The 136,311-nt window shown below is 39.3% G+C and overlaps 12 protein-coding genes across 29 annotated transcripts; 8 read left to right on the plus strand and 4 right to left on the minus strand.

The window, feature by feature from the left end:
- Window positions 1–6,958: 6,958 nt before the first annotated feature.
- LOC133838321 (box A-binding factor) lies at window positions 6,959–15,527 on the plus strand. Its single transcript, XM_062269390.1, is given in 7 exon segments — window positions 6,959–7,445; window positions 11,751–12,130; window positions 12,205–12,556; window positions 12,558–13,130; window positions 13,193–13,694; window positions 14,425–14,785; window positions 14,853–15,527. Coding segments are annotated over 7 exon segments (2,313 nt in total). The 5' UTR covers window positions 6,959–7,397; the 3' UTR covers window positions 14,950–15,527.
- Window positions 15,528–24,945: 9,418 nt separating this feature from the next.
- Window positions 24,946–40,746, plus strand: LOC133837892 (GATA-binding factor A). Of its 3 annotated transcripts, none has more exons than XM_062268806.1 (4): window positions 24,946–25,887; window positions 38,113–38,709; window positions 38,775–39,045; window positions 39,598–40,745. In XM_062268806.1, exons 2-4 carry the CDS (start codon window positions 38,212–38,214, stop codon window positions 40,290–40,292), a joined length of 1,464 nt encoding a protein of 487 aa, XP_062124790.1. In that variant the 5' UTR covers window positions 24,946–25,887; window positions 38,113–38,211; the 3' UTR covers window positions 40,293–40,745. The 3 variants fall into 3 exon arrangements, with proteins under 3 accessions (XP_062124790.1, XP_062124789.1, XP_062124788.1); XM_062268805.1 differs by lacking the exon at window positions 24,946–25,887 and adding an exon at window positions 34,390–34,606 and having other exon boundaries at window positions 38,113–38,700; window positions 39,598–40,746; XM_062268804.1 differs by lacking the exon at window positions 24,946–25,887 and adding an exon at window positions 34,392–34,606 and having other exon boundaries at window positions 39,598–40,746.
- A 2,077-nt stretch (window positions 40,747–42,823) lies between these two features.
- LOC133836433 (protein takeout) lies at window positions 42,824–45,098 on the plus strand. Its single transcript, XM_062266930.1, is given in 4 exon segments — window positions 42,824–43,110; window positions 43,596–43,836; window positions 43,895–44,255; window positions 44,257–45,098. Coding segments are annotated over 4 exon segments (807 nt in total). The 5' UTR covers window positions 42,824–42,983; the 3' UTR covers window positions 44,335–45,098.
- LOC133836435 (protein takeout) lies at window positions 44,367–45,371 on the minus strand. Its single transcript, XM_062266932.1, has 3 exons — window positions 45,270–45,371; window positions 44,842–45,216; window positions 44,367–44,784 (listed from the first exon to the last, which is right to left on the minus strand). The coding sequence occupies exons 1-3, from the start codon at window positions 45,358–45,360 to the stop codon at window positions 44,474–44,476; spliced, it is 777 nt and encodes a 258-aa protein (XP_062122916.1). The 5' UTR covers window positions 45,361–45,371; the 3' UTR covers window positions 44,367–44,473.
- Window positions 45,372–45,720: 349 nt separating this feature from the next.
- Window positions 45,721–49,301, minus strand: LOC133836430 (inhibitor of nuclear factor kappa-B kinase subunit beta). Its single transcript, XM_062266927.1, has 6 exons — window positions 49,083–49,301; window positions 48,412–48,675; window positions 47,147–48,342; window positions 46,897–47,078; window positions 46,420–46,830; window positions 45,721–46,354 (listed from the first exon to the last, which is right to left on the minus strand). Exons 1-6 carry the CDS (start codon window positions 49,192–49,194, stop codon window positions 46,324–46,326), a joined length of 2,196 nt encoding a protein of 731 aa, XP_062122911.1. The 5' UTR covers window positions 49,195–49,301; the 3' UTR covers window positions 45,721–46,323.
- Window positions 49,302–49,550: 249 nt separating this feature from the next.
- LOC133836434 (histone-arginine methyltransferase METTL23) lies at window positions 49,551–51,102 on the plus strand. The gene is made up of 2 exons (XM_062266931.1): window positions 49,551–49,846; window positions 49,905–51,102. Exons 1-2 carry the CDS (start codon window positions 49,673–49,675, stop codon window positions 50,520–50,522), a joined length of 792 nt encoding a protein of 263 aa, XP_062122915.1. The 5' UTR covers window positions 49,551–49,672; the 3' UTR covers window positions 50,523–51,102.
- A 166-nt stretch (window positions 51,103–51,268) lies between these two features.
- On the plus strand, window positions 51,269–62,510 carry LOC133836428 (protein mini spindles). Of its 9 annotated transcripts, none has more exons than XM_062266918.1 (17): window positions 51,269–51,418; window positions 52,356–53,138; window positions 53,199–53,269; window positions 53,341–53,448; window positions 53,741–54,060; window positions 54,124–56,636; window positions 57,628–57,865; window positions 57,924–58,447; window positions 58,736–58,840; window positions 59,161–59,589; window positions 59,643–59,832; window positions 59,891–60,144; window positions 60,214–60,544; window positions 60,599–60,784; window positions 60,844–60,985; window positions 61,110–61,384; window positions 61,446–62,510. In XM_062266918.1, the coding sequence occupies exons 2-16, from the start codon at window positions 52,450–52,452 to the stop codon at window positions 61,334–61,336; spliced, it is 6,327 nt and encodes a 2,108-aa protein (XP_062122902.1). In that variant the 5' UTR covers window positions 51,269–51,418; window positions 52,356–52,449; the 3' UTR covers window positions 61,337–61,384; window positions 61,446–62,510. The 9 variants fall into 9 exon arrangements, with proteins under 9 accessions (XP_062122902.1, XP_062122900.1, XP_062122901.1 ...); XM_062266916.1 differs by having other exon boundaries at window positions 61,110–61,312; XM_062266917.1 differs by having other exon boundaries at window positions 61,134–61,312.
- LOC133836429 (NACHT and WD repeat domain-containing protein 2) lies at window positions 62,148–69,957 on the minus strand. The gene is made up of 14 exons (XM_062266926.1): window positions 69,489–69,957; window positions 68,994–69,403; window positions 68,793–68,937; window positions 68,508–68,733; window positions 68,011–68,452; window positions 67,676–67,876; window positions 66,322–66,908; window positions 65,666–65,927; window positions 65,219–65,611; window positions 64,848–65,161; window positions 64,696–64,799; window positions 63,509–64,633; window positions 63,250–63,449; window positions 62,148–63,195 (listed from the first exon to the last, which is right to left on the minus strand). Exons 1-14 carry the CDS (start codon window positions 69,589–69,591, stop codon window positions 62,512–62,514), a joined length of 5,196 nt encoding a protein of 1,731 aa, XP_062122910.1. The 5' UTR covers window positions 69,592–69,957; the 3' UTR covers window positions 62,148–62,511.
- A 1,097-nt stretch (window positions 69,958–71,054) lies between these two features.
- Window positions 71,055–108,644, minus strand: LOC133836426 (unconventional myosin-XVIIIa). Of its 7 annotated transcripts, XM_062266909.1 has the most exons (18): window positions 108,500–108,644; window positions 106,768–107,272; window positions 105,892–106,713; window positions 105,683–105,826; window positions 98,693–99,097; window positions 98,392–98,578; window positions 97,117–97,283; window positions 96,149–97,059; window positions 95,484–96,087; window positions 95,224–95,418; window positions 81,141–81,275; window positions 80,851–81,078; window positions 75,484–75,849; window positions 75,148–75,426; window positions 72,961–73,919; window positions 72,519–72,902; window positions 72,301–72,459; window positions 71,055–71,706 (listed from the first exon to the last, which is right to left on the minus strand). In XM_062266909.1, the coding sequence occupies exons 2-18, from the start codon at window positions 107,221–107,223 to the stop codon at window positions 71,481–71,483; spliced, it is 6,627 nt and encodes a 2,208-aa protein (XP_062122893.1). In that variant the 5' UTR covers window positions 107,224–107,272; window positions 108,500–108,644; the 3' UTR covers window positions 71,055–71,480. The 7 variants fall into 7 exon arrangements, with proteins under 7 accessions (XP_062122893.1, XP_062122894.1, XP_062122896.1 ...); XM_062266910.1 differs by lacking the exons at window positions 105,683–105,826; window positions 105,892–106,713; window positions 106,768–107,272; window positions 108,500–108,644 and adding an exon at window positions 102,176–102,909; XM_062266911.1 differs by lacking the exons at window positions 71,055–71,706; window positions 105,683–105,826; window positions 105,892–106,713; window positions 106,768–107,272; window positions 108,500–108,644 and adding an exon at window positions 102,176–102,915 and having other exon boundaries at window positions 71,777–72,459.
- LOC133836436 (uncharacterized) lies at window positions 76,926–77,475 on the plus strand. The gene is made up of 2 exons (XM_062266933.1): window positions 76,926–77,337; window positions 77,401–77,475. Exons 1-2 carry the CDS (start codon window positions 77,029–77,031, stop codon window positions 77,443–77,445), a joined length of 354 nt encoding a protein of 117 aa, XP_062122917.1. The 5' UTR covers window positions 76,926–77,028; the 3' UTR covers window positions 77,446–77,475.
- On the plus strand, window positions 92,966–95,039 carry LOC133836431 (phospholipase A1 VesT1.02). 2 transcript variants are annotated; one of them, XM_062266929.1, is made up of 3 exons: window positions 92,966–93,314; window positions 93,365–93,631; window positions 93,695–95,039. In XM_062266929.1, coding segments are annotated over exons 1-3 (1,107 nt in total). In that variant the 5' UTR covers window positions 92,966–93,312; the 3' UTR covers window positions 94,533–95,039. The 2 variants fall into 2 exon arrangements, with proteins under 2 accessions (XP_062122913.1, XP_062122912.1); XM_062266928.1 differs by having other exon boundaries at window positions 93,397–93,631.
- A 4,074-nt stretch (window positions 108,645–112,718) lies between the features above and the next one.
- Window positions 112,719–116,799, plus strand: LOC133836055 (RAC serine/threonine-protein kinase). Its single transcript, XM_062266341.1, is given in 7 exon segments — window positions 112,719–113,549; window positions 113,615–113,812; window positions 114,312–114,701; window positions 114,770–114,787; window positions 114,789–115,004; window positions 115,072–115,218; window positions 115,283–116,799. Coding segments are annotated over 7 exon segments (1,581 nt in total). The 5' UTR covers window positions 112,719–113,021; the 3' UTR covers window positions 115,367–116,799.
- The last annotated feature ends 19,512 nt before the right edge of the window (window positions 116,800–136,311 follow it).

The raw sequence follows: 136,311 nt of genomic DNA on the forward strand, positions 1-136,311 counted from the left end.
AGTCATTTATTAAACGCAATTCCAACAGCTATTTAATAATATTCAATAAAGTACTTTAAGTCTGTTTGACATATAATTAAATAAACTTTATAGGGTATATTTGAGTAGACTATCGAAGTAGACTACTTCAATTATAGATAGCTCCACGTGTATTGAAATATTGGTAAGAAAGTGACGTTAAATTAATTGGATATAAAATTGAAAGATGTAGCTTTAAATGATATATTCATATCCGAATATCACACACAGTAATTTGAACTTTATACTTTGCACTTTCCTTAGCTCTGAAAATCGTTTTAATTAAAACGTCTTACTATCTAATCTGAATACAAAAAAAAGAGAGATTGTTCAGGTCTAAAACACTGTTATTTGCAATTTCAAGTGCCACTTGAAGAGTGAGAAATTGTTGTAATTTTTTCTCTCTTTTCTTTTTGGTAATTTGAACTTTTTAAAAAACCATTTCATTTGCAATTTCAAATAAAATAAATAACTTTAAGTGGGCATAATTATTTAACACATTGGCATCGGCATTAAATTGAAGAGAAAACCATTTAGATATGAATCATTTAAAAGGTTCACTTATTATGCAAATAATACTTTAAGCGGTTGCATATTTACGATATTATCTGCATTATCAACACATTTCAATATTATGTACTTGTTTTACTTTTTCGATAATAACTTAAGAATTTTTTTGGGGAATTCACAGATTGTATTAATTTGCAACTGGTTTCATTGCAATAATGAATCACTGTATATCTTATTTACTGGCACTTGGTGTTGATTTGAATTTATATCCTGCATGCTTGAAGGTTTTCCTCGTTTGTTATTGCTATATTATTATTTCAATTGGTTTTTGAGAATATGCTGCGAGCGCGTTTCGAAAATAACAATGTTTCCATGTTGAAAATCCCAGTTACACTCACCAACTGTGATTAGATTCCATGCCGTTGTGCGTCCAAACTTAAGGAATTACTGAAAAATTCAAATTATTATCGCTTATTATCTTGGGACATTATCAGTTCAAACACTGATATACTGATACAGAGCAACAGGCGACGGCACTGGTGGAAACTGAAACTGAACCCAGAAAGAAACAGAAGCACATTAAGAATCAGACCCATGCACATGGCCATGCCCATTGCCCATGAGCAGACCGAGAACGAGAACGGCAACGAGACGGAGTCCAATACCAGACCGCAAGCAGACGGAGACCAGACCCCAGGTGCTTGGGGAAGCCCAACAGATACCCCAAAACTGATACCGATATCCTATCCGGCAGCAGCAACAACAACAATAACAACAACAGAAACAAAATTGATAGCAAATCTTCATTATCTTATAAATACAGAGGCATATCTGGGCATGGGTATTTGTTGTATTGCTGAAAAGCCAAGATTAGATACTTTTATCTAGCTAGGTCACCAAAGAAATTGGCAACGTCACACCGGCCGCTCGGTGGGTCGGTCCCCAACTTGTTCCGGGCATTATCGGTTAAGCAAATGAAGTATGGCCCATTTGTGCCCTAGATGTTTACACAGCCTGCCGCAGATATGGACGAGTTATCGCTGGAATATTGAGGTGCCTATAGACTCCGATTGGAGTAGGTTAAGGAGCAGCTGTCTCCTCTCTAACTCTGACTCCGATTCACTCTCGCTCGCTCTCTCTCCAAGGTATTCTTACACATTTGGGGGGCTTGTTGCCTATAGTTGTGTATCCGTGTGTGCGAGTGTGTGTTTGATAGTGTTTGTGCTCGAAATCTCTGTTAAGATACGTTAACTTATCTAAGGCCACTATCTATTCTCAGATATTCGATATGTTTGTTATATATACATATATATATATATATGTGTATTATATGCGACGACGATAGGAAAAATCACTTTGTTGATAGGAACAATCAGTTGTGCACAATATACCATTTGGGGGGTAACCAACAAAGTTACCATACACGTCTCTGGCACTTCCTCTGGTTACGCGGAAAAGTGTATGTCACATCTTCAACTCAATCCTCTAGTTTATTGCCAAAAAACAGAAAAAAAAACCAAAAACGAAATCTATTTGGAAATCAAAATTCATGTGCGTCAATTATCAGCAAGTGAAGTGGAATATTACGAGTGTTGTTCTATAAATTTGATCGTGTCACAAAATAAAAAAATAACAAAGAAAAAATAATAATAAAACACAATTTTTTTTTCGTCGCTTTTCTGTTTGAATTTCTCAATGATAATTAATAATGTTCGGCATATTTTCGAGTGTCTGTTGCTGTTTCAGCCAATCCACAACAGAAGCCCCTTTCAACCCCATCGCCAGTAGCCATGATTGTTAATGGCTTCGCTGTTGTTGCCATTGCCGTTTGCTCTTGCCGTTGCCGTTGCCGTTGCCATCGTGGTTGTCGGTGCTGTTACTGTTGCCGTTGCCGTTGTCATGTTGAACCTTCGGCTTGGTCATGCGAATACAAAGGCCAACAACAAGAACCATGGATTATTATGGATTGTCAGTTATTATAATGAGTCATGTCTGGCCATATTGGTTAGTAAACAAAGGTGAGTATACGTATAAAGAAGGCTAGCAGCCAGCAAATGAATTTATCAAGCAGGAGGCAGCCTTTTCTTCGATGCTGTCATTGTATACACAATGTTATTAGTTACGTTTTCTTATATGTATGTATATTTTTAAACGACTTACAGAGTGAACCTCAACTGTTATTGCAGTTTCTTAGACTGCTCACTATCCTCAATAAGACAGTGCGTATGAGTAATCTATGTGCTTTGCAGACTATTATGCTTATTATTCATAGTTCTCTCGAACCATAAAATTGTTAGTTGTTTACTTGCTGTAAACTTTTTTTTGAGATTGTTCCACTATTTCATGCCTATTTTAACTATTGTAATAAGCTGCTAATTAGTCGATTAGGTAATGACTATGATAATTTTAATTTTAATTTTAATAATCTTAGACTGCATAATGTAACATTAAACACTGAAACGGTTTAAGTATAAAAAAAATTTACATTTAAAAGATTTTGTAAGAATATTTATTCTATTTGTAAGATTGATATAAAAAACATGTAACTGTTTAGGTAAAAATGATTTTAAATTAATAAAATATTTATTTTTAAAAATGAAATATTGTTTTTTTATACAAGTCAATTCATAAACTTATACTTAAATCTAATAAAATGCATTTACTATTTAAATAAAAAATATTTGAATAAAATATTAATATCTTTTGAATAAACTTTATACTTTGTATTGCATTAATATTGCTTTAGATAGAAATAGTTCAATTTGTCTGGAATTCTGCCTACATTATTCTAGATGGAAACATATCGCTTTCCTTCATAATATTGATTATTTATGTGCAAGCTAGCAAGTCATATATAATATGTGTGTTTTATTGCATTTAGTCTGGCTGCCCAAAGATAACTCTTTCACTTCCAAGTACTTGTTCCATAGATACATTTTCATAACTCATACAACATGTCCAAGTTGCATGCCACTCAATGACGTCCAATGGGGACTCAAAGTGAACGGTAGCCGGAGTTGTTTTCATTGCGTGCCATGGATGATTTATGGGCTGGGAGCACAGCAGGTTAATAGAAATAAGTTGAACTCAATTTGCTTTCGCCCAAAACAGAGGAGGAAGAAAACAAAAAACAACCACAACAAAAACAATGAAGCCATTAGAAAATTTTCATTTTAATTTGATTGAACCACGCCATAATGCCGTGGCTATTATTGGTGGTTGTTTGTTGGTGGTTGCTGGTGGATAGGATGGGATTTAATGAAAAAAAAGAAGAAGTATATAAATGCGGTATTTGTTGTTTCCATTTATAAGTAAGTAATTAAAACTATGGCGCGCCTTTTGGCGTTTAATTTTCTTAAAGTTCTTTATCAGACGTCAAGGCGACCGTCAAAAAGAGGGAAAAGAAAACAAAACAAAATGAAACGAAACGAAACAAAAAATAGAAGTCAAGCAATTGTTATTGCCATACAATATAGAATTTATAAATTAAATTTCGTAAAGTCATTGCTTTAACTTTAACTGATCGGCGATACTGTCAACCAGGCCAGAAGTGCTGATAACTCAGTTCAGTTCAGTTAAGTTGCGTTATTTTCAGTTGAATTCGTTTCATTTCGTTTCGATTCGGTTGTGTTTGTTGTTTTGAATTGAGTTTGATTTCGTTTTCATTTTGCGTTGTGTGGCGCAGCACTTGAAATTGCATGGACAAGTTGAAGGGTATAAGAGTGTGATTCCAGGAATGATATGAACGCCTCTATATAATTATATATATGTACTTATACGAGTGTTGGCCAGAAACCCCCCGGTGGAAGCATCGAACGCCATAAATTCCTTAGTTTGTGCCGACAGCTAAGACTTGTGCCTTATGGCCATAAATTTTTGTTTTGTTTCACCTTAAAGTATCTTAAGCTAGGCGGCTTCTGCCATCAACTGTGGGTATTAATTGCACGACTTACCCATGGACAAGCCAGTCTGGGACTCTGATTGAGAGCACCACAGACTAGAGCGCCACTCGATGTTAATTCTTCACCTCTCCCAACTTAATCGTAATGTTGAATTCATGTTGCGCCATTTGTAACAATGTCAGAGCTGTCACTGGTCACTGAATGGGCGAGGGAGGAGGGAGGTGGAAGCAACTGAGTTGGGCTGTCAGCTTTTTGAGTTTCAGTTTGCATTTGTTATTAATCACTTCGATGATATTTTGTGACACCTTCCCAGCCACCTATCTCAAATGCGCTCTCGACTGTGGCTACTTTAAACAGGCAAACAGCTATTAGATACTTTTGTTTTTTTGCCAGTGCTTTTAAGATTTGCCAGCATGATTTATGCATCCAACAAGTCCAAACAATTAAATTTATCTGCCTTTATACATGCTAATAGAATCCATACTCACTGTGTGTATAGTAAGTACTTCACGTACTCAGAGTCGGACTCGTGTGGGCCAAAAGAAAGTTGCAAGTAATTGCAGCAGCGATATCTGAAACAACTTGGCCAGGTTATTTTTCATTTTCATTGAATTTGATTTATGCCCAACCGAGCAAGCGGCGTCCAAGCGCCTGCAATAATGCTGTGTATGTTAATGACCGTCATATATCTGCTTACTTTATGGCTGTAACTATAAAGAATTTATGATTTCAGTCTCGTCAAATATACTTGTGAGCTTACACACAAACAAGACGAACATCTTAAAAGGAAAAAGTGATGGTAACTTTTTCTCTCTTTAGCTTTTTTATTAGATTCAATTGCATTGCTACCTAATGCACTTGACTTACTAAAATAATGAATTTAATTCTAATATTATTGCAGTTGAGTTTCTCTTCCATTTGGTTACAATATATATTTAATACATTTTATTCTGTGAATTGAATAATTTCGAATTGCGGTACAACTATTATATATTACTTAAAGGTTTCCAAATTAACTATTTTTATTTCTATAAATTATATGTAATTAAATGACAATTAAAATCATTTGTAGTATAAGTTAAATATGTTTCATTTCTACTTAAAAGATTTCCCATCTCTCACGCTTAAGCAAAATTAAATTTAAATTAACTAAAATAAAAATAAAATACCGCGCAGTAAAAATCTAAAAATAATAAGCTAAATAAAAATAATTATAATAATATTGTATCCATAAATGCTATAAGTTAATTCAATTTAATTCTATACTATGAACTCTACTATAACTGAAACCTACAACGTAAAAAGAACTGTATTAAACTTCCAAAAATAAATTCAACTAAAATTCAGTTTACGTTCTTTTAAATTAAATGTACTATGGACGCTCTCATAAATTAAACAGTGTTTTGTTGAATTTTCATCTTTCTTGCGTATATCTTTAGCAAAAGTCTAAAAATAAAGCAATATTCAGCTCAAGTGGAATTCCCATTTTGGGTACAGGTAACTCAAATGCTTGAGTTTTGCAATGATGTATGTACATATGTGTGGAACACCTGCCTGATCCTCGACCACGTGGATTGTTTGTTTGTTGTCTGTACTCGAATTGCGCTCAAATATGCCAGACATACAGCGTTGTTATTGTTGTTAATAATTTTCATTAGTTACAACACTTGAGACATTTATGAAGTGGAACAAAGTTGCCCACACGTATCGAGGCCTCCATATATAGTATCAAAAGAGCTGGGGGACTGTGGGCCAGATGGACAGGTGAAGTGGTGTAATGTGTTGTAGCTTTGATGCCAGACCCATTGTGAAGTGAGCCAAGCGTTGACTAGCGCTGTGTTGTTGGCGCTGTTTATTAGTTTGCCAGAAAAAAAAGTGTTTTATGGGCGCAATTAGAAAATGCGCCAAGCTAAATTGCACAATCGACAAATAGCTGAGCTCGGGGCCTGTGCAATAGAATCGAATAGAGTGTGTGCCAGTCATGGGGGAGGAGGCAATGGAGATGGAGGTGTACGTGGAGTTGGACTTGGTTTGGTGGTTGGGAGGCTTTTGATTTTGGTTTGAGGCCACCAGAATGTAGCTGAGCACGCATGCGCAATTTGTATCTAAGAGATACTTATCGCTTGAAACGGCAACAGCAACAGCAACACAGAAACGTTGTCGACGTTGCCTGCCTGTTGTTGTTTGCTATTCACACACACACACACATACACCTACACACCGTTACACGCACTGAAGAGAGTGTGCACACAAATACAAATGCAAGCTTATCTTTGGCGATAAGATAACCAATACCTGGATAGTTAGACGGGCGCGGGCGCTGGAAGAGCAAAGAAATAAATCATAACGCACACAGATACACAGGCAAATTGGCCCAACCGCAAAGGTGCTATATACTATATATATATACCGAATACTTTTCGGAGAGAGGAGAAACTGCGTCTGTATGGGTTTTATAATTGGGCGCTGAGGCAAAAGGTGATAAACGCGGCAGGGACCGCAATGCGTTCCATGTACACATCGGTATTGGTAACTCTGCTGTCGGTGTTGGTGTTGGTGTTGGTGCCATCGTCGTTGTCGGTGTTGTCGACGACATCAGCCCGGGCTCGAGTTGGTCTCGAAAAAAAATAGCACTTATTATTATTATTAAATGCCGCGCGGGAAACAACGAAAACGCTCGACGGATGCCAAAAGAACACACTACCAAATTGGCCCAAGCTCAACAATTGCTAAGTGAATTTTCCAAATGTTCTTCTATTTCCAAAAACTTTCAATCGTCGTTTCCTTTGCGCGCGCTTTTCAATTCGTCCGATAAAACAAGTGTCTTCCGCACATACATACAACAAAACAAGGCAAATAGCAACATATTCCCAGTGTTTGTGATAATTTTTGAAAAAACAAAAGAATCAAGTGATAAAAACAAAACTTAGATAAAACCGAACAACAACACTACCCGAACATTTTTTGATGGTTTGCAAAAGTGTTGCACTAGACACTATCAAGATGCAGCTGAAGGTGCGTATTATTATTGTAAACATTATCAAGAAATAATAAAAAAATATTGGCGGTTAAAAAACTACAATAAACTATTCGATTCAAAGTTCAAAATGAAAAAGAAAATAAAGTTATTATCATTTTAAAGCACGCAATCATTAAATCAACTAAAGAATAAATTGAAAACATTAACTCAAATTAAATAAAATAACTAAAAATATAATAGCAAAAAAAAATTATTAATGAAACAATTCACTTAAAAAATATAATTAAATAAAATCATGCTTTTCAAAATGGAAACAAAACTTGTGCATACTATTTTTATTCTTTTTAATAAATATCATTTCTTGCTTTCACTTTCAACTCTTTTCTTTAAACGACTGCGTATAAAAATCAGACTTCCATAAAATGTTATAAAATTTTAAATGTCATTTCAAAGTTCGGTTATCGGAATCTTGGAGATATTTTAACAAGACGGCGTGAGCTATTAGAATTTGAATTCGGAATGATCTGAGGACAGGCGCCATAAAAAGTTTCCAATGGTTTGTCACACCGGTTCATTAAATAGACAAGCTACAGATGAGCCACCACATAAAGTTTAGGCTCTATAAAGTTTTTTACGATATTGCCATAAATATGTATTTTCAATTGTATTAGTGTGCGTATGTCGCTTCAGTCAGTGTTAGCAGCATATTATTAATGAGCCGAGAATACTTTGTACGTTTTTAAGATATGCTTTTCAGGTAGCTGCCATTATTGTTCGTCTTTATAGTGTGTATTAAGTAATTATTTACCTGTATGCATTTAAAAGCCAACTTTAATGATTAATTATGCTTGTTTTTTTTTTCTTTCAAATTGAATGCCATTTTGCTTGGCTTAAACAAGGTCAAAAACAGCAGCACCAGTTAACAGATTTCAGATTTTCGTTCCTTTTTACATTTTGGTTATAGGGACTGTATGAGACAATTGTCACGTTGCGATAAGACACATTTGATTTATAATGAGTGACTCACCGGATCAACAAATGCGACATTTTTTTCTTCCCTAAAAAAATGCTCTTAAAAAAGTTGAAAATGTGGAAAGATGTTTTATCTTTATGAAGCCAAAGCGATATTGCGGCGGTGGCGTTAAAATACCTAAAAGTAAAACAAGCAGTCGTTGTAGAGAGTGATCGGCTAGCAGATGACCTGTAGTGAGATCTATCGGGGGAATTTAAATAGTTTAATTAAGTGTAATAAAGTAATTTCAGTGAAAAGTTGCATAAAGTAAGAAAATAAACAAAAATACCTAGATTTTCTTGACGACAACTTAGTTTTTCAAACACCACTTGCTGTAAGGTGTATACCCAATCAATAAATAACTACTGAGTATAGCGAGAAGGTTCAGGAGCCAGGACTCGAAAATATAGTCTTGCACAGCACGCGCATTTGTTATTTCATTCATAGCGAAGAGGTCAATTTTTTTTTTACCTAATGTAACGCTTGGTAATGTGAAATTTATGTCAATCTTATCGCCTTACTTTTGGTCCCTTGCAACCACGCAAGGGATGAGCACATAAAATGTGGAAGTGAAATGCTCTTTATGAATGAAATAATTGCCAACCCTTAGGTATGGATGGGGGGTTGCACTCTGAGTGGCGACGTTCCGTAATCTGCAGCGGAAGTTGCAACGTTAACCAATCGCAATCGAGAAGCCAGTTAACAGTTGGTCAATGGCGGCGGCATTGGCATCGCCAACGCCATCGTCACTGGCGGCTGCAATTGATTGTGATAGTGCCTAGCCATGGGTTAGATACTCCGAGTCTCTGAGATAGTTTTATTAGACACGCGTCGCCAGTTGACAGTTGGCAACGTTGACGGCTGATAAGCTGCAAAGGGTCAAAGGGCTTAGGGCCATTCAATTGATGATGGCACTTTAATGGAGTTGTAAATGCAGCTGCCAGCTGTTTTGCCATCTTATCAACTCAACAAAATTTTTTTTTCCTGTCTATTTATTTATTTACTGCTATCACAGGGCGTCTCTTAATTAAATTGATAGCTAGCAAATCTAATCGCAGCGCCTTAGACTTGACTTGCTGTCTGCGGCGACGTTCTAGACGAAACGAAAGCGAAAAGTATTGCGATTATGCATACGAGTATAACCAATATCGTTTGTTTATATAGATAAAAACAATTGTATATTGACTGTAGTAGGTGTGTCGTATGTCGTCTGTCGTCTGTCGCAGATTTCATTCATAAATACGCATCCACACCCAATGACAAGTCTCTTGACTAAAACCAAGTAAATACTCGTGTGCTCGTAACTCATCGCATACCTCTTACATGACGCCAAAACCCGGCCAACTTTAGCTACTCATTGTAATATTTTCTTGTTATTCTTTCTTTTATCTGTCCAAGTCCATTGATGACGTAGCCAATTGCTCTTGCGGGGTGCTAAGAGGGGGGGGAGTGATAGCATGACCTTTCTCAGTTACCCAGCAGCAAAAGCAAAAGCAGCAGCAGCTGATTGTGCAGGCTGATAGTAAACGGATAAGATATTGTCGTTTGGCAGCAGTATCTTAACTAAACTTTTCATACACCAAATACAAACATTGGCACGTGTATAACCACAGCATATACAGTATCATATCATACATACATCCTAGATTATAAGTAATCACGTTTACATTTTATTATCTCCACAGAACATTCATTGAACTTTGCCTCAGTGTAGTATCTCAACAATTTTCTACTCAATAGTTGCGTCGGCAAAACCAAAATTTATTTTGTTTATTAGCAATTGAGTTGTAGTGCTTAGTACTGTTTATTAATCATTTCTCTTAAAGCTTGTTTGCCTAAAGCTGCAATTTGTATACACATTTCTCAAAAGCTGACAACTGTCTTTTATGATTGGGCACTTCCTATGAATCATTTGCAAGCAGGGAGTTTTTTTTATACCCCTACAGGTATATCGATCAATTTGGGCAAGTCAAATAAAATGTGGCGCCCTCGTTTATAATAAATGATGAGAAAACTTTATAAAAATAAAATTCGTTTGAATTATATTCTTTGTGTTTAATAAGGTTCTAAGTTCACAAAACTTTCAGTTGAGTAAGATTTGTTTGCAAAAATTATGAATATTAATATTATACAGAATTTTATACTGAATATCAAAATCAAATTGCGGGTGGCTATGTGTTTAGAATTTAATAAAAATAAAATTGAAAGTTATTTAATATTAATTTGTTAAATGATTTTAACATTGATAACAAATTATGCAAACAATCGTTGTCTATTCACTTTTGATCAAATAAAGTGAAAACTTGAGCATGGCTAAATAAATTAAATTAGTAGTGTCTTTCTTCAATGTTAGCAACGTAATTAAACTGTAATAAAGTTTATTGTATTTACGGTTGCAACTCCTAAGTCGCAGACATTACAACTTGCGACACACAATTATTTTATTTGCATTAATGTTTTATGTGCAGTCAGCCTTGAAAATGTACTCATACTCCTAAGTAATATAGTATTAGTACTGGTATTCATGGTACTTGGGGCTTTCCCTGTAGTGACATAAAAACCCACCTAAAAGCTTTGAAGTTTTATGGAACTCGTAAAGAGCGGACTCGAAGTTAAGCACAGTTAGACCCTCGAGCACCGTCATGAATCAGGTGACGATGACGATCGCATATTGACACAACTTTGCCTCTGCCACCCCCAACAAATGAGGTCATAAAGTAAGAAAGACAAGACTTTACAAAATACAAAGTTCTTTTTTTTAATAGTTTGTTTTGTTTCGAAATTTGTAATTTTTTTTCGAAACTGTCGTGAAATGATTAACTTTAATTTCCGGCCAAAAGAAACAGAGTTCTGTGAGCAAATAGTACGGAAAAAGTGAGACACAGTTGTGTTGCATTTGTTGTAATTGGGAAAAAGTGAAAAATGTGTGCGGCAATGTTGGCACAACAAAACATTGAGGAGGAGGCAGACAGTACAAACAGAGCGGAAGAGGCACAGGGCACAGAACTCAAACTCAAACTGAAACTGAAACTCGAAGTCGAACTGCAAGTTGTATTTTATGATTTTGTAGGCGACAAAATGAGTTGCGAGTTGTGTCGAGCCGAGTTGAACTGAGCTGCGCTGAGGCGGCACTTTTGAAGATTCAGTTTGGGTTTGAGTTTGGGTTTCGTTTTTTTTTGCGACTGTTGACATTTTGTGTGTGGCGGAAATAGAGGCAGCCGGTGCGGGCCAAGTTCGCATTGTGTGGCCGGAACTGGAGCCACACTTTTGACAACAAGCTGTCAACATTCTGGTCACTCATTCATCATTCGTGTCTTGTCCATTGCAGATGGAAGCGCAAGCGACGCCGCAGCAACAGGCACAACAGCAGCAGCAACAGCAGCAACAATTGCAACAGCAAGTGATGAGCAAACAGCAGCTGCAATTGCTGGATAAAATAAAAATTGAGACAAGCAACGGCAACGATCCACAAGCGACTCAAGTACTCGAGGAGCAACAGGAGCAGCAGCAGCAACAACAGCAACAACAGCAGCAGCAGCAGCAACAATCGCAGCAGCAACAGCAGCCAACAACAACTGTTGGCGTTGGCGTTCTGGTGCAGTCGAACAGTCAGCCCAGTCTCAGCGAGAGCGACGAGCAGCAGCAGACGCAGTACGTCGTTGTGCCACGCACCCAACAGCGACGCATTCTGACCACAGCTGGCACGCTGTAAGTAGCCCAGGATGAGGATTAGAGCCAGCTCCAGCATAACTAAACTCTGTGCTATTTCCCTTTACTTGCAGTGAACTGAACGAGGCACGCGAGGGCGAACACAGCACCAACAACAGCAGTGCCAGCTCCAACTCCGCGCCCGAGACGCACATCGAGTATCAGCGCAGCTCGCATCAATCGCCGCACTACATTCAGATGGCGCCACGCAACGCCGCCGAGGTCGCCGAGCAGGTGGCAGCGAGTGCGCCTCCTGGCACATACTACGCGTATACTTCGGGAGCAATACTGTGCGCCGACGATGTGTCGGCCATTAAGCTGGAGACCATCGACAAGAGCGATGTGCCTGGAGAGGCACAAGCGCAGCAGCTGCAGCAACAACACCAGCATCAACAGCAGCAACAGCAACAGCAGCAATGTCCCACCCCCCAATGGCGGTCCCTATGCCGATGCTATTGTGGTTAGTGAGGCTGCTCTGCAGCATCATCATCAGCAGCAGCAGCAACAGCAACAACAGCATCAGAAGCAGCAGCATCATCAGCAACATCCCGCAGTTGCAGCAGCTGCTGCCGCCGCCGCAGCAGCAGCCGCCAGTCAAAATCCCAGCGTGCGCTATGTGACCGAAGATGGACGCTTCACCACCGCCAGCGGTGAGCCAGAGGCAGCTGGTGGCAACCTATACTACGATTCACCTGTGGTGGATGCCAGTGTCCATGCGAATGAAGCCAAGACCTATGCAGATCTGGGCAGTGCCTACGCGCCCTTTCCCCCCAACTCGACGTTCAGCACCAATAACTATGCGGCAACGTTGCAGCAAGGCAACACTGTCTACAGTGTGCCCGGCACCGGTCAATTCCTGACCAAAACGGACCCCAATTTGAATCCATTAAGAGCCACTGCAGCGGGCAACTACCAAACCATCTCCTTCTTGGACAGCACTAGTGTGAACGATCCGGCACTGTGGACAACGGCCGGTACGGAGTATCAGAGTGTGTCATATGTAAGTAGAGCAGTCCGCAACATGCCCCCGACCTCTTGCTTAATACCCTGACCAATCGGCAGACGAACTATCATACGCAGGTCATCGATGATTATCCGGCCAGCAATATGACGACAGCTCATTGGCCACCGGCCACCAGCATTAGCAGCTTTGATCCCAGCTTGGGTGCCCCCAACACCGCATCGCCGCCGACTCACAGCCTGCAGGAGCTCAAGTGCGACAACTGCCAGACGCCATACATGCGCAAGGGCTCAGACTTGTACTGTCCCGCCTGTCCCAGCTATGGGCGTGTCCTGCCATCTCGCATGCCACAACGACAGAAGCCAAAGGCTGCGGCAGCTCCAAACAATCGGCGCAGCGGCGTCACCTGCGCCAACTGCCAGACGAACTCGACAACGCTGTGGCGGCGCAACAACGAGGGTAATCCCGTCTGCAATGCCTGTGGTCTGTACTTTAAGTTGCATAACATGAATCGTCCTTTGTCCATGAAGAAGGAGGGCATTCAGAAGCGCAAACGCAAGCCAAAGAATAATGGAGGACCCATTCCCCATCGGGCACTGCCAAGTAAGTACATTAAAATAGTGAAGAATTAGGGAATATTATCAGTAATAATGATATAAATATGTTATATTATTATAATTCCTGTATCGATGTTAAAGTTTATTAAGCTAGATAAATAGATTGAAAGGGAAACGGAATGAAAGGGAATACTCTGTATTATAGAATCTAATTTTATAAGAAATATTATAAATATATGATATATATTTATTTAAATGCAGGGTCTACAAATAGAAATAATACATAAACAGTTAAAAAAATATTTTACTTATGGTAGGCGATCAAATAATGATCTGTTGAGTAGAGTATAAGACAATCGTTATAACCTGACATATAAATATTAATTGTAATTGCTTCGCTATAAAAAATATTCCCATTATTTATAATTGATTGAACACCAAAAATAATTTAATTTATTTCATACATTTTATTCTATATCAATTTTTTTTTTTATTCAGAAACTTAGTAAAATACATATTATTTTTTTAGATCTTATTTCGTGAATTTAGTTTATCTACATACATACATTATAAGCTCTATTAGATAGGTAATAAAATATATAAATTACAATTTTATTACCTATCTAGTGGTTTTCCACACATTATGATTATTTCTAAGTACTTATATATAGTTCTTTATTATATAACAAGTTTCCCGACAGATAATACTTACACACTTCTTAATTTTACTCAAATATTCGCTCAATTACAAACTGATAAATTTCCACTTGTTGTAGGTATGTCACAAGGTGTCAACTTAATGGTGGGCAGCGGTGCGGTGTATCCCTCTCAGGTGCCACTTCCAGGATTGATGAATAGCCAACAGAATGCTAGTCCCGAGCTGCATGATATGACCACAACTGGACCAGCTGGAGGGACGCGTGTGGTATCGATTGCATTGAATGCGACAGTGCCCACGTCATCGGATGGCACACTGAATATGTCTCGTCATCATGTGACGAGCGAGAGTCACTCGCCCTACAGCCAACAACAACAACAACAACAACAACAACAGCAGCAACAACAACAGCCCCCGGCACAAAGTCAATCACCGCATCTGCCTAACTCGAGCACGCTAAATCGCCAGATAGCACAGTCGTGAGTAGTCATATATACATTAAGCCAACAACAAGTGTTTATAAAGAAGTCTAATTTATTTTCACAGTGTTCCGCCAATTGAGAGTGGTCGCAGTTCCAATAGTGAACTGACTCCAAGCGTCATCACAAGAACAGGACTTCCAGAGCGCACATCGAATAACTAAACTTAACTAAAACTAAGCTTAACTAAACTAAAGTAAGGTAAACAACGTATTCTATAGAGAACTTTGCCAAAATATTACAATTGTAAAATAATTCATGTAATTTTAGATAGAGACATTCCTTATCCCAGTCAGAATAAATATAATATGCAAGTGGTGAGTTTGATGCCAAAAGAGAAATAAAGTGAACTAATTCCAAATACTTTCTACTTGTTCTCAACGAGTTACAGTAGGTTATTAAATTGTATATCTTATTATTTATTAATTCAGTTTTATTTATTGCTATCTTCAAATCGAACTTTCACTCACCATTTGCTATTCGAGTTTTGTCTTCCTTTTCTTATTTAGTAACCAATGTGCCACAAATGATTTGAAATGATTTGTGCCAAAAGGTATATATAATATTAAACTTATGCATACCATATAACGTATATTGTATTGTTTTTAGTTAATGTATTATTCCGCTTTAGAGTTAGTTTAGCGAAAAAATCACAAAACCATAAATAAGCCTACGATTTTGTATTTGTAAGTCCTTTTTATAAAATTAAAAATAAAAGTAAAAATAAATAAGTTGTAAACGCAAGACACTTAAGACTTTGATGACTCTACCAAGTGTTGACTGGCTCTGGCTCTGGCTGGCTGGCGGGCCAAGCCTGTTATATTTCATTGTCAACAATTTGGCAGCAAACCAAATTGATCCAAATTAATTTTAATGACCTCCACACACATACACGCAAAGACCACAGCGTAAGGCAGACCATAAAATCTTAACAAGTAAGTAAAAAGCCAACGACAACGACAACGAAGTCGAATGCGAAGCTGAAGCCTAAAGAAAGCCCAACGAGGCTCGAGCCCATCCCCATCCCCATGCCCATTGCCCAGCTAAAGTTGAGGACCCCAAAACCCGGACCCAGTGTCTAAATAGCGATTTGGTGTCATCGCTTAAAAGCCTGTCCGACGCACAACGCCGCCGCCGAGTAACGCCACCGCCTCGAGTCGCTGCCTTTGATCTGTCGTCGATGGTATGGCAAAAATGCTTGGTCGATTCCAATGCTGGCGTAGCTATAGCTATAGCTGAAGCTGTTGCTCTTGCTGTAGAAGCAGCAGGCGCAAGCTTGCTATAATATTAACGCCTGTATTGGCCTCAGTTGCACTTCCAGTACCAGTTCCAGTTCCAGCCGCTGCCTTTGTCTGATTTTCTTTCGCCCGTAGCTTCTTTGTCGTCGTCGTTTGATACCCTGTACAGGCAGTAGAAATAAGTAAGATCACTTAGGATGCGGGAAAAAAATGAACAAATATTTAAGATGAACCTAATATGATTTAGATCATAGATCATAGTCTTTCCAAAAGTATAGAAATATTTACATTTTTTATTTGATACTCGAAAATAATTCAATAATATATTTATTAAGAATGTGCAATATGTTTTGCAGGGTATTCCTCTGTCCATGCGATTCCAACTGTTGCACACTTATTTGTTTCTTTATTTTTTGGCGTACGCTCGATCAATTAGGCAAACTTGTTTTACGACCACTTTTATTAGCATTCGCTCGCCGGCGCTCCAAGCCTCTCAACACAGGCCTGGAGACCTGAGCCTGTGTCGGCGAGTAGAGGAAAGCCTGGGGATGGGATGAGTACGAATTGTGAGTGCCTGAATGAGTAATGAGACAACCTGGGACCGCAACCAGTAGTAGCGGCTGCTTTGGAATGTGTTTGCACAAATTATGCGCTCCATAAGCTGAGGCAACTAAAAATGGAGTGGGGATAGACGAAGAGCTAACCTATTTGTTGCTACCGAGTGGGAGTTGCGAACCATTTTGCTAATCAGTTGAGTTTGAGTTGTTAGTATCTTTACTAGTTTCAGGTACTTAAATTTCTGATGTAACCACGATAAATATAATATATACTGACTTGGCAAAAAATAATTACTATGACAGAAAATTGACTTATATCGTAATCTGTGCTTGCATTAACTAATTTGTATTTAATTTAATATTTTTCAAAAGATTTTCTAAAGTGAACAATTAAACAGGTCTTTTCGTTACTTCCTAACATATTGGGTAACAAAACGGCAAATGAATAGTGGCATAAGAAATAATTATTGGCGATAGTTTCTCGAGCTATAATTACTTATTGAAATTTATAAGACTTCCTATTTTTATAACATATTTAAAAAAAAACAAGCAGCTCTTTGAACATGCCCTTCTTATAAAAACATTTTTTTAATATCATTCTCTTTAATTACATATATTGAATTCAGAAAAATCTCTCCTTTCTTCAATAATATACTTAGAACTTTACCATTATCCTTTCGTTTCAAGCACTTGCGATATTATATGTCCGTTTTATGTTGACGCGCTTGGTAGAAGCAAATTAAACCATTAGCGAATTGTGGCATTGCGGCTACTTGGCTACGAGCAGCTAGTCAAGTTGGCAGCGAGCGAACCTGTTCGGTTTCTTGGCCAATTGCGGTACTAGAACGGCAAAAAACGACCAAGCCGACCATAAAATAATAATTCAATGTGACAAGCAACAAGATACGACTGCGGGGCGCCATTTTTCACACACTTCCTTGCCCGTCGTACACCTTTTAAAAGCCCAGGGATGTCAGTTAGCGAGCACATTGCGCACTTGTGCCTCTGACACTATCGCAGAAATTATGACAGAAGTACAACTGTTAGACAGAGACCAGCAGACATGACCAATAGCTAAGAAGTCGTTGCTAGCGCATAGAGTAGGGCGCATATCATGTTTTCTATCGCAACACGAACAGCAAAATATTATTCTCAATATTCCCAACTACATATAGCGAAACTTATATCGACTCACGCTCCCATCTCTAAGAGGTAATCTTCGTAGCTGTGGCATGCATTTGAATTTCTATTAAGCTAATTGCAATGCATTCGAGCATTTGCTTATGTACACACACACAGTTTAAAATTAATAATGAATAGTTAAGAGCAAACACAGATGTAGATACATTTGTTTATTGTTTAGATATACATTGGCGATAGCAGATATCGGAGCGGGTCAGAGCAGGGCACGGCATTGCATGGTATAAAAGCCAACATAAAGTTCCAAACTGCATTTAATTAGACAGTGAAACATGTCAACCATCTGATGATGACCACCAACCACGGCGGCCTTTTGAACCCGGCCACGATCCAAGCGGGTTCGAGGCGCCACTTAGCCAACTTCAAAGTATCAAAAGCCGCTCAGATCAAGCTTCATATTGGTCGTTGCTATTGCTGGTTCTGATGGTGGTGGTAGCTGATCTGTGCTCCGAGTGTGCATCTTCTTCTCTCGATCTCTCTCCATTCGAGAGTTACCATCATCGTTGGCTGGCATTACAAATCGACAAACGACACGAAAATGCGCTTTAACAACGGGCAGTTAAAATAGATAAAAGAAGATAGGCAGACGCCGCCGCCAGCCAGATGAAGTCCCCTCAAAACCAAAAAAAAAATAAGTAGAACGAGAGAACGAGAGAGATCAAAAGTAAATGCAGAAAACTGCAGCTGAAAAGCTTAAGTTCTTAAAGAGAGTATATGCTCATCTATTAAGGAATGCAGAAAAGATAGATATAGATATAGATATAGATATAGATATAGATATAGATATAGATATAGATATAGATATAGATATAGATATAGATATAGATATAGATATAGATATAGATATAGATATAGATATAGATATAGATATAGATATAGATATAGATATAGATATAGATATAGATATAGATATAGATATAGATATAGATATAGATATAGATATAGATATAGATATAGATATAGATATAGATATAGATATAGATATAGATATAGATATAGATATAGATATAGATATAGATATAGATATAGATATAGATATAGATATAGATATAGATATAGATATAGATATAGATATAGATATAGATATAGATATAGATATAGATATAGATATAGATATAGATATAGATATAGATATAGATATAGATATAGATATAGATATAGATATAGATATAGATATAGATATAGATATAGATATAGATATAGATATAGATATAGATATAGATATAGATATAGATATAGATATAGATATAGATATAGATATAGATATAGATATAGATATAGATATAGATATAGATATAGATATAGATATAGATATAGATATAGATATAGATATAGATATAGATATAGATATAGATATAGATATAGATATAGATATAGATATAGATATAGATATAGATATAGATATAGATATAGATATAGATATAGATATAGATATAGATATAGATATAGATATAGATATAGATATAGATATAGATATAGATATAGATATAGATATAGATATAGATATAGATATAGATATAGATATAGATATAGATATAGATATAGATATAGATATAGATATAGATATAGATATAGATATAGATATAGATATAGATATAGATATAGATATAGATATAGATATAGATATAGATATAGATATAGATATATTATATAAACACAATTTTCTATAACTATTTGTCGCACTTAGGTGCTTTAACTTTATTGAAATTCAACGCCTTAGTCGAGGTGACGTCACAAAATAAAAGAGACAAAACTCAAGTTGCAGCCTCGCACGCAATCGTTCTCGTTTGGAGTTCTAGGAAAAAATATCAAAATTCCAAGAATTCACACGAAAGACAAAATGAGATTGGATCGTCGACGAGTCAAGGTATTCCCTTGTCTCTGCTGGCTTTGGCTTATCACGACTCACGCGCGTCTCGTTCCATTTCATCGTTGGGTCGAACCCGAAATCACATTATCTCTGCGTTGCCCAATACGCAACGTCGTCGACGTGGCAGACGATGGCGACTCAACTAATGGACACTCTGCGGAGCGGCGTAAAGCATATCACCGATGATGATGATGGGCTCTTTGGGCTGAACGGCCACGCAGACGCCGCCGTGGAAGATTGAAGATGCGGCGCTTATCGAAACAGAAACACAAGACTGAGACAAAACAAAAAGAATGAGAGAAGAAAACGAAAAAGAAAAAGAAAAAAGCGACGAACCCGAAAACAGTTCAGCTGGCAGGCAGGATAGCACTTGGCCTTTCAGAGTCTTGGATCTGGGATCTTCAGCATTCGAACGCATATTTTTGTGTCTTTGCTTATCGTCGGAGCTGCGGACTTTTTGTCTTGCTTGGCGTTTGCATCTCGAAATGCACATGGGCAAAATGATCGTGTGGCGCTGCGCTGCTCTGAGAAACTGAGAAAGGGTTTCACTTCCATCTCAGAAATGTGGCGCCAAAGGAAGCGATGAAAATGGTACTTGATCTTGATCTCGCGATCCCAACCTCTATATGTATGAATGTGCATGCGCACATATCTATCTATCAGTGTCTGGGTGTGTGCGTATGTGTGTGCGTATGTAATTTAGACGGCGCCTCGATCCTTGTTTCACACTAATGCACTTGCAGCTTTTAAATGTCACCACAACTCTGGCGGGGATGCGGTTAAGTGCAGCCGTTGCCAACGGTTCAATGTCTCTCACAACTGACTGGTCGTCTGGCTGGTTGTTCGTTCTTGCCAAGTTCGTTGTCTGGCCAGATATGCAGCTAGGCCTCAAGTCTTAGTTTGTTGCCTCTGATGGCAGAACATGCAATGCGATTGTGTATTCAATTGGAATAATTAGCAGTATCTGTCCAGATTTGTTTGTGTTCGCTGCCAATACAAATATCGAAACTTCATCCATTTAACAAATCTGGCATTAACTTAGTTTCTTAACAAAGTATTAAGATATTAATATTAAAATATTAAGCGCAGTTGCAAAAAGTCTATATAATTGGGTATAGTTAGTAATGAAGTTCGTTAAATATGACAAATACTGTTCATATAGCTTAACTCAATAATATTTAAATGGGAAAAGTAAATATTAATAAATATTATAGCATATACTTTTTGTAAATAATTAATAAATTGCATTTCAAAATATTTGATTTGATATTACAGCTGTTTATGTTTTTCAGATGTCTGCTTAGGAAGTTTTCTTTTGACTTTAAGGTTGTCGTTAAATTATTAAGTAACCTCCCATTTTGACGATAAAAACGGTCAATTAGTTTCATGTGTAGAAATAATATTGACCACAAAAGTGGATTCGGTGCGGTGCTAATCCATTGACTTTGTTACAATGTACTATATAGCACCCACTTGCCGTCTGATAATCTTTCATTCCTTTCAATATCTCAACTTGCGCATATAGCACTTTAATGTCCAGCAACCCACAAAAAGTATAAATTACCCAGAGATTTTCGAAATCTATGACTGCGATGCTCTTCAATTAAGTGCTAGAGTACCGAGTATCTCATTGGGCTTTTCATTAGTTTATCGACAGCATAAATTTTTCAAATGCTGGCAGTTGTCTGGCGCTCGCACTGGCGATGGCGCTGACACTGGCAACAAAGTTGTTAGACAAGTTGCTGCCAGACAACAGGACCTGTAATTAAAAGATCTTTTCTGGGCTGAGAACTGGCGCCGTCGAGTTGTTAACTTTCAAAATGCAAACAAAAAAAAGAACCCTTAACGTGAGAAAATTCCGCTGCAAATTATATATGCAAAATGTCTTATCGAGCGTCAGCATACCTGAACAAAAAAGTATTTGCGTATGCCCGAGATAGCCGCAAAACAAAAAGCGTAAATGTCAAAATGCCAAAATTAATTGCAATGGCAGTGCTATGGATAAAGCCTAAAAAACTGCCATGCTGCTGCCCTAACCTATGGGTCAAGAAACGAAAACATCGTCAAGTGGGGCGAGGAGAGTCCCAATTGCAACCGCAACCGTAGAAAACCAGTCAGTGACCAGCCCAGCACTGCCCCTTTTCTTGGACTTGCTTGGCTTGTATGCCATCAGAAGGGGCATGTCCCTGCTTACATAGATAGTTGTAGTTCAACAATTTTACAAAAGGGGTTTACATGAGGGAAGAACTATATTTAGTAATTGTTGGAAAAATAATTTTGAGACAATGTAATTTGATAATATGCTTTTATCCCTATATATTTTGTAAGAATAAAATACAATTTTTGATTATATAATAGTAATTAGTTTATGAAAAATGTATTATATAAAGTCAACATTGTACAATCAATATATACATATATTTATTTGCAATTATATTAAAATTCTTTTTATGTAATTTGATAATATGCTTTTATCCCTATAATGTATTTTATTTTTTGTTCCATATTTTGTAAGAATAAAAATTACAATAATTTGAGATTATATAATAGTAATTAGTTTATGAAAAATGTATTATATAAAGTCAACATTGTACAATCAATATATACATATATTTATTTATTTGCAATTATATAAATATTCCTTTTTGTCGCCGCCACTGTCTGCGACTGAGTTCAGTGTGTGTGCTTGTCACATTGGCCACCATTACAAATTCTACCACTTTTGGCTTTGCAACTTCTGCCACCACCACTGCCATGCCGTGCAACACACACATACTCGTATTCCAGTGCCAAAGTTGCAGAGTCAGGACAGAGCTGACCACAAGTTTGGTAACACGCGCTCGCGGCATTTATCGCGCCTGGCAATCAAGCAGGACGCCGTCCCTGTCTGGCCCTGCAACTAAGGCTGTAGTTGGAGCTGGGGCTGGAGTTGAAGTTGGACTTGCAACACGGAGCTCAAACCTTGCCACATACCAAAAACTCGTTTCGTGCCTCGCGTCCCGTTGCGCTTGCGGGGAAACATTGAGGTCCCCATTTTTAAGGTGGAGTCATGCAACGCGAAGCGTTCATTGGCCAGAGCAAAGTGGCTAAGAATAAGTTTGTGAGTGTGTGTGTGTGCGTGTGTGGATGTGTGCGCTTGTGTGTTACTGTCCATCTGCGTTTCATTAAAGTTTCGCATAAATTTTGTTGCATGTTTGCGGCGTTTTATGGCCATTCGCGTATCGCACACGCACTTTGAGTCCATTTCATTTGGAACTTGTTAGGCTTTCCTATATATAGTTTTCCCATAAAAAATTGAACCTCTATATACACTGTGTTTGGACTGAAGCTTGTTGAGAGACGATTGGACTTGCTTCTCAAACAGGTAGCCGCTTTTGGGTGTCGTGTGGCGTTTGTCTTTTTTATGAAACAATTTTGTTGTAGTTTTTATTTTCATTTCAGTTTTGTTTGGTTTTTTTCGGTTGTTATTTGTTTATTTTTCGACTTCTCGCATTTGTCGCGTTTCGCATTTCGTTGCTGCGCCTATAAATAATTGTGTTTATCACCATTGGGTCGCTTTACATTTAATGAATTTAATTTGTGGTAATTGAACTACTTGCAGACACTGCCAGTGATTTTTAGTAGCTACACAGCGTATTTATCAGCCTGATATTCTACATAACTGCACATTTTTCAAGACGTAAACACTCATTAATAAAGCAGGAAGACTCTCTGTTATTATTTAATGAAAACGTGATATGTTGTGGAAAACAATTTAGGGTGTAGTCCACTGTCTTCCACAAAAGAATTGTTTTTATTATAATTGCTAAAAAGGGCTTTAACAAGTAAGAAAGCTACAGTCGAGTATGCTCGACTGTGAGATTACCCATTTTGAATAAAAGCAATATATTTTGCGGTATTATTCTCAAAACATACCAATTATACTACAAAAATACTAAAAATATATTTTGGGGTATTATTATTAAAATATACCAAATATACTAAAAACACTAAAAATACCAAATGGTATATTAGACTTATGGGTAGCGGTATAAATTACTTTCGACATTATCATGTATAAAATATTATCAATATATAATTTTTTATACATGATAATGTCGAAAGTAATTTTTTCAAAGCACTTTTTAGCAATTATAATAATTATTATATGATGTTCAAGCACAATTAAAGTCTACACTGTTTGAATTTAGCTCTAAAATATACATTCACAACTGAGATCTAAATTTTTATTACAAAAATTTAAATAAAGATTTAAAATATAATCACTTAAAAAATGTTAGCATAATAACATAGTTTGTTTAACATATTTGTAAAAGTTAAAAAACAAATTATGAATTTTAATAAAATGTCTATTAAGATAAAATGTCTATTAAAATACTATATTTAGATGACAACAAAATACGTATATATCTTATCCAGATAAGTAACTATTTATTATGTTCAACATATTTGATCTTAATTCATTGACGTGTGATAATTTATCTTAGTTACGACAAGTTGCTGAGATTAGAAGTTGTTCTAGCACGAATTAGTTTTTCTTAAGTGTAATTGATGACAACAGCTTGAGCAAAAAGCAAAATTTTTTCTAATGACAAATCAAATTTATGGCATAAAAAAGGCGTGAAAGATATTAATTATAAAAATAATTGTAAGTGTGTTTTTTATAACCTGCATTACTTGGCAATTAAAAACGGCGATAAATGTCAAATGGCAAAAAGCAAGAAGGATGTGGCCTTTGGCAGTTAGCAGCAGTTGGGTAAATGAAATGCCAATTAAAGTGCACATAAAATACAAACACATTTGCCTTTTAATATGCAAGCTTTATGCTTAATACTCAGATTGTTTATAATATTATTAATGATTGTGTGCGTTGGCTGATAAATGATTGTTATTATAGCGAGCGCGCATAACTCAAAACGTTGCGCATACGCCACGAGAGCCAGAGCACGAAAGTGGGCAGTCCCAAGAGCGCAATGCCAGCACTCACACATACATGCATACGCTCGCACACTCGTACTCGAGTGCACACAAATATCTAAACAGCAAATCAAGCAAACTTTAATATGGCTACAATTTGATTACGAGCCGCAATGAGTGCGAAAGAGCGAGCGCAAAAGATTGAGAGCGTTAGAGCGAGAGAGTAAGCGCAAACGAACGCCACAAAGGCAACACCCACTTCCACCGTGCGATAGCATGCGCTTGAGTGTGAGTGCCTATCTGTGTGAGTGTGTGTTCGTGACTCGAAACTCGTTTGTTTGCCCATTGCGACAGCCAGTGGCTGCCTGAAGTCTCTCGACAGTCTCGCTCACAGCGTGCGTCCAACCGGAAGCTCAACACGAAAACCCGCAGACGTTCGTTTGTTCGTTCGCTCGCTCACTCGCTCGCTCGCTGGCCCGCTCCATCTTGTTGTTTTTGTTCAGCTGCTTCCCCATTCCAATCAGAAAAACGAACAGCAACAACAACAACAACTACACAGAGAGAATCGCAGCGGTGCCAAAAGTTTGGCGTCCTGTGTCGAGTATTCAGTTGACTTTTGTCCGTTTCTACGCGAAATTGCAGTCACGTCGCGTGCGGTGTAAAATGGTGTAAATGCTGAAAAGCCGTCGCCAAATGTGAGAATTGTAATTAATGCAATAAATTCATAATACTTTGTACATAAATAAACATATGAGTGTGATCGACAGCAGACCAATCAAGTTACTTGTCATTTAATTTGTCGTCCTTCCGCAGTGGCGATTAGTTGACTTTTAATATTCATCGGAATCGGATTTTGCGTGTCGCCTTTTATCAGTGTTTCTATTGTTAATTATGTGTTTAATGCTGTTCGTGAGCGTATTATGCAAATTTTGTTTCGTTATTTTCGCCAACATTATGCAAATGTATCTAAGAGTTGTGCCGCGTATCTAAATACACACTCGTATCTCTATCGCTTCATCAGTGTATATCTGTAAGTGTCGTGTCATTTATGGCATAGTGCAACAGCAGCGACAACTAATTAAATTTATGTGCACTCGAATTTCACATCCATTCGAATCGGTTTGAATATCTGAGCGGAGAAACAAAACGATTTGCTGTCGAACAATAAATGTGCTTTAAAAGCAATTAAAATTCGTAAATCCACAAAAAAAGGCTATTAAGTATAATAAACCCCACTTCATTTGCATACAACTTCAACATCATCACAACCAAGCAACAACAAACAATTGGATCGAACGATATTCAGCATTATAAATAAAAGTAAGTGGTCTACTTATTTATAGAACTGGTATCGCAATAATATTACTCATGTAACCAGAGATATTCGTTTTGTGGTGTAACCAAAATGTTTAAACCGACAAATTTCACTTGATACTTCTTCGTGCCTTCTTTCATTACATAATGAGTTTTCTACCTTTTAATTTTCCTCGTTTTGTTAATGTATATTATATCCGTTGGTTTTTTTAATGTGAAGTATACTTCACTTTATTTTTAATTTCATTTATTTTCGATTTCATTTATTTTAAATATTATTATGATTTTGGTGAATTTTGTATTTAACAAACATATTCTTGCATATCCATTTATTTTCTTGTTTAAATATATCTGTAATTTGTGATTTATTAATATGTTATAAAAATCAGTTATCCATTTAATATATTTATGGATATGCTACAGCTTATGATTATCCACCGCCAATACCAATTATGAAGATACGAGTATAAAATATCTGCATCAAATTGTATATCATTTTATAATTGGCAACAAAGTTGCAATGTTGTTCAAGTGGTTATGGGAATTAAGCATTAAATAATTCAAATAATCATCTGAATACTTACTTACTCAATTGCAACAGCCGCAAATGCATACTGATGAGGTGACAGTAATTAGATCTTTCAAGCAATTTGGAAAGTGGCTTTAATTGAACGCACATTGTCCACATAAAGTAGACCATTTAAATTAAGTTCAATGAGGCAAATAATACATAAATTTAAGATATAATGTTAATAGTTCTACTCAATGAGCAGCGTTCAATAGCAGCTGTCACCGAATAAGGCCGTATAGATTGTCTCTAACGTATCGTTAACCGATTTGTAAATAGTTAACTAAATTGCCGACGTGTAATTCATAATAGACTAGAGATCATTTAGTCATTCGGAAGCCGAACAAAATATGTACAGAGGCAGTGAGAGAGACAAGGCGAAAAAAGCGTAAGAGACGAGCAAAACAAAATGAGGCAATTCGATTGAATATAAATATAAAAAGCAAATGTAAAACCACCATAAATCAACGGAGACAAAAGCAACAAAATCTTTTTAGCTAAATCAATTTCAATTATGACTTTTGCAGTCGATCGTACAACGAATTAATTTCGCTTTTAATATAAATATATATATTATTCGTATCGCAAATTTATGCAGCTGGCATTGTGATTGCCATTGTATATTGTTATAAGTATGCATAAAACAATGCATAAATTCCCATTTCAATATTGTAAGCAATTCCATAAATATGTCCGCTTTGTTTTTGCGAATATCAAGCCAAAAGTAAATACAAGTACACAAGCGCTGAGCAGATTGCCTGCTGAAATGATAACTAAGTTCCACCCTTGGCACGAAACAGAAGCAGACAAGAAAACTTGTCTTGTATATTTTCAGCACGTTGCACACAGGAACGGAGAGATGTATTAACACACACATGTATTTATTCGCACAATTTCATTATGGCAAGATAATGACCAGAGGCCGAGAGCATACAAAAGACTTAGGCACCAAACTTGCGATGCATAGACAAGGCGACAACACCATGACTATTCATTAAGCGTTTCGGAACAGTAACACATTCATTCGTATGCACATAAATTACACATGAATGTGTAAGCTGTTGATAAGCCCGTATTACGAGTACCAATGCTTAAACATGCCTCATAAATAGTGAAGCAATTGTTAAGGTTAATTAGCGTCGAGAAATTGCAATTGAATGTTGCTTAGAAACCAATTAGATAAAAATCTAAATTATATTTAGCTTTCCCTTGAACGAAGACCAACCTTCAACTTGGCCATATCACATACGAGTATCTTAATTACACGCCTACTCTTTAACCCTTGCTACACTTTCACTCATCTTAGCCCAACAAGTGCCATTTCATAAGGCAATTAACTGCTGGCGCCAACAAAGACAACAGCAGACACAAGTCGACAATGGTCCAGACGGAAAGAACATTGCGATGCCAACAATGACACAACATGACAGCAGTTTCCACTTCAAGTGCATTGCAGAAAAGGCCAATAAAGTCATTAGCTAGAAGTATCACAGTGTGTGTTACGGCCATAAAAACGGGCCAAAAGGCAACTCGGGCCAACCTCACAACAGTGCAACAGTCGAGGTCGAAAGACAGCTAACGCTGCGTGTGACCAGTGGCACAGGTTACATGATGTATCCATATCCGCAACCATATTCCAATCTGTATCTAGCTCAGTGTGTGTGCGTCTTAAGCGCCTTTTAATTTATGACACTTTTATGAGACCAAAAGGCAATAAAACTAAAATTGGTTTTCGACAAAAAGGCAAAACAAACTCAGCAATCGGACCAATAGTTGCCTTTTTGGACAATTGCATCATAAATCTTGACCAAAATCGTTTAACAAGGCAACTGGAAAGGTCATTGAGAGAAGCACAGGGTTGCCTTTATTACTACAAAAAAAAATTAATAAGAAGGCATAAGCAATTTAGTAAGCTGCACTTTAAGTAGCAGCATTTGTCTTTGTCACACAAGGTAAACTGGGCCCTTTATCAAGTACAACTTGTTTGGTGTGCAGGCTGGCAACTCTGGCTGGCACAACCCTCAGCTAAGTGCAACAATCGTAATTATGCAACTTTTAACACTAGCTCTCGCAACTGTTGCAAAAACCTACACACAACAAATGCAGGTAGCAAAATATGAAACACGCAATACGAAAATGTCAAAAAAATTTACAAGTAACAAGCAGAACGAACAGGCAATGATATGTGTATAAATATATGTGTGTGTGCGAGTGTGAGTGTGCAAATTGCACACTAAACAGGTCAACGGGACAAGAACATGGCAACCCAATAGGAAGCCCAGCCAGACGTAACCAGTGGCCAACAAGCCAAAGACCCATTGACCCGCTGAAGGCATTAGGGGCTCAAACAAGGGACAGGGATAGAGACTGGTCTTGACAGGGGCAGAAGTCATGCCGTGCGTTGCCTAATTGCACGTAAGGTTCATGGGTTTGACAGACAGGAACTCGACCTCGTTGTGGCCCTCAGCTGGCCGAGCTAATCGAAAAATAGTTGGCGTCAAGCGTCTGGGTTGCTTGCTGTGTGCCAGATTTTTAGAAAGTCCCTGACCAAATTCCAATGAAAACCATTATGTAATGCTCGCATATAAACTTTTGCAAGTGCATTGCATCAGAACAGAACCCTCATATTATTTCGTTGCACTTATTTATAATACTTATTTATAATACTTTAATAAACATTTTTTGAATTTTCTGCTGCATTCCGTTGGTTACTCCCTTATGTGTATTCCCAGCTATCAAGCTATTGTTAATGTATTTAACAATATGCTGATAAGCATGCGTTATTCATAATGATTTCATTATAACAACTTATCGGGCGAAATAATTCCATGAAACAATCAGGGCATTTATCGCACAAAGGAAGCTGCTGGCCTACAAGTTCGGCGATAACTGTGTGAGTAAATCTTAAACTTAAGTTTCATAACGCTCGGATAAGTTAAAGAGAACAGCAATAACTATGATGTGTATTTCATTCTTTTCATTTGTTATATTTTTATTTAAGCTTATCTCAGTATTTCCCATGCCCATTATCTGGAGTACTGGCGCCAAGGTCTAATACCATACTATAGCAATAAAATCGTACAGTTATGGTCGATGGTAGCGACAGCTTTCAAAAGATTTCTACACCTCGTTTTATGTTAGAATATTACGCGCTGTAATTAATTAATTAATTAAAGACAAGGGAAAAATTAGGCGACATCTTTTCACAGCCAAACGAAACGACTGTCGAGTTTTCCACAGCTATTAATTGCCGCTGCGTCTGGCAAATGCTCTCACAAATGTAAATGTCACCAGTCCAGAGGCGAGGAGATGGGGGAAATGTGAGCGGCGACTGTGGCAGATAGAGAGACGACATAAGCCGCGACGACGCCAAGACACTTAAAAGCTTTGTGCAGTGAGACAGTCAGACAAACAGACCGACGGAGTGTCCACATTTGAATTCCTGGGCAGCCGAGGCAGCAAAGTATTGGAATTTGTCTGCCCGCGTGCCGAAAACTTGTCACAGCTGCCAGTGTGGTCGGGCAGAGAAAGAGATGCAAGAGAGAAGTAAAGCGAGTGGGAAAGAAAGGGAGATGTGCATGGTTGAAGATCAGTCGTGTTGACGGCAAAGATCAAGCGGAAGGGCAGCTTAATATAGACGCCAGCAAAAGGGCCCAAAAATCAAGTTTCTAACCAAAGGACTTTTATTAGGCACTGCGACAGAAACAAGTTCGTCGCTTAAGTCTTTCGTTTTGAACTACCTTTCACGGGCTGCGGGCGATCAACCAGCATAAAATTAGGCATTATTATGTGACTTTGTAATTAATTAGTGAACAAAATGCACACGAATAAAAACATTATCAGTAATTTTTCAAATTGGAGAAATAACAACAGCAACAACAATAACGCACCATTTCCGCCATCATTTGAGCAATTGATAAGCGAAGCACTCACTCGAACTCAAATACGAATACGAGTACGAGTATGAGTATAAGTACTCAACATTTGTTATGGTCTAACACTGTTCTTCTCACAAAATCACCGATTGGAACAATCAGTTAAATGCTCAAGCATTCTTATATCGCTCGTTAGTTTTTGTTGCTGTCGTTAGGGGGAAGCTCTACCTCTATCTCTCTTTCTGTCCCACCCGCACAATCTCCGTCTTTGTCTGCTTATCACTTGAAATATTCAAATTGAATTTCGTTGAATGTGTAAGTAGCAACATTTCAATTGCGTTTTAGTTGTTGTCAAGTACTTTGGGAAGCAAGAGTACATTGTTTGAACATACATACATACATATATATTATGTATGCCCATGTATGAGTGTGTGCGACAGTTTCAGAGCAGTCAAGTGTCACAGCGATGAGTAATTGCTTCAGCTGCACGCAAAAGCAAAAGCCCTAATAGCATTCCGATAAGCCATGCCGATATACTCTCAAGGCGAAGCACTTACTTTCAACTCAAGTCCCATCGAAAGTTAACATATTCTCTGCATGGCGATATTTCTTATCTGCATTTCCACTTTCCGCAAGATATTCTGGCAACGTGTAGAAACACTTTTTAAATAATTTTCATCAATTTCAATGCTTCTAACGATGGTAAAGGCGACACTATTATTATTTATTTATCTAGCGTTAAAATTGTATAAAATACTCGAGCGTAATTTTTGGTCTAATATTTTTATACATCTACTATAAGATACATATTTGTATTGATCGACCGGCTCAGTACATTTTAGGTTAAATTACTCAATTAATAAATGTACAGACACAAAAATGCTAGTAAACTATTAGTCTAATATAATTTCTAGCTAGAACTCTGGCTATAGAGCAAGCGAGCCTTTTAGTTTAACACTTCATTGCTCCACTCTCGAATATGCAAATAAACTCGATGTAAAAGTGACAAACCGCTTGATATACTCCATATTGGAGTCCGGCGCATTGAAGCTGGAGCTCTCGACGAATGCATTTGGTACATAAAAACGCCATAATTACAAGCTGAAACTGCCTAAAACACTCAACGAGAGCTACGTCTGCATCTGGGGAGATTCTCATAATTATATATAAGAAGAAATAAACATACAAATTTGAATAAAAACGATATAACCACTGAAATGGGTCTTGAGGGACGTCGTTTCAAGTGGAGCTGAAGGTGAAAGACTGTGGCTGTTGCTGGCGTACTTTGCCATTAAGAATCGAACCACAAATCCACTTAAAATCACTACAAAAACCAATAAAGATTTCTTTTATCTTTGCCGAAGGAGCGCGCGAGACGGCAACAGCATTGGGCGAGTGAGATGGCGAGAGGGAGCGAATGAACAGAACGAGTGATCGTCGACAATGAGTACGAGACAATCATGAGACGATCAATAGACAATGTAATAATATGCAATGCCAGGGAGGGGCTTAGGTTAGGCTTAAAGAAAGTCTCTTCGGCATACGGATTGAGATTGAGCATATGCTCAATCAATACTTTGCGGTGACGCCACTTTGAAATTTTTTTTTGGTGACATTTGTTAGGTTTGGCTGGCTGGATGTAAAAGGGTTTACAGGATTAGTGGAGCCGGGGCAATTATCATTTGTCTGGCTTGTTATCAATAGCTAAGGGAAATACTTACGAGTCTACAATAATATTTACTTTCATTCACATTTTACTCGCTCCATTTCTTCGTTTTCCATTTACATTCCAATTTTCATTGCCTTTTCCATTTCCATTGAAATTACCAGGAAAGCGCGTGCCAGTCTTCATACCCATATCCGAGACCTTTCTTTTAGCATATGCGCCTGATAAACGTCATAAAAGTTAATCACCATGGCAGTTCCAGCAAGTTCCAGCCTCGTGCATCAACTTCAGTTTCGGAATCAGCTTCAGCTTCTCGGTTCGAGTCTCAATCGCGTCGTCAGTTTCAGCGTCAACAAGAGATCGTGTGGATGATCACATTAACGGTCCGGGCGCATGATATATAAAGCTGTTCACAAATTAAGGTCCATTAGCGCAGCAGGATGTGTCAGCGTCGATTGAAATATGCGCTTGTCCGCCTTGCGGTTCTTGTTTTGACATCTTTCCGTACCTTCAGCAGCTTCGCTTCAACATCTTGTCTCAGCGTCTGTCGCCGACTGCCAACTGACTTTGCCTCACTTTTCACTCGCTCCAGTCACATCTCTACAGCGCAGCTACAACTCGCATTTTGCTTTTTGCATTTTAATGGAAAGAATTTGTTCACCGTCAGCCACAGAGAGAAACCTTTTTTGATGGGTGAATTATGTGTTTTTTTTTCGTTTGCCAGAAACTAAGGTAAATTGTTTGATTAATGATCGGTCGACACCACAGCTATTGACAATGCTGTGAGTGTGGTTCTTTTGGACTACTTATGGCTATCTATTTTGTATATCAGTCTTCAGCAGATTATAGTGAGAAATGAAACAACAAACTCGACCTCATTCAAAATTAATCTTAATTTTAAATACAAATTTGAACTTAAAATCTGATTGTATGGATTTTCTTATTTTTTTTGGCAAAACAATTGTCATCATGTTGTAAATAATCCTTAGATGTCCAGCAGAATACAGTTTCAATGACTGCGTTTTGTATTTCAGTAGTTCTTTAAATCATTAAAAAGTCGTCATTATCAAATAATGTTTATAAGTAAATCAATAAAATACTTCAGAAAATGTTTTTATCTAGTAATCTACACGAATGTATAGCTTTTCATTCACTTGTAGGAGTCGAAGATTTAAAAAGTTACCTAATAAAATATACTCATCAAGAGTATTCAAACTTCGACTTGAAAAATATATTTTATGTAGCTATTCATTATTAATTCGAATTAAATTTAAGGAATTGTCAGCTTAGTAGGTGCCTGAACAGTTTTTTGAGATTTAGGACTGTAATTATAAGTACTCTTTCTAATTTATTCCTTGCCAAAGACCACTGACTGCGGATTAACCCCAATATTAATGGACCCTCATTAGGCGCCGTATAAACAAGCGAGCAACAATTAATTAAAGAGGCCAGCCTCGGCTATCCTTCGATCCTTGTCACAGTAACTTTCAGACAATACAAAGGAATTGTTTGGATACACACACTTGAGAATGAAGCGAGTTTGATGAGCTGGTGACAGTTGAGTTCGGGTCTGGGATTGATCTATTGCCTGGGAGGATTACTTTCACACAGCGACAAACGTCGCCTACCGTTCTAGGAGTAAGTAGCTCAACTCAAGTGATGCTGGAACCTGTTTTCAAATTCTGTCCTCAGTTTCAAGTGCATAATTGTTCAAGTCTTACATGAAATTGACTAATTTCGTGTGCCAGCTATGCGACGCTTAAGCGACGTCACCGTTGCTGCTGCTGACGAAGTTGCAGCGCAGTCAGCGTCGACGTTAACTGCATGTGAAATGCACCTACAAATTTTTACCTGTCAGTACGTCATGCATAACTCCATCTCGCTCTGGCTGCGTAGTGTGTCTCATCCATCTCACTTGCACACTGAGTTTGTGTGCAGGCGACGCCGTCAAGTGACAATCGGAGGGATCGGTCGGAGAGGCGGACGGACGGACAGATGGACGGACAGACAGAGTTGCCTGCCCATTGATGAAATTGACTTTTTATGTTGTTGCCGTTGACTTCTTTCCGATTTTGCGTGGTGCTGTCGCTGCGACTGTCTCTCTGTCGCTGTCTCTGACGACGCTGACTGCGACGGCTTTGGACTGAACTGGAACTGGATTTTTGGGATTAAGTTTTTGTTTACTTTGAGGCGTTTTTTTAGTTTGTTTGTACGCCTCAAGGAAGTCGGTTCGTTGTGCTCGCGATCTGCATCAATAACAAAAACAACAAAACAAAAGCAACAATAACTCAAATCTGTTAAGTGCTCGTAAATGGATTAATACGATAATTTATTGCTTCATTATTATAAGCATTAATCAAAAGGCTTACAACAAAGTCCATGATCGCGCCCAAATAAATAATAATCATCAATGTAATCGAATCCATCGATTCCAATATACATTTTATAATATATACTATATACATTCCTGTGATACATATTCAGTGCCTGTGAATTTTGAACTTGAATTTCGCATAACAGTCAGTGCTATAAATCAATCCTAAAACGAGCTGCTAAACCAAAAAAAACAGTCGCAAAACTCAATAAATTATGGGCATTTTGCTAAGTGATGGCGATGTAAGTTTGATTAATTTATAAATATATTGAGTACTTTCAAAGATATTTATTGTTTGGCGATTTCGGAAACACGTTTCATTTCCCCATCATTATTTATAAATCAGCAAAGGTTGAACTATATATTCGAATAAAGTAATTGAAAAAGACGAAAATGGCAATTTGTCAAAAAAAAATACAAATTGAATTTCTAATGAGAATCATTTCGTAAATATGTATTTCAATACGATAATGCGGTCCTCTCCGCATTCTTCTCATGAAAGACTTTGACATTGATGATTCAAGGAAAGAAGTATCTTAGGAATAAAAAAGAATTGAAACCATGTAAGATATTCTAATTCTTGATTAGACTATGATCTTTAATTAATCTTAATTAATTCGATTCGATTTGTTGTTCGGATTACTTTTATTATATCTTTATAAAAGACCAAAAAAAAAAAGCGTATGTTAGTATCAAGCTCTACTATATATCATATATTTTGGTAGTTTATCACACAAAATTGAGCACAAGCGTGCCGCTTTGTTGATTGTAAATATTCTTAATATATGTTAATTATCGCATTATTCAAAATTGGTTTACTCTCATAAAACTTCTTCAATTAGAAGTTGAGTGAGCCAATCATCGTATTAAATACGAGTTTTGCCATATATAGTTACATTAATAGCACACGAAAACACTATTTTATGAGACAGAAACTAAACTCTCTAGTCTCTGAACGAATGACATCCGCTAGAGCAATAAAGAGAAGTGAAATTCCCGCCGCAACAAGCCATGAATGAGTCAAGTGTGAGTGCAGCTCAAGTCAGCTCTCAGCTCAGCTCAAGTGAATGCCAAAAACAGGATCCTGATGGCATAGACCTGGCGCTGGCACCCGGTTTCTCAAGCGAGAGAGAAAGAGAAACTTATAAAAGAAAGAAAAACACTTAAAGCGCCGCTTTAATCCTAAGTGTTCCACCGTTCCCTCCTCGTTTGGCAGCGACTGCGGCTATGGCTTGTTTGTTATTTTTTTTTTTTTGTCTTCACTTGCCCCGGCACTCAAGTGGTTTTCTCTGTTTGTTTTTATTCCTTCATTTGCAGTGACAAATTATTAACGTTCTACTCATCAGCATCTGCAACAGCAAGCAACATCGACGAAGGCAACATATCGACCTGCTGATCGCTAGTCTGAGTCGAACTGTGCCTCAATTTTCTGAAATTGATTTTTTATTGCTGTTTATTTTAATTCCTCGCCTTCGTCCACAAATCGCCGTCCGTTGATTTTGGGCTCGCATTTTAATAAGCGCCAAAGCGCCTCTGCAGCCACCTTTTGATCCCAAAAACTGATCTTATTCTGATTTCGATCCTTGCTCTTGAGCCGGCAAAAACGCATCTACCATCCAACCCCCGTTCCCCATACTCGTATACGAGTAGAAACGACGCTGCAACATGTTGACAATTTTTCGTGTGGTCGCCGCTTCTTTGATCCGGTACCGCGCTGTGCTCCATGCTCTTCTCCCAATGGCCGGCGCTCTCTTTGATCGACTGATCTTCTAAAGGGAGCGACATCATTATGCACGCGTGGTCAACTCTTTGATGACTCTTCAGCTCTTCTCCTCGCTATTACTGCCGCTGCTCTTGTTGTTGACGTTGTTGTTGTTGTGTTTTCTTCTTTTGCTCTTGTAGAACGTTGCACATTTGGTTGACAATTCAAGAATGATGCTGAAATATGCATCAATTAATATTATGGCTAATAGAAGAATTTATTTGAAATGCATTTTTTTAGTTTAGACAAAGCTTTTTGAATAACCTAAACAATTTTATATTCAATTTATTTGGCTTTGAAAGTATTTTGGAAATTTATTCTTATATAATTTACATATCATAAATATAGATTTTAATCAACAAAAACATGTAAGGCCATGTTGAAGGCAGTTTCTCTTCATTCTATTAGTTGAAGCTGTCTTGATCCGTCGGTTGCCGTCAAGTGAATTTGCCGCCGGCATAAAAATAGATGCCAAATGGCATTTGTCTTATGTAATATGTGCATTTAAATTTTGCATTTAGGTTTTAAAAATTATTTAACATTTTTTTCGCTAAAGTATCGAACAAAAAAAATTCACCACTCCTCACATCAAATTCTCAGGCATCTGTATTTTTGATTTGTTCGATTTTTTTTTTCTTAATTGTGCAGGAATATTTACTTATGCGAGAGAAATCTCTAAAGATTGAACAGACAGGCAGAAAATTAAAAAGTTCATACATCATCGCATTAAATTTCTGGGATAAGATAAAGACGTCAAATGTTTTTGAATTGTGTTCTTGCTTTTATTGTTGGTGTAGGCAGAAACTCAGTAAGATTCCGATATACATATGAATATGCGAAATAAATACAAATTTGCAATTGGCGCCTTAATTGATTTTGATGTGAAACACAGATTTTGGTTATTGAACTTTCATTGTAAACATTGGGAAAAAAAAAGAATGCAATTGAAACAATAAACGAAAGTCGTAAAAATGTATTAAAATTCATACAAATTACACTTGAAGGCTTTTCATGTAGTACAAACATGTTGAATGAATTTTGAAAATATGAATAAGGCATATTAAATAAAAATGCATTTTAAAATAGTTTAGTAAAAGTTATGTAAATATATTTTAGTTGTGCTAAAGTACAACTTGTGATTAGAAGAGAGATGCTTAAGAGAGATGAGATGAAACAAACAATTAACAATTTTTATTTAATAACAATTTCAAACTGAAGATACCCATTCTTTAAATAATGAATTATGAACATTTAAATTAAAATGTCAAAAAAAATTAATGCTCATCACTCTAATTTTTTTTATCGAGTATTATAAATTCGCATCTTAACTTAAATAGTACTAGATGGTAAATCATTAATAGGAGCTAAAGAATAATTAAGGCACACTTTCATATAAGTAAAGGGATATTAAGCAGTGGAATATGGATTCTCACTCCCCCAGCCCACGCAAGGCAATTTATATACATATATTCAAGCACATGTACATTAACTCACACATCCACACATAGTGCACATTGAAAAAACTGTGAAGAGACTGTGGAGCCCACGCACAACATCCATAAGATACGCACTTATGAGTGCAGAGCTGCAGATACAAACGAGTCACAGACGCTGCAGCTCGCCATTCATTTGGGATGGCTATGGGCACGAAAAGGGCACCGTGAGTGGAAAACGAGTTCTGCCTCAGGCAAAGAGAGAGAACCGATAGCGTATTTTGTTTTGCGGGTGGAGGGGGAGAAAAGGGAGGTGGAAGGCAGGCAACTAAGGAGCCGAAGTTGAAGTCAAAGACAAAAAATGGCTGCTCGCAACGGGGTGTCGCCCAATGGCAGCCAAGAGCAAGGCAGTCAGGTTGTGAGTGTGGGCGTGGCAAGCGAGGAAGAGAGAGAGAGAGAGAGAAAGAGAGAGGAGGGAACAAAACGAATTGTCTGCCAATTTATGGAAATACGTTATCTAATTTGCTGCTTTCACTTATCAATTCCATTGCAGTCCACATCGGATCAGCAATCGACGCGCGATTATCCTCAGTTCAGCGGCGACTATCACAACGTGCAGCTGCAGGTGGCCGCCGTTGCTGCCAGCTCGAAGATGTATCACAGCAGCAGCGCCGCGGCAGCTGCCGCCTATACGGATTTAGCCGCTGCCGGAGGCGCTGCCAGCGTGTCTGGCTACCATCATCAGCAGGCTGTAAATGCACCCGTCTATGTGCCCTCCAATCGCCAGTACAACCATGTGGCGGCCCATTTCAGCAGCGCTGCTGCTGCGCAGAATGCCTGGACAACGGATAGCTTTGGCTCGGCGCATGCCCAGCTGCCGGCACAGTTCTACACACAGAATGCGGTGATGATGGCGCCGTGGCGCAGTGCCTACGATCCCACGGGATTTCAGCGATCTTCGCCCTACGAAAGCGCAATGGATTTCCAGTTTGGTGAGGGACGTGAATGTGTCAACTGCGGTGCCATCTCGACACCGCTTTGGAGACGCGACGGTACCGGTCACTATCTGTGCAACGCTTGCGGATTGTATCACAAGATGAACGGCATGAATAGGCCGCTGATCAAGCCCAGCAAGCGACTGGTGAGTGCAGTGAGTAGCCGCCTCCCAACCTTTTAATCAATTCACATACTAATCATGACAATTTATTGAAACAGACTGCCACACGTCGCATGGGTCTGTGCTGCACCAACTGTGGAACACGCACCACCACCCTCTGGAGGCGCAACAATGACGGCGAGCCGGTGTGCAATGCCTGCGGGCTGTACTTCAAGCTGCACGGCGTCAATCGGCCGTTGGCTATGCGCAAGGATGGCATTCAGACCCGCAAGCGAAAACCTAAGAAAACAGGCAGCGGCTCAACTGCAAGTGGAGCATCGGGATCCGGATCCACCGCTGAGGCCATCAAAGAGTGCAAGGAGGAGCATGGTAAGCATATTATAAAATAGATATGATAATGATAAAATAATAATTCATATTTTAAAATTAAGTTCCATTTTGTATTGTGTTGATTGACGCCGATTGACGCCGTGCAGCTTAAGTACAGTCTGCAGAAAATTCCAATACAATACAAGTCGTTTCATTAAAAAGTTAAATATTACAAATTTATATTGCTTAATATTGAAATAATTAAATTTTAATATCAAAATAACTGAATTTACATACTCGTATAGTATGCTTATTATCCTTGCTCATAAAAAAGATATAAACTCAAAATTTTGTATTGAGAACATAGAAATATCAGTTACTGTAGAACAAATTGTATTTATTATAGTCCGCAAATAAGATAAAAGGTCTCAAAAGCTGACAACACATAAGATAAATTTTTGTTAATTTAAGCATCAATTTCCAATCAGTTTAGAACCTAGTCCTTGTTTTGTGTTAATCGAAAATTTTAATTTCAGTTTAACCAAAAATAATTCTATAAGCATTTGCAAGCTTGCCTCAGATTTTAACCCTTTTTTTCCTGGCTTATTGCAGATCTTAAGCCCACGCTTAGCCTGGAACGGCACAGCCTGAGCAAGCTCCACACGGATCTAAAGAGCTCACTCGCAAGTAGCACTGCCAGCAGTCTCATGAGTCAACATCATGCCCAACAGCAGCAGCAGCAGCAACAACAGCAGCAACAGCCACCACCGTCACATCAGCAATGCTTTCCTCTCTATGCCCAACAACAGCAGCAACAGCAACTGCAACAACAGCAGCAGCAACAGTCGCAGCATCCTCAGCACAGCCATCAGTCGCAATTGAATGCGAGGCAGTTGCACGGGGCCGCATCACAGCTGTATACACCCAGCAGCAGCTCGGCCGCCTCTGCTTACACGACGCACAGTAGCAATGCAGCTGACACGCCCACACTGAGCAATGGCACGCCCTCGCCCCATTATCAGCATCATCATCTGCATGCCGCAGCCACAGGCAGCTCACACGGTCATCATGCAGCGGCGGCACATCATCACATACATGCCGCTGCTGCAGCCGCTGCTTATGGAGTCAAGACGGAGGCAAGTGCCACCAACTATGACTATGTGAACAATTGTTACTTTGGCGCCTCGTTTGGAGCACTGGGTGGAGCTGCCACATCTGCGATGGCAGGTGGCGCGAGTAGCGAATTGGCCGGATATCATCATCAGCACAATGTCATACAGGCAGCCAAACTGATGGCCACATCCTGAGCAGCTTGGCGACCTGTGATCTCTTCCACAAAACACATACAACACAACACCATCATTGGAGCTTCGTTGGATTGGTATTGAAAAGACTTTTGAATTTAGTTTAGCATTAGTTGTATAAGTTGTAATTAGTTTTTATGGCCTGTAAATAACTGCGCGATAGTTTGAGTTTTGTACAAATATTTGTTTGTTTATCGCTTCGTTCCGTTTCTGTTTCCTCTAGCTTACGTAAGAATCCACAATCAGAAGTAAGGTAACTAGTTCTTAAATATCCATTGTAAAGTGTTTTTGCATTAATCTATTTCTCGTATTAGCATAAATTATCCACACCATATATATATTAAGCGCACTCAATCATTAGATCATTTAGCCATATGTCTAGCAAGTTAATTCCATGCATATTACGAACTAAATAAATAAAATCATTGAAAAGATTATCACAAATCAAGATGTTTTACTATCAGCCTAAAAGTATGCACCAAAAGTATGAATATGTGTGAATATGGCCCTCAAAAGTATGCAATATCAAATGACTAATGTGTTGTGTCTGGGAACTGTTTTGAAATAGCAATTGAACTCTAAAATTCAATTATTTACCAATTTAAAAACAAAATTAATCACATTAATTATTTGAAAAATATATTTAAATTTAGTAACTTGACTGCCAATAAATTTAATTCAATTAAATTTAAATTAAATGAAATATAAACATTAAATTACTTATTTATTTTGATATACATACTCACTTATTGTGCAGTTTGTTCAATCTTTATTTAAGATTTTCTATTAATTGTTATCAATTATCATTGCATTAATGACCCTTTCACAATATTTATGTGCGCTTTTATCGGTCAATGTCGCCCAAAAAGACCGACATTAAAAATCAAACAATGGTAAAGTACATCGACGGAAATTTTAGTTACATGATCTGCATATAAATAACCAATTTAATGGCCCCTACTGAAGCTATTGAACTCAAGGAAGGCATGTTCAGCTCAACATGACTTTTGCCAATGTATTTGATGCTGCATTGTATCGGGTTAACAAGCATGTGACAAGGCAAAACAGGCGATGAGCCAAAATATTGTGTAATTCGCGAATCGAGCAAAAAATATATTCAAAATGACTTTGTAATTATTATTAAAACAACACGAAACAATTAATAATACCTACTATAAAAAAAGTCTTTTTGTGATAGCGACAGAGGCTGTAAGCAACATGTAAAAACAAAGGTAAATATCAGGGTATAAAAAATCGTTACAAAAGTCAAAGCTAATTTGGCAATTTCCGCACGCGACGAAAAGATGCTGATATAATGGTGAATGTTTGAAAAAAAAAACAACAACAACAACAAATGATTGCCGGTCTATTGTCGCAATAGCAACCTTGCCGGGGGGTCTGGGTCTGGGCATGCAACCATCGAGTGAGTGGGAAAAATGCAGAAAGAAAATAAGAAAATTATAAATATTACGCATTATGCATATTAATGCTTTTTTAAATATCATCGATTATCCGCAGCATCAACAAAGGCAAGGCAAAATGATCGTGCACAAAACTTAAAAGTAAGCGATGTGACTGCATAACAAAAGACTTGCACCAAGCTGCAGGGGCAGGGCAGCAAGTAGGGGCAGTCTCAGCGGCATCCACTGCGGCAATGAAGCATTGAGCGAAACCGAAGCAAAGCAAAGCACAGCAACACCCATGACAGTGAAGCCCGCATCGCAGTCTGGCAGTATCTTGCCCTGCATCGCTCTGCCTCCCTCCGCGGCGTTGTCTGCGTAATACCAGAAGTAGTCAACAGGTGAACAACTTCAGTGAAGTTGGCGCAAAGGCAACGGGGGAGATGGGGCGTGTACCGAAGTCTCTGGCTGTGTATGTGGCGCAATGGGCAAAAAACAAGTTGGTGGCGTATACGCAATGAACGAAAGTAAAATTCAAAACAAAATAAAAATCCAAATATCAAAATAACAATATAACAAATACCTGATTAAGTGCTAGTATGGTCGAGGCACAATCCGAATGCGCTACAAGCTTACTTTATTAAGTGCACTTTAAGTGAAGCACTCGCCAATTTTATTGACATAGTTCATATTCAACTGAAATCAAAATGCTGCAAAGTAGATATTTAAATTTCAACTAGTATACTAAAATTAACACGCACTTAATCTGCTTAAAATAGGAAAAGAATATTTGTAACTTTAAAATCATCCCTGAACCCCATCGAAAATAGTGTAGGGTATTCTTAATTTTAGCGACATCTTGCCCAATGGTCAGCTGGGAAGCGAGTATAAGCGCGTAAGTTCGAGTTCGAGTACAAGTTCGGGTTTCGGCTTGAATTCCACTGTGGGGCTGCAGCAGTTCCCCATGCTCCAAGCTTGTTGCGGAATTTGTGTACGAGTGCAAATGTAAACAAAAAATGAACTAAAAGTGGTCGCCGTTGGCCACACAACCGACACCCGACAACTGACTGCCGACTACCAGTCGACAAGATACAACAGACAACAACTAATGTCACGGTTTCGTACAACATTTCAGATGAGTGCCACAGCAATTGGGTTTGAAACGCCGTCGCCAACAGACGCTTTAAACGGACAAGTTGAAAGTAGTAAAAATAGTGTAATATCTGTGAACAGGATTCAACAAAATAATTAGGAAACTGTCTCAATAAGGATATTTGTTTTTTGCGGCCAAAACATGTTTAGCTCTGCAAACTGGAAGTTTCAATACAGCTTATGCGCTATCAGTTTTATTTATCTATTACCAAGCACGGCGGCCTACACTCGGGAAATTATTAACGACAAGCCGCCACTGCAGGAGCGACGTAAGTATCACAGAATACATTAAGGATATTATGTAACGCAAGGAAATGCATACGTATTTCCCAGAGTTTCTTTTAATTTCCTGGTGGTTTCAACTAAACTAAGCTACTTAGTGAAAATTAATCATATATTTATATTCTTGAGTTTTTAAATCTCGAACCCCAATTGTGACACATAAAAATAACAGAAAAAAGTAAATATTTAATGTAAGTGGCATGCCAAAAGTGGAAACAATAAAAATTTAACGATAAATACTTTAGGAAAAATAATATGGAGCGAGATGAAAATTTTACGATCGAAGAAACGTGACCCATTGATAATAAAAAAAAAAATTAATAGTGAATCTGAATTGGGATTTGCCTACAAGAACCCAAATATTTTTATATATGTATTAGTACAAAACCATAAATATAGCAAACTATTATTTAAGTGAACCTTTTGAGATATTTGATGCACCTACTTAATCTATATTATATTTTATAATTAGCACCATGGCTGCAAACCTGTAAGCGATCCAATCCCAATGAGAATAAATGCTTCCGACAGTTATTTGAGGGCTGTTTTCCCGCTCTCGCTGCTGGCATACCAGAGATTGGAGTGAAGAGCTTTGAACCATTGACCATTGATCAAGTATCTCTTTCAAAGGGCAGTGGAAATTTAGTTTTATCTGGCGGCTTTCAAAACTTAGTAATTCGGGGTCCATCGAATGCAACGGTTAAGCGTGCAAAGTAAGTAATGAACCTTATGTACAATTGAAAAATTTTTAATGACCTTTCATTCTGGTAGCTTGGATTTCATACGTCGTCAGCTTAACTTTGAGCTGGAGTTGCCAAAGCTTCGCATAAGAGCAAAGTACAATCTAAAGGGCAACATCTTGTTGCTGCCATTAGCTGGAAGCGGCGATGTTGCGATGGCTCTGAAGAATGTCAATACTGCTGTGCGTACCAAGATATCACTGCACAATGAGACCACAACCGGGGATGAGATCATTCACATTGATGAGATGAAAGTTAGCTTCCAGGTGGGCGCAATGCGGATTCATCTTAAAAATTTGTTCAACGGCAACGAAATTTTGGCTGCATCGATAAATTCATTTTTAAATCAGAACGGTAATGAGGTCATACAAGAGCTGCGGCCAGATCTGGGAATTGGGATTGGCTGACATATTCCATGGTCTCTGGAATAATGTTTTCTCAAAAATGCCGACAAAACTCTGGCTAATTTAATAGAATGATTGTATTATATACATAAATACTAATTTATTTTGCATTAATTTCTAATATCTTTATTTTTCTATTTGGGTAATAATTCTTTTTTTCTTTTTTTTTTTTACTATGATTAAATATTTAGTTTTAAACAAATTGCTTACAACTTCATTCGGGGCAACAGCTGTTCGTAGGTGAATTCATTAAACAATTTATCAATTGAGGCACGCAGTATATCCACGAGCACCTTAGTCATGAGAGGACGCACTTCTTCGGCCAAAGACTTCCAGTTCTCATTGAGGAAATCGTTCATACGCTGACCCAGAGCCTTGTCGCCATTGAAGAGATTATCCAACTGCATGTGCACATTCTGCAGATCGTATTTGACCTTTATGTCTTTGATCCTCAAATAGGTCGCACCGTTCTTAGTATATTCCTCTCCAAACATTTCCGTGTGCATTGCGATATTGGCTAGTTAAAGAAATCACTTGAGTAAACGATGAAGAAATCAACAGTGCAGTCACTTACTTAGATCCACAAAACAATGACCATCACCCAACATCGGCATCATCATGATTTTTCCTTTAATGTTATATTCGGATTCCAAGTGCAATTTGGGGAAAGTCATCGCTACAACGAACTTCATTTGACTAGGATCGATCGTCAATTCGTTCAATTTATGTGTGGACATGCCAGTTATCTTCACATTTTTGTAAGTGGAGTGCAGATAGATGGCACCAGAATCCTGATCCATTTTGATTTCTGGCACCGTCAACGGTTCCATTGGTGGTATGAAAAGTTCTGGGATGCCATTCATAAGGCGGGGCTTTAGAGATTCAAAGGATTCCCGGGCACAGGTATTGAGGTCCGGAGAGTCGCGATAACATACCTTCAGAAATGCGGCTGGAAAAGCACCTTTCATTTATTTTGCAAAACACCGCATAAATAATACTCACGCAAAGACTTCCCTTTTGGAGCAGCCTGCATCTGGCTGGCCAAAAGAACTAGCCCCACAATACAAATAGTAACTTTTTGGTTCTGCTTCATTTTAATACAATTGTGGCTAGCTTCAACAACTTAATGTGAGTTCTGAGGGTTTGTTCCATTGCTTTTATACCTGAGAGTCGCCAGCTTTTGGCCAACAAACTGACGCATCTAATTCTGCCAGACTTGCAATTTCTCGTGACATTGCAGTCCTCAGCAAATTTACAAAGCCGCACTTATAAATATGTATGTCTCACCACCAGCTGGCCAATATACAATAAAGCACAGTAGACATTCGTTTAATGCAACGCCAATAACAAGTCAAAACAATAACAGTCAAAATGCTTAATATAAAATAAATAAATTCATTCTTTTCAATAATACACTACTTATTGTATATTGAAATTTACTCTACGTGATATAATGAGAATAGAATATGTTTTACATTTTAAATGTTCCAAAATAAGGTGCCTTGACTTCTACTGTGCACTCGAATCTAATGTAATGTATTTAGATTACTGGACATAACGAAAATATGTCAACTAGACTGTTATATACTATCTGTATTTAAGATCTCTTTATATTTTGCAATAGCCAAACACAAGCACGTCTGTATTCTGGTATAAACTTGTAAATTCACAGAATAATGTATTTCTTATATACAAACTGAAACAGTTGTGCAATTTTCCAGACAATTGCAATCAGTCCAAAAGTATCTTGTTTCACAGCCAAGCATTTATTATACTAATTGAAAACAAATTAATAATGTACGGGAATATATTTTGTTTATTCTAAATATAAAATATAACAAATATTAAAAGGCAATGGTGATTTTCAGATGAATAAAATTGCATTTAACATGCATTAACATACTATATGTATAAAACATAATGAGCAATAGAAACAAAACAAATGCGAATCCTAGGAAAATTTTTAAAAAATTTAAGGAAAACTAAAAATTAGTTTCTTAACAAAGAAGTTGTAACGGTTATTAAAATAATATCAAAAATCTGTTCTCCAACTTTTTCACTGTTCAATTTCCATTGCGTTTTCCAAACTAGAACCAAATTTGAATAATAGATAAGTATATGGCTATGACTGACAATCAGATAAGATACTCACAGCAGACTGGTTTGTAGCGCCTGATCTATGATACTCCTGGTTTTAAGGCTGTCGAATGTATCCAAATCAGCGCTTGGTACCTCATTTGCGGTATCAAAGTGCAATTGACTAATAGCATTACTAAGTTGCAACATAGAAGGGGGTTCATTGGAAGTGGCAGCTGGTAACATTTGCAGATTCAGCTGCAATAATTGCATGCGAATATTCTTGAGACGTTGACATGCAATCTGCAAAGTTTTTGGTATTATAGCGAAGCGATTTAGCGCCTGATTAAGGCTCTCGCGCAAAAACTTCAATTTTTCATCCATGAGTAGGGAATGACGCTCCTTCGCCAGATTTATCACAATATTGTAAGCATCCGAGCACGACAACTTATCACCGTGCGTGATGTAAAGTTTTCGAAATCGCGAGCTGCATGAAAATGTATGGATATATAAAAGAATTCTTTAATATTTCAAATTGAATATTTATACTTACAGTTTGTATGTGTCGGCATCCATAAACGATTTGTAGATATCAGCACTTTGCTTAATCGCTACGTCACGGATGATGCCCAAAGAGGAGTCGTAATGATGAATTGTTTGCTCAATGAGAGATATGATTTCGTTACTTGAATTGGCCAGTCTCTGCACATTAGTCTCAAACTCTTCTTTATTGGCCTGAATAAAAAAGGAATATTTAATGAAATCAGTTTCCAGTTTCATACTTAATTTTACCATATGCATACCATATTCAATTTATTCTGTTGTTTTGCTGTAGTAATTAATGCTTCGAAATGAGACATTGCTCCACAGCATTGTTCTTTCTCGATATTGACCGTCTTGATTACTGATTGATAATCCAGCATATCGTGTTCTAGTGACATAGCATACTCCTTAAATCCAAACAGCATAGTTCGCATGGTTGCGTGCTCCTTACTAAGTATATAGTGAATATCAAGGACCATTCTGTCCATCACCCAGGGTGGCCATTTCTTTTGGGAGCCAATGCAGTTTTGAACCAGATCTGTCATGCAACAAGGAGGTTCTGAATAGTCGCAGTGCTTCATATTGAAGATGTAGACCATCACTGGGGGACCCTTTGACGCCTCACTTGTATCACACCATTCATCTACGTAGAGATCTATGGGTTGTGTCACATGAGTTACTCGTCTATGAGGATGTCCCGTGGGAAGCATCAGATAGAGAGAGTCCCCCTTCATATTAGTATCCTTGGCTATTTTTAGTGCCAGTTCAGACATTGGCATCGTCGGAGTTACAACATACTCCAGGCGTTGATATTTAAATGCCACAAATAAGGTCAACACCTTTAGCCCAAGCAGATCATCGATTTTAGTAAATATAATGGGTGATCTGGATGGGCCTTGTACTCCATCAGTTGCTCCTTGAATGCCGCGTCGAGAATAATCCGAGTCAAGTGCCAACGAAAGAAACTCTTTCAATTTGGCCACAAAGTGACTGCTAAGATGGTGCTTTACTGCCAGCTCAGTGTGAAAATGGAAGCGTTCCGCCTCCTCGATATCCTCCGTTATGGCAATACAATTCCGCGTCTTCTTGCACAGATTAAAGTGGATGTTGAAGGGTTTCTGATGCGGTATAAATGGCAATACGCCGGTTGCAATTTCATAGCCAATAATACCCATTGACCAGAAGTCAACACTGTTGTTGTACTTGCCGCTATCAACAACTTCGGGTGCAAAGTAATGACGTGTGCCAACAACACTCTGCAGCATTGTCTCCGCGGGCATATTACGTGCCAAACCAAAATCTGTAAGCTTGTATAGCTTACGACCATTAGGAAGGCGATGTATTACAATGTTATCAGGCTTTAAATCACGATGACAGATGCCACATGTATTGTGCAAGAAGACAACAGACTGGCGCAGGCAACTAAGTATATTACACACCTCAGACTGCACGAGACCTGAAATAACAATTAGATACATCTCTAAGCTATTTACCAACAAAAATGTAGATGCAAAAGTGAACTCACCATTAACATTGGGTGCTTGTTGCAGAAGTTTTCGCACATCACCTCCATTGCAATATTCTAGAATAATCACAGGAAGTTGCCAAATATGGTTATCATTCAATTGTTTTATAAATTCAGCGGATTCGTCACCCAGCTGCACACCAGCAACAATGAACGTCAAATTTTGAAACTGCCGGGTCCAGTTATACTCCTTTATCCAGCGTTCCTTTAACTTGCGTTCCTGATCAGCGCCAATGTTAGTGTCATTTTTGATATGCTTCGTCGCTGAAAAGATATTCAAGTACATATATACAATATATGTATGTGTATATACATATGTAGGTATATAAATACACATTGATCTCTGCAAATCAATTGCGTATTAACATGAAGTTCCAATTGGATGCTGACTCAGCGATGAGAGCTTTGGCGAAGCGGCAATTTTAAATCTTACTAGGCTCCCTTAAGTTATCAGTAATTTGCCACACACACACACACACACACAAGACACTCACACACTCGCGCCCACCATAAACAAACATACAGAATGTTTGAATCAGCGAATTCTAGGAACTGGCTTGCATTTTCTATTGAAGTGTTGGACGCGTATATGTATATATATTATAGACATATTTGTGTGTGTAAATAGTTTCGAATAGAAGCACGTTCACTATATAATATATGCATCATACCAATTTCCTGATTTGTTACAATATTTTTCCATTGTTGAACTTCTCCAAAGCCTCCTTGGCCCAATTGTCGTATTAGTTGCCAGTCGCCGACGCGCTGTAATTTATGCGGCATGATTTTTCATTTATAATTAGAAAAACTGAGTTCTACGATTTTTTACGGCGCTACTTTTTTATTTATAGCGACTGCTGCAACAAGTACAACTACACAGTCTCCAACGGCTAAAACTAATGCAGCCCTGAAGACAGAGCAGCTGATCGCCCAGGAAAATTTCGTTACTTATTTGTCATAACCACTTAATAATTAGAAAAACTATTAAGTTGCACAGTATACCAAAGCTAGTGTTAAAAAACAAAACATTTTCGAATTAAAATGTTTATTAACCATTACCCATTTAACCGTATCAGCAGCTTGTAACTGCTACTTGTGCTATATCGCATTAGGCTCATTTTTAACTGCTACTTGGTCACACTCGATTGTCTCATCGCTATTGTAGTGGCAAACAGGTTGTAAACAAAAGAGGCGGTTGCTGTAAAAAGTGTAATTTATAAATAAAAAGGACCTTATTTTATGTTCGCATGTTCGTGTAAAAATGCGTTTTCACATGAACGGAAGCAGCGATGACAATGAAATTGTGGCTGCCACAGCCAGCGCTGAGCATATGCGCAAGTTTGTATTTAACAAATGCAACGATGATGAACGGGATCGCGATGGAGTTGGAAGCCCCGAAACAGTTATCGAGCGTTTAGAAATAAAAATACCAGAAGTAACAATAATGAATGTTTCCCTACAAAATGTTTGCATTAATCTTGTGTTTCCCATAGATCCTGCAAGGCGCCTATTCATTCTACACGTGGCCCAGTGCTCCAGTTCTTGCGCATTTTTTATGGGAGCGTCGCCAAACACTTGTTTGTAAACGCATCCTCGAGTTGGGCGCTGGCACCGCATTACCTGGCATATTGGCCGCCAAGTGTGGAGCCCAAGTGGTGCTCAGCGATAATTGCATATTGCCCAAGTCCTTGGCACACATCCGCAAATCCTGCCTCGCGAATCAGTTGCAACCAGGCGTCGACATTGATGTGGTTGGCTTGAGTTGGGGCCTTTTACTGAACAGTGTGTTTCGCTTGCCACCATTAGACCTCATCATTGCAGCCGACTGCTTCTATGATCCCACTGTCTTTGAGGACATCATTGTGACGGTGGCGTTTCTGTTGGAGCGCAATCGTGGTGCCAAGTTCATATTCACCTACCAGGAACGTAGTGCTGACTGGTCCATTGAGGCACTGCTCAAGAAGTGGAAACTGCACGCGTCGAGTATAAACATGGACGAGATTGGGAAGCAATCGGGAGTAGATTTATTGGAATTTATGGGAGGGCATACGATACACCTGCTAGAGATTACGCTTGCAGATCAGGAGCGTGTGGAGGATTTAGTCGAGTAACAATTATATAGAAGTGAACAAATATCAATGCAACTATTTTGAATGTATAAGTTAAAAATCACTGGCGAAACTTTGATGTTTTCGTATTAACATCTATGTTTTTGCTGCCATATACTAATAATTCGTATTATTGTTAAATTATTCCATTACATATTCTGCAGATTAAAGCCTAAATATAATAAACTATAATGCTTTTTAAAATGAGCCCTAAGAAAATGTATTTTTTCACGGTGAATACAGCAACAAAAAGGTTAGCAACAGGTGTTGTACACTAACATTTTTAGAATACATTTTAATAATACATTTTTATAATAAACAGTTTTATAATTTAATAAACAAAACAAAATTACAAATAATTTGTTTACGTAATATAAAAAATATTCAAAGTAAAATATATTTTTTTTTCGGTGTCTTCATTTATAAAAACAATTGCGAAATATTCAAATTTAACTGTTCGCGGCTATGTTAAGTAATAACAGAGCTGCTCCTCGTCTGAAGAGAGCGGCTGCAGTGAATACGCGCCATGACGGCATTCTCACGGAAACGCCGACAAGTATTTCACAGACAGCGAGCGTCGCAGTCGCTTGTTTAAAAAGTTTGTGCACAGTTTTATTATTTATTTACGAGACGCAAAATCACCTATACTATTTATTAAGATCGTGATCTGAAGTGCACGCCAGTTGGTTCAGTTTTTTATTATTTAGTGGAATTTGTACGGCCACTTCGATTTCGCTCAGCACTACAAAGAAAGCCGTGTCAGTGTCAGTGTTTTATTGTGCCTGTGTGTTGGTTTTGTGTTTGCCTTCTACGCGCCTGTGAAAAATCGAAGTTATTGCATTACGTTGTGCCAGCTGCCCAGCTGCTTGTCCTATGGGATTTTGGCTTACGTTTTAATGGTGAGTGGGGTTCAACGAAATGTACGGAAACGCGCATAACAATGCATTTTGTTATTTTGTTTGCTGCTGGTGGGCGTCATATGCGATTTTCCTATTGCACAGAATTTTTGGCAGGCTAATTGTTAGCTACTTTAAATTAATATCAACAAATTTAATTAGAAGCAGGCACAAGCGGTAATCGACGGCATTTTGTTGACGCATAACGCTTTTTGAGAAACATTTGCTGTTATGATTGATCCGTTAATTCGAAACTGTGAGGGAGTGTGAGCGTCATGCTCACTCTCTTTCTCAATAAGAATCGCCCGAGAGCGATGGCGAGAGCGAGAAGACAAAGGGTGAGAGTGAGAAAACCGCACGGCGTTGACATAGCGTAATATGTGACATTAGCGAATGCTAAATACTCTACATGTTACCTGAAGGCATGCGTGCTATGCTAAGGGGTGGAGGGACGCTATTTACGTATCAGATTTATGGGTTGTCGCTGATTGGTTGTCGCGAACATGATTCAAAATGCGCGCGCTATGAGTTCATCATGGGTGCGTACCCAATCCTTAGCCTTACATTCGTCATTTTTAGATAAATTCGCAAGCGATTGTTAAAAATAAACAAATGGGAATAGATTTCTTGTTTGTTTGGCAGAAAATTAAAGCACAGTCTAAATATGGCAGTGCGACCTATTTAATTTTGTCGCCTGCCAAGCAACAAAGAGTATCTCAAGCATGACGACGCTGCATTCCTTCCAATATTTCACCGGCAATTAAGCTCAATTTTGAAACATTAACTTTGATTGACAAAGCAGCACATGAAAGTTATGCTTCATTGAATATCTGCATTTTGTTTTTCACATACTAAGTTTTCAATGTCTTCTAACATGCCAAAATAAGGTTTATTTTTTTAAGTATTTTCGGAATCAAGCATTTGTTTTTCCCGGTTTCAGCTATTCACGTTCTGCTTTTCGTTAAGCTAAGGCAATCGCTCATAGTCGCTCATAGTCAAAAGAAAAAGGATATAAAGATAAAGATACATCAGAGATGGCTGAGGATACTGAATACAAAAAGTTGCCCATTGAGGAGCGATGCGTTCACAAATTGTGGAAGGCTCGAGTTGATGGCTACGAAGAGGCAGCTAAACTCTTTCGCGAATTAGACGATGAGAAGTCTCCGGAATGGTCTAAGTATGCGGGACTCATCAAGAAAATGGTCGTCGATTCAAATGCTTTGGCCCAAGAGAAGGGTTTGGAAGCCGCATTGATATTCGTTGAGAACAGCGGCTTTGCCGGGCGAACTGTGGGTGATGTGATGACGGGCATTGTCCAGAAATGCATTGCAGCGCCCAAGACAAAGACTAAGGAACTATCTGTGCAGGTCACACTCATGTATGTGGAGATTGAGAAGCAAGAGGCTGTATTAGAAGAGCTGGTTAAGGGCATGGAACACAAGAATCCAAAGATCGTGTCTGCCTGTGTTGCAGCTACCACACAAGCAATGAAAGAATTTGGCACCAAGGTTATTGGCGTCAAGCCGATCATCAAAAAACTGGCTCCTCTCATGTCAGATCGCGACAAAGCTGTGCGCGATGAAACCAAACAGTTAGCAGTGGAAATGTATCGCTGGATTGGAGCTGCTATGAAGTCACACATTGCCTCGTTGCCACAGGTGACAATCAAAGAATTGGAAGATGAGTTTGAGAAACTAAAGGGTGAAAGGGCCGAGCCAACCAGGTGAATGCAATTGTAACTTTTAACACTCAATATAGCAACCTGACTTTTTCCATTTTCCAGATATTTGAAATCACAACAGGAAAAACAGGCAAAAATCGCAGATGAAGCCGCCACTGAGGATGCCTACAATGGTAAATATGAATCTTAGGAGATTTAATGTTATTCCTTGTGTGTTTGTAATGCTAAATGTGCCTATACCCAGAAAAAGTAACTCCTTTAAAGAACAATTCTGAAAAGAAGAAAAAGTGCCGTAAGCCCGATATTAATTTATACCGGTATAGCCCGCCGAAGTGTTCATATCCTCGCCTAGGTATAATTTATGAATGAAAATTAATTTCATTTACGGCATTTGAACAAAGTCACACAATTGCGCTCTAGTTACACCCGACTTACAAAAGAACAATATCAAATAAAAGTATATTTATGAAATTTCAGAATATTGAACATGCCAATATAATTTATATCTATTTGTAAACACAAATTGTTTCAACATTGCAGTTTTTGGTTACTACGGAATTAAGACTGTTAGCTTACAATAATCCACTTAAATCATGTAGAATTTTACTTAAATTGATTTATTTTTTGAAATACTAACTATGCAGATGATGACGCTGAAGCTGGCGCTGAGGAAGTAGACCCAATGGATCTAATTGATCCAGTTGATATTCTCTCCAAGATGCCCAAAGATTTTTATGACAAGCTAGAAGAGAAGAAGTGGACTCTGCGTAAAGAATCACTTGAAGCACTGGAGAAGTTGCTCACTGATAATCCAAAAGTTGAGAATGGTGAATACGGTACGCTGGTCAACGCACTAAAGAAAGTCATTACCAAGGACTCGAATGTTGTACTCGTTGCCATGGCCGGCAAATGTTTGGCTTTACTGGCCAAAGGTCTTTCCAAACGCTTCTCCAACTACGCTACTGTAAGCTATAAATTTACAATTGCTTTTCATTTGAATTAGATAAATAACTTGCTTTTATTATAGGCTTGTGTATCAGCACTCTTGGAGAAATTCAAGGAGAAGAAACCAAATGTTGTAAGCGCTCTGCGTGAGGCAATGGATGCCATTTATGGCTCGACAACATTGGAGGCTCAACAGGAGTCCATTGTGGAAGCTCTCGCCAACAAAAATCCTAGTGTCAAGTCCGAGACGGCACTATTCCTGGCGCGTGCTCTCACTCGCACCCAACCAACGGCGTTGAACAAAAAACTCATTAAATTACTAACCACCACATTGATAAAGACGCTCAATGAATCCGACCCAGTTGTGCGTGACAGCAGCGCTGAAGCCCTGGGTACACTGATGAAGCTGGTCAGCGAGAAGGCGTTGACGCCACTGTTAGTCGATGTGGATCCATTGAAAATGAGCAAAATTAAGGAGTGTCACGATAAGGCCGAAATTAAGATCAAGGTAGCTGCACCCAAAAAGGAGGCACGTCCTGCAACAGCACCAGCGGCAAAGCCAGCTGCAGCTAAACCAAGCGGAGGAAGCACAGAACCCAATCCAGTGGCACGACCCGCAACATCCGGTGCTCGGAAGGTAGTCAAGAAAGCTGCAGGCGCTTCAAGTGCGGCCCCAGCTGCCTTGTCGAAAGCTCCAAGTGGTAAGGCACTGGCCACAGAACGCGAAATGACACCTGAAGAGGTGCAGGATAAGGCGGATGAGCTATTACCAGCTGAAATACTCAGCGGTTTAGTTGACAGCAACTGGAAGAATCGTTTAGCCGCTGTGGAACAGCTGCTAGCACAAATCACCAGCTTCGACAGCAAACAGCCGGGCATATCTCAAGTATTGGTACGCACCATCAGCGGACGCAAGCCTGGCCTCAAGGAGATGAACTTCCAAGTGCTGAAATACAAACTGGACATCATACGCAGTGTGGCTGAGAACTATCCGGTGACAAACATAACAGTGGATCATGTGGCCACAGAAATAACTGAAAAACTGGGTGATGCTAAGAATAGTGGAGGAGCTGCCGATGTACTGACAGCTTTATCGGAGGCCACTAAACTGGAGTATGTGGTCGGGAAGGTTCTTAGCTTTGCGCTCGAGCAAAAATCACCCAAAGTACAATCGGAGGCATTCAATTGGGTGAACAAATCAATTATTGAGTTTGGCTTTAAGATTCAGCCCAAATTGCTAATTGAAGATGTGAGAAAAGGCGTACAGAGCACAAATCCCACTGTTCGCGGCGCCGCCATACAACTTGTGGGCACCATGACCATGTATATGGGTAATGCTGTAATGATCTTCTTTGATGGTGAGAAACCTGCATTGAAATCGCAAATACAAACGGAGTTCAATAAGAATCTGGGCGAGAAACCTCCCAAACCAATACGTGGAGTACAGCGCAGTAGCGTTAGCCCAGAAGATGATGAGGATGATGATGGTGCTGGCGGTTCATCCGAACCTGAAGTCAATTTAGCTGATCTCTTGCCGCGTGTTGATATTTCCAGTCAAATCACAGAAGCTTTGTTGAAGGAGATGTCCGACAAAGACTGGAAGACCCGTAATGAAGGACTGACGAAACTACAGGCGATCATCACTGATGCCAAGCTAATTAAGCCAAGCATTGGCGATTTGGCGCCAGCACTTGCACATCGTCTGGTCGATTCCAATGCTAAAATTGCCCAAACTGCGCTTTCGATTTGTGAGCAACTGTCGACAGCAATGGGTGCCGGGTGTCGCAGTCATGTACGCGTTCTATTCCCGGGCTTCCTGCATGCTCTGGGCGACAGCAAAAGTTTTGTGCGAGCCGCAGCTCTTAATTGCATCAACAGTTTCGGCGAGCAGGGCGGCTACAAGGAGTTCTTTGAGAGCGAAATGATTGCCGATGCCTTGAAGAGTGGGTCACCGGCTCTAAAGTCCGAGCTCTGGAATTGGTTAGCTGAAAAGTTGCCGCCTCTGCCGCCCAAGTCGATACCCAAGGAGGAGCTTACATCAATGGTGCCACATCTGTATGCGCACATTTGTGATCGCAATGTGGATGTGCGCAAGAACGCCAATGAAGCTGTCTTGGGTATTATGATTCATCTGGGCTTCGAGGCAATGAATCGGGCTCTGGACAAACAGAAGCCTGCCTCCAAAAAAGATATTATGGCCGCCCTGGAGAAGGCGCGTCCCAATTTACCAGTCAAACCGTTGCCGAAGGGTAAACAACAAGCACCCATTCCCGAGGAAACCAAAAAGGTCGTACGTAGTGGTGGCGCTGCCGCCGCTCAAAAACAAGGTGCTGGCAAAGCTGGCGCTGGAGCTGGTACAGAGAAGACAGCAGCAGCGGTGCCATCGCGTAAAAAGGAAGAGGATGTTGACACATCGCCGCTGTTGGCAGTAAATAGTATCAAGAATCAGCGGCTCATCGATGAGCAAAAAATGCGTGTCCTCAAATGGACATTCACCACGCCACGCGAGGAATTTACGGACCTACTCCGCGATCAGATGACAACGGCCAATGTAAACAAGGCATTGATGGCGAACATGTTTCACGACGACTTTCGGTATGTTCAACGCGATTCTTGTGGTCCTCGGTACAATCCATGAAATGATTACATTTTTGTTTTCAAGTTTCTTACCCTTATTTCAGCCACAATCCAAAGTCTAATATTATATTTGCAGTTTTTCATTTTTTATTATACCCGCTACCCATAGGGTAGAAGGGTATTATAACTTTGTGCCGGCAGGAAATGTATGTAACAGGTATTCTTGATCAGCGTCAACAGCCGAGACGATATAGCCATGTCCGTCTGTACGTCTGTCCGTATGAACACCTAGATCTCAGAGACTATAAGAGATAGAGCTATAATTTTATTTCGACAGCATTTGTTATGTTTGCACGCAGATCAAGTTTGTTTCAAATTTTTGCCACGCCCACTTCCGCCCCCGCAAATCAAAAAAATCGAATAACAAGCGTAATTTTAAAGCTAAAGTTACGAATTTTGGTATATATAATAACTACTATAGTAGTTATGATTTCTGAAAATTTGGTTGCGATCAGATAAAAAGTTATTAAAAAAATACTTTTGTATGGGCAAAAACGCCTACTTACTAGGGGTCTGAATTGCTTTGGCCGACAATCTGGCACATTGTGCCGTTTATGGTATATTTTAAATGGTGTTCTATATCGATATACCAAACATACCATTTGGTATAGTTTTGAGTTTTTTTTTTAGTATTTTCGGTATATTTTGAAAATGATACCGCAATATTTTGAATTTATTAAAAATGGGTAGCGGGTATCTCACAGTCGAGCACACTCGACTTACTTGGTTTTATTTATTTTAAACACAACATCTACATTTTCTATGCATAAATAAATCGTTATTTATCGTTTGCATACTCTGCTTTATATTATTACTTAAACCATGAACAATTTCTATTTTTAACTCATATTACTTTTCTAATCAAGTTGAGCTAATCAAAAACACATGCGGAATGTCATTTACCCATTGTTCTATTAAATAATGAGCTCATTCAATATTTCTATTGTAGTTATCATTTGAAAGTGATTGAACAGTTGAGCGAGGATTTGCCGAATAACAGCAGAGCATTGATTTGTAATCTGGACCTGATATTAAAGTGGTTGACGCTGCGCTTCTATGATACGAACCCTTCTGTGCTTATTAAGGGTCTCGAGTATCTAGGACAAGTGTTCCAGATGTTGGTCGAAATGGAGTACATGATGGCAGAGAATGAGGGCAGCAGCTTCGTGCCCCATTTACTGCTGAAGGCAAGCTTCAATTTTATATTTCTCCAGCAGATTTATTATTGTTTGGATATTATTTCAGATTGGTGATCCAAAGGATGCAGTCCGAAATGGCGTGCGACGTGTGCTTCGACAGATAAATTTGCTGTATCCCTTTACAAAGGTCTTCTCGTACGTTATGGAAGGGCTGAAATCGAAGAATGCACGACAACGCACTGAATGCCTGGATGAATTGACCTATCTCATTGAGAGCTACGGACTAAGCATTTGCCAGCCATCTCAACAGGTGGCTCTGAAGGAGATTGCACGCCAAATCTCGGATCGTGACAACTCTGTGCGCAACGCAGCTCTCAATTGCATTGTGATGGCATATTTCCTGGCCGGCGAAAAGATCTACAAACTGATTGGCCAGTTGAGCGAGAAGGATCTTTCCATGTTAGATGAGCGAATTAAACGAGCTAAAAAAACAAGAAAACCAGCTGTACCCGTCGCCGAGGTACCGCCCAACAACAAGGCAGTGACGCAAGTGGTGCAACAGGATATCATTGAAATTGAGGATGCTGAGGGAAATGGCTGTGACGAATTGCCGCCACCTGATGAGGAGGGGTAAGTGTGATATACCAATTTGAAATGCCCCAAGAGGGAGAAAGAAACTTTCATCAGGAATCACGATCGGTGTGTTTTAAACGAGCTGAATTCATGAAGGGGTATTTACACCCAATTTATATGCTCAAAGCCAAGAAGACGATCGCAATCTTCCAAATTGTTTCGAAATCGTAAAGAAAGTGTGATTTTTTACTAATTATTTCTCTATATTATAATATTTTTTAGTTTGGTATAATTTCGTATGATTTTGGTTTATTTTCTTTCTATCATTATTAATTTGCTACATAGCTGCCAGCAGCCACAGTTAAATGCCCGTGGTCGAAGCAACAAGCTAATAATGGAACGGAGTACCTCAAGCATAGAGACCAACTTACACTCCCTGACTCGACAGGCGTAAAGTGGCATTCATTTTTTATTTTCTTTATTTTATTTGTTTATTGCTTTTGTGTTTATGTGTCATTGATTGTTATTGTTATCGTTATTGTTACTGCTATGTTATGGCTTGTGCTCTGTTTCATTGCTGTATTTTATGCTGAGTTACACTTGCCTTTATTGTCTATTGCTGTTTCAAAATTTATGAATCAAACGCTCCCACTCTATTTATTTCAAATCATTGTCACTGTTGTGTTTTGTCAATGTCAAAGTAATCATCAATTAAATTTAAATATTTTTTAGTAATGAGCTACATATTTTGCTTTTATCATATTCAACAGTACATTTGATCAGGCACCGTCCGCTCAAGTGCTGCAACTGCAACAACAATTGCAGCTGCAACAACAACAGGCACAGCAACAGAGGACCAGCGGTCCCTTTGGTCTCGATCCCAATGTGATGGCCGAAATCGAAAAGGATTGGGTGCGTGCCGATCAGATGGTCTTTAAAGAATATACTCCAGTTGATACTTCGCTGCTCTTCGAGCCCATTAAAGTGATACCAACACGCGACGGATTCCAATATCCACAAGACAAATTTGATCGCCTCATTGCACGCTCGCATTACATTCAACAGAACCTGACTACGTCGCCGCAGGCAAATAACACTGGCCACACGGCCAGCGGCATATCGCCCTATCGTAGTCCCATGCGCATTCAGCAACAACAGATGCAGACGCATCAAAACAACATGGACAACAATATGCCTAAGTAAGTGTTTGCGTAATTCCCGTTGTGCACTCCCCAACTAATTCCGTTTATAGCTTAGCCGATGTGTTGCCCAAGCATGATCCACAACTGGTCAAGATAATTAAGGCAGTCAGCAGCAACGATACATTAAAAGCGCGTGCAGCAATCAATGAGTTGACCGCCATCATTGAATCTCCAGAAAAACAGGCTGTGCTGCGTGACTACGAGGAAATATTCATACAAAATGTGCTGGCACAGTTGAAGGTATGTTAGTGATCGTTGCTGAATGAGCGAAATTTAATTAAATGAACTTTGCCTATAGAATCTGTCGCAGCTGCCCATATCACAGGCACTTGTGGTGTATCAGCCATTGCTTTCCATTTTGTATACGTTCTTCAATGCCAATATTCTCGGCAAAACGCTGAGCGTGGCCTGCATTAAGAATCTCATGTCTGCGCTTTTGCATCTTCTGGCCGACCAAAAATTGACCAGTGGTGATGACAGCCAATACAACAAGGTTATTAATGGAATCTGCCTCAAAGTCCTGGACAAAGCCAATTTTACAAATATTTACTGGTAAGTCTTCGATATTTACAACGCATTAGGCGCATAGACTTTGCAATTAATTGGTTTGATCTGTTGTAGCGCCTTAATCCGATTACTGAGAGAGACCTGCCCGGTTGCGGGGCTGCCCAAGTTTACAGATTTACTAATGAAATGCATTTGGCGGAATATTAAAATGTTACCGGAGCGCACTAACGAGCTGAACTACGATGCCGTCATCTTGGAGGTGCATGAATTTATGCTGGCGTTGCCGAGCACATGGTGGCAGAATCGTCCATCAGATACGCCGCTGCGCACCGTCAAAACTATAATTCACAATATGGCCAAGGTGAAGGGTAATGGTATATTGCAGCATCTGAATCAGATACCCACACACTCTGAGCTGCACACATACTTGATACGCATCCTAAAGGTAATATGGGTTAATGTCGTTTTCTATGTGATCTAATTTACAAATTGCTTATAGAATTTCCAAAAGGACGGAACTGTGTCCGGTACAGGTGTTTCCCCGCAGCGTCAGCAATTTTCAGCCAAGGAAATTGCCACCAAGCGAATATCGCATCAAACACATGATACGGTGTCACAGATCTTTAAGCTCATTTCGGACAAGGATACCAAGCAGCAAGGACTGCAAAAACTATACGACTTTAAGGTATATCTCAGTGTTGTAGTTCTGTTCTGATGGTGTTTATATTTGCTTCAAAATTTCAGCAACAAAATCCGGACATCGATCTAAGTACATTCTTGCAAGGAGCCAGCGCAACCTTCCACAAGTATATTGAAGAAGGTCTTGCGGAGATTGAACGACAGAATCAGAATGCAGGCTCAACGCAAGCGCCGGATAACCGCACGGGTTAGTCAAATGATTCATAAATAAAACTATTACACTCTTCCAGACACATCTTCCTTCTGAATTAACCACACGCACCTCTCTACTAACATTTGTGTATATGTGTATATCTTGCATCAATCTGCAGCTGCTACACGTTCTTATCTCACAGATGTCAACTATCAAAATGCCACACACGATCCCGACTATTGGATGGATCGTTTGCAGAATTTAATGTCCACACGAAGCGCTTCGGACGATGGCTCCCATATGCTGGACAATAAGGTAGCCGACGAGAACCTCTGCTTGAACTCAATGAATCCGCAGAAGGTGTCGCTCATCAGGCGTGAGGTGGGTGCAACCAGAACTCTTTGAGCTGGCTAATGCAATTTGAAAAGAAATAGAAAATTAAGCTAAATGATAGTAGGTTAAGTTTGTACATATGTTCTTAATGCCATATTTATACACACTCTTTCTCGTTTAGAAACCCGAACTGTCGCCCAACCGTCTGCAGCACATTCAGGCTAAGCTGGCGCAGATCAAAAAGGAGAATCATGCCCAATAAGTGTGTAGATGTTGACGACTCGTATTACTGTTTATTTATCGCTGTATAGCTAGCTGATTGATCTGCTTTGGATTACTATATATATATAAATATTATACATACTATTTTTCTGATCAGATCAGCAACGAGATGACGAAGGTGTCAAGCTACGCGAAAATCATTTATTATTTATCATAACAAAATAATAACAGCGCGTATGCTTTAAGATTCTCGGTATAATCATAATAATTTAGTAACGAGCAGAACTCGAAAGCAGGGTTAACAACAGTAACAGACAGTAACAATAATTAACAGCATACTACACAATACCTACGATTAATTACTATTACTATTACTAATGAATTGTACTACAGAAAACAAATATTCTACACATATGTATTAGCACTGAGTTATGTATTTGGTATGCGTTTCAGAGATATATTGGCTGATTTGAGATTAGGTTTTTAGCTTGTTCCATTTTGCGATTTTGTTAAGTTAGCTTGGAATTAGTTCCTTCTAATTTTACGTTAATTCACAACTGTTTACGATTATTTTTGTTCAAATTTAATAGTTAAATCCATTTGAAAACATGTTAAAGATTTGCGTAACTATTAATAAATTATAAACTGTTTTTCATCCCCCAAAAAACATAAAAATTGTTATGAGGTTATGTTCCCAAACCAGGATTGTTTAAAGCCAGGCCAAGCCAAGCAAGCGTAAGGCTCAGTGCATGTTAATGAACTATTGATAAATTAATTACAATTACAAACATATAACGATATACAAGCTTGTAACTAGATAAACAACAATTTTTGCTACCATAGATTACGTTTTGTTTTAACAATTGTTTAGTTTAGTTTAAGCATCATCCAGTTTAACACACACACAGTACACACACTTACACACTCCACACACTGAATACTCACAACACATATACACATGCCTAAATCTTTTGTAACATGCCCATTATTTATGCAACATAATAAACGTTATATTTATAATTCATCTACTCTGCCACAGAGACCACATCCTCGCTTATTTCAGTCAGCTCTTCGTCCTCTCCATCACCCTCGCCATTCTTGGGCTTGGCGTAACGAGAAGATATAGTAGCCACTCTAATAGCCGCCTTGAAGCCAACACGCGCTTTCATCTTTGCCAGTTTGGCCTTCCAGTTTTCGTCGCGTGATGGCAGCGCATTCAAATATTCAATCATTTCCTCCTTCTTGGGATCAACAATGGCCAACACGGACATACAGCCATCGACGGTTCCCAGCACAATGGCCCGACCATCTTTGCTGCTCTTTATAGCCGTCAGCTCAGCTTGCAGCCTATAGTTGGCTATCATCTCAGTGTCCACGGTCCGAAAAACGCGAATAGTCTTCCGACCACTGTGGTAATACGCCACATACTCGTCGTTCTCCGTGAATATGCAAATAACAGAGAACACACCCTCGGCAACTTTGGGTATGAATGTCTTGGCCGTGGTTCCCTTACGCAGCTCTAGCATCTCAAGACCTCCTCTTGTTGGCGCATACAAGCCGCATTTGCCATCCCTTGTGAGGCTGCCACCCCATTTGGCAATGGAACGTACATGCTTCTTGCTCTTGATGTCCATGATGCTGCCTTTCTCACTGCTAATGACTGCCACTTGGTTGGCCTTGTGGGGCATGGGTACCAGTGAGAACACTTCCTGCAAATTAACGATTAGGGCATAAGTCTAACTTTACAATTAGTTTAAGCTGACCTTTATGGCGCATCCCTTGAGAAGTATTTTGGTTACGAAAGCGCCATTTGTGGCGCTGTACACGCCCAGACAATCCTTGCTGGACTTGTCCACAGTAACCACAACAATGTAGGCGTTATCAGCTGTGATAACCGATTGTCGGAATGGCATGCCAGTTATCATGCGAATGGGAAAATCAAAGCGAAAGAGTATTGTACCCTCTGAAAAGAATAAGTATTAAATATCTTATGATTTTAGCATGGTAACTTCATAACTTTACCTGGCACTGATCTGACTGTCGTGATGGCTGTTAAGCGATTCAATTCATCGGAGCCACCTGCCGCTGCCGCAATGATATCACGCTGATTCATGTTGGGCACGGACACTGTTAGCACCTTGTAACCATAATCCATGAGCGTAATTTGCTGTATGCCCGGCTGATCATCACGATAAACGACCTGTTCGGACACGCGATTCCAAATTAAAAACTTTCCAGTTTCAGATGAAATAATATAACGTCCATCTGGTGTGATCTCAGCGTGTGTAACAATAGCGCCCAAAGGACTATCTGCTAGCTTGGCTAGCAGACGGCCGGAACGCGTCTCCCAGACACCAACACAGCTACGAGTCACTGTCACAGCCATGTCGACTTCAGAGAGACTGATGTCGTCGATCTGCAGCTCATGGCGATCTATGACGTGAACCTTTTCGAATATGTTATTAATATTCCACACTTTGACGGAGCGATCTATGGATGATGTAACCAAATTGTTCCAGTTGCCAATGGTCAGTGGCTCCAGCTGTATGATGCGTCCAAAATGCGCATCCAAGACTTTGGCCAGCTGTCCTGTGTTCAAGCACCAGACATATAGATTCTTGCGCACGCCAGCAACAGCATAGTCCAGCTTGGAACTGACCATTATAGAATTGGACTGCATGATGCGAGTGGTGATATTTCTGACGCCATGCGGCAGAGCCAAGTACATGGCACCTTGCGTAATGGGATCGCGTTCATTCTCCTTATCGGTGCAACCGAAATCCCAGATAACGAATCCCTTTCCGGCGGTGCCCAGCAACATGCGATCGTGCTGATGAAGATCCAAACGTAACTGTAATAACATTTCTTTGTCATCATTCTCATATCGAGGCAGCGTCTCGACAAAATTCCAATGAATCTCGCCGGTCTCCTCGTTCTCTATGAAGTCGTAAACTGACACCTCGAAGTTCTCCTCGTTGGCACAGCCATAGGCTCTAGTGCGTCCCTTATTCATGACTAAAGCACTGAAAAAGTGCACTGAATTGGAAAGATTGGAACCACGACAAGAATCCAGGCGCAGGCGAATTTCATTAATGGAACCCGACCAGAAAATAACATTGTAATCCGTAGGACTAAAGAACTCCATGGCTGCGAGAACATATAGAAATAGAATATAATAGAGAAATATATATAGGACTAGCATTACTTACTCAACATCTCCCAACCAGTATTCTCGCCAGAAATATCAAAGATTTCCAGCAGATTACCACGCATATCAAACTTCGCCCAGCGTAGCTTGCAATTGAGGAATAAACTAATAGGGATTTAGATATTGACAGTTACAATTCATTTGAAAACTTACTTTTGATTTAGTAAATACAGTCCACTGACTTGCCCATCGCCTTCCTCAAAAGGACTATTGATCACAACAAACTCACTGGAGAGCATGTTGAGCAGCACCGTCTGGTTGTTGTTCGAATAGGCGGCAGCCCATTTGTTATCCGGACTCAAGACCAGCTGCTGCATGATGCCCTCAATACCAGGATTGACATCACGAGTAAGATCCGAGGTGGACAAATCAAAGGTGATGAAGTGAGTCGATATAGAAACCATGTAACGCATGTCGCTGGTGAGGCAAAATGCAAACACAGCAAACTGATGTCCCTCGAGGGAGTACTAATAAAAAAAGGATTAGTTTCGTAGCTTTATCAATATGATGACAGCTGAATATACCTTTAGAGGACCGCCAGGTGTGTGCAGGCAATGATTAACCGGGATCAAAGCACAGTCCTTGGGTCCGCAGCGATCACAGGCTCGCAACAACATCTTAATGTTGGGATTGCCACCGATCTCGGGCAGCAGACGTCCAATGAGTTGGGGTGCTAACATATTTGGGTAAATAGCCAGGATGGCACCACCCAAACGTAAAGCATCCGCAACCAACATCAGCTCACGCTTCGATTCCTTGTCCTCTGTATTTGTAGACGCATCCTCGAAATCAGCCAGCACTGCCTGCAGTGGACAGCTGGATAGTTTGGCATGTAACCAATCATAATTGAAAAGTACGTGCTCAAACAAATCCTTGAAACGTCGCGAACGTACGAAGTGAAAAGGAAGTTCACCAAACTGCATTGAGAGACCTTTAAGTATCTGGTAAATTGAGGATCGCATTTTACATACTTTGCGCAAGTTGTAGCGCTTGGAGAGGCCATCCTTGCTGGTAAAAACTAGCGGCTGAATGGGTACTTTACGATCTGCGGATCCCTCCTTATCTGCCAAGCCAAAACGATGCCTCTGTATCTCCGTGAATTTAAATGGCTTGGGAATTCCACCACCCCAAATGCCTAGATAATAATCTGCAATCATGGAATGAAAATATATGGCCATATTCATGTTCTTAAAGTAGCGCTCCTTGGCCGTGTCCTTGAATTGCCTGTGATACCTGTAGAGCACATGATGTCATAGTGATTAAATATTGAATGTCGAATACAATTTTGGGTTAGTGTTATTCTTGCGCTGTCTTGTTCTAGTTTAATTATCTCGTGTATCTGAAATCTTGCCTTAATCAGTATTGGCAATTAAAAATCATTATTATATGTGTTATATAATCGTTATAGTCGAATTTAGTAATTGAAATATGATAATATAAAAAAAAAATTATTAAATATACCATAAAAATGTGTGGTAATTGAACCTTCAAAAAAAGTATAATAACAATTTTCTATTTGGAAAATTAAACTAAATATCTATCACTATAGAAGGATGTTGTGGATTCTTATAGGAAAGCGTTTGTAAATTATTCCCAAAATTAGACCATTTATTAGCCCCAATAGTACCAGTTCATAACGTTAACGCCATCAGCCTCGCGTTCGCTTAGATAGTTGGGCAGATCGTTCCGTATGCGGGTCCAGAGTAGAGGAGGTATACGACGCACAGGCGGCATATGATATTGATAGACATCGTCCAGCACTTTGTCATCTAGTGAGATCAGATCCTCGAGTTCGCTCTCGGATAGTCCCGATTTGGAGGCTGTTATGTATGCGAGTGCGTGGAACACCAAGATGCGACCATGCTGCTTCTCTACACGCTCGAAGAGCAACATGATCGAGTCCATCACTGTGTTAGCCAGATGCGTCTCCTGCGGACGTGTATAACTGCGCCATCGACATATCTCGGCAAAGACCAGCTTAACAAATATAGGCAGAGAGCACTTGCTAATGGCATTCGCCACCAAACGCCACTGGTAGTTGTTAAGATCGCGACACGCTGTCTTCATCCACATTTTGATCACGTTCATAGCCAGCTCCTCGCCCAATGCCGTCACTTCAATGAAGTTCTCCTCGACATCAATCATCTTGCAGAGCACATGATACTCATGTGAAACTGTTGGATTAGCCGGTTCGTTTGCACACGATATGATGATCTGAAAGCAATCCCAATGCCATATGTACATAATGCGCAGATAGGGTAGAAATAGGTAGAAATGATACTTGAACAGCCAAGGAGATGGCTGTTTAAAGCCTCATGCAGAACGGCCGAAAATTCATGCGACGCTTTGTGTTAAAGTGACAAATTTGTGGAAAATTTGATTGATATTTGCGAGTGATATTGCTTAGCACGCACAAGTCAAGCAATTGAAAAAACTTACACATATTAGAAAGTTTATAAATACTTATATAATTGTAGTACCTGGATTAAAGTCATGCAATTTGAATAGCAAAACATATGATAGAAATTAAGTTAACACATATTTTCAAAAATGCTCAAAATTAAATTCAAATTTCTAAAGCATACTTCTAAATACTTTCTTTATGAAGGTAACGCTAAAAGTATGCTGTAGAATTTGGGCTAATTTTGAAATCTGTTTAACTGTTAAGATGACTGATGTTTCATGCAGTGCTTAGGTATAGAGCGCCCAACGGAACCAATTGAAAATCCAATGAATAATTCTCAAAGTATAAAGAGTTTTTGTGCAATATTATAAGAAAATCGAAGTGAAATTATCATGCAAGATTTCTTGTAGTGTTTATAAAAAAGACTTTGTATATACAAACAGGTCATGCATTAGAGTAGGAATTAGAAATATATATCTATATTATATAGAGTTCATGCATAAAAGTCCAAACTTTTGGTCAAAGAGAAAGACAGAGAAAGTGGAAGATAAAACCGTCGAAAGGACCTCGAACTCACCTTGCAGTGGACTGGCAAACGCGTCGGTATCCATGATACCTTATTTGAATCTTGAGTGCCCGTCAATTGATCAACTGAATCTAAGTATAGGGTAAGCGGCTGATTTGGGCTAGCATAAGTTAGTAATTGCTTAAAATGTGCTGTTAATGGTACAAGATCATCTGGTATATTCTCAAAGGGTAGCATATAGTTGTACGATATCTGCATAATGGTTTCAAAATTTGTTTCGTTTGGTTTTGTTTTGGATATTTGTTATATAGTGGTATGTTTTGAGTGAGAATAAAAATATCGAATTGAGTAATTTTGGTAAATTCAAATTAATGGATGGATATCACCTGCTGGCATATTGATATGAGCGTGGCCGTCAAGGCGCTCGAGTCCGGCGTTGTGCCAAGGAACCGTATGATATTGATGGGCCGCTTATCGGCGAACCATTCGCTAGCTACCAATGAGGCACTCTTGGCCAGCAATGAAGTTTTACCACAACCTCCGTCGCCAAAAAGGACAAGTGGCTTATCTGAATCCCCCAGCATATATCGCTTGATACGTTCGCAACTTTCTTCGCGGCCGTAAAAGATTTTCACCGAATTATTGCAAGCGTGCAAATGCTGAAGGATCTCAGTTACTATCTGCCCCTGTGCACTGGAGTCTTCTTTGCGCATGGCCCTATCCACGAGCTTAACAACATTCTTATAGAAGTGCGAGATGAAATGATTTAGGTACTCCTCGTGCGTTTCAATATCGAGACCCTCGCGACCAATCCACTCCACAGTGTATCTGCAAATGTCATTCAATTAGTCACTGGAAATAAGCAAATTTAAGATGTACTTACTTTTGGGCATTGCTTGACTCGATTTTGGCGGGCAGTCTGGTGTCTCTCAGGTCACCCAACAGCTTAGCAGACTCAGTGTCCAAACTGCGATTGATAATATCCACAAAGAGCGAAGCCTTCTTCAAATTTTGCAGATTAATGTTGTTTATATAGCGGACATAGGACAGACAATGGTTCTTTGTGTTCTTTACATTCAATATGCCATTGATGACCTCACGTTCCGTCACTGTAATTTATAACACAAGTGTAATTTCGACCGATTAATTCTCAGGATTTTCTACTCACCCGACATAAAATAGTTATGCACATCATCCTTAGACATTTTGTTGCTGGCACCCAATGAGGCGGCAGCCTTGCGCAGCAGCTTCTGCATCTTGTTGAGCGTATCCCACCAGACCGCCTGATCCTCCGCTTGCAGCTTAGGCACGCGCTGAAGCATAACATTTTATTGAATGGACTACTTCCATTTGTCTGTGTAAAGCTCACCTTGTTGTTGAAATTAATCAATATGGATGAAATGGGTTGCAACACGGAAATGGGCGGTACGGCATTGCTGTCCTTTTTATACCATAGATCGAGCAGCGCCCGATCAACGCCCATCGATGTCAACTCCTCACATATGAGCTGCAATTCCGAGGACACTATATACGTAGGGATGGGCCTATAACCATACTTTTGACCCAAAAACACAATGAAATTCGGTCCCATGGAAAGACGTTGGCAATTCTTAATCTCGCGCATGCAGAGCTCGGTCGTCATGTGATCATCTGTCGCCTCATCACGGACACCCCAACGCATGTCCACCACCTGAAACTCTAGGCCATGTTTCTCTCGACAGTAATCCTTGATCCGGGGATAACATTTGGCCATTAGTGTGTTTCTCTCCATAGTCGTATCTGATTTGCAATGGAATTGTAAACGGTTACATAAGAATTCGCACAAGAAATAGGATTTTTTTTGTTTTGTTTGTTTTCAACACACCCGTAAACGTGGAGCTCGTGAAGATACGCACAATTTTCGAGCTAACCGGCGGTAAGGACTCGAGCGAGCCCAGAAATATGGAATCTATGGTGCGGTCATCCATGATTGGAGTTATAATCCAACAATGGAGAAGAGCACTTTTTAGGACGTTCTAGAGCGGTTGAAATCCAATATGTATCTGCGGCAAACTGAGACCCAGAAAGTCCCTTAAAGTTCACATTCTATTAGTTTGCTGCTGTTTGGTCGATAATACGGATATGTGGCGCATTTGACAGTCGCCTAGTTGACGGGCTTGTTTTGAGTTCAGCTCAACCCGACACGCTTCACGGCAGTTGCCAATTCCTCTAGCTCCTCCCCAGCGTCAAGTGTAGCCAGGGGCAACACCTGTTGCCAACCTGCTGCTGCTGTTGCCGTTGTTTTTAGTTAACTGTTTATAACCGTAGCCGGCTGGCTGAGCGTGATTGTGTTTTGATCGAAAAGTCATTCCATTTATATGACGTTGCGTCGCATAGTATCTTTAGCTGGCAGCTGCCTCTGCTTTGATTGATGTCAGGCTTTACTTGGCTGACTGACATACAACAAGTGTTTTCAAGTGCCTTCAAGTCGACAGTTGCGTGCCTGACTTACATTCCCAGGCGTTTGCTTTGCTGGCAACTTTCAAAGTCGTTTGGCGGCTGCCAAACGGTGCCACTTAATGGGGATGCGGGTGCGACTTTTCTAGCCCCCGGTTGAAGCATGGTAGGGGCATTTACAAGAGCTGCGATTGAGGCCGGAGAAGGCCAGAGAAGCATGTCTTGCTATTACTTGCAAGTCTTTAAGCATTGACCTCGACCTACGAGGTGTGCGTGTTTGCATAAATAAATCAATGGTGGTGCAAGTAGTTCAATTAGGCCAAATTTAGAGACTTGATTGGTTCCCATTTACCATTTACGGTGCTGACATTTGATACGCAGTCAAATTCACTCTTTTTGGGGTCAAGCAATTGCCTTTTGGTACCTGGCACAATTGTTACCAAACTACGAAAAGGTGTTAGAATTTATTATGAATAGAAAATAACTTTTAGCATGCTATATTCGCAAATTTCTTTAATTTATTCCAATTTAAAAAATACTTTAAATATTTATTTATTAAGATAATAATAATCAAATCATTTTAAAGTAGTGTTAACCAAATAATAAAATTTTCACCAGCAGTATTCGATGTCTGTCACTATGATCGCCATTTTATTTAAACACATTTATTTGGGTTTTATAACAATATATTTATTTGTCGTTTTCTTTTTTTTTGTGTTTTTATTTAATTTAGTTTGGATTTTCAGATATAATAATTTTGCAAGTGTTTCGTATTCCAATATATAAATATTTGTATATAATATATAGTCGATGCTTTATGGGTTTACTATGTGAAGAATGATGCTAATGTTTGTATGCAAAATCTATTGAATGTAGTACCTAGTATGAGCTGTATGTATGTGAAAAATATTGTTATATAAATATTGAATTTAGTTTTTTTTTTTGTTTGATTTAGTAAAAATTGTAATTATACTCGATTTTTCATTACGCATACTTCTCTATGATTTTGAAACGCGTTTAACTAATTTCATTTCATTTAAGTTGGCTATAGGAAAATGGTCTATATGCTATAGGTGTGTAGGTCGTTTATGTGTCAAACGTTAGTTAGTGTTATTTATTTATTTTTGTGAGAAGGATAAAACATGTTAATCACTTTTGTTTTAGATAGGGACTGTCGCAAATTAAATTAACTACGATTCCATTCGAAACGGAATTGATTATATATGTATGTATATGTAGATTGTGTTTATTATATTTAAATATATGTATATTTATATAAGTAGCTAATTTTTGATAATAAATAGTTAAACATATTGAACTAAACAGTAATCAAATAAAAAAACAAAACTAATTAATATTACAGAGTTCAAGAAAAATAATATGTATAATAAAGAAACATGCAGCTGCCGTTGAGATACTTCTAGGGCTTATCAACTCCATTTATTGTTGTTGCTGCGGCTGATGCTGCTGCTGTTGTTGGTGTTGTTCCTGTTTTCGGAGATAATGTTGTTGGTGTCGCTGCAGCCGCTGTTGGCGTTAATTTCTTAGGTGCTGCAGTTTTTGTGTCCGGTTTTGGATCCGGTATGGCTTTAGCCGCCAGTGCCAGCTTATGTATGTGTGGCGACGATGGCGACGTCACTGTTATTCTATAATAAGAAAAAGCTAATGTTTTACACGCACACACATACACATACGCACGCACAACAAGGGGGCGCATTTTGGATGGGCGTTTTGGAAGGCGGGAAATAGTATTTTTATGTTTTTTTTTTTTGGCGCATATGTAAGCATATGCATATGAACATATTTACAAAGCATTTCGTTTTTTTATGAGTTTGTTTTTTGTGGTTGTTAATGGGAGGCGGTTGGCGTTGAAGTTGATGTTGTTTTTGGGTCAGAGTTTGGTTTTTGGATGTGGTTGGCATGGTTGGTTGTTGTTGTAGCATGTATGAAGTAATTAGGTTAATTAGATAAGCCGGCAAATAGCAACAGACCTTACAAGCTAAGTAGCTAACTAGCTAACTAGTTGATAGTAGAATAGCAGTGGTAGTTGTTGATACTTTAGTTATACATAAGCATAATAAGTATAAGTATAATTAATTTCTATATACTATGTTTTGTTTGTTTGTTTCATTCGCATATATCGAGCTATTATTTGTTATTGCGTATATTGGTGCTAGTACGGTGTGCTTGCTTAGTGCTTGTGCTGCCTGCTGTTTGAGTTGACTTCGTTATCAGCGTACCTAGGGCTGTTGTCGTCCTTCTCGCAAACTATCGTGCGAGTCGTGCTTGGCGCGACACCGATGCCGTTTAACGACTGCTGTGAACTGCGCTTCACATGCACTGGCCGCAGGCGATCTTCCAGATCGCTGATGGAGCCCACCGAGCTGATGCTCTCATCACTGCAACCACAAAAACATGATTAGTTACAAGATTCAATATTTGACCAATATCTAGTTACCTTTCGCTGAGCTCTTCTTCGCCCTCCTCCTCCATGGCTTGCTGCAAATCCGCAATGCGTTGCAGCGCCAATCGCAAATCGTTCTTGAGTGCCGTGCCCTCGGATTCCATGACCTCCATTTTCTTTTCGAGGTCCTTGCGACGCGTCAAGGATTCCTGTTCGCGACTGGAGAGGGAGTGGAACTCTTCGCGCATGTCACGCAAACTCTTTTGCGATTTCTTCAGCACTTCTTGGCCTTGCATTTCTCGAATCTTTGACTGAGTGACTTCGTTTTGCAGCTTTTCTAGCGATTCCTTATGCCGGCTAACCTGCACTTCAAGGCGTGCACGTGTCGCCTGCTCCAATTCAAGGCGTGATTCCAGTTCCTTGGTGCGCATTTCCAAGCTGTAAATAAATAAATAACTTGAGCACATCGTTTAAGTAATAGTAGAGGTCTTCTCACCGTTTTGACATCACCGCCATGGTAGGATCACCCAAGCTCTCGACATTATCGAGACGATGTTGCAGCTCGGCAACCTGTTCCTTTAGATTATTGCGCTCAGCCTCCAGTTCAGTGAGCTTGAACTCTGATTCGGAGACATTAATTTGCTCCGCATTGAGCTGTTTCACTGTCGCACTGTACTTCTTCATAAGTTCACCCAACTCCTCTTCATTCTCCTCGATCTGGGCCTGCAGTTCAGCGCGATCCCGATGCGCTGTATTGGCGCGTTCCTCGGCATCGTTGCGTGCTCTGTGTGATTCTTCGAACATGGCCTGGACCTCGGTCAGCTCGGCCTCAGCGGTTTGTCGTGCCTTCATGGCCAATGAGCGAGCTGATTCTGCATCCTCCAGCTGATTGCGCAGCTGCCTGATCAGCGTCTTGCCGGGCGTATCGGCCTTGAGGCGTTCCAGCTGCGTTTGAGCATCCTTGAGCAGCGCCTTGTATTTGCGCAAATCGCGACGAAGTTTCTGATTCTGCGCCTCCTCGGCATCACGATCCACACGATCGCGATCCTCCATGGATGAGAGGCGACGCTCTAGTTCGTGTTTTTCGCGCAACAATAGCGTGCGCTCTTCGTGTTCCGTTTCCAGCTGGCATTCGAGTGCCTTGATCTTCTTGTAGCCATTGCCACGCACCTCCTCCAGCTCTTCGTCACGCTGCTGTGACTCTCGGCGCGCTTCTTTACGCATCGTTTCCAGCGACATCTCGAGACGCAGCTTGGCCTGCTCCAGCAACTGAATTTGCCCGGCCATTTCATCCAGTTCTTCCTCCTGCTCCTTGGCGCGACGTTCGGTTTCGTTTTTGGAGCGCCGCAGCTGGGCAAACTCCTCCTCGGTGCCGCCGCCAAATGTCATCTCCTCGAGTTCGCGTTGCAGTGATGCCAACTTTTCCTCTTTAAGCTCGAGATCAAGACGCGTATCCTACGGGAGAGAAAGCGAAGCACACGAATTAAAGCAAATTCAGTTTTATGGGAATAGTATTTAACCCAGTTTGTTGCAGCAATCCAACCTACTTCAAACAGCCGCGTTGCACATGTGGTGCTGAGACTCATGCCTGTACTTGAGCACTGCCCAAACGCATGGGAATTGCTTAAAAAGTGACGATGAGAATGGGAACGGGAGTGGGAACGGCAACGGGAATGACAATCGTAATGGTAATGAGAATGGAAATGGAATGTCCGGCTAGTTATCACGCGGCCACAGTCAAAACCTATTCTTATTATTACGATTATTGTTGTTGTTCTCTCTTCTTTTTTTATTATTTATATTTTTAATATCGTTTTTTCGTAGAACTATGCGTGTGTATTTGTGTATACTCCAGTTATCGCGCGTCGATGTTGACGTTCATGCAGCCACTGCTCGACTCGGTCACAGTCATCGCTTGAAGAAAGACACAAAAGCGGAGCGAGAGAGCAAAAGAGCATAGAACGATAAAAACATGAGAAACACAAGCAATGAAAACTGAGCGTAACTCGAGGGAAAAACCTTCTTAGAACATGCGAGAAAGAGCAGCAGAAGATCAACATAACATAGTTTGGAAGAGCAGTTAAGCATGCCGTTTGCTGTTTGCCGTATGCCGCATGCCGCTTGCATATGGTGTGGGCAGGTAGCCTCAAATTGCCATTGTACACACATAGTCTACACAGTCTGCCAGTCTGTCAGTCCCTCAGTCTGTCAAACAGTCAGGCATTCAGGCAGCCAGGCAGGCAGTCAGTCAGGCAACGGCGTGGGTAAACAAGCTGAACGAGTTTTCAGATACAGTATCTGTGTATCTGCCGCAATGTTGCATGTGCCACTGCCACTGAAACTGGCACTGCCACTTGTTGTTGCCAGTGCTGATTATAAAACCGATTTGTTTGGCTGCTTCTCTCTAGCTGTTGCGCTGTCTTGCTCTCGCAGGTCTCCTCGCTGCTTACCCGGCAAACGAGGCAACATTTGCCTTAGCAACATGTTGCTGAAACATATTTGTTGCCCAACATTTGTCAAATCTCATTAAAAAAAAAAAAACATATTGAAAATTGCCTGCAATTTTTGTAAGAATTATATTCTATTGAGTTCAACTGATTCAGCTAACTTAGTCAATTACTACTGTTACTTAAATGGTCAATACTAATTTTTAGTATTACTAATACCTAATTAATTTACTCACCGCCAGCGTTTGTTCCAGCGTAAACTTCTCGGCTTGCAGCACATCCTTCTCACGGCCGTACCGCTCCTTGGCCTGTCGCTCCTGGCGCGATGCATCCTGCAGGGATTGGCACTCGGCATCAAATTTGCGCTGCTTCTTCTCCAGCAAATTGTTGCGTGCATTTTGCTCCTCGAGCAGCATGCGCAAATCATTCATCTCGTTGGTCATCTTTTGTACCTTGCGTTTCCATTGGCCCACAACCTGACGTTGTTCCTCAACTTCTTCGTAGGCATCGGATAGCTGCAATCATCCAATTAGCAACAAGATCTTAGAGCGTTTAGAGTTTTGCACCCTTACCTTCTTTTCCAATTGCTTCTTTAGCCCGACCAGCTGTTCTAGATCATGCTCATGCTGCGTTCGCAGTCTGCGTTTGGTAAACTCCAATTCCCTTGCAACACGCTCGTATTTCAGCTTATAAACGCCACCGGCGCCTTCTTCATGCTCGCCATCCTCATCTTCGGAGATGCCATTCAAATCGGACTTTGCGCATATTAATTCCATTTCCAGTTTCTCGGTCATCTCCTGCAGATTCTTCACCTTTGACTGCTGGTCCCCGAGCTCCTTCTCGAGCTTCAAACGTTCGCCAGTCTCCGCCTCCAGTCGCTCCGTGGCTATATGCGCCGTAGAGCGTTCCTCGGCCAGATCCACGGTCAGCTCGGATAACTGCAAACAATTATTAAACATGTGTTATTACGTGCCAATTTCGCAGCAATTTGCCAAGAATTTCGCTTATAAAATTTGTGTTTTGTTTGTTTCATTTCGATTCTAATTTCAATTTCGTTTCGTTTGGCATATTTATAAACAGTTGAGATATTTATTTATCTTATCGGCATGCTAAGTTTAGCAGCGAAACATTCATTGTCTACATGGCCTCAACCCAAAAACCAAAAAACATATTGAGTACAGCAACAAGATTTACTTTCATAAATGAAGAGTACTCTTGCAATTAAATAATTAAGTTGGACAACATTTGAAATGTAATTTATTATTGTTGAAAACATAACAAATGCGCCAAAATTATTATAGTATTTTTCCGCTTTAAAATATTTTTGCATATAATAGATATATAAGAGGCGTGTGCGACAAGGAATTTCTATTATATTATTTATATAAACTCTATATTTTATTTGCATTATATTTTGACATGATTTATAGATCAATTATGGAGGTTTTTCAGTGAACGTGATCTCGAAAATCTGCCCAAAATATTCATCATAACTTATTCGATATTTTGGCTTTCAGCTGTTCAAGTTGTATTTAAATTAAACTTAATCACTTTCTTACCCCTGAAAATGAAAAGCAAACAAACGACAGCCATGGAATATATAGATATAGATATTTTCCCCTTACACACAAGCATCGAGTCCTACGTAAAGAATTCGTTCCGTGTGATTCACGCATTTTTTTTTGTCTAAATATAAACTGAACTGAAGCATCTGAAGTGAACCGCTAACTTTCGAGACGTCTCGCAGTCGGAGGAAGCCGTTGTCAATGTCAGCAGCGACGCAGCATGGAATTTTCTACCATATGTATGTTTACTTTAGACTCTTTGATTTGTATTATAATAGGACAACGATGATTTGAAATGATGTCAACTACCCACACAGCGAATTAAATTGCTCATCAACAACTCAAGAGATAGAAATGGAAAAGTGATCGACTAGAAACACACTCAGCATCAAGTTCTCAATATATTAACTGTCAGTTTGCATTCAATCGTTCTTCAACTACAATAAAAAGTTATTCATTTCTCAGTATACATTCAAACATTTTAGGTTTCCACATTTTTACGATAAATCTGAGGTTTTACTATTTTTAAACCATTTAATAAACTTTGTAAAAATGAATAATTTTGAGACGAATGACGACGATACTCCTTCAACGAGCGGTGCTTTAGTTGATGCGTGCCGTCCTGGTCGAAAGGTCAAACCGAGGGGAACCTTCAAAAAGGGCAGATGCAAGCCTCGACCACGAACCAAGCGCACTTGCGTCAAACCAAAACCAGCACCAACTACGAGTGCAGCTTATAAAAATTTTGTGCTCGATTATGGACGAAAGCATCCCTGTTTAGATCCAAAGGAACAGATCAAGAAGGCAGCACGCGCCTGGTGCCGTATGCCCGAACATAAGAAGGAAAAGTATCGCATGAAGGTACAGTGGATGCCAACTATAACTGACAACAACATTACCGAAATTTTCAATTCTATTAAACAGGTCGAAAGCTGCAAGAGGGAGCCAAACGCTTGTTCCATACTATAATAAACAATAATAAATTGTATTTGTAAACTACCCCATCACCTAGTTTCGTGAGTATAGGGTATTTGTGTATGTATGTGTGATTGACAAGCTCAAGGTTACGCGTATTATCGACTGCAAAACACTACCTCATCAAGCTCATTGTCATCCTCCTCGCGTATGGTGCGATCGTCGTCATCGTCCGCCTGCATTGCGGACGTTGTTGTCGCCACCGAAGATTCTCTGGCCATGGAGTTGCCTCGCGATGTGGGCGTGTGTGGCATCTGCTTGGACAGCTGAAAGGCCTTGGTCAGTATGTTCTGAGTGGAGCGAGTGCGTCCCACCGATCCACAGCGTTCCATGCTGTTCCGTTCGCGTTGTCGCTCAATCAGCGATATGGTGTCGAAGTCGTCATAGCCACCACCATAGGTTGAGGCACTGCCCGGAGTGCTGCAGCGACTGTTGTGGCCACCAACGACCGGCATACTGGCGGTGCTGCTGTTGCTATTGTGACGTCGTGAGCGGCGACCCATGGCTGTCCATTCCTCCTGTACATGGTCGGTACGCTTGAGGAAGTTTTGGATCTTTTCGCTGAGATAGGCAGACGATGTGCGCGGATCCTCGAACGAGGGCGATGGTCGCAGCGTCTGATGCACCGGTTGCCGTTTGCAACCAAGCACAAACGATAGATTCGCATCGAACACAACTGGCGAGCTCTCCAGCTGACGCATCTCGTAGGCATCCAGGCCACTGCCTCGCGTATAGCTCTGCGGAAAGACGCGTCGCGGGGGCGTCTCCAGGCGCGAGGAGCGCGACAAACTAACGCTGGACTGTGTGGAGCAGCGTGACGATATCGAATAGGCGGGACTGGGAGAGCGGGTCAGGAGACGCAGTCGATCCATGGCCGCATCAGAGGCAGTTGGTGTTGGGCTGGCTCCTGTTGAAAGAGGCAGTTGCAGCTTAACCTCGTAGTGGCTTTCATTATCCTCCAGCTGGCCATTACCCAGTCCGGATGTAGAAAGCGACTGCGACGAGCGGCTGCTGCTGTTGGTGGTGGAGCGTGTGGTGTAGCTGTTGTTCTGTGTGTTCTGAGTGCGTGTGGTAGTTGTGCTTGATGTTGCAGTGTGTCCATTGGTCAGCGTCTGCACGGGACTCTGCTCACGCTGCTTTGGCAGCAGACGCAGCTGCTTGCGAGCCGAACTGCTGGGTGGCCGCGGTGGCTTGTGGCTGCTGCTGAGCGAGGTGGCACTGCCACCGCTACCACTGCCACCGCTGTGATTGTTGTGCTTTGTGATACCATTCATGGCGGCCAGGACACGAGCCATAAACGTGGCCTGTTCCTGCTCGGACTCGGATGCGATGGCCTTCTCTAAACTACCTTCATTGTGGGCAACTTGCGACGACGACGCTGCAATGTCGGCACGATCAGCAATTGCTGCATCCACTGGGGTTGCCAGTGGTGCCATAGGGAAAGCGAGGATGTGGGGTGTGAGGGGGATGCGTGTTAGTCAAAAGGATAAAGGGATTTGGCAGAAAGGGAAAAGGGGATCAAAGGATCGAATTGTGTTAGTTGCGGATTTCTTTTTTGGTCGTGTGCAAATTTTTGTGGTGCTTAGCCAATTTTGCAATATCTTCGTAAATTTCGTTTCGTTATCGATTATTCGGGGTAGGTTTCGTTTTGAGGAATCTTGTGTGATGGATTTAACGGGCTGTCAAAAACTTGAGATCGCTCTCGCTTTGCAGGCAAAATAAAATATATATATTTAAATTTAAACCCAAAATGCTATTTATTTTGGCTTAAAGCATCAAATTGCCAATATGTTGTCGTTTTGTTTTTCTTCTTTTCTTTTCTTTTCTATTTTTTTTGTCCGTTCTTAATTTTCTTGTTGGTTGATTTTCATTTTTATTTTCACTTTTGGCACCGTTCAACAATCGCACACACGCACGCAAACGTATCGCTTTCGGATTCAGATTAAGTATTTGAATGCGAACACGGATACGGATCTCGCGACACGGCGATCGATGTGACGGCACGGACACGGACACGGCACGATTAGGCGCCTCAAGCGTTCGCCTCGCAACTAAGCGGACTGATTTTTGTATCCGGCGGCCACTTGCGATCCGAAGCGTTGCGATGCGATGCGTGACCAGAAAAAGCTCGCCGGGCCGCCAGCTGCTTTTTGGCAAAGCGCTCGCACTGAGAGCGAATGCGAAACCAACAAGCAGACAGAGAGAGAGAGAAATGGAGAGCAAGAGAGAACAAAAGAAATTGCAACATTGGTCAGCCTCGATATTGACATAATCTCGGCCATTTAGTATATAGTTATGTTAAAAGTCGAGACAACTGTTGATCTGACAGCAACTTATGTAAATGTGGAACGTGCAACCAAAGATTGCAACACAATATCACATCACAGCGGGCGAGCGAGAGTCGCCAACAGCCAAAGCCAAAAGACAGAGTACAGTAGCGCAATAAAGTATTATTAATGATCTTTTAGAGCATTTAAAAATATCATAGAACTCGCTATTCTTAAGTGCAGCCGCTATTCTTTCCACGCATATATACAAAAACATAGATACATATGGACATACTTACAGTCAGTGTTCAATGGACTCACGCATTGCCCAGAAGCTATTTATAAATATTTTACAATAAACCAAACACGAGGCGGAAATATCGCCAGATTGCAGTTTCGAACTTATATGGTACATCGAGCATCAATCTCAAAATGAAGTCAGCGTGAAATGGATTCAAAATGAATAACCAAGTAGTAAACATTATAAATTAAACCATCTATAAGTTGTCCGACAGTTAAGTTGAATAGCATTTTAATGTTTAATTTACAGTTTTTGAAAACAGATTGGGAGCTTGAAACTTTGAAGAAATTTGTTTCTTAAATGCGAAATAATTATATTTTCAACGAGATTTATTTCTATTTTATCGCTCATATCTAAACATATATATACCATATATTCCTACGCAAAAAGCAAATATATTGATTGTTAAATAACTGCAGATATTTCTCAGCCACACATTACTCACACTCCTCCGCAAGTAATAATCTTCGAACCAATTGTTGACGTTTCCTACTAATAATAGATCAAAGATAAAAGATTTCAGATGCCTCTACATTTATCCCATTGTACAAGAACTAACAGAATATTCATTTCACACATAATTATACGCAAATATATAAATACGACTTTCTATAAAAGTGTTTATCATTTATAATGAAGCACATAGAGCATCATTCAGCGAAATGTGAAATGTATACAATATATACAACTGGTCCGATCTTGTCGCCCCAGATACTTTTTGAGGCACAGACAGAGATTGTGCAAGCCACTTGTCTTGACATCGGCGACTATTTTGCCTATTTAATTAACAACTACGAAAGCATTTTAAATTGAATTATTTTATAAGCTTACCTTGGCTTCCAATTTCTGATTCTCATTCTTGACTTCACTGCGATCGTATTCGATCTTCTCCAGCTTGGCGCGCAGCATAATCAGCTCCTCGTTGGCAATCTTCAGCTGCTCCTCTGTGCGATGTACATTGAGCAGCGGCGTCACACGAACCAAAAGACGCCACCAGGGCCAATCCCTTACCGCCAAGAAGGCCTTCACATTGCGTTGTATGCAACGCACTGCCAATTCCTAAATGAACAGAAATTTTGCTTTAGCCCAAAAACGAGATTCGAGTATTCTCTTGAACTCACCTGAATGCGGCGTTGTGACATCTTCTTGCGAGCCAAGTAGCCGCGACAGAAGGCCTGCAGCTGGATGATACGATCCGAGAGCAGCACATCTCGTTTGGCCTCCAGCTCATTTAATACACCCGAACGGAAGAGTATCTGCAAGGTGGCAAAAAAAAAAAATAAATATTCATAGCATAATTAGTTTAGCATAGACCAAATGCAGTTGCGAAACCTTCGCACAGATTTATAACAACTCAAATAAGTTACGCCATTTATATTAATTATTTTCAGCGACCTTTTGAGTTGAAGGTGTTGTGCTCTTAGGTCTCTGCAATTTATTTAATTGAATAGCCAATGTACATCTTCATTCATATGCAGATGTGTAAATGCAAAAAAGTTGTATTAAATTAGAGAAAACGTAACGTTAACATCTGAGCTAGCCACAGTGAATCTCTAAGCTATAAACAAAGTTGCGTTGCCAAAACTTTATATGACAATTGCAAATGTACCGCGGGTCAGTTACCTTTTTACTAGAGATCATTTGGCAAAAAATATTGTATTTTGACAGACTTAGGCTAACAGAAAAACGTTGTCTTCATTCATACACATTCATTGACTTTAATATTTTCTTAGATCATGAAAAACATGTAATATTTAATTGATAAAATGTTTATGCAATAACTTTGAACTGCACATTAATCCATTGGTGATTCTAATATAAATAGTTAATTCATTATACAAACTCACATTAGATATATTTAATTCGATACGCTTCATATCTGCCAATTAACAGTTAATTGGTTAATAAATAAAATAAAAACGATATAGTTAAGGGGGCTACATTACGAGGTAATAACCATAATAGTTAGCTTGAAATTATAACACGGTTTCACACAATATAATATGCATAATACAGTTTATATTAAGTGACCGCTCATATTTTACTCCTTCTTTAATAAATAATTTTTACGTTACTTATCTGATTATAAACTTTCAAAATATTTTCAATTGAGAGCAGAGAATAATGTATTTAGATTTAACCAGGAAGTTGTTATGGATTCTTATATTTTCGGGCAAGGCGTGATATCGAAAATTGAAATCAAATTGGATTTACATAATGAATTTAGGAATATATACGTGCAATTTTATGAAATTAATTCTTATAGTCTCTGAGATCCTAACTAAACTCGACTGTTCTCTTTAACTTAGCTGACACTATTATTCAATTTGCAAAACTTGATAAAAACATCATAATGTCAAGCCAACGCAAGTCTATTTTTAAAATTTCTTTTTTTTTGCCAATGGTCCATTAAAATTCAGTTATAATTAAGATCTCATCTTCGCACTTTGAGTCTGACAACTAAAAGTTACACTATGCTCATCACACTCTAAACGAATTAAAACATATGCGCACACACACACCATTAAAACATTTGCACCAGACAAGCGCTAATAAAAAAAATGTTTTATAACTTTTGTGTTTATTATGCCAGTGAGATGAAATTTTGCAGATAATCGTATCGTGGCCAAAACAAAATATTCATCACTAACTCGGCTGAGTCTAGTTTTAATACCTAATGAAATTTATTCAGAATTGTTACAGTTTAATCTTTATAGAGAGTGAATTACATTATTATTTAATGTATACCACTTTTCCAATTGATTTTCTAAATGCGTAATATGACTTAAATGACCAGTAATCTGCGATTAATGAAGTGGTTATAATAATCACTTGTAGGGTCACAAATGTGGATAATTTCAGTTGAAACAGCAACTAGAATTCTTTGCATAACAACACTCGGTGTCTGAAGTGCAGGTGTAAGTCAAATTTCATTCGGTTTTTTCAAGCGAAATGTAATCAATTCAAGGAAGTGAAGGTCAAGGTGGCAAAAGCAGAGTACAATTTGCAGAGCAATTTGCACACCTGGTCGCCAAAGGTGGGAAAGTAGTAAAGATAAAAAAAACCGAAAGAGAAAAAAAATCACAAAAAAAATTTAAATTGTAAACAAACAAAAGGAAAACCAAAGCAAAGTGAAGTCGAAGCCAAATCCAAAGCCACAACCCAACTCAAAGTGAAGCTAATTCCAACAGGCGAGACTCTCTACAGCAAACAGCAATGACAACAACAGAGCAACAAAGCAATGCCACAGTCATAGAGCGACCCTCCATAAAGACTACAAATTAGTCAGTCTGGGGATGGGGCAGCATTTGGGATTTAGTTTGGAGGCACCACAACATCGACGTCGTTGTTGTTGTTTTACCGCACCTTTCGAGGTGTGGCAGCGTCGTCAGGTGAATTTTGCGACGATTTTTTCTCGCTCTTTCACGAGAAACAATTTCGAAATTTTTTAATTATGCAGCGCACGTAGATCAAAAATGAAAGTAAACCAATGTGAAATTGCGACTAAGCCAACTGGAAAAAATATGTTTATATGCGTTGTTTTTTTTTGGGGCGGAAGCAGGACAGGGCGTGGCAAAGGCAAAGGCAGGGCAAACAGTAAGCTACTCCAAAACCAAGTGTTAAAGTTGATGTATATATAGAACATAGTATAGAGAGCGCCAAAGAGGTTTGGTTTTAAAATACGTTTTATTCGAGTTAATAAGTTAAGAAATAGTTGGCAACTAAATAATAATAGATAATAGATAATAGCCATAACAATACAAATACGAGTAGTTAAATAATATATAAGTTGTATGTAGAGGTTGGTTGGAAGGGCCCTTTGCTATGTGGAAGGAGTCTAGTGCAGCCGCATAGTTACCTCTTTCGTATAGGTGGGATAGATCTCCACCTGCGTTTGTATGCAACGCACCGCCTGCACTTGTGCCACTTTGGTGGCCACCAGTTGTGGCAGCTGTGGATTTGATTTCGCTTCAAATTTCTGCAGCAATTGTGCGATTTTATTGGGCTTGCAACAGCTGAGCTTAGGCTCTGTTTCCCCCTCGGATTCACAAAGACTTCCTGTTGAATTGCTCGTCGAATTGGAGGCGGAGGACAACACCGTGTTGCTAATGTGACCCGAATCATCTGAGTCAGAGTTTGAGCATTGCTCTACAGATTTGACAGTCGTTGTCTTCTTGGTCGGTTGCTGTTGTTGTTGTTGCACCACTTTGACGAGCAGCTCGTGATTCTTGTCCGAGGTCTCGCCCAGCTTGGGCGGTATGATTTTGCACGATTCGAGCTTTGGTTTGCCCACTTTCTCCTCATTGGCATACTGCAGCTTTTGCTGCTGCTTCTTCTTGTGCCGCAACTGTTGAGTGTGTTCCTTGCTAATGCCGCGACTTGTGCGGGCCTTGGCCCCATTCATGGTCTCCACCTTTCGCAGCAACTCTTGTCCCTTGGCCAGACACTTTACCAGCAACTCATCACTTTTCGCATTCGCATTCAATCTGCCTGCTGCTGATTTTAGTGTGGAGTTGGCTCTTCTCGGTGGTTTGGTCACTGCCACTTGTCGTCGCTCCAGCGTAGAGTTAGCACGCTTGGGCGGCACAGCAGTGACTGCTATTGCAGTTGGAGTTGGCTTTGCCTTGGACGCACTTTGACTGCGGCTGCTGCTCAACGTCAGCATGGAGCGAGTGCGTTGTTGCCGTGCTTGGCGTGGCTGTGGTTGCACCTGTTGCTGCTGCTGTTGTGTTGGCTGCTGCTTGCTCTTGGCCAGATTGCGCAGACTGGAGTGTTTCGAGATGGGTATGCGACTGCCACTCAACTGACTCAGCTCACACAGCGAATTGTAGCGTTGATTCGCACTCGAGTCGCTGCGTCTCAACAACTTGGAATTGGCCAATTCGGGAGTTTGATAAATCTGTTGTCGCCTACTTGTTGCCATGCTCAAAGTGCTGTGAGATTTCGCCAGCAGCTGGCGATCGCTGAACTGAGCGGGCGGCGGAGGCAGCACCGACTGCTCCACATTTGGTTCCAACATGTGCACCACGGTGGGCAACATTTGCACGGGAATTACCTCTTCGACTGGCGGATACTCCTGCAATATTTGATCGAAGCTCTGCAGCACCTCGTTGAGTTTGCTTTCATCGTGTGCCACCTTCTCCAGCTCGGCAAAGATCTCGTCCTCCAACGACTGTTGCGTTAGACTGAGGCCCAAGCTCAGTTGACTCTCCTCCTCATCGCTATCCACATAGCTGCAAACGCTGCTGCTCATCATCAGCGGATTACTGCTGGCAAAGATTGGCAGCGGCGCCGCAACAGCTGCTATGCCTTCTTCGGCTGCTGCTGCCACAGTGGCTGTGGGCGTGTACTTGCCGCCCACACAGCCTCCGGTGTCCACCAAACTGAGGGCGCTCATTGAGCGCGTGTGTTTGCTGCCCTTGTAGTAGAGTTTGCCACTTAGCTTGGGCGTTAGATTATCCTCGATCTTGTGGCGTATGTGCGAGAAGAACTTTTTGCTGGCGCCAAGGGCGTGTGTCTGCTTGGTGGGCGTGGCTGCTGTGGCAACAGTCGGCGGCGTACTGCGAGCCTGCGACAGCTTCGACTTGACCGTGTGCTTATACATGACGAAGTGGTTAATGGCAATCAATCAATGTGACAACGGTACTGAACGATGACGATGAAGATATGAAGATGATGATGATGATGTAAAAGCTGGCAGCAAGTAAAAGTGCATATAATATGTTTTTGGTTTGCTTTGTTTATGTGTGTGTTGCTTTTTTTTTTTTATTTGCTGCGCAAAGTTTCCTTTCGATTTGGCCGATTGGCCACTTGACCAGCGATTCCAACACTTTCACAGCTGCTGGGCGCTTGGCGCGTAATTCGTGTGTGGTGTTTTCTCTTTGAGCTCAACGGCGCAACTGAATTTCTTGCCGCGCGCCAGACGCAGTCGCAGCTCAAAGAGCCAAGCAACCAACCAACCAGCCAGCGAAATAGCCAAATGGCCAACAACAACAGCAAGAGCAACAACAGCAACGACTACGACAACAGTCAGCCAAGTGCGCTGCTGTGCATTCGAAAGTGGCTTATCAACAAAAGAGCTGTGGACATGGTCGCGGCTTACAGTAATTGACGGCGGTCATGGTTAGCCAATGCCAAGAGTGGAACTTTTGGGGGGCCAAGTTGAACGGAGGAGGGGAGAGCAAGCACGGTGTGTTGTGTCTGCAACGTGTTGCAGCTGCAGGTTCGATGCTAATTACGAACACCAATAATCTGTTTCGTCTACATCTAGTTGATTCGCCTCATTAGCGACATTACAAACCAAACTCAGCTCCATTTTGAATCACACTCTCCGTCATCATCATCATCATTATCGTCTACATAATCATCATCTTTATTGTCGTAATCACTGACATGTGCAAAGAAAAGTGAAACAAGTGCATTGTTGTTTCCATATCCATTTGAACCTTTCATTGTCAGCAATTGGCCTGAAGAAAAGCGCCGCAAGTCTCAAGCGCAAGTTCAACAGCTGTTCGTTGTGGCAACTTGCAACGCGTTGCTTGTAATTCATGACAATGACAAATATTTATACAAGTTGGTTCTACAGACATCGCAGACAGTGCTTAGGCTGAGAGGTCATTGCACTGCCCTAGGGCAACAGATATTAAACTAATTGAATAGACAGATTATATTTTAAGTCGTCTCCATAAGAGGTAATCAAAAATGAGCCTTGCCGGCAGCTGTATTGTTATTTGTTGCATGTACAAACAAATTTAATATATAGACTACATTTTAAATCATCTAAGGAGCAACCAAAAAAATATCTGCTGTTTAATCTTACTACATTTTATTGGCAATCGCTGCAAGCTAAAGAGGATAACACAATACTTTCAATAGTTTAATCTCAACACTGACTGATGGAATTATTTCTCAACCAGCTAATAGATTAATGCTCATGCAAATCAAATTCAGCTGATCTTTAAGAAGGAAAAATTTCTTTTATGAATTAAAACAGGACACATTTGAAACTCTTAGATAATCTTCTAACTAGTTATTGAAATTTACAATTGAAATCAATAAACGCAACAGAAATTAATTTTATTATTAGCTCCAAATATATGAGCAACATTTTTTATATTCTATTAACACATGCTAATTTAAATAAAATATATTAACTGATAAATTTTGTTGCTAACAGAACTCTTTTTGCATATTTTAGAAACTTAATGCATTCCATCTATATTTGTGGACTTTTTAGAATCAAAACGAAATATGTATTTACAATTCAAATGAGAGAATTTAATTATAAGAAATATTCATTATTAAAAGATCTTGTCTCGATCAGTCCAGTTTTGAGGAATTTGCAGTCAAGCAATCTTTAATATAAAAATAATATATTCACATTTTTAATTATCCGTTTTCTCTTTCGACGTTTCCTGTAAAATCGATCTCACATTTTAGTTCTACAACTTCACGCTCTGGTAGTTTCGATCAAACTGCATAAACTCAGTTAATTTTTGCAAGCTTGATTCGATATCAGGTTATTGAATTATAGAACTTACAGCATCTTCTTTATTGCACTTGACGTTATCAATAAATTAAATAGATGTGCAATCAGTCATCAGATTACGTGCAGTCTCGGATCGAAGCTTATCACAGTTCAAATCGGTATCAAGTATTATCACCAACGCACAGCTGGTTGGCGGGACTCTCTCGTGTTGCCCAATTAAGCAATAAGAAACACGTCTTGTAACTAATTAAGTGAATTAAAACTGCACCGCTCGGTAAAGGGCAGTTCACAGCTCTTTCAAAATAATTATGCAGCTTCCTGGTTATTGTTTCAAAATTGACCACAAACTAGTTTACATAGAGCTGCTGCCGCCCCGAAGGGCCTGTCTTCGGCTTTAGATTAATGCGTAAATTGATTATAGACACGCCTCCTCGCTGTCGGTCGGTCGGTCCACTGGCAACGTGTGGTTGCATGTCAAGGCACTAATGAAGTTTTCGTGTTTCTCTTGAGCCAATTTCCCAAGTCACAGATTTCCAGTTAATTCGCTGCATTAACTGATGACAGAACCCGCCTCAATAATCTATTATGCAACACTTGAAAGCTGCCCCAACTGTGGCTCTGGGCTGTGGGCCAAATTGCAGACAACGGCAACTTCGGTTCGGTTCGATTCATTTCTAATGAAAGCGAACGCTGGGAAATTTCACTTTAAATGTTTGCATGGAAAAAAATGTTAATGTGCATTGGACAAATGTGGTTGTTGTTGCTGTTGTTGCGGCTGTCACTGTGTGTGCAGGTTGCAGCGGGTCGCAACGCAACGCAACGCGACGTCAGTTTATATGTTTTTTTTGGTGAAAGTCAACGACGCTTGCTTCGGAGCTTCACTTCGATTGGGTTGGGCTCAAGACACAGACTTGATTATGGGATTTGGCATATGGTATTGAAATTGAAATTGGATTTTGATTTGAATTGGGGATTTGGTATTTGAGTGTTACATACACCACTGCGCAGTCCACTGAGCCGTCGAATGAGCCACAGACCGCTGCCCAGGCCATAGATTAGCAAAAGCAGACGCCAAATCTCGTCAGTCGCATTCGCATTTGCTGCGAAGATGTTCACAATAATCTCACTGTAATCACTTTCTGTTAAACAGCTGTTATTGCTATAACTGACCGTCGTCGATAGACACACTGCGGACTCAAGACTCGGACACATTTGCAATTGATTTTCCCGCTTTGCAACAGCGTTCGCCATTTGTGGAAACCAACAACTGAGTGCCACACGATCCAGAGACGATCCCAAGAGAGGCTGGTCGAGCTCATTACAAAACCAACGCAGACGCAAAAACTCAACACAACACACAGAGCTCGGAATTCTATATCACAATGGCAGCCAAGAGCTTCGCAGATGAACTTGACCGTGAAAGTTGTCAGCGTCCGCGTCATCGCAAATGCCACAGCACCACAGCATCAGCATCAGCAACACCAGCAGCGAGAGCAACAACACAGCTGAGAGAAGCAAAACAGAAAGGAAAAAAGTGGATATGCAACAAGTGACGTCAAAGATTATTGCGATTTGCTTTTTTCATAAGAAGGTATTCACAGTTGCATGAGAACTGAGACTGCGACTGCGAATGAGAACAGGAAATCAAAAACCAGCCAACGGGCCAACCAGCCAAGCGAGCACATGCCAGAGATGCTGTTGTTATGGGTCCAGTAAGTTATACTTAAATGGGCTCAAGAAATACCCAGAGAACACTCGGGCTTAGCATTTTAGAAGCACTTTTAATATGAGAAACGCAGAGAAGGCAACACATTTAAAAGTAAATATATAAAAATAAATTGAATAATATATTATGCAATTTGCAAAATAATCAATCGCATATTTGTAATCACTATATTACAAAAAACAATCAAACACAAATCGATCAATTAGATCAGCTTTATAATACAAATTATCAATCTGATTAAATTATAATAAATGCATTTAGAAACACGCTGCTCGAGAATAAACAGGAAGAAATAAAAAAGCTTAAATTATACTCGTATATAAGCGAGATTATCTATCACATAGAATGTGTTAAGTTGAAATAAAAATTATCTAATTGCGCTAATTCAATTACCAGGCTTATAGCAATAAGAAACGTTTTGTCTATAAAACCACTGAAACTAAATAAAAGTATATCTTTATAGATCTTTCTAAATATTTGATTTATTTACATAGATAGAAACAAATGTTGGATTTAGTTATAGAACAAGTTTGTCACAGTGAATGAACTTCAGAGTCCATAATACAGCCAAAATCTTCAACTGAATTAATGAGTACACGTAAAGATTGCACAGGGTATCATCTATTGTTTTCTTAACAAAGCATTTGTTTTTATTTTTTTTTGCTAGTTTTCGTTTTCTTGACGTTAGAATCACTCTCTATCAACAGAGCAACAGGTCTTTCAGGTCTATTATCAATCACATTGAGGAATCGAATCCAATTCATTTTATGCCTCGTAATGCTGAACGGCGAATCCATTGACTAGAACATTTGCCAAGCCTCAAAAGTTGCGACTTCCTGAGACACCCAAAATGTGTATGCAAATTAAAATGTGACTCGTGCTGTGTTTACAATTTGCAAATTGATTTGAATCAGTAATTGTGAGTTAATTTATAAATAATTGCGGTGGAAATCCTCTTAAAGGAAGATCCTACACTACAATAATACGTGGAATTAACGAGAATCGTTTACGCAGAACAGAAGATCAGCTCATCATCAATGCCACAGATTTAACATACAAATTCATGTAATCGAGGAGTCACCAGAAGTCATAAAAGAAAACATCTCACTTGGAGCATAAGAAATACTCTAACATGCTGTAGTAATTCGAGCATAATTTAAATGCTGTTCTAAGTTCAATATCTTTTGTTTAAAGAATATATTTGTTCTAACACTCGAGTTATGTGAATCTGTGAATGTGCTGTCATCTTTAAAGTAAATAATGCATGAAGGTGAAGTTTGGGACACTCCGGATCATGACTGAAGATATTTTTACCTTGCTAGAGAAATTCAAATTTCACAAACAAATCCAAATAATTTTGTGCCTTGTAATGCTGAACCGCGAAATCGTTGAATGAATGAACCATAGCCAAAAATCAATAATGTCTTGAGACTTCTTCAAAATAAATTGAAAAGAGACTTTGTGCTGTGTTTGCAATTGATTTAAATCAGTAATTGTGGGTTAATTTACGCCTAATGTCTCTTTATAGAGAGACATATACAGCAAAAATATGTTGAATTAGTGAGAATTGTTTCCGCTGAACGAATAGAAAGGCTCGTCAATAATTGCAGAGAGTGAACCAATAATTGATATCGAATACTTACAGAAAGTCATGTAAGAACATATCTCATAACAAATGCACAGACAATTTAATCATATATCTCGGTAAATAATATGCTCGCAATATGATGTAATACTCCTACGTAAGATCGGCGAAGCTGAGAGACTGATTGACTGAAAAATGCCCTGTAAACCACTTAACTCTTTTATAAATTTTACTCTATTACTAATTTTTTTGGTTTGTCTTTTTAAACTTGGCTTATTTCTTATTTTATTTTTATGCCTCTGTGTAATTACTATCATACATTTATATACCCTTATTATCAGTGACATTCTATCTGGAATCTTGAGAGATAAATACAAATTATTTGCTTTATTGACGCAAGTCCTGTCAATAAACTTTGTAACAAGTCTCCGACTGATGATCACGCATGTGTTGAGCATGCTCGAGTTGAACGATCTGTTAACTGTTTATTTTTTGGTAATATGAAATGACAACAGCAACAACAACAGGTGAATGGTGAAGCAGGAAAAGGGTAGAAACGAGACATATCTAATGTTTAAATGTTGATGTCGTTAAAGCAAGTCGCACATTTATGCTACAACTCTGCTGACCCGCTAAATGGTTGGGAAAACAACGATAAACGACTAAATGATATTATTGCTGAACCCGAAAAAAACGTAAATAACTCAACGAATATGTTGAATGTTCCTAAACCTTATTGGATATACAAAATAACCTATGCTACAGTCACAAAAAAAACTCGCTCTCTTTTTTCTTCAAACGCAACCTAGTGGGATCTTTGGCCAACAGATCAACGACTTGACTGTAATGACTCCCAAACGTTGTTGTGTGTATGCCAAATTACTTAGCTTGGTCAGTTATTGAGGCAATTGTACTCAAATTGGGGTGTGAATCATGACACAGAAAGAAAGGCATTCGGCTTGCCAGAAATATGAGTGAGCTATGAGACTGAAGGTGAATCAATTTTTAATTACGAAATTAAAAAAGCAACTAATAATTGATACATTTCGTAACACCTAATAACTAGTAAGCGTAATACGAGTCGTAGTCAGATTCTTATTTGTAAATTCTCTGCTAATTACACAATAGTGGCTATAGAGCGCAATAATACATACTAATCGACAATTAAAATTAAATATCGATTGCAAAAGGTTTAAATAATTGATCAATTACAATAAAGCGCTTTGCTTCGGCTTATATAAGAAAGTTGAAACTTTGTGGCACGCATGGGAAAAGCGAATCAACATATTTAAATGATAAACAAATACAAATTTTTAGCTGTCTGTTCATGAGTGTTAAATATAAATATATAAAATCGTTGTTGTATGCGCATAAATGAATATGTTAAATAACTAATGAACCAACATTTCCCCTTAGCTGTAGGCAGTGAAAGCCTATTAAATAAACAAACCGATCAGCTGAGTGCTGAAGATGAGTCGAGCTCAGCCAAAAAGAAGAGAGAAAGAAAGAAGTCCATTTCAGTTTTTGCCCAGCTGACAAAAGGGCAGATGCCAAACATGTATAAGATTTGTGAGCCACTACAACGGTAGTGAATGCCACCTGTCTGGCTAATTGAAACTGTCTGAGATTGAGTAGCTGAAGCGCTCAGTCAAAGTACTAGAGTATTTGCTTGCACTTAGTTGTTGTAAATTGCTAACTGTTGCTACTGTTGCAACACCAACAACCCTGGCTAGCGACAGCTCAATCTTGAAACCAGCTAAGAAAAATGGTACGACTCACTGATACCCAAGGATTTACGTGTATGCTGCACACAACAATTGCTTACGCTTGCAAGTAGAGCAACCATTGCGTATACGTAATTATACCCAAACGAACGTTGCTCATACGAACAGGGTATAACAAGTTTGTTCTGTTAAACGACCGCTTGTCATGACAGTGACCGATCGCAGTAGTATAGTAGCAAAGTGGTTCTAGGGAGCTGGGAGCCGGCCGGCCCCCTTGCCCATGATTGAGTCAATCGATCTGATCGTCCTCAGCTCGACACACGCTCTTGTGTGTCTGTGTGTATTTTTTGTATTATTTAAAGCTCTAGCTTTTAAGACTTAGTAGTAGCCGTAGTATTTAACCAAGCGTCCGTTTAGATTTTAGCTCAGAACTTGTAACGCGTCGGAGGTGAATCTGTCGTTGTCGGGCCGTCTCTGTCTTCGTCGGCAGCTCCATCGTCTTAGCAATCGGCTGGTTGGCTTGGTTTAGCTTTTCGTTTACTCTTCTCGGGGCTGCTCAGAAATATTTCGTGATCTTTTTAGTGAGCCGTGCTGAATTTAAGTGACTTTTAATTGGCGCTTTGTCGCGCATTGTCATCGCATACCATTTTAGCTTATTTTGGGGTTTTGATTTCAACTCGGTTTTTTATTTCATTTGTTTTGATTTTATGCTTTTGGGTATGCATTCGTTGTTAAACATATTGTTAATTTTCCTGCTACGCCCAGCTGGATGTGAGTGTGCCAATAAATAACATCTGTGTTCCCATTAAATCATTAATCAGGTGTGTTCTGATTTTATTATTATTTTCGACAGTTGTCGCCGCACAACGTGTACTTGCTTACGAGCCCGGCAAGTGCGACGTTCAAATATCGGAGGTGGTTTTAGGCTTGGCCAAGGCGCTGTTCGGACGGCCAGTAAACGTTGACCAAGCAAGCTTATTGCAATTTGATCTGTACACGCCATTAAATCCTCAAAAACGTCAAATACTGCGCGCCGAAGACATCAAACGCTTGAAGAAATCCAACTTCAATGGCAAGTGGCCAGTTAGGTGAGTGAGTTGCTGTTGCTCGAATCCTGATGTGGTGATCGATCAAAAGCGTATTCCATATAGAGTCCTCATACATGGCTGGACTGGCGGCAGCAGAACCTGCTACAATGCAGCCGTCAAGGATGCGTATTTATCGCGTGGCAATTACAATGTCATCATCTTGGACTGGAGTCGACAGGCCCTCGATATTAACTACCATCGGGTGTCCACACAGTTGGAGTCCATAGCCAAGAGCGTGGCGAAATTACTGCGCTTCCTCCACGACTATTCGGGTGTGCCCTATTGGAACATCTATCTGGTGGGTCACAGTGCGGGTAGCCACATCGCTGGACACACGGGCAAGCTGTTAAAGCCCGCTCAACTGGGCGCAATCTTTGCCCTGGATCCTGCTGGACTCACACAACTCACACTAGGACCAATGGAGCGATTGGCGCCTACGGATGCCACATATGTGGAGTCCATACATACCGACTTGGCATTCTTAGGAAATCCATACGGCAGTCGACTCAGTCACGCGGCCTTCTATGCCAACTGGGGACGAGGACAACCGCACTGTCCAAATGCCACGGCCACCGAGTTTGATGTCGCCTGTGATCACTTTGCGGCTGTTTATTATTTCGCCGAATCTGTGCGTCATCCTAATATATTTGGTGCTTTGCGGTGCAATTCACAGAAGGATGCTTTATCAGCGACTTGCACTTGCAAGTCTCACAATCGCAAGGTGCTTCAATGCCCCGCCGATACTTTTATGGGCGGGGAACCAGCTGTGCCCAAGAAGGGAATCTACTACCTCAGCACGCGACTGCAACCGCCATTTGGCACCGCCGATGGTCTGGTTCACATGTATCCACCGATAAAAACGAAAATTTACGAGACACGCGAAAACCGCAGAAACGGCTAAGATTAATTAGGTTTATACACGAAGCGATATACCAAAAAATTAGCAGTAAGCGTAGACTTAAGGTAGGCTCTCGTCCATTCCCGATTTAACACATTTTCAAAAAAGTATAACTTTGGTAAAACCTATTGAAGAAATTAACCAATTTGAATTATCCTAATTTATCATCCAAAGTTAAATTATCTTCAAAAGTTTTAAAAAAAATTTTTAACGAATATTAAGATTTAAATTAGTTAAGAGAAATTAATGTTTCTAAACCTAGAATGGGAAAGTGGTCATCTTAGTCTTAAATTAAGATTTGTATTAAGGTGCTAGGTAACAATTCAAGGGGTTTTTGTGTGTTTGGCCAGGGTATCAATTAAAAATGCCAGCTTGGTTTTCAAGACCAAACCAATAATTGTACATCACCTTACACTTTGAACCTCAGTAATTCAATATGCTTTATATTAAGTATAAACCTGTGATTAAGTTAAATTATTGCTGAATAAATTTAAGTATTGAATCGAGTGATTAACTATGTGTTTACACTATTAGAATTGAATTGCTAGAGATTGGCAATTAATTGACCGTTAAGCGAGGTTTCGATATAAGTTAAATTCTTGTTTGGCAACATTGCAGATATAGTAATATTTATATAGGCTATATATTTTTTAAATACTCTAATAAAAAAATGATTTCGCTTTGATTGACCTACCTGACTTGGTCCGATACGATAGCTTGCAACGTCCAGTTCATTAACGGCTAGAATCTGCTCAACACTGATATCTTTGCTGTTCGCCAGATCGCCTGCGAGGAGGCCAAAGCGTCGCACAAACTCCAACAATGGCACAGACTCAGGAAAGCCCAAACGGTGCAGACGCGCTGCTTCCAAAACTTGTGAGCCACGTAGCTAAAGGATATAAAACGAGGCGACATAAGTAAGGAGTTTCAAATGGTTTCGATTAGAAACTTTACCTGACTTCTTAACAATGGCACATTGACCAGCTCCTCCTCGGTGGCTGCTTGGCCCGCTGCCGAGCTGGGCGATCCATTTGCCGTATACTTGGCCTGTTTACCAGCATTGTGTTGCAGCAAATAGCAATGCACAAAGTGCGTGCCAGTTCGTCGAAGTGTATCAATAATACCGTCCACAGTGAACTTAACCTGCAGCATAATCGAGTTGCGCTTGACACCCGCTGTGGTGAAGGATCGACGAATGCTAGACACGCGTCGCAAGGACTGTGTGCCCTCGAGGCCTGCAAAGGAGCCGCAAAAGACCATGGCACCAGAGCCGCGCGTTAACGAGCCAATGTAAAGACGATTGATCTCCTCGCGACTACTGTCTTGCAACAGCGACACCGCATTCCGTATACCGGGATGCTCGCGGCTGTGCCGCACCCAACCATCAACGGCATACAACACTGGATTTGTGCCCTGCAGATGGTGCAGCACAAACTGTCGCTGGCCAGCACATTTGCGCAGCAGAGAGTGATGTTCCCGGTCGCCGTAGTGTGAGAATAAACGCTCGAGGAATGTGTCATCATTGGAGTTGGGATAGATGGCTTCCTCGTCCAATAGCCTGGAACAAGAAAATTCAATGAAATCGGAGTTGATAGCAAAAGCTTCACCATCTAACTAACCAGAGCATGCCACGACGATCGTGTTCACGCAGATCGCGCTGAGAGGAGCGCACCACATGATTCTGTGGTGCTTTGTCAATCAGTGATATCAGCGGACCCGGATGGCATTCGGATGCGTGATCCATTTCGATTTCCACCAGCTCCTGGGCATAGCGATCGCGTGGTGCCACCAACGTTGTGTGATGGAAAAGCATCTGCAGGCGTTCCTGCAGATAATTGTGTCGCAAATCGGCTAACGAGGCGCCCAGCTGTTGGCCACAGCTGGCGGGATTTTGGAAGCCCGGCGTGTCGATAAGCATAATCGATGCAATCGTATGAGCGGATGTGCAGATCTGACGATTGATCAGAGCGACCACAGCAGCCAATGCCTCCGAATAGAGGCCAATGACGAGCGCCTCTAAGCATTCCCAGGCCCATTCCTGACCGCCATCCGAAGTGGGCGATTTCGAGGGACTCAGACTGCCGGCGCTGGCATTTGGTTGAGTCAAACCGAAAGCCGCTGAGGATAGATCCTCCAGATTGACACCCAACAGGCTGGCCGCCTTGCGAGCTGCTGTTGGATTTGCAAATTGCGTGCGCGCCGTCGATCCTGTGCCCATTCTCGTTATGCCAGCAATACCCAGATGATAAATCGCCGCCAATATACTCCAAATACCACGCACGGCTTTTGCATCTATGTTCAATGTTTCAAAGGCCTGCACAGTACGCATAAAATCGTTGGCAGCACGATGACGATCCTCAAGACGCTGTGAGAGCGATATAAAAGGATGGCTGTCCTCCGACGAGATGTTCTCCAAATGCAGCTCCTTCTGCAGCAATCCAGCTGCACCTGCTAATAGCCGTGTCATAATATGAAAACTATGCTCCTGTGCCAATCGTCTGCCAGCTCTTTGACGCTCCGGCAACAAAACCTATAAAATAGTTGTTTATGAGTTCAGTGAATTCTTAATTAAATAGTCAACTCTTACCTGGAGCGAGGCTGACGCTATTTGTCCGGTTTGATCAAAGTCCAGACTCAGCAACTGCGTCATCCGTGTCGCATTCGAGTTGAGGCAGGTTCTCGTGTTCCCAAACGCCTCCAGAATTGTGCACAGAGCGCCAACCTTTTCCGCATTAATGAAATTATTGTAGGCACCTGTTTAACATCAAAATACCAATAGTAGTATTAGCGAAATGAAATAAATGTTGCTAAATAAATTAAGTAAGCGTCAGTAAATACTGGAAATGGATTTTGTTTTCGTTGCTTTTGACTACGAATACATTAAAATGCTATCAATAGGATACTAAATAAACGTGATGGAATTAATTAACTGTGAAAAAAAAAAAAAAAAATAAATAAATAAATCTATCTATGACGAAATAGCTCCAGTTTGTCTGGCTTTCAAACAGGGCTATTTAAACAGTAGAAAATCTTTGAAATACAAATAGCATTGTTATGACATCAATAGAAATAAAATATGCATGAAATTCTTCGAATTATTATGCTATAATTTAAAGTCTCTAAGTTACGCCAATAGAATTGTGCATATTTATGATTACTAATAGACAAATCATCAATTGCGAAATAACAATAGCATTGAAATACATATTTATAATATTTTGAGAACTAAACCACAAAAAAAATGTATTCATATATTCACTTTCACTCCTATGAATCCAATAATTTTAAATAACACACAAAAAACATAATTGAACAAGCCGCACGCCAAACGGGTTTTTTTAAATTAAAATCTCGTCACGTTTTTGAATATTTAAGTTTGTGAGTGTAAGCGAGATCTACGTTAAAAGTTAATTTATAGACTAGTTACTAAATAAATATATTTTCAATATGAGATACCACTAATGAATTGTTACATTTCAGAACTCTGAAAAATGATTAAATATTCTTTAGATTGTGCTCGATTTGGCAATTATCGGAAGAATTAACAATTAATGCAGCCCACACGCAATAGGGTCTGAGACATTTGATCGATAGTGATGTTAGTAATTCAATGTTTATAAGGCATAAACTGCGTCATTGCAAAGTGATTGCAATTGTGCCTCTGCTATACAGTGACAGAAAAATGAGAAATGGCTTGACAAATTGTAGACGCATTTTTAGACAATATGCAAATGAGGTAATCGAACAACAGATTGCATTTTGGTGTGGCAGGCACAAAACGAGGCCAGCCCACAGTGGTAACAGCTAGTACAACGCTACAATAACAAACGAAAACACGAACAACACGATTGTCTAGACATACCAGCAGCCAACGCCAAGTAGTTGAGTGCATGCTTAAAGCTTGTAGTCTTGCCAGAACCAGAACGGCCCATGAATATGAGACTTTGATCGCGTCGCGTTTCAACCAAACTCCTGTAGGCGGTCTGGGCCAGCGAATAGACGTGGGGCGGCATGTCCTCCGTTTTGCAGCCGCGAAACATGGATACAACCTACAAGACAGAGAGAAGAGAGAGAGACAAGATATAGATAGATAAATAACCCGAAACAAATCAAACTGCAAACCAGTACTAGCCAAAACCAGGCTAGACCAGACCAGACCTCACCTTCTCAGAGTATAGCGACAGCGGTGCCATAGGATTGACCACGAGCAGCGTGGGCCCCGCCTTGGTGTGTATCAGATTGCTGGCATATCGCTGTCGGAGGCAGTGCAGCACTGAAGCCTCGTTCAAATACCGCAGCTCACAAATGTCCTCGGCCAGATCGAGTGCGGCGCTGTTCTGCTTCTCGATGTCATCCTCATCGACGGTCAACAGTTCGCCATTGTGCAAAAGGCGGACACTTAGCTTATGCTCCTCCTGGGGCGCATCGTCTGTGGGCGGAAGACGCAGTGCTGCTGTGAAGCCACCGCGATGCACGAGCCACACACGTTCCGGCTGCGAGCCATCAGTAATATCTTCCAGTTCGCTGCTACTTTTGCCAATGCCTCCAGTGCCATTCTCGTGACGACTCTACGCAAAAAACAAACGAAGCAAGCATTAAAATAAATATAAATTTAAATTGGGGTCAACAGAAGTGTTGCTTCAAGTGAAATACTAATTTCTGCATTTATTTTTGGACAGACACATTTTCACGCATTTATTCCATTTAGTACTTCAGTTGGCGTCGCCTCCACGCACCGAGTCTCGTTGTTTCTTATTTTGGTTTTATTTTTGGTTCATTTCTAAATTTGATGATGTTTCTAAATCCTAATTAGTTGCCTAGACTGCGACTCGCTCTCTATCTATCTCCCTTTCCCCTCTGTCGCCTCCTTTGTATCTCCCTCAAAATGCTAGTGGGCTAGACATGCTAGTGGATGTTGTTGCTGTTGCTGTTGTTGTTGATGTGGATGCGCGGCTGCGTTATGCAACGCGGCATCGTCGTCGTCGACTTCGTCGTCAACACGTTCAGTTCACATTTGGTGCTATAAATGGCATTTACTCGTTGCACGCTGCTGCCGACGCAGTTTACATTTTGTTGCATCTGCGCCAACAGCATCTCCATCGCCATCTCCATCTCCTTCTCTATCTGCATCCACTCCCTCTGCCTCCACAGATCTGCTGCTTTGCATTAACTTGCAGTTGCTGCTCGTACTTTGTGGCGTAATTATGAAAATATTGTGCAAGGTTCAATAGCCCCCAATTCGAGTCATTTTCGGTTATGCGCTTTTAATGCACTCGCCACATATCGAAACATACAGATATAGGTGTATATATCTATACAGATCTCGAATGTTTATACAGGAAACAAACGTCGAGTCTCATTCATGTTTGTTTGAGCTATAGCTAAGATTATCTGTGGGTGAATTGCAAATAAGTTGCAGTTGTGAACCACTTGGAAATTCTGTATTCAGATTTTACATTTTCTACGTAATCCATGCTGTATAATTGACATCAATTTACCGAAATATTAGTTCTTTGATAGAAAGTCTACATATGTTATAGTTATAGAACTATAAATTGCGATGAATTTGAATAACTAATTAGTATCGAATTGACCGAAATTTGTCATAATATCCTTAATAAAATATAACTATATATTCTGCTAATGTAAACATTCTGAAATATAAATTTATACTATCTAATTTTAATTGAAATAAAACTGCAAGTATGTTATATTTAAATTACATTTCCTTGTTGCTTGATTTACTATTCAACAAATTAATTTGGATTTAACTACAGCTTTTAAGCAATTACTATAAGATCAACAAATGGTAATTTTTATCGCAGTTGCTCTTTAAAAGTTGCTCAGTCAGAGCAAGAATAAAAATACTAGATTTAATTTTATTGCAAGCATAAAAAATCAGCTATGATTGCTTGGCATTCAATGCAAAGTGCATTAATAAATTCCAATTTATGCATTTTTAAAGACTACATAAAATTGTTTATTTTCTAACAAATCACAAGCACTATTTGTTGTATACAAAATCCATATAATCCATAGACACGTACACCACACACACACATACAGACACATACAGACACACGCATAGTCATATGCATATGTATTTGTGATTTTTATAAACAATGAATAGAAGAGAATAGAAGAACTGAGTGAGGCGCGTCTGTCCACTGTCAATCAATAGCTGCACTCGGCGATCGGTTCAATGAACCCGACGCAGTTTAAGTTGATGAAATACACAAATTAGATAAAGAATGTGCAGACAACAGCAGAGCAGCTAACTAATTAACATGGACAGAGAAGAGAGGGGTGAGTGGAGTAGCATAACCAGAGGCAGAACAGAGGGCAGGCTGACAATTAAGTTGCCAGCTAAGGTTTGCCTAATGTTAAGATTTCATATCTAAAACTATCGTTTATGGTATATCCAACTATCCAGAATGTTGAAGAAGACCACAAAACCAAAAGAGCCGACAGCGAAGAGAAAGAATGAGAAAGAGGAGGGAGAGAGAGAGACAACAACTACAAAGCAGCGGGCAACGTAAATGAATACTTCCGCTCCAACATCGTCGGCGTAGTGAGCCATAAAGCCATAAATGCAGCGACAAGACGACCATATCGTAAATTATGAGCCGAGCATTTGCCCACGCACCAAACCCAATCCCCCAATCCCCATTCTCCATTCCCTGCAGTGCATCCAACGATTCCTACTATGTAACCCATTCCCTTTCACAGTCCGACTGTCCGAGCATAATAAAATAAGCAACAACTAAATCGTACATTGGGTCACGGTTCGACAATCTATCGATCCATTCATTCATTCATTCATCGATCTCACTCATAAAGGGCTAGAAAGTTTTCCACATTACTTAACACTGACGAACATGTGAAAACTGGCTGTGCAACATTGTAAATCAAATGATTTAATCTCAACTTGCTATGAATTATTCACAAAATAACTTAGTTGTCTATACAAATAATAAGAGAACCTTACTATATTTTTAAGCAACCACACCTTTGGGTTTCCGAGTTATGTATAAGAAGCTTACATATACTTTACTTTATATTTAGGTCGCAAGCTTAACAATTACAATTCTACAATTACTAATTGTTTGGTATTGTTGGGCAAACAAAAAAATACTAAAGAGTTGTTACTCTGTCAACTATGCGAAAATGACGAATAAGATATTTTATCAACTTTATATTATGATAAATGACAAATTTTATGAGGTGTACAAATATTATGCAAATTTTAGTAAAACTAATTGCAATAAAACCCTCGAATAAACTATTTAGTAAAAAGGAAGAATACTACCCAAATGACTAAAAAACTTCCATTAAATTTTGTTAATGCTGTCATAAATTATGAGATGTTTTTAAGAACTTCAAGATAAATGACAAAATTGCAAGAGAACTAGAAGTAGCATCAATACACGGGACAAAAACATCAATTGTTCAATTTAAATGCTTCAACAATGTAAAAGAATTGTTGTTCATTAATATAATACATTAACGATCTTCCCTGAAGTAGTTGCCCATTCTATAAAGCTTTTCTAATCCATCTAAGACATTGCTTAAAAGGAAATGATTTGTTTAAAGATGTTCCCAAGTTGTTCGGATACTTTGTTGCAGACTGTAATTATAATGCGCACCTTTTTCTTGAGGCTTGCATCATAGTTTTTGTAGTTGCAGGCAAGCGAATTGGCCCAGATGGCTGGCCATTGTTGGGCAGCACTTTGGGCATCGCGACGGCGACGATACGAGCTTCTAATGCTGGGCAGCGGAGATTGAGGCGCTACCGCAGCGGCAGCTGCTGCTGCTGCCGCATACTTAGATGCTGCTACCGCCGAACTGTTCCAAGGCGGACGCACAGATGCCGTTGTTGTTGCTGTTGCAGTTGCTGCTGTTGTTGTAGATGATGTTGCTGCTGTTGTGTTCGTTTTGCCATTTTGCCGAAAACTACGAGAACGTATCGAACTGCGCTCAAAGGCGGGAGTTGCAACTGCAACTGGAGCTGGAGGTGGAGTTGGTGCCTCCTTAGTTTGCTTGGTGGCAGCCAGACGCGGTGGCTTTGGCGGTGGTGGCGCTGTGGCCGATGGCCAACTATTCGAGTTCTCTGAACCGCTTTCGCTGATCGTCTCGGAGCTGATGCTGTTCTTGCGCTGTGCCTTCGATTTGCCTTGTCCCACAGGCTTCTGGGCCTTGTTGGTGCCACAGGCGTGTGCTTTGCCCGTGCAACCGCGATGAAACGAGGGATTTAGACCGGAGCCGGGTGCTGCGGGCACGGAGGGCACAATGCCGCCGCGTAGAGTTTGCTCGAAGCTCTTTGGCTTGAGAAACATGATAAAAGGCGAGTGTGTGTGTGTGCGCGCGTTTGTGTTTGTTATGTGATCAGTTCCAAAGCTAACTGCAAACAATTGTCATGGCCAGCCAGGCAGCGATGCTTGGAGCATGACCAGACTACACAGACATAGATATATCTAAGAGATCAGAGAGACGCACAATGTGCAAAACGGGAAGTAAGTGAGAAACTGGAGCGCGCCCAAAACCTTGGAACGTTACTAACACAAAATACACATACAGATGGATGTCTCTCTGTCTGTCTGTGTGTGCACTAAGCACTTAGCGCTTTGACATTAGACAATTGAAATGACTGAAAATGGCCAATCATCGTATGATCACCAGTTATTGATTGATTGATTGAAATGCAAGACTTCGAGTCACGAACGCGAAATTTGCGGAGTTATGAATTAACTCTTAAAGCCAACTTGAATGACAAGAATGGCCACAAGTTGTTGTTGTTGTTTATGTTGTAGTTGTTGCTTTATTATTATTGTATCCGAATTGCTTTGGCTGTGTAATCCCGCATAGAAATCTCACAAAAACAAATCTCGCTGTGGGCGTCTCGCGTTTCGATTTCCGTACCGAACTTGGGCAAAGTTTGCAGCGTACTGACGGCACAGCTCCAACGACAACCACGACGAAGCGAGTAACAACAAAAACTCGACAAAAACAACGACACACAAGCACACAGTTACACACACGCACACAGACGTCGTGACGTCGACGCCAACTGCGACTGCGAAGCAGTGCTATTTGTGTAGGCTGCCAACGTAGCCGCAGTCTACAGTGGGTGTAAAAAAATGCGCACAGCTGCAGCTGCTGCTTGCAGTCGCTGGTTACTTTGACGTCGCTGCTGACGCCGACGTCGACTGTGACTGCGGTTGCGGTCGTGTAGACGCCGCTGGCGCTGACGTTGAAATGGCAGTGGAGGGGGAGCAGTACGGGAAAGGCGACTCTACTGCATGTTGTTAATGATGTTTACTAAAATGCAGTTCGAGTTGTTGCTATTTGTTCACGGTGTTGCCAAATCGTTTTATTTTCGTCGTGAATAAGACGCTCAAATATGTCGACGCCTCGTCTCACTCTGAACTTAGCCCAGACGACGTCGACGACAACAACAACAACAGGAGAAGGAATGCATTGCATGCAGTTCCAATTGGAACTGGGAAAAGGTTGGGCCAGAAATTCAGAGCGACTCTGATCACTCAGGTGCTCGTGGTGCTGACAATTTCACAACATTTATCCCAAGATAAACAATGTGAAAAATGTCAAACACGTTTCTAGCCAACAGTCGAGAAACCGCTCAATAAGAATTTTAATTGCAGAACACGCGACGTTCAAGTACCCTGTAAACCGCAAAGCCAGTTTTAAACTGTACAAATATTTAACGATCAATATTAAGATCAAGTTTACACACATCACAGAGTGGCAAAGCCAATAACTTTTGTGATGCTATGCAGAAGTTCAATAAGTTTAAGATCGAGTTTAGAAAAATGAATAGACAATTTTAAGTCAACAGAAAAGTTCAAGAAGATGTCTAAGAAAGTTTAATAAAACAGTTTATCAAATAATTGACAGCCAAAATGTCAATTATTTTATATATAATTGCCAAATCATAAAAAACAGATAATTCACAAAATTCAGTTAATAAAAAACCCTTACAAAGAAAAGATTTCTCTCTCAGTTTTCCTACATTTCAAAAGCCATTATAAGACTTATTGCCTTAAATTCTTCTTCGCATTTTAATAATAAGCCATTTTGAATCGATAAAAAATTAACTACATACATATCTTCCTAAGTGTATAAAAATATATTTTAAAATATAATCAAAATTATGGAATTTAATACCCCTATCTGAATTTATTCATTTTTAATTACAACTTAATTAATATTAATCCTATCCCCCAAAGAGTTAAGACTTTTCTATGACAACTTTGATCTTTAACTCGTACTCTTCATTATAAAATACACTTGGCCCTCGCTTAACACGGACTCTTTTAGCACGAACTCGGTCTTACACGGTTACAAATTTGCTGCCATCCCCCTTTTAACATGTTAAAAACCTCGTTCTTACACGATTTTTTGATAAGGAGCTACCAAATTGAAAAAAAAATATTGAAGCATACTGGTTTAAGCTATAAATGCCACCAAATGCATTTCAAACTTGATATGAATAGAAACATATGATCTCCTTACTTTTTAACATTTTTTAAGTTTCTATAAAGATTAACCCGTTAAATTATTATATGAAGCAATTTTTTCTAACTATATACCAGCTTTTAGTTTCGAAAATATAAACGTTATGCATTTATTAAAGGCATATGCATAATAACTTTTGGTTAATTTTGAACATATGTATGAAACTTTAATAAAAACAGACATTTAAACAATGAAAAAAATTTTGATGCCAATTTTAAGTTTTGCGAACGTAACCCTTTGTTTTGTACTGAATCCATGTTTCGCTTAATACTATTTCACTTAACACGAGAATTTCTAGGAACGTAACCCCCGTGTTAAGCGAGGGCCAAGTGTATACTTTATTGAGGCTCACTGAACCTTGTCTAACTTAAAGCACCTTACACCCATCTTGAAGATATGTTAGATACTAATGGAGGGCGGCCAACGAGTTTGACTCGTACAATTCAATTAATCATCAGGTTTGTAATCTATGCAAAGAATGCATAATTAATGAATTGCGGCGAAAACAATTACGATTATGAGCATTACACACACATATGGGAGACAATTTCATCAATCACATAATGCTTTCGCTTAACCAAATGCTAATGGATTCAGATTCAGGTCTTGGAACATACCTGACGCTTGAAGCGTTTGCTGGCACTGCGACGCAGCGTGTTGCAGTTGCCGTTGTTAATGGAATGATCGATCTCCTCGACGGTGGCCGTGCTTGGCGCCATGCAGCGTTTGCTTAGCTCCACCAGCTCAGCCACGGGCTGAACCTGCAATTCAGAAGAGGGGCATCAGTTACACAACTGTTAATTCAGCTATTTAAATGATCGCTTACCTCAACGGTGACGGCATCGCCGCTATTGCGTATCATCTCGATGATAATCTCGCGCGACAAATCGCCCACAGGAGTGCCATTGACTTGAATAAGACGATCGCCTGGCAGCAGACCCGTCGCCCCGCCCCCAGCACCTGGCTCCGCAAAGATAACGGGCCGAAAAATGGGCGAGGTCAACGATTCGGTGCGATCAAGGCAAATGGCCTTGCGCAAGCTGAAGCCAAAGTCCTGACGCGGCGATTTCTGTCGCTTGATCACCAGTTGTCGAGGCGGTGGCAACTGCACCAGCTGCACCGGTGGCAGTGGCAGTTGAACATCTTCGAAAGCATGAACGCGAGCCCAGCGATCGATGCCCTGAGATTCTCCAATGGGACTGAGCGAGAATGGCGGCGTGGCAAACGAGGAGTTTGTGGTATCTGTGAGACTGTCTGCACTCGGCGATGGCGATGTCAGCACATGCAAATGGGCAGCCTGAGTGGGCGTCTGTGGAGCACCGTAGCGGGCATTGGCGGGCAGCGTCATGGCGCGTTGATTGGGCGTGTGATCGCCATCACTGCGCAGACTTTCCACGGATGTGAATGAGGTGCCGTGTTGGCTCGAATTGGAGCCACCGCTGCCCCCGCCGCCACCACCACCACGGCTGCCCTCAAACAGTTGCTCATTTTGCATGGTGTTGCGCATCAGCATTTCAGGAGTGCCTCCTCCACCTCCTCCACTGCCGGTAAAGACAATCTCCTCGTGCACGTTGCTCATGTTGCTTCGCGAACCCTTCAAAATGCCACGCTTGGGTGGCTTCGGTGGCACCGGTGGCAAGAATCGATTCTGTCAACAACAATTATTAGCATACGTTTCCATAAAAGATCAAGGGACACTCACCTTCAATCCTCCAGCGAGCAGCGTGTGCGTCACCTCACCGTAGTTGAGATTAATGCCAATCCCTGACCCATTGGCCGACGAAGTCCGACTCTCGATGTGTGTCATCACAGATGCTACAATTTCCTCATTGCCACGATCCTGCTCCGGCCCAGCATTGCCATTGCCATTCCCATTGCCAGTTCCAGCATCCGCATTGAGGGCGGCAAAGAAGTCGGCGCTATAATCACCTGTAATTCCGCTGGGCAGCTTTTCCTTTTCCTTACGACGTCCGCGTATTTTCAAGGAGCGACGTACTTCCTCCAGACGCAGCAGCTCATCAGTGCTCATGCTGCCGGTAACGCCGCCGCCACTGCCGACGCCGCTGCTGCCGCCTTTAGCCTCTTTGCGCAGTTTCTTTTCACGCTTGCGACGCTCCTTCTCCTCATCACCCGCGCTCTTCTTCATAAAGTTAAACATTCTCTATATATATATATGTGTGTGTGTATGTGAATCCTTAGGGAACTAACTGCAAGTCACAAAATACAAGTTGAGTTATTATATTACAAATTGAATAATCGAAAACCATTTAACTCATTTTAATACTATGCTTCATATAAAACTTTAATTTACACTTATTTTAAATTCGATTAATTTTTTTTGATTTTGGAAGCACTGCACTATTGCTTGGCCAATTATTTGCCGGTTGGCACATCCCTGATTTTGTAAGGGATGAGAGCGATTTCAGCAAGTTCAAGGGCGTGCCCAACAAATTTGCACTTCGTGTTGTTGGTCTTAGTGGTGTCGTCTGTTAATTTGATTTGACCTGTCTTCACCACCCTTCGTCCTCTTCTCACTACTGCTGTGGTTTTGGTTTTTTGCGTTTTCTTTTCGCACTTTGCAAGCGGTAAAAGAAACCCTGGGACCATTACACCCACACTACCACAACCACAATAATAGTTTCTGCACATAAGCAGATGCAAGTTTGTGTGTTTGTGCTCCAGTGTGTGTGTGTAACTGCAAAATCACAAACAATGCGTCAGGGGACAAGTGAGGAATATTTTCGTTTATCTTGCATTTCGCTTTTGTCATTGAGACTTAAGACTTGCGGCCCCATTTGTTATTCTTATTTATTCAATTATGCGCTTTCTTTTTCCATATTGTATACAATATTGTTTTGTTTTCACACACACACACACACACACGTACACACATTAACTCACTCACTCCCGCACACTACATGAACAATAAGACACACACATTTGAGGGCCCGTTGTTATTGCAGTTGTATTGGTATTTGCATTTGCCTTTGCATTTGTGTTTGTAGTTGTGACTGGATTGGTATTTGTATTTGTATTGATTGGCCCAGACTCATCGTTGCAGTCAACATTTTTCCTTTTTTTGCTGTGCTTTATGCTTGCTTCTTAATTTTATGCCCACTTGCCACAGTCTCGAGGCTCTCGCTTATTCTCATTATTTATACAATTCAATTTGTGCTTATTCGACAGAAACCAATAGACACACACACGACGAGTAGAAGTGGAATGCAAAAAAAAAAGAAAGTTGCCTTCTTCCACTCGCGAAGTCAATAACACCTTTGTTTTTGCAGTTTCTTTCTACGCCTCTTTTGATAAGCCAAGCACACACACCAATACAAAGCCATTAACACACACTCATACTGGACAATGTTTTGTTGCAATTAAACGTGTCAGGGACACATCGCTTTTTTTTAATGTCACCAGAATTCAGACATTACCTTTTTGCTACTTAAGCAGTACGCACAATTACGCGATTAGCATAAACAAAAAATGCTTTCGATTTAAATAATACAAATTTTACAAAGTTTCACCGAACCGACGACGACCGATCGGCCAGTGGTGGTACACAAGCGTTTGGCGGTGGAGAGACATCGATGTCGCCAGCATCGATATTTTTGCATTTGTATAACCATCGATTATTTATAGCAAATATCGATGCTTTGAGAACCAAAAGATATTATAAATAGATTTTTTTTGTATTGCTTAAAACTTAAATCAAATATCTTTTCTTTTTAAAGCGGTTTCTTAAAGTAGTTTTACTTTTAGCCCTCGAAATATTCCAAAATATACAAAACCATGGTAACACTCCATAGAGGCTGCCAAAAATGTTTAGTGTTTAAATAGGCGCGGTAGTTTAAAAAACTTGTAAACTCCATGTTTCTTCCAAAAATCTGTACATTGTATAAAAGATTTCTAATGTAGCATTTAACTGTTTGTAGTTCATCTAACTGACTTTCTTAAAAACATTTTTTCATTTCATTATATCAGAGTAACTGATATAATAATATTCTTCTTCTTAATATTCTTCAATTAAGAATTTTTATTTATCCATAAATTGAAATTTTAAAATTTGGTAAGTAAAATTAAATATTTACAAACAATATTTGGAAATTTAAGTTTTCTTAAAATGATGTTCTAAAAAAAATTTATACACAAAAAAAGACTGTACATCGTATTTTTAGTACCGATGACAATGCTGAACGGTATATTCGATTGTTTTTCTACTGTTAAACTTTTACTTAACAGTACTGTAAGGGAATATCACTGTCAATAATATTGTATTTAGTACAACTATTAAGATCTCGTTTTAATGTAAAATATCTCTGGTTTTATTTTTTGACATTTTCTTCGGTTTTGTTTTGGTTTTTGAACAAATGAAAAATGGTTCTTCCTATAAAGTGATGAGAACATAAATGAAATGTCAGATTTATCCGCCAAGATAATTGCGAAATTGCCTATGTTACTTATATTTTTGCTATAATTATAGGGAATAATATTAAGCAACATATTTATTAAAATTACGGAGGAGCTAAATATAATTGTTAATCGAAATTTATTTTGTTTTTTGTAGTCGTTTAGTGACGATACGTATCATAACCCAAATTGTGACTATCGCACTGTTATACTTACAGAGTTGCAGCGACATAGTATCAACCGACCGCCACAATCTATAGACCAAAAAAGTGAAGCGTAAAAACCAAACGGTACATGGAAAAATAAGTGTGAGTGCGTGCGTGTGTGTTTATGAAAAAACCAACTTTCAACATATAATAAATATTATGCGCACTAGAACAAAAACAAAGCATCGTGCAGTTCAACAATTGAGTGGCGAAATTGTATTCAATAATTGTGTGTGGCCTGGTGTGGTGTCTGCTACACACATACAAACAAAAATTCACAACACACTTCGTCTTCAACACACAAGACCAGAAACAAAAACAACATACGTGAGTTGTCGCTGCCGTCACCGTCGTCACCATTAAAGCAGAGTCTGCCTTTTACATTTTGCGAGAAAAAAGTGTAAAAAAGGAAAAGTTGATTCTTTTGCCCAAAAATAGGTGGGTTTCAGTTTTCCATGGGTTTACAAATACAAGTGTGATCTCTTTTTATTCCAAATTCCAACCGTGGCCTTTGTTATTATTATTGCTCGTTGTTCCATCGCTTTAATAAGAGTCACCATCGCAGTCATCGACGACGTCGTCTCGGTCGTCACAGTCGTCGATGTCTGCCCCCGATGGTAATCTATCTCTGTATGTGTGTGTGAGTGTGCGTGCGTGTGTTTTCTCTGTGTTTATGAAATATAGTTGTGTGTGAGTGCGAGTGTATGAGTGTATTAGTGTCTAGACATGTTGCTGACACAAACTCTTAAAAACTTTTGCTTGCAGTTCGGTTCGCCGGTTCGAATCAATGTTTAGGATGCTCTTCCTCTTCTCCATTATTGCTATTACCTTTTGATAGATTGTTGCTTTTAAAACAATGTTAAAAGTCGAAGCTAAGTTGCTTAAAAATGTAAGCAAAGTTTCCATTGACATTAAATCGTTGTTCTCATACATGCATACATACATAATTATATGTATGTACTTGTGTTTTGGTTCGAGGCTCGAATCGGTTCCGAACCGGTTTTGTAGAGTTGTTGCTGATCACTTGATGCGCACATATACAAACGTAAACGCATAGATTGGAGAGTCAAACATTTTGTATGTATGTACATATGTACATTTCGTCTGTCGAGACATGCACGCGTCTTGCCTCCTTCTCGCTCCCCCCTTTTGGCCCACCCACACACTTCCCTGGCCACGGCCTCGCTCGCACTTTGCAATACAGCAGCAGCAGACAGTGAAACATACGCGTCTTGGCTGTATGTGCACGCATACATACCTATATACGTGCATGCACATTTGTATGTGTATTTTTGTCGATTTTATTTTATGTACATTTGTTTACAGTTTTAGATAGCGAAATTTGTACAGCCGGCAGCGGCCGCCACGGCACGTCGTTGACATTTTCGCAAATTGCAAATGAATATTTTTTCTGTTTGTGTGTTTGTGTGTGTGTACGTAGTTGTTGTTGCTGTTCAGCTGCGATCATTGCCGCACTCTCTCCCTCACACATACATGCACACGTGCCCCTCGCACCTTTATCGCTCGCTGCGATCACAACTAGCAGAGGGCCACACAGAGAGACAGAGACAGCAACAGCAAAGCGAGATATGCAAGCACACACACTCACATTTTATGTACCTACAATACAATATGTGTGTATTTGTTGCTTTTTTTTTTGTACACTTGCACATATGCAGATGTGTGTGTGCCTGTAAGTTCATGAACAGTAGCGATCCGTCGACTTGTTTTGATTTAATTTCGCGGTAAATGCAATCGCGAAAAATTTGCTCGCTTTTTGGCTGCGTAACATGGCGGGGAATTTTGTTTGAAGCTAAATCACAGCAACAATTGCGACAGCTCATAGCCAACGGCAGTCGCCAAAGGCAGCGACAGGCGGCGGTAGCGGCATCGGCTGTGGCGCCTCAACATGTGGGGCGTGCAATGACTAAGTGAATGAGCGAGAGACCCCAGGGAGGCCTCCGTCTTTCACGCCGTCGGCTCCGTCGCCAGCCCTTCTGTGGTGTGCAACGGAAATGCCGTAAATGCCCCGGTTTTTAGTTATTTTTTTTTTTTTATTTAGTTTTTATATTTCTCTGAACGATCGATCCTATTTTGAACAGTTCTGCAGCTGCTTTTGCTGCAGCTGCTGACGCAAGCGCCAACAACAATAACAACAACACTAACGAGCGAATGAGAGAACAACAACCACAAAGGGCTGTGCAATTTGCCATAAACACGCCAAAAGACAATAACAAAATCTACATGCACATGTGTATGCACGTGTGTGTGTGCGTGTATATGTAGGTGCATATTAGAGATGGGCGCGTGAATTATATTAAATGCCATGCGAAATATATTAAAAATGCGAATGGCGAAGAAATGCTTTATAAAGATGTAATAAAATGCATATTTATTATTACACAAATTAAAACAAAAATTATTATTTAAAAATTCGTGGGCATGAATAATATTAGGCGAAAAAGTGTGCTATAAATACATAACAGATGCAATGCATATTATCATACAAATCAAATAAAAATTATACTATAATTTATAAATTTCAATATTAGTATAGATGGGTGCGTAATTAATTGAGTTGTCACGTGAAAGAAAATTTTAGAAATACATTGCTTAAATGGAAAGAAAATTATCAAATAATTCTGTATTTTTTGAAATTTATTGTTAGAAATGGGAGCGTGATTAAAGCATTTTAATATGCATATTTACTTATACTCAAATACTAATTATTTTGCATAAATAATTCGTATAATTTAAGCGATAGATCAGCTAGTCACGCAACCATCTTTGAGAAGTATGCACGCTGTTCATACTTAAAACCAAATTTGCATTATGCACTCGCTAAAATACTAAAAAATAAAAAAACACCCATTTGTACCTTTTATATTTTGTTGTAGTGTTGTTGTTACTTTTGTGTTTTCGTGTGTATGTTCTCAACAAGTGCCCTCATTTCAGACTCCGACACTCGAGAATCGAGACGAGACGGGTGTGTGGACTTGGTTGGCTTAGCTTAGTTCGTGCCGCGGGAACTTGAAACAGCCTCAACACGAATTACTTACCATTTGGTGCGCTGCAGAGGAGATCGACTGTGGTCGCCAGCAGCACCGCAACAGGATCTGCCTCATCGACGCCAACATCAACACCAACGCCTACGGCCGTGGCCACGCCTACAGGCATACGATTGCTCTTTAATTTTAGCAACAACAACAGCAGCAGCGGCAACAACAACAACAATTATTCCAGTGCGACGCAACTAAGCGACGCACTGCCAATCAACAATAACAGCAGCAATAACAACAACAGCATATTTGTCGCACCGCAAACAGCAACTGAAGCTATCATGTCCTTGCCAGCGACTGGCACCTCGCCCACTATCCCCATGGTTCCGTTTGCGGCACCGACGATCGTCAAAGAGGGCTGGCTACAGAAGCGCGGCGAGCACATTAAGACTTGGCGTCAACGCTACTTCATCCTACAAGGCGATGGCAAACTTTTGGGCTATCGCAACCGACCGGCGGACAGCACACAGGCGGATAGCACACAGATGCTCAACAATTTCACCGTACGCGGCTGCCAGATCATGACTGTGGATCGTCCCAAGCCCTTCACATTTATCATTCGCGGTCTGCAATGGACGACGGTGATTGAGCGCACATTTGCCGTGGACACTGAAGCTGAGCGTCAACTCTGGACCGAAGCGATTCGAAGTGTGGCCAGTCGGCTGAGCGAGATGGGCGAAACTGCAATATCGCCATCGGCGCCAACAGATATGGGCGATGTGGATATGGCTGGCATTGCTGAAGTGGAGTTATCGGAACAGTTTTCCGTTCAAGGCACAACGCGCAACAGCAGCGGTGTTAAGAAAGTGGTAAGTAATCTTATTAGTTTCCTCAATTGTGTTCAATTATTAATTAATCGCTTGTTCTCGTTTAGACACTGGAGAACTTTGAGTTCCTCAAGATGCTGGGCAAGGGCACTTTTGGCAAGGTGATCCTGTGTCGTGAGAAGGCCACATCCAAATTGTACGCAATTAAAATTCTCAAAAAGGAGGTCATTATACAAAAAGATGAGGTCGCACATACGCTTACCGAAAGTCGTGTACTCAAGTCAACAAATCATCCGTTCCTCATTGTAAGTAAATCGTATTGTCGTCGCATGCTTAAAAATAGTCAGCGGGGAAATCCCGTCTACAGTTTACTATTTGAGTTGCAGAATTGATTTAGTAGAAATTTTGAAATAATTCCCCACTTGCCAATAACAATATTAGATTAACAATAATACCAATTTAAATTTAATTATTTTGAAAAAAAAAAAAATTGATATGGGCTGAGCCCGCATAAAATGTGGTAAACCATTCCATGTTAATATCTTAGATTATGGAGAAATGTGTTTATTGCGAGCGTCACAACTTGTTTCGTATCAAAATGTGTGCGATAATACATTGGCTGTTCTTTAGAAAATCAATTAAGTATATATAAATTACAAAATTACTGTTTGGAAGCAAGAGAAATTTAGCTATATTATCGTTTATTATGAATGATTTATACTTTTAATGAAATTGTAAAATCTTGAGATCTTTGAAATGCTCAAACCACATTCGACTTTTAATCTTTTCCTTTTTGTATTGCAGTCATTGAAATATTCATTTCAAACCAATGATCGTCTCTGCTTTGTAATGCAATATGTGAATGGTGGAGAGCTGTTTTGGCATTTGAGCCATGATCGCATCTTTACCGAGGAGCGGACACGTTTTTATGGCGCCGAAATAATATCGGCGTTGGGCTATCTGCACTCGCAGGGCATCATTTACCGTGACTTAAAGCTGGAGAATCTTTTGCTGGACAAAGATGGTCACATAAAGGTCGCCGATTTCGGGCTGTGCAAGGAGGATATAACCTATGGGAGCACAACAAAAACGTTTTGCGGAACACCCGAATATTTAGCGCCTGAAGTATTAGAGGATAGTGATTATGGACGTGCGGTCGACTGGTGGGGAACCGGTGTGGTTATGTATGAGATGGTGAGCACCACAGCAGCGTTTTCAATGTCATTACGAAGACTTATTCTTATACTATACTGTTTATACAGATCTGTGGTCGTCTACCTTTTCTATAATCGTGATCATGATGTGCTCTTCACGCTCATATTGGTTGAGGATGTGAAATTTCCACGCAATATTACTGATGAAGCAAAAGGTTTGCTATCCGGACTCTTGGCCAAGGATCCCAGAAATCGTTTGGGCGGTGGCCAAGATGATGTCAAGGAAATACAAGCGCATCCATTCTTTGCGAGTATTAACTGGACGGATTTGGTGCTGAAGAAGGTAGCAAATATTGTAAATTAATTCTATTCTCAGTGGTTATTAAAAATTTGTTCATTTTTTGCTACAGATAACGCCACCATTCAAACCTCAGGTCACATCAGACACAGACACACGTTACTTCGATGAAGAGTTTACCGGCGAAAGCGTCGAGTTGACTCCTCCAGATCCTACGGGACCTCTGGGCTCCATAGCCGAAGAGCCGTTATTCCCACAGGTAAATAACCGTTTGAGTTGCGTTAGTTATATGCGGAATTGTAACCAGATTTATCTATTTACAGTTCAGCTATCAAGGAGATATGGCAGCCACGTTGGGCACCTCGGCGCACATTGGTACTTCCACAAGCCTCACGTCGATGCAATAGAACAAGCTTCAAATTATAGGAAGGAGCCACGCAAAAAAGAAACAAAAATAAAACAAAACTGAGCGCAAAACGACACATAATGTTGTGCGTCACCGCATGTACCCATAATATACTTAGTGATATATATAGATATGGGATAGAAATGCAAGCAAAACAAAACATAAGAAAACAAAAACAAGAAAACAAAACAAAACAAACTGAAAAGGAAAACATAATAAATTTGTAACGCTAAGTTTATACACCAATAATAACAAATTGAATGATAGTAACTTATTTTTTCATAACTCCAACAACAGCAACAACAATAGCAACGTGCAGTTGAAAAACTTATAGAGGAGATAAGAGAACATGGATCGCGATATAAACATAACAAAAGAAACAAACAAAATGAAAAGAAAAGTAAAGAAAAAAGAAAATAGTTTATTACGTATGATAATACATATATACTTATATATACATTTAAATATAACATTTTAAGCATAACGTTTAAAGTGATTAGTTAATTTTTAAATGCAAGTAAAACATTTATTAAGCGAATGAGTAAAACACACACACACACACACTATGCACACATACGAACACTTACACAACTTACACCCAACTAGCTTGTAGGCAAATCGAAGAGCAAGAGCAAGGAATCGAAATACAAACCCACACACACACATAAGCAAAACAAACACACACAGACATACGCATTATTTATACTCCAAAGAAGAAAAACACAATAACAATTACGAGTTATATTTAATGGTAAAGTTGCCTCTGAAGAGCTCTGCATTATGCAAAAACAGAATCAACAACACAACAAAAACCAGAACTAATAGTTATATACGAAAAAAGATTATTTCAACTGCATGGGCGCCAAAAACATTTAAACAAAAACAACTTTTTCAAACCTAAAATAAAATAAATTATATATGGCATATGCTTTTTTACACATATATTTGTATATATTTATATAAAAGGAAGTATAAAAATTCACTTTTAAACAAAAACAAAAAAAAAATTACAAAAAAAATACAAAAATTTCCATTTTTGAATTTGAAACAAAAATTTACAAAAAAAAACAACAAAATTATAAATATTATAAAAAATGCCTAAAATGTTTGTCTCTTCATTTTCAACAAGAAATACAACAGAAATGAATATAATTAAAAGAGTAACAAAGGAAATGAAATTTTGATATTTTTATAAACGAAATAAATTATTAAAAATTGTAAATAAAAGTAATCTAATGTTCGGGCATTTCAACTAAATACAATACCAATACAATAAAAGTATAATCTCTCTTCTATATACAAAGAAAAGCAAAATAAGCAAAAACTAAAAAAAAAAACAAAACTTATCAATTGAAATATAATGAACAAAAACAAACAAAACATATTTTCTTAAATAAAACAAAAAAAAAAAACAAAAAAACACGAACAAACAAATGAATTACGAAAATTGCTTGCAACTAAACTAAATGCCAAAGAATCGGCGAAGCGAATGAATGAGAATGAATGACACTCAAGTTGAAACAGGCTAGACAGGTGAGTTGAGTTAGAGTTTAGAAAATTCTACTAATGTACTATTGGGGTAGCCAGTTCAGTAGTTGATTAGATCAGTTAAGGCAAAACCAGGAGCTTAACACACATTGAGAAATACACTTATACACACCGTAGTTTGTTCTCGGTATACGATCAGATCAAGTTAGATGCCAATTACATATGCACTAGAAAGATACTGAAGCTCCTTCAATATAAACCCTAACATGTACTTGATTTGATCAATCTCACAGCTATTGTGGCAATTTATGTTGATAGATTATCTGAATGATTAAAAAAACAATACCGATAAAAGTAAATTGATCTATACAAACACTAGGACTCGAGATAATTGGAAACATGAACAAAATCTAGCTAGCCAATATCAGGATAAAGATCGTCGACATAGGAATGCATCTATAATTTTCAGATCGATAATAGAGAAACTTTCATAAGCAAAGCTTAATTGAACGTCTACACAACGATTTAAACTATGCAAATTATAGGTACAATACATTTTCAGTTTAAGCATTTTCGTTTATAGGAAATTTTCGTTAACTCAAGCATGAAACTGAGTCAAATGCAAATAAATAAATAGCTGACCAAACAATCAACCGAAATCTGCCAATGCCAAGAATTTGGCAAGCTTTTATAATAAAAAATATATTAATCAAAAAAGTAAAACACAGTTGAAAATACAACTACTGCAAAGATCGAAGATTGACTTAGCAAAAGGAAAAGTGCATTAACAACACGCCAACTTTCAAGTTTATCTTGTGTTTTGGATTGTAACAGAACTCACGGTGCCCACTATCAAAGCATTTCCTTTCGCCATCCTCTATATAAATAATTTATTAAAAAATGCAAAAGCGGCAGAATAAGAAACAAAAAATATAAATATACATATACATACATATATCGAAAATATGCATACATTATGAAAATGTTGATTGTTTTCAATGAGTTTTCGATATTTTTGATTTTTGAACTACTTTTTTTTGTCTATATAGTACATTGAACTGCAAACTACGATGTGTTCTAAAAATGGTTTAATATTTGACTATATATCTTGTCAGATCAAAGATCAAGTCGAGCAACTTAAGTTGTTTTTTGTATTGTAAAAATAAATTAAATATTTTGACGATAAAAAAAGGAAAAAAAAGTCAAAGTCCATATGGAAAACTTCAAATCGATTAGATGTAATTTTTGATAAGCGAAATATTGCAGATTTCGCAGAGTTTTAATAATAATAAATTAAGCTGATTTATAAACTAATGAAATAAAAGAAGAAAAAGAACGGAATGCAAATAAATCGATATATACACGTTTATAAAACATGAGCAACAACTGAACACAGGAACTTGTAGATAATATACGATCTACATAATTACTAATTGTATGATTAATTTATACGCGCTTTACGCATACAAACATGCAAACATATTGATGATGATTATGATAAAACACTTACAGACACACACACAGACTCACATTCATAGACATATATCATATATGCATGTACATATGCATATGTACATACATATGTAATCATGTGAAAAACAATATAATATTAATACATAAATAAAATTTACATATAACAGATATTTGATAAAAAAAAAACAAAAGACAGAAACAAAAAGAAATCGCATGAATTTATTTACTCGGATATTTTTTTGGTTCAGCAATCTAAGAAATATCTTCAGGGTATTCTAATTTTCGTTTGCCAATTGTTAACTACTTTTAATTTGAGCTCTATGAATTTATTGAGTGAATATTTTTTTAAAATTTTTTTTTGTGTTTATTTTAAGTTTTAAATAGTATTTGAAATCAGACGTGATGCTTGTAGAGCATCTGCTAGTCGACTTCCATATACATTTAAAGTGAGCTGTAATTGAGCGTATGCTGGTTATAGAGCAAAACTCCACTATGCCCTCGCCAGATGCAATAAATTCTTGAAGAACGGCCAGACACACCCATACGCCAAGTTGTGTTTTTTTTTTGGTTGAATCTTCGCCTGACACCGGCTTATTGCAAATTAGGTCAAGACAATGTTAGCCAACTGCGTTGCATGTGCTGTTCCAAGTACCCCATTCCACCTCCCCCCATCCCCAAAAAAAAAAAAAAACACTAAACGAAATAGTCGAACGTGACCGACTTTAATATATAGTATGTGTATATTCGGGAGCACAACGAAGGTGGGCAGCGCTACGAATGCGAATACGAATGCAAAATTGCAAAATGGGGAATGCGTGACAGGCGGCGAAAAAGAAGAGCTGTCCCACATGTCCATGGTCGCCATGGTGTCCATGTGTGCGGCAGCGTCGGCGGCGGCGGCAGCGAACAATGCGTTTTGTCTGATGATTAATTGCAACGCAATCTTGGGAGGCCACAGAGTGCTTTGCCGACGCTTTCCCCAAACGAGCAAAACGCTCTTAGGAGCATGTTAAACTATATAGTATATAACCGGGAGTGGGAGTGGAAGTGGAAGCGGCTGATCGAATGTGTGTCGCAACGTCAGGCGGATATATTATCTGTGACATAAAGCTATTAATTTTTAGCACTTGCCCCGGACACACACAAAAAGCAGGAAAAAAAAATACTTACGAATTCAAATTAAAACTGAGCGCGAGCGTGACAAAAGCGAAAGTAAAGCAACAAGTATTGAACTACGCTTGAGATTGGATTTGGAATTGAGCTTGAGATTGCGTTTGCTTTGGGCTAGGTTGGTTTGGGTTGGGTCTAGAGCTGGCCAGATTGCATCCTTTAGCTGCCAAGCCCTTTGGAAAATTTGCGATTAGTGAGTGCTTTCCCTTTTAATGTGGCGACTGCTTTTGACGGATGACAACAACTACTAATGAAATGCCAAGCGACATTAGTTGGCCAAAAGCCGACTAACTGACACGCTGCCTTTAAAAATGTGACCTCACCTGTATTGTAACCAAAGCTTTTTATGAATTATGTTAATTCTTACTTCAATTTTGTTCCCATTGTGTGGGGTTTTGGGATTGTTTTGGTTAAATATTCACTTGGTTAAAGTGTAATGTTCAAAAATTTATAATTCTAGCTGGTATCTATATTTATTGTAAGGAAGCGTCCAAAAGCGTACTACTGATTAAGAAATATCAGAATGTCGGTATTATAAAGCTAATATCTGTATGATGATGATGTCAAATGTTTTGCAATTCTAGACATTAAATTATTTACTATTTTCTAACATGATTGACCTGACTCACTACTTCGCATTAATGAAATTTAAACGTTGTTAAAACATCCTCTATAAATATGCTAGAAAGGGAAACGTTTAGATTAGTAATTTGCTAACTGCAATCGCCTTCTAAGTGGTTTTGCCATAAAATTATTTGTTTGCCAGATTTGAATTTCACTTTCTGATGCCACTGTTCATATATGTAGAAAACGCTGAAGCTCCTCGCGTACTTGCTGCTTATGGCAGAAAGTACCAACAAAGTTGTTGTACCCTTTTGTCAAGTGTATTTAGCAGCAAGATTGTGGTTTTACGAGGAGGTGATGAGATGGCACGAGACGGGGGGAGAAGCAGCTGTAAGTGCGGCTCGTTTTCTTTGTTCGCTACGCGTTTTTCGCGCTTTTCATTTGCGAAACGATTTTTCTATTTTCACCTGATGGGACAGCAAACGGGTCGAGGGGGCTGAGCAAGCTATTTGCTTTATAGCAATGTGAAAATGTCTAAAAACTAGAAAATGGCCAACTCTGCGGACGCGACTGGAACTGGGCAACAGCAGCAACATGTGACTATGTGCTGGCACTTAACAGCTCCTCCCCCGTGCCGCTTTTGGTTACCACCAAACTGTTAGACTGACTAAAAAGTGAAATACATCAAAGCACGTCACATCCATCAGACATTATGAGCAGCACGAGAGCACGCCTCAAACTGCGGCCCAAAGCCAAGCGATCTGTGTGTGTGTGTGTGTGTGTTTATCTCTCAGACTCTTGGCCAAGACTAGATCTGTATGTGTGTGTTTGACAACCAGGCCCAAAAGCGTCGCTAATGAATTGGAATTGTTTAAAGAGCGCAACGGGAGTAGTTATAAGAGGAAGAGGAGGAGGAGCGAGGCACTGGGGAAGTTTCAACAGCATCCATACAACGCTCAGTTTGAACCTCGGTGTGTCGTCTCTTGCAGCAGCAGTTCGCTGCAATCGAAATTAATGAAAACTTTCGTTTATTTAATTGCACAGCAGCCAGACAGAGAGAGGGAGAGTCCACAGGCACCATGTCTAAGCCAGGCTGAGGTGCAGGTGATGTACACATAGACAGAGAAGCGTTTGTCCCCCTTCAGTCTCCACATTGCCAGTCAAAGTCGCAATCTCAGTCGCTGTTTGAGTCTTCAGTGTTTATGGGTTATGGTTATGACCATAATGAAATCTATAGGGCAAGACATCGACAGCGGCATTTGAGTGAAAATGATTGATTGATTGATCGCTGTGTTTCGTTGCGTTCATTACTGTTGTTGTTGTACTCATGGTTGTAGCTGTAGCTGTAGTATTACTTATTGCTGTTGATGTTGTTGTTGTTGTCTATGATTGCTGCGTTACTCCTTTTCGGTGTACTGAGAGATTTGTTGACTTGACTTCCAGGCAATTATTTGTTTGTTTGTTTGTTCGCTGTGTGGTTTTTTCTCTACTATTTTTTTTTTTGCTTGCAAAGTATTTAGTTGGCAGATTTCGCCTGCAATTTTATTTCTGGCTTTTAAAGGTTGAAACATGATGTTGATTGAGTTGTTCAAACGTCATTGCCGATTGCCAATGATTGGGAATTAAATACAAACACACATTTTCCATGTGCTTCTTGGGCACCTGGGGGAAAGTCTCCCAGCTGCAGATCCTTGGCACATGTTTCAATCGAGAAATTGCATTTTCGTTTTCAATATGTAACTGTCATTCCCTTTCATTTAAAGGTGCCTGACTTTCCATATGTTGAACATATATTGTTTTATTTTATTTTAGAAAAATAAATCAAAGAATGCATATTACATGATTATAATTTGTAACAAATATAAAGCTAAAATAAAATTCCAGTGTTTTAATTTTATAAATTTATTTTTAACATTGGAATTTAATTTCCTCCTTCATTGATATATATTTTTGTTTTACTTATCTATGGCTTTTTTTTCAAATGCTCCAGATGATGTCTTATATTATTTCTCTTATCTTTTTTCTTAAAAAATTAATTTTCTAATATTAAATTTATATTTTCTTGGTAGTTATAAGTTATTTTTGTCCTATCGTAAAGTCGCACTTCCGTAGCAATATGTTATTGGCATTTCCTTTTATTTGAATTGCCATAAGTTTCCATATTGTATTTATGTAAAGAATTCATTTCTTGTTTTCTTTGTTTTTAACTATTTTCATTATTTTTAATACATTTTGTCAACGATTTTGTTCTTAATAAACTACTTGACAACAATTAAAATTCACAGATTAAATAAAATTGTTTGGCGTTCTCGGTAAACTTTTATTTATAAGTATTTAATTTTTACTTTTTATCTTTAATTGACTTTAATTGATAAATGGCATTTCCGTTTTAATATAATTTTCAATCATTTTAATTGCTTCAAGCTAAAGGCTTTTTGTATGTAGACATGTATTATCCGACTTAATCCTTAATAAAATATTCTTTAAATTAACCTTAAAATCATAAACAAAATAAAATTCCTTTCTTCTTTCATTATTTTCTCCTTATGAATGAATTCTTCAGTATTCCTATTCTATTTGCTTTTTAATTCTTTTTTTGTTTCGATCTTATCTCTGTGGATTTTTATAAAAAAAATTGTAACAAACTTTCTAATGCTTACTTAGTACACGTTATAGCACTTGTGCTGCTGATAGCCCAATTGATTTCTTTATTGAAATAACTATATACATTTCGTTGCTTCGGTAGCTGTTTTGATTATCAGTGTGCAAAGCATTCACTTCGGTTCAACTTTGACCACAATTGCACCATTTGGATATGCCTTACAACCGAGGCGGACAAGCTCTAGTGCACATGTCAACGCTACTTGGCTCCCTCACCCACTTTCCCCCTGTTGCGTTCCACACGGTGTGATGCAAGGCAGGCGGTGTATGGTGCAGGCATTAAAACGGGTCAACATTGCAACAACTCGTAGTTCTAGTCCCATTTGGGCCGATGCTGCTTGACCAACTTGCGGCCACAATGCGCCTGCAACAGCAACAGCAACAACACTGGCCAAATATAGACGTTGGACAATTTCTGAGCATAGATAGAACGGATAGAACGGAACGCCTTTATTATAACTATGACAAAAAGAGAAACATGTAGGAGTTATACTTATACATCTATGTACGTGAGACTGTCTCTGTGTCTGTCTGTGCGATAACCTAAAAAAGAAAAATGCTCGTACACAATTTACTTCATCTTTGAGATACCTTATAAGAAAGTAATCACACAAAGAGGTATGATTTTAATAGTGGTTAAAAATAGTTGAATACTATATAGTTAAATGATATATAAATACATTTATTTTTAATAAAATATTCTCAAACATATGTTATAGCTTTTTTTATTTTAAAGGCAACTATAAACATTGAGAAAAATGATTAATGTTAAATAAATTTATATTAATAAGCTTTAATGACTGTACAATGTAAGGACTTTGGAATTAATGATAAATTCAAAATTAACAGATAAAAAAAATTATGGTGATCAGAATCTTAACATTTAGTGCGATTTTAATGCGTTTTTTTATTTTTATTTTTTAGTGTAATTTTAAAAAAAATTTAATTTAGAAACATATTGTAGCCATTTCGTTCAGAAAATAACAATACATAATCGAGCTTAAGGTATTTGTCTATCGATCAGCTTTCACTGTGTGCGACTTTATTAAGTGCTAATATGTAAAAAGAAATATTTATATTTTAAGCCCCTGCTACAAGGTATCTGGTATCAGTCTCAGCCACACTGTTTTTACTTGTTATAAACTTTTTGTGTTACTAAAACATTTACCCGACGAGGCGATGCAATAGTATGGGATAAGTTGGGATGGCTTGGGATGCGATAGAATGGAATGGGCTTGGAGCTTGTGATATGGCTGTGAACGTGGATGTGGCTGTGAATGTGGCCGTGGTCGTGGATAGCTGTGGATGAAGCTGTGGCTGTGCTAGAAAAAAAAGCGGCAAACACACCTTAAAAATGTCGAAAACTGTGCAAACGATAAGAAGTGCATGGAGGAGGAGGGGAAAACACTTGCCAGGTTTCTAATTGCAGACTGGACAGCGTTAAGACATGACGCGGCCTGTGACGGATTTGGGCAACTGGAAGGCATATGTGACCGTGACCATGTCCAATATTATATGTAGTATGTGAGGAAGCCGTGCCCGCCTGTTTGCTGATGATGACGACGGTGATGTTGATGATGAGCTGGTCGACTCTTGATGGTTTCGCTTCCAGACAGCGCTCCGTTAGCCAAAGAATCAATTTTTCGGGCCACCGGCCATGGCAACGTTCTGGGTACCGATCTCTCTGCTTACCATGTAGGTGTGGCATTGCCACAATACAATATATGTAGTAATATGTTATACACCACCTTTGACTGACACCGAGTCTGGGGCTCGGCGACTGCGGCGCCTTGCATGTCCCCATGTCCCCCAATCCGGCCACTTGCAGTGCGCATTATGCAATGTCACGATTCGCGGGCGCGTATAATGAACTTTTGATGTTGTTGCTGCCACATGGTCAGAGACTAGGCCTGTCCACAGTCATGGTCATACATATAGCTCATTTGTGAGCAGCAACAACAATGCAAACAATGAGCCCTGGCCTCACACAGGTAGCCGCAGCACGCTAGAGATGGAACTGTATTCATACACGTGAGCTGTAAATAGACGTGAAAATTCAATTAAATGATAAATTACATTTTTTGTTTATTTTAATTGTAGCAAATTGGCTAATTTGGGGTTCAGGTTAATAACTTTAATAAGTAAAGATATGAATAATATTAATTAAATATTAAATAAAGTAAATATAATTAATTCGAGATTTACAAGGTTTTTCTTTTCCTTCAAACAATATGGAATTGGGTAACGTTAATAACATTTATAAATTATTCAACTGATTGAAAATATCAATACTAAACGATACTAATAAAATATAAAATGTATAATGTTCAGAATAAACTATACCCTAAAGAAATATTTAAAAAGTAAATAAATGTAATGAGTAATATTTTGAGAAGTAGTACAAAATTCTGAAGTCAGGAATATTATTTAGGTACACAACACAACTAAATTAAATTATGAACTATTTTATACAATAAGATTCATACAACATGCGCTTACAAAATGTAAATTTGTAAAATTTTTATTTTATTGAAGATGGTAAAAAGATAAGAAGATATAATAAGAATATTTCACATGAACTTTATCTCAAAAATACCCTTTTATATTTAGTAAGACATTAAAAAGATTTCATGCATCTTGGGCTTGTCATCTCTAGCATGACATAAAACATGGTTTGAAACACGAGCAGTGTTGGTAATTGCTTTATAAACGTTTTTTTATTTGTGATTTTCATTTTTTGTATTTATTTTTCTTTTATATAAATTTGGTAGTTTGTTTTTATTGCAGTTCGCACTGGGTGGCATTGAACCTGAACCTCAGCTGAACCTGAAAGTGAACCCGTCTCGTGGGTTCCGTGGTCGGCTTAGCCGCTAATGCGCCAAAAAGCCCAAAAGGTCTGGCTGCATCGATGTATGCTTGGGGCTTAGGACGAACTGTCGGCTGTCGGTTTGTCTGCTTCTTGGCTGTCTGGGAGGGGGACCAGCATCATTGTAGCGCTTGACCATAATCACAATCATCTGGCTTATTTAAGGGCCTGTTCTTTGCTTTCACATATTTCTTTTTTTCTCGCTCTCTTTCACTCTTGTCGTGTTTTTTTTTTTTTGGCAATTGCGTGGAAACCGCTGATTAAGCCCAACACCGCAACATTCGAAAACGTGCCACATTTGGCAAGTTGCAATCCCTGTCCCTCTGCGTTGGTTGTGTGCCCGTGTTTCAGATAAAGATTCCGAACGTGATTGTCCCCGACGTTGTTGCTTTTGATTGGCGTTTGCTGATTTCGTTTTTTTTTGTTTTTTACTGACAACATAATATTAAAGCCAATTAAGGCTAAATTTATGCGTACAGCATACGGCCAATACTGCAACTGGGCCGCAATTATTGGCCAACTCCTTCGGCTCCGTCTTGGACTTCGACTTGAACTCGGTATGTTAACTGCCCAAAGTAAACATTTCCTTGTTCTTGGCATATTTTGGGCGCATTTTTTAAATGTGTTGCCCACTGCCCCGTGGCCAGAGTGTTGTGCTGTTCGCAGTTTTTGCTTATTGCTGTTGCTGTTGTTGTTTACTGGTTTGTTGGATGTTCCAGGGCATAACTGCAGTTTGTGGCAACATGTTAATTTCTTCATTTTGCTTAAGAGAACTGCTTTCTTTTGCCAAGTTGCTGTGTGTGAACAAAATTTTCAGCTGATGTTGAGCCTTTTTTTTTTAAGTACGTGCCAGTCAAGAACTCATCAAGAAATCTGATGTAATTAGTTATTGCCTTACAATCAAAACAAATTTTGAATCATCAACATAATTATATTATTTAAAACGGTATGTTTAAGATTCTGTATTATATTATCACTCTATGAAGATCTACATCTGAGTAAAGATTGGTTGTGTAGTTTATTTTCACACGATTTTAAAATAAATAATAATAAATTAAGAAAGTCATATATAATCACAATATATTCAAAATAATATGAATTCCATCACAGAACCGAAACCTTGTAATTTGCTAGGAAAAATGTAGAAAGTGTCAATTAGTCTGAATTTAATAAGTTAAAGAATTTGCTGAGAATGTCTGCTGAAATGAATTGCTTACACTCTTTTTAACATACATACATGTATATCGTTTTTTGGTGGGATTGTTGCAAAGTTTCCGTTAGAGACCTATTCAAAGCTTTAGCCAAATGTACCACTGAATACAATAGAAATAAACTGTCGAAAAGGGGCAGCAGTAAATGATATGGAAATGGTACCGGGCTTAAATTATTTGTATAATGTAATCGGAAACTAAAATATACACTTGTAATACAATGCAAAGCCGTACGCATCAACATGAATGCCAAGATGTGGTTCACAATTTGAGATCAATCTATTAAACGAATGAATTCGTGGAAATTTATAGGGTATATTCATATATAAAGTGAAAATTATATTTATCGATTGCTGTCGACTTGTCTCATTATCACTTGTCAGCAATAACTTATTTCAAATTGATAGATAATCAGCAATTAGTATAAGTTTAAATGCATTACTCAGTATTCATGAAGTTGAATGTGGTTAAATATTTACTGTGGGCAAAAAGTATCTGTGGTTATAATCATTTGTCAATTCGATTTCTATTCTTCTATCTAAGTGCTTGTGGAATGATTTTTGTAGATTATAGATACATAGATGGAAAAATGATCAAAAGTAATAATTAAAATAGTATTCATTGAGGATTAGAAATAAACTTGCTTACCATACCAATGCTGCAATTACCTCTGAAAATCATAAACTTAATGAAAACAGTTTGATATTAGTAACATATTCTCTATTTATTTGATGAATTATTGAATTGATTGAATTATTGAATTTAAAAATGTTTTGAGTCGACGAAAAATAAATGAATTAACTATTAAATATTACTTTTGATTTTGATTCAAGTAATGGTAATCTTCTTGTAACATACAAATCACGTATATCATAATATTTCCAACCATTGTCAATAACAAACTTCGGTTTATGGGAATTCCACCCCAGATCCGTATCCTTGTATTTTGCCAGGAGAAATGGAGAATGTGCCAATTAATCTGAATTTAATAAATAAATAAAAAAAAAAAATGTATGTATATTGGAAAATCTGTTATTAATATGACTTACCCTCTGCTGAATCAACTTGTTTTGTTGGTAGGATTCCCGCAAAACCAATAAAGTTTCTTGTAGGGATCCACTCAAAGACTCTGCCAGATTTCCCATTGAATTCAATACAAATAGACTGCTGATTGTCGACAGGGGTAACAGCAAGTAGTTTACATTTTTAAATAACCAAAAATTAATTTTATAATTAATTCGGATGCTAAAATATCCACATGTAAATGAATTCCAAGTCGCACGCATTAAAACGAATACCAATATGTGGTTAAAAATGTGGCTTACGTCGGTGGTAAGATCAATTAATTGTTGTTGCATGCGTAGGAGGCGACATAGTTCCTTATACAGGACAGAACTGTGACCTTGCGGTTCAATAAGCACTTCAGCAATAGATTGCTGTAGATGAAAAATGCATCTCCTTATTTCCCAAATAAACTAAAAGCAATCATATAATTTAGGAGCAACATCGTGGTGCTTATAAACTTCACTCCTATAAACACTATGTCAATGAACGTTCGCAATTTAATGAAACGTAATTCTATCACATTAAGAATTATGTGATAAGAGACAATTATGGCAAGGTTGTAATAAAGATAAATATATTTTTTATGGTAGCACATTCCGAAGGATTGTCGAATTCGTCGGATTTTTGCAATGACTGCAACTATATGATGTTGTTGATATTGTATTGAGTAGACCGCAGTCAATATCACACATCCATATTCTGTAATGCGCTCGAGGCGCATTATTAGTAATAAATCCGTTTTAAGTTTTACGTGTCCATATCGTTCGACGTCATTATAAAAGGATAATGGAAGAGCACAAAGCAATATTAAATTTAACACAATTGAATAATGTTGCAGAAATCGTGACGTTCTCAATTGTCCTGTTCGATAATCAAAGTAATATCTTGACAATCCAATTAGGACCGGAATGCAGGAGAGACAAGAGAACACTTTGTTTCGTAACGAGACCATCGCGACAACTAAACGCTTGATGCAGTTTAAAAGGTTTATCCCATAAAGAAATTGAGAATTCGATTTATAGATTGGTGTCTGCTTGTCAGTCACTCAATTTCAATTGATAAATAATCAGCAATTAGTGGAAGTTTAAATTGGTTTAATACTGTGGTCAAGTATTGGGACTGCGGCTTTAACTCACACACATAACAAATTGTTATTAACAATAATTTATTGTTTTTAAACAGTTTCGTACCCCTTAATGTGGTCTTGCACATATGCAATACACTTGTCTCAAAAAGTCTTCCAAGTCTGTTTGTCTGTTTAATGAAAAGCCAAAAGGAGTCTCTTACCAATTAATGCAAAAATGTTGATTAAATTACTTGAAATAATATTCATTGACGGCTAGAATTAACGTTGAATTATTACTATACAGTTTCTTCACTATACCAAGACGCAGACTATGTTTCTTTTACCATTAGAGGAAAATGGAATTATCAGCAATTTGCATATAATAAATAAGTAAAACATTCTTCATTTATTTGATAGTTATTACAGAAAATAAATCACACTTGATTCTTCAAGTAATGGTAATCTTCCTGTAGGATACAAATTAGGTATATCATAATGTTTCCAACAATTGTTAAAAGCAGACTTCGGTTTATGGGCATTCCACCGTAGATGCGTATTTTTATATTCTGCCAGGAGAAATGTAAAATGTGCCAATTAATCTGGAATTAATAAATACAATATCTGTCTAATTTTATTTAATAAGCTCACTTACGCTTCTATCAATTAACTTGTTATGTTGGTCGGATCGCCGCAAATAAAATATAGTTTCCTGTAGGGATTTACTCAAAGCCTCTGCCAAATTTCCAATCGAGTTCAATAAACATAAACTGTTGAGCATCGTAAGGGGCAAAAGCAAAAAGTTTGGATATTCAAACAAGTACAAACTGTTTTTATAATTTGATCGGATTCCAAAGTATCCACACATAATAGCATGCCAAGCTGCACGCATCAAAATGAATACCATTATATGGTTAAAAATGTTGCATAATTCGGTGGTAAGATCAATCAATTGTTGTTGCATGCGGAGGAGGCGAAGTAGTTCTTTATGCAACGTAGACCGATGTCGATCAATAAGGACTTCGGCTATAGATTGCCGCAGATGAAAACAGCATCTCCATATTTCCCAAAATGCTCTGAAGCTAAGCATATAGATTAAGAGCAAAGTTGTGGTGCCAATTAACTTCACTCCCATAAACACTATGTCAATGAACGATCGCATTTGAATGAAACGAAATTCTAACACATTAAGCATTATGTGATAGGAGACAATTATCGCAAGATTGTAATAAAGATAAATACATTTTGTATGATAGCACATTCCGAAAGATTGTCGAACTCGACGGATTTTTGCAATGACTGCAACTATACGATGTTGTTGAAATTGTATCGCGTAGATCGTTGTCAATACCATACATCCGTGTTCTATATTGCGTTCAAAGCGCAGAAGTCGTCGTAAATTAGTTTTAAGTCTTTCGCCTCCATATATTTTGATGTCATTGTATAATAATAAAGACAATGTACATAGAAATATTGAATTTAATATAATTGAATAACAATGCAGAAACCGTGATGTTTTTAATAGACCCGATCGATAATCAAAGTAATATCTAGATAATCCCATTAGAACCGGAATGAAGGAGAGACAAGAGAACACTATGTTTCTTGACGACACCATCTCGATGACTACTAAGCACCTGAATTCATAAAAGTACTAAGGGTTACAGTAAAGGGTTATAAGTAAAGTGAAAATTGTATCTGTCGATTGCCGTCTGCCTGTCAGTCAACAGTCACTTAATTTAAATATATTGATAATCTATTATTAGTAGCAGTTTTAATTTATTGCTGAGTACCCACAAAGGTGTAATATTTTAATTGTATTATTTGACTGGTTTTTGAATTTCAATTCACAAATTACTATTAAAATGTGTAACGCCTGAGGCTCAATGTTTATTTAATACAATTAATTAGCTAATTATACATTAATGCAACTATAAAGAGAAACACTTCCAAAGAGCACTCTGAATGCATTTGGCAGCGAAGCATGGCATCAATGCAACTCTCAATGGCTGCATCTGCTGTGTATCTGCAACATTCCCATACTCATATATAGGCCAAGCATATTGGGTTACAACAACAGGGGGGAATTCGTATCGGACAGTCGACAAACCGACACAAAATATGCATACGACGATAGGTTTTACCACCCGTGAGTCGTTGAAGCCGAAGAGAAGTGTGGATGCCCCGTGAAGAGGCCACTGCCACCGTTACAATAACAGCAACAGCAACAACAACAACAGCAGCAACAATGGGCGAGGTGTCTACTCATGCAACATTGCAATTAATTACATTTTATTTTTAAATAATTGTTTTTAATTAAATTTTAAGACTTTTGCGCAAATTCATGCAACCGCCACTGAGCAGATGAATGATCAGGTGCTTAGATAGACATATGAAATGCTGGATATGGATGCGCATGCGGCGGATTAGGTGCCTTATGATCATGCAATCGTTCGATCATTCATTCATACATTCATTTTACGAATTTATCACAACTTTAGAGTCCGAGAGTCAGAGGCTAATGAAAAGCGCTTTTCCAAATGCATTTGCAACGCTGTGCGCTGTGCGCTCTGGGGTGCATTCAACTCAAGTGGAGTGATATAACCAATGACAGGATTGCCCAAATAATTGGAGCATGCCACTGCCACTCAGAGGCGCAGTGCAGCGTTGCACCGAATGCCAAATGTAGAGACTGCCATGCCAGTAAGCCAGTAAGCCTGTTAACTGCTAACTGTTTGTTCTCTTTTTTTGGGCCAAAATGTGAGCCGGACTCATACATAAACATTAACATGCCCCATGTCCAACTTTGGGACGTAGCTCAGGAACATCTTTTTGTTTGGTATTTACTGTTTTATAGTTTCAGCTCAAATTGTATTTTTTGTTTTCGTTGTTTTTTTAGTTTTTTGACTGTTTGCTTCGGTTGCGTGCAAAGTGCGATGATCTTGCGGTGAAATTTTGTGCTCAAGCGGTTAAATTGGTCAGTGAGCAAAAATGCAATAACAACAGCAGCAGAATCGGCGTCAGCAAACTACTTACAACAACAGCATCAACATCAGCAGTGGCAGCAGTAACAACGGCAACAAAACAAATGAAATAAAATCACTTGCTCGAAATGCGCTTGATTAAAAAACGCTACGTTCGCATTGGAATTTAATGTATAGTGCCCAAATACATATACATAAGTATAAATATACAACATATAAATAACTACGCAAGTTTATGGCCAACGGGTCCGCTTTTGAGGCTCTGGAGAAAGGTTGATGTGAAATATCACTTAAGATTTGAGTATCACCAGCAGTCCCAGTCGCAGTCGCAGTCGCAGTCTCAGCATCAGCTTAAGCCACAGTCACAGCTTTAGTCTTCATCTCAATCTGCGTTCCAAACTTTAACCGTGGTTCAAGACACTGCCGCAGTCCCTTTTGCACTTTCTTTCTGCCTTTATCATTTGGTCAGTTTAAAGTGGCATCAATTATTGCGAACCCATCCATTAACTGACCAGTTATCCCTCATTTTGTGATCGCTTATCGCAGCCCACAAATCCACATGCCCATCCCCAGACTCATCGTCATCATCGTCCCCATCCTTAACCTTATTCACATTCGCATTCCCATGCCGGCATTTTGCCCTTTGCGACTTGTGCCACTTTTCAGTTTCTTCAGCATTTATAAATTGGGGTCACGCATGCAGACGTGTGGAATGCCTTAGGCAACCTGAGAGGACAATCACCGGGATGACAGCAACCCAAAATGCAGGAGCAACCTGATTGCCCATAATTAGTTGGTGATTGAGTGAGGGAATGTAAGGAAAGTGATATTTTATATTTATATTTAATACTTTAGTTTTTCGTTTATCTTATTACAATAGTCAGTTTTAAGCTACTTTGTCGGACTCAGAGCTATGTGAATAGTAATGTTGATTGACTATTAATCCAAGTTACAATGTTTGCATAGCAGTTAAAGTTGATTGTCTGTTTTCTTTATTGAGTCAGCAGTGGTAAAAGCCGAGTTCTGCCTTTCACCTCCATCAAAAACGCAGCTAGTTCATAAATCTTGTCGATCGCGAAACCTAATCCCAGTCGAATGTGTGGAGCAAGTGACAAATTTATTTTGATTGCTTCTGCTACCACTGCAGGTTAACGGCGAGAGAGTTGTTGCTGATGTTGTTGCGGTGTGATCCCAATTCCTGCCACCCAACTACGCAGCTTTTGAATGGAGACCCGTGGAACTGTGAAAACAGTGGACTACACTATGGTTTTGGCTAGATTGTTGATAGCGAAAATTTATTGTGTTAGCTGCGGCACGAGTTTGCATTTTTTGTTGTTTATTTTTTGCTTTTAGCGCATTGTGCTCTTTTGCCATTGTTGTTGCTGGCTATGCTGCTGTTGCTGGTGTTGAGGCAGAATTTGTGACACGACCTTTAACGAGATTTTCCACTTGGCGCATCAACACGCGACTTTCGAGCGTGCTGCGAGTGAGGCATCGAGCTTGGAGTCGCATCGATTTGTACCAACACATGTAGAGACTTTAACCACAGCACCAGCGTCAACAACAACAACAACAGCAATAATCAAACAAACAAACAACAACAATAAACAAACATTTGTTGGGGAATTAGCAAGCGACAACTACAGCGTCGCGAGACGAGTCTCTGTCGCTTCAGCTAAACACTCACACACTCGCAGTCAATGCGTATGTGAGTATCTGTGTGTGTGCTTGTTTGTTTGTACTTGTCTCTGGCAATATCTTAGCCAACTTCATTATCATTATGGTTAGCTAATGATGAGGATGAGGATGAGGTTGGGTATGGGAATGAGGAGCATCATCATCAACGTCATTTGCGGCTGCTGCCGCCGTTGCATGCACATTGAATTCCAATTGGGTTTGGCAGTGTGGCGCAAACTTAATTGTCAAGGTTCGTTAGTTTTTTTTTCGTCGTCTTTGTTGTTGTTTCTGCTACGTCTGCGGCTGCGGCTGCTGCTGCTGCTCTTTCTGCTAATGTTCGTTTCTAATGGTCGTTTTGAGTAACTGCGCCGCTTCAGTCCCAGTCGAAGTCTCTGCCCCAATCCCGTCCTCCGTTTAGCCAAGAGTCGAAGAGGCAGTGCCACAGCTGCCAAGGAATTCTCAATATTTCCATTACTTTGTGGTCTACGTCTGGGATTTCTTGCGTTCTACGTTATGTGTGTACGTTCTGCGGTTTTGGCCTGGCTAGCTAGCTAGTGCTCTGTCGCCTCTCTTTTGGATAACTATTTAATTCACATTGGTGGAAACTTGATTGTACTGTTGCTCCAACCATGCACAAAATGAGAAGCAGCAAAACGAGCTGCACGCTGCAAAGTTGCAAGCTGCACGCTGTATGCTGTACGCTGCTAACGCAGACGCGTCTCAGCGTCGGCGTCAACTTCGACGTCGACGTCGATGCTCGGCATTGATGTTCTGCTAAAATTTTTCACATTTATAATACGCTACTTGAGGTAATACTTTTGCTAGACGCAGCAGGTCTATTGCGATTCCCTGGAATTCTGAAATTACCAAAGCTGTCAACATTCCATTTCAATTTAATTTTATATTATAGTTGCCAACGTTTAATTTTCTATTTATAACAAGTGTCTTTATGCGAAAATAGATTAAAATGATTTAACTTCTTTGGTATTAAATATATTAATTATATTATTAATTATATTGTTTGTTTTTTGAATGAAAAGTATTATGTCAAATAATTTATTTTAGAGAATGCAGTGCTACAATATAATTTCAATTAATAATAAATACACATTTATAAATTAAAAATGTATAAAATGTCTTTTTTTTAAACATATTATGGAATTCTTTAGAATAATTTTTAAATTTACTACTTATCTTAACAGCTCTTTTAATATATTAGCTGGTCAGATTACATAATTTATTGAGTGCTATGTAATTACAGTTTTCCCACGTTCATTTCAAATTCATTAATGATGGTTATCTTGAACCTTTGTTGTACAATACTCCCAGCAAGTGGATGCCACAATACGCGACTTTCTTTTGCCATTACTGATTGATCTGTGGTCCAAAAAACCACTTAGTATTTGGTATCAGCCCAGTTGGGTCGAAAATAGCAGGCTTTCTATTCATTAACTGCTCCCCCAAATAAAATATATTATCTAGGTTCCACCTTGTAGCGCATTACCCAGTACGGTGAGGCCATAAATTTCTGCACACCTAACTCCGGAGTTGGGATGCAATGCGGGGATCGAATCGGATCGGATCGCTGCCGCTGATGGCGTCGGCAGCGCCGGCGTTTGGTACATTGGCTGTTTTCAGTTGAAATGCATTTGATCAATGCTGATCGAGTTAGTTTTGTCAAGATCTCGTCTAGGCCAAGTGCAGCCGGCTAAGTGAGCCACAAGTGCAGTGCATAAGAGAGAACAACAGAGCAAGGATATAACAGGATCTTATTTTTTTTTTTTGTGCATCGTATCGCGTCGCCTCGTCTCGATTCGCGTAATCTAACGGTAACGGAAGTGTGCTATTCGTTCGTAATGTGATTAACTAACGAACTGACCGACCGCATTACAACTCGCCACCTGCGACAAGCAACACATTTGCCACATTGACTTGCAACATTCGTTGTGGTACGTATGATCGTGTGGAACCTGGTGATTCGGGTTTAGGGGCATTCAACACTTCTCTGTTGTTTCGCTGTGTGTACGCATATTTAAAGTTTTGATATCAATCTTTCGCAGGAATGAGCAATGACACTTAATGGCATTTTAGTCCCAAACTCTGTCTCCATCTTCAGTTTCTCAGTCTCTGTCGCAGTCTGAGGCCATGAGGCATCGGGTTTATGGCCAGTCGACTCCGTCGCCTTGTTAAGTGTAAACGTTAAGTGCCTTGTTACTTAATTCTTTTGCTTTTATCTTTTCGTACATTTTCCCGCTCTAATTCGACTTGCTGTTTAAAACAACAAAATAATGAAATCCAAAAACAAAAACAAAAAAAGATGCTTTTACCTCAGAGTTGATCTTGTCGTGTTCGTCTTTCAACCTTATGTCTTGCAGTCTTGCGCATGAATTCTCAGTCTGAGTTAGAGTAACACTCGCTGTCGCAGTCTTCGACTTGGTGTCGGGTTTGGTCCATTATCACACGCGACATTAAGTGCAGCCATAATGTAATCGAGCATTTTCTTTAATTTACAGTTAATTGAGTCTTATAGGGTAATTATACATGCAGACGTCAGGAATAGTCACTGCTCAAGTCCACGGCTGTTGCAAGTCCAAGGTCTCGACTCTCGACTGTTTGCATGTTGCTCTTAATTGTATAACACATAAAACTGCAGGCACAAAATGTCTAGAATGACTGGGCAACTGTTGCAACGACTCACCACTCTCGACTCTCGGCTCTCAACTC

This window comes from Drosophila sulfurigaster, chromosome 2R, assembly GCF_023558435.1.
Source record: "Drosophila sulfurigaster albostrigata strain 15112-1811.04 chromosome 2R, ASM2355843v2, whole genome shotgun sequence".
In the NCBI taxonomy this organism is placed as follows: Eukaryota; Metazoa; Arthropoda; class Insecta; order Diptera; family Drosophilidae; genus Drosophila; species Drosophila sulfurigaster.

Coding starts and splice junctions, on each gene's coding strand:
- LOC133837892 (XM_062268804.1), top strand. CDS start 34,580: ATGGGCATTTTGCTAAGTGATGGCGAT. Junction 34,607..38,112: donor TTTTGCTAAGTGATGGCGAT/GTAAGTTTGATT, acceptor ATTCCATTGCAG/TCCACATCGGATCAGCAATC. Junction 38,710..38,774: donor GCAAGCGACTGGTGAGTGCA/GTGAGTAGCCGC, acceptor TTATTGAAACAG/ACTGCCACACGTCGCATGGG.
- LOC133836429 (XM_062266926.1), bottom strand. CDS start 69,591: ATGGATGACCGCACCATAGATTCCATATTTCTGGGCTCGCTCGAGTCC. Junction 69,404..69,488: donor CACGAGCTCCACGTTTACGG/GTGTGTTGAAAA, acceptor ATTGCAAATCAG/ATACGACTATGGAGAGAAAC. Junction 64,634..64,695: donor TACTGGTTGGGAGATGTTGA/GTAAGTAATGCT, acceptor ATGTTCTCGCAG/CCATGGAGTTCTTTAGTCCT.
- LOC133836436 (XM_062266933.1), top strand. CDS start 77,029: ATGAATAATTTTGAGACGAATGACGACGATACTCCTTCAACGAGCGGT. Junction 77,338..77,400: donor AGGAAAAGTATCGCATGAAG/GTACAGTGGATG, acceptor TCTATTAAACAG/GTCGAAAGCTGCAAGAGGGA.
- LOC133836428 (XM_062266916.1), top strand. CDS start 52,450: ATGGCTGAGGATACTGAATACAAAAAGTTGCCCATTGAGGAGCGATGC. Junction 59,833..59,890: donor ATGTGCTGGCACAGTTGAAG/GTATGTTAGTGA, acceptor CTTTGCCTATAG/AATCTGTCGCAGCTGCCCAT. Junction 61,313..61,445: donor TGTCGCTCATCAGGCGTGAG/GTGGGTGCAACC, acceptor TTTCTCGTTTAG/AAACCCGAACTGTCGCCCAA.
- LOC133836431 (XM_062266928.1), top strand. CDS start 93,251: ATGCTTTTGGGTATGCATTCGTTGTTAAACATATTGTTAATTTTCCTG. Junction 93,315..93,396: donor CCTGCTACGCCCAGCTGGAT/GTGAGTGTGCCA, acceptor TATTTTCGACAG/TTGTCGCCGCACAACGTGTA. Junction 93,632..93,694: donor AATGGCAAGTGGCCAGTTAG/GTGAGTGAGTTG, acceptor TATTCCATATAG/AGTCCTCATACATGGCTGGA.
- LOC133836434 (XM_062266931.1), top strand. CDS start 49,673: ATGCGTTTTCACATGAACGGAAGCAGCGATGACAATGAAATTGTGGCT. Junction 49,847..49,904: donor TAGAAATAAAAATACCAGAA/GTAACAATAATG, acceptor TGTTTCCCATAG/ATCCTGCAAGGCGCCTATTC.
- LOC133836426 (XM_062266909.1), bottom strand. CDS start 107,223: ATGTTTAACTTTATGAAGAAGAGCGCGGGTGATGAGGAGAAGGAGCGT. Junction 105,827..105,891: donor GCGATGCCGTCACCGTTGAG/GTAAGCGATCAT, acceptor TCTGAATTGCAG/GTTCAGCCCGTGGCTGAGCT. Junction 81,079..81,140: donor TGTCACAACGCCGCATTCAG/GTGAGTTCAAGA, acceptor CTGTTCATTTAG/GAATTGGCAGTGCGTTGCAT.
- LOC133836435 (XM_062266932.1), bottom strand. CDS start 45,360: ATGAAGCAGAACCAAAAAGTTACTATTTGTATTGTGGGGCTAGTTCTT. Junction 45,217..45,269: donor TCCAAAAGGGAAGTCTTTGC/GTGAGTATTATT, acceptor GTGCTTTTCCAG/CCGCATTTCTGAAGGTATGT. Junction 44,785..44,841: donor TCATTGTTTTGTGGATCTAA/GTAAGTGACTGC, acceptor TTCTTTAACTAG/CCAATATCGCAATGCACACG.
- LOC133836430 (XM_062266927.1), bottom strand. CDS start 49,194: ATGCCGCATAAATTACAGCGCGTCGGCGACTGGCAACTAATACGACAA. Junction 47,079..47,146: donor AACAGAATAAATTGAATATG/GTATGCATATGG, acceptor TTTTTTATTCAG/GCCAATAAAGAAGAGTTTGA. Junction 46,831..46,896: donor GATGCCGACACATACAAACT/GTAAGTATAAAT, acceptor ATTTTCATGCAG/CTCGCGATTTCGAAAACTTT.